At 40.7% G+C, this 144,179-nt stretch overlaps 2 protein-coding genes and 12 non-coding genes across 15 annotated transcripts; 10 read left to right on the forward strand and 4 right to left on the reverse strand.

The window, feature by feature from the left end:
* The first annotated feature begins 5,921 nt into the window (after positions 1-5,921).
* LOC121870371 (transferrin-like) lies at positions 5,922-54,600 on the forward strand. The gene is given in 32 exon segments (XM_042372172.1): positions 5,922-6,078; positions 8,786-8,893; positions 9,150-9,237; positions 11,276-11,394; positions 15,784-15,947; positions 17,059-17,146; positions 18,692-18,765; positions 18,768-18,848; positions 21,953-22,077; positions 22,079-22,108; positions 23,055-23,188; positions 24,069-24,231; positions 24,233-24,301; positions 26,122-26,285; positions 26,957-27,071; positions 27,073-27,266; positions 28,686-28,816; positions 30,702-30,811; positions 32,190-32,335; positions 32,537-32,639; positions 33,685-33,809; positions 34,305-34,435; positions 34,845-34,989; positions 37,809-37,963; positions 38,226-38,365; positions 42,873-43,042; positions 46,342-46,585; positions 47,153-47,298; positions 47,639-47,791; positions 48,363-48,493; positions 51,782-51,925; positions 53,573-54,600. Coding segments are annotated over 31 exon segments (3,996 nt in total). The 5' UTR covers positions 5,922-6,078; positions 8,786-8,799; the 3' UTR covers positions 53,693-54,600.
* Positions 54,601-62,312: 7,712 nt separating this feature from the next.
* On the reverse strand, positions 62,313-82,862 carry LOC121870372 (pro-resilin-like). Of its 2 annotated transcripts, XM_042372174.1 has the most exons (6): positions 82,775-82,862; positions 67,636-68,115; positions 65,462-66,049; positions 64,934-65,377; positions 64,075-64,256; positions 62,313-63,953 (listed from the first exon to the last, which is right to left on the reverse strand). In XM_042372174.1, exons 1-6 carry the CDS (start codon positions 82,778-82,780, stop codon positions 63,329-63,331), a joined length of 2,325 nt encoding a protein of 774 aa, XP_042228108.1. In that variant the 5' UTR covers positions 82,781-82,862; the 3' UTR covers positions 62,313-63,328. The 2 variants fall into 2 exon arrangements, with proteins under 2 accessions (XP_042228108.1, XP_042228107.1); XM_042372173.1 differs by having other exon boundaries at positions 62,316-63,953; positions 64,934-66,049.
* A 23,381-nt stretch (positions 82,863-106,243) lies between these two features.
* On the forward strand, positions 106,244-106,327 carry Trnal-uaa. Its single transcript has one exon. It is a non-coding gene; the product is annotated as a tRNA-Leu (tRNA).
* A 3,143-nt stretch (positions 106,328-109,470) lies between these two features.
* Trnat-ugu lies at positions 109,471-109,542 on the forward strand. The gene has a single exon. It is a non-coding gene; the product is annotated as a tRNA-Thr (tRNA).
* An 8,245-nt stretch (positions 109,543-117,787) lies between these two features.
* Trnat-cgu lies at positions 117,788-117,859 on the forward strand. The gene has a single exon. It is a non-coding gene; the product is annotated as a tRNA-Thr (tRNA).
* A 2,703-nt stretch (positions 117,860-120,562) lies between these two features.
* Positions 120,563-120,634, forward strand: Trnat-ugu. Its single transcript has one exon. It is a non-coding gene; the product is annotated as a tRNA-Thr (tRNA).
* A 2,657-nt stretch (positions 120,635-123,291) lies between these two features.
* Trnat-cgu lies at positions 123,292-123,363 on the forward strand. Its single transcript has one exon. It is a non-coding gene; the product is annotated as a tRNA-Thr (tRNA).
* A 3,110-nt stretch (positions 123,364-126,473) lies between these two features.
* On the forward strand, positions 126,474-126,545 carry Trnat-ugu. The gene has a single exon. It is a non-coding gene; the product is annotated as a tRNA-Thr (tRNA).
* A 1,601-nt stretch (positions 126,546-128,146) lies between these two features.
* Trnat-cgu lies at positions 128,147-128,218 on the forward strand. Its single transcript has one exon. It is a non-coding gene; the product is annotated as a tRNA-Thr (tRNA).
* A 3,032-nt stretch (positions 128,219-131,250) lies between these two features.
* Trnat-ugu lies at positions 131,251-131,322 on the forward strand. The gene has a single exon. It is a non-coding gene; the product is annotated as a tRNA-Thr (tRNA).
* Positions 131,323-135,263: 3,941 nt separating this feature from the next.
* Positions 135,264-135,335, forward strand: Trnat-ugu. The gene has a single exon. It is a non-coding gene; the product is annotated as a tRNA-Thr (tRNA).
* A 1,471-nt stretch (positions 135,336-136,806) lies between these two features.
* On the reverse strand, positions 136,807-136,878 carry Trnat-ugu. The gene has a single exon. It is a non-coding gene; the product is annotated as a tRNA-Thr (tRNA).
* A 2,936-nt stretch (positions 136,879-139,814) lies between these two features.
* On the reverse strand, positions 139,815-139,886 carry Trnat-ugu. The gene has a single exon. It is a non-coding gene; the product is annotated as a tRNA-Thr (tRNA).
* A 2,038-nt stretch (positions 139,887-141,924) lies between these two features.
* Positions 141,925-141,996, reverse strand: Trnat-ugu. Its single transcript has one exon. It is a non-coding gene; the product is annotated as a tRNA-Thr (tRNA).
* Positions 141,997-144,179: the final 2,183 nt, after the last annotated feature.

A 144,179-nucleotide genomic window follows, 5' to 3' on the forward strand; every position in this document is an offset into this window, starting at 1 on the left:
GTGAGGGTGTGTTAGGCTTTTGTGGCAGTGTATGCCTGTGAGCCTGCTGTGATGGTGTATGCCTGTGAGGCTGCTGTGATAGTGTATGTCTGTGAGGCTGCTGTGATGGTGTATGTCTGTGAGGATGCTGTGATGGTATATGTCTGTGAGGCTGCTGTGATGGTGTATGTCTGTGAGGCTGCTGTGATGGTGTATGTCTGTGAGGCTGCTGTGATGGTGTATGTTTGTGAGATTTGCTGTGATGGTATATGTCTGTGGGGCTGCTGTGATGATGTATGTCTGTGAGGCTGCTGCTGTGATGGTGTATGTCTGTGAGGCTGCTGTGATGGTGTATGTCTGTGAGGCTGCTGTGATGGTGTATGTCTGTGGGGGCTGCTGTGATGGTGTATGTCTGTGAGGCTGCTGTGATGGTGTATGTCTGTGAGCTGCTGCCTGTGAGCCTGCTGTGATGGTGTATGTCTGTGAGGATGCTGTGATGGTATATGTCTGTATGTCTGTGAGGCTGCTGTGATGGTGTATGTCTGTGAGGCTGCTGTGATGGTATATGTCTGTGAGGCTGCTGTGATGATGTATGTCTGTGAGGTTGCTGTGATGTTGTGTGTCTGTGAGGATGCTGTGATGGTATATGTCTGTGAGGCTGCTGTGATGGTGTATGTCTGTGAGGCTGCTGTGATGGTATATGTCTGTGAGGATGCTGTGATGGTGTATGCCTGTGAGGCTGCTGTGATGGTGTATGTCTGTGAGGATGATTTCATGCCATTATTCACCACACACGGCTTGCGGTCATGTAGAAAGTCTTCTATCCACGCTAGGACATTTCCCCGAATTCTGTACCCTTCCATTTTGATTTTCAGCCTTTCATGGGGTACACTGTCGAAAGCCTTGGCAAAATCTAGGTAAATATTGTCGATATTACCACCCTGTTGCAGAATATTGGTGTGAGCTCATTCCAGACCAGACTTGACCAACATTGGCGCAGGTACCGATACATTTTGAAGCCAGTACTTGCCCAGTGCTGTGTAACATGTTAAGGCCCGTCCACACGATCGAGCAGTGCCCGGCGGGCACGCGCTAAATGCCCGTTATCGGGCAAAATTGGCGGGCAAACCAGCGGATTGCCCGTGCCCGTCGTTGAGCGAAATCATGGTCCGCCTGCCTGGTGGTTTACTGCCGGATATGGAGCGACGACTCTGCCAGACAAACGATAAAACCGGAAAACCGACATTCCTATAATATTGTCATTAATATCCAACATTACACAAGCCTGCAATACAAGACACGTGTTATTATTGGAACCTCACGTGACTGTCAAAAACAGCTGATCACTACGCCACCGCTGACCTCGTGGGTCGGGGTCCTCAAGTCGGTGAGGTATGAACAGAGATACTGACAGAACGTAAGCTAGTACTTTGTAAAACCCGAGTTAAGTACTGCAAATGTGATACGTATATGTTCCCCGCTCGGTCCAGATGTCCAGTGTATAACCAAATAAGCTTATGCAATGTACATTATTGGCGTGACAATAAACGGGAGATTGTTTATGTATTATGTAATGAGGACATTCGTGTGTGTTCTTCGTTCCTGCCGCTCTCCTCACTCTAGTCCCATAGCTTCCTGTCTATGCATATCATAATTCTAACATTATTCAATGAATTTTTATGTACTACAAATCTCACCTGCAAGTAATCTTCCTTGAGTACTTCATACATGGCTTGACAAGTTGCAGGTATTATGCGAGACAAACTTTGTTTTGATATCCTCGTTCTATACTGAAGTGACGTGTAGGTGCACCCAGTTGAAAGATATATGAGTGTTGCCTCTAGACGAGCCTCTGCAGATATACTCTCCCTCATATTGGTATCCTGTTTTTTTATATTTGGTTCCACTTTCGCTAGAAGTTTGTAAAAGGTGTTGGGGTCCATTCTCATGTAATTGGTGAAGTCTTGCTCATGTCCATCTTGCAGTTCACGTAAAATAGTGGCATGACTTCCCAATACTTTTCTTCGACCTAACCACTCTTTGCACCATTCCCTTTTCTGCATTTGGTTCTTCTCTTTGCACATAGCAGCAATTATTATAGTACACAACGCTATTCGCTTTAACTGTCCGGTGATTATTCCTGCGACACACCATGGTGATCGTACTGCACCCGCCACTGCCGACCACCTACTAGCTACCGGCGCCCGACTATGACTGCCGCCAACCACCCCCGTGTGTACAACAACACACAGGCTTTGCCCGTTCCGGGCAAAGCCCGCCCGGCACTGCTCGATCGTGTGGGCGGGGCTTTACACACGAGACGATCAGTGGCGAAGAGGATAAAAGTACAAGTACTGTTAAAGATAAATCAATTGAGAAACTGAAATACTATTTAAACTTAAGGAATATACAGTACTGTATATGCTAGAAATAAACAGTGTAGTATATCAGCAGGAAATCAAGAATGCCTCAAGAAAATTTTATAATCGACTACTGAATGAGAAATACAAATGGTACAAAGGCCAGGTAGTAGAGCCAGTACAGGGATTATGCCCAAGGATTGAAAGAGTATGAGTGAAGAGATCAGTTGACAAAATGAAGACTGGAAAGGCAGCTGGAAGCTCTGGAATAGTTGCAGAAATGCCGAAAGCATCAGCAATGCAATCATAATGGAATGCACTGTTCCAGATGACTGGTGGAAGAGTGATCGTGAATACTTACCGTACAAGGGTAAAGAGGATGCACCTAAAAGTGAGAACCATGGAGGCCTGATGTTGCTAGATCAGTTTATGAAAGTTGTAGAAAGAATAATTGAGAAATTGATAAGTTTGGATGTATGTCAGGTAGGGGGGACCACAGAGACAATATTTATGGCCGGGTAGCTACAGGTACAAGAGAAATCTCTAGGGTACCGCTTGAAGTAGTAAAGTAGGCAGTGATAAATGTTGGAGTCGAGGAATGCCTGTTCGAGTGGTTATGACGTGAGTATATGAGGGCTCAAAAGCCTCTATGTGATAATGGTGAGGAATCTGAGGTGAAAGCAGGGGTCTGTCTTGAGCCCCCTTATGTTTTTCCTGGTGCTGTTGGCAATATCACGGGACTATAGGATGGGTCTGCCATGAGAGTTGTTGTATGTTTGGCTTTGTGCTGATAGCAGGTAGTACTGAAAAGACAGTGAAGAAATTGAAGAATTGGAGGATGGAATAGTTAAAGGGCCTCGTGAGGGTGAATGTGGCGAAAACAATAGTGTTGATTTTGGGTGGGGGTGAAGGATCTATGGTGGAGAGTGGAAAATGGCCATGTGCTGTCTGTAAGAAAAGTGTTGGCAGCAGCTCAGTAAAGTGCAATGAATGAGGAAGGTGAGTGGGTGCACAAGAGGTACAGTGGAATAGAAGTGAAAATATATAAAATTCAAGTAGAGACTGTTGAACAACAACAAAAATGGGATAGGGAAGGTGTGTGTGCGCACGTGAGAAGAGGGAAAATGGTGGCAATATTGTGAGGTGACCTCAGTCGAAAAAATATGCAAATCCGTCGCATGTATTAGCTTTGGTAAACAAAATACGTTGTATTGTATCGTCAAATGTTAAAATACTTTCTCCCTCTGATGTCTCTCAGAACGGCAGCTGACCGTGTTGTCAACCGTTGGAAACTCCCAACGTCAGCTGACCTTGTCGCGTTGGAAACTCCCCTCTGTGTGGCGTTCATCTTCGTGTCTTTAAGATTACTGCAAAATTAATCGCATTTCTAAAATCTAAGAATGAATACCATATTTGCTTTAAAGATGTGATGTCTGTGGTGTTAAAAACCTGGATGAGGTACTTTATTTTGTGCAAGTTACACCGACTGCCAAGAAAAATGAAATCGTTGTCGTTGATGCCGTTGCCAGACGCCTCTATTGTGCAAGACGCTGTACAGTGAGGGGACAGTTCATAACTGCTGGGGATTCTGTAAGGGAATACACACACTGGGTTTCCCATGGGCCTCTATTTACGTAACCGCGCTTCACCCTTGAGGGGAGAGTTTAGCAATAAGTTATAACTCGAATTTTTAAGTAAAAATGGTACTTATATTTTCAGCCCTCTTGACAAAATTTATATTAATGAAATTTTATGCTTTCTTCTTTATTAGTGAAACTTTTCCCAAGCTCCAAATTTGGACAATAAAAAGTGTATTTTAAATAAAATATAAGGTTTCATATTTTTCACTCCAAAAAAAAATATTGTATTTATAATAAAAAATAAAATTAAGTAGGCACACCTCCATCCAGTTATACCAAAATATTTAACGCAGATTTAAATAGCATTTCACATAATGCCGTCACTTGACACTCTTCAGATAGGCAACCACTAAACATTTTCAGGTGTGATTGCTCACAACTGTAAAATTGGGGTTTTAATTAGCTCGTTATGATATAAAGGCGATTTTAGAATAAAAGAAATATGGACAATAGAGTTGTTAATTGAGACGGCCAGAGGTCTACCAAATTGCCCTAACACGGCACTCCAGCACCTCACCTGCTGAGACAGACTACAACGTTCACAATTGTCTAGTTTATACTTCAGAAGAAAAGTGGATAATTTAATACTTGTAGAAGTGTATAAGTACTTCAAAGGAAACTACTAGAGGTCACAGTCTCGAGTCAAAGAAAGTACTGTATCAGTGCAGAAAATTATCAACTAATTTCTTTGGAACGAGTTGTGAATCTCGTATAAAAGCTTGCTCCAAGTGTGAGCTCATATAATTTCAAGTCTGACAAACACTGTGACATTATTAAGTACTTCAGGAGCCCGTGCTGTATAAACCCAGTACTTGCCACTAGAGCGCAACAGGCTAGCCTGTTGACAAGTGACAAAGAGAACAGAGTAATAATTACAACAATAATAATGATATTGATAATAACAGAATTTTTAGCATTAGGAAATATCGGATTTCTTAAATAGTAGCCCCCAAGAACAGAATTTCAACTGATGATCAGAAGATTTTACGTTGGATTTTTTTTCTTTTTTAACCTGTACTGTTTGTGTGTCCGTCAACTGCGAAATAGAAACACTTTCTACATATTTATTTTTATTTCGAAAATTCAAACTGGTATGTACACGAACTATAATGTACTGTAGATACAACGTAAATTAATTACATCATTGTTAACTTAACCTTATATAATTTAGGTATATTTTAGCGACATTAAAATGGCATGTAAAATCTTAAATGCAATAAAGCACATTTTTCCACGCAATTAATATCCATGAAGTTATAACATTTAAAACAAATGTTATCTATCAGTCTCTACTGTATAGAGTGAGACAAGTCGAGTCTGAACGTGTTTAGTTATGTACTGACAGTATATACTGTAGTAAGCTTTAATCATTTTCCATAACCAACATTAAATCTTTTGAAAAATTAATAGATTACAAAATAATCTGACAATGAAGTTCAGAAGATGATCCTGACATAGATACAGTCAAATATCTTCTCGGTGAACTCGGCTGATGGACTCCTGCCAAGAGTGAGGTTATTCGAGTGGAAATTTCAATGCACAAGTTGTTGTCTGACATAAATTGTTTACCTATAAACCACATGTAAATGTTTTTAAAGTAGTAAACCTACTTGATTTATTTAATTGTGGTATACATATAAGTTCCTTCGACCTTCATGGTCTATTTACCACACCTCCTCGATTCATTTACAAGTTTAAACCCCATAGTAACAAATACCATCGTACATCTGCCACACGTTATACATGATCAAGGGCAAGATTTCGGGCCATATAAGGAAGGTCTTTGAAGATGAAAACTGTTAATTTTTAAGTAAGTATAGGCCCAGATCATGTTTAGCAGCAAACATTAATGCCATTGCCCCCTATTTCAGTTTTTTACAATATATATTATTTCCTCGTGTCATTTGTCACAATATACGCGTGGGAAGTAAGAACTTTTTACACAAAGTTGCCAGTGAGCAGAAACCGTCCGTCTAGTGGGGAGCTGAGCCTTGAGTGCCCCTCAGAGCACAGTGGGTACGTGAGCATCATTCTGCAGCTAGACTTGGCCGGTGGAGTGTGAGGGTCAGGCGTCATCATACCTACACTCGAGATATAAGGTGAGTCGCTCGAATATTTCATTGCTATTTCCAATATTTGTCTTATATTCTGAAGCTCTGCAAAAAAGCCTGGTTGGTGGCTTTTTTCAGAATAGACGAATATAAACCTAAGCTGGAGTGAAGTTCTAGAGAAAGATTCTGCACATTAGTTTTATCTCGCAAAGTGAACGTATAGTATATTTACTTAAGGTAGAGTTTCTGAATAACTTTGATGCTATATTATATAAAAGAAAAATTGTGCTTTTACTCGTATGAACAATTAGGTGCATACTTTAATCGTTATTTACGAACCTATTCATCGTGCGAATCTTTGTGAATTCGGGCCTAAACACACTTAAAATGTAGTCGTCTTTAGCTCAAAGGTAATATGATTATATGTCAGGTAATACGTTTGTTATTTCATTAGCTGGACTTAATATAAGAGTGGAGCTAATGAAAAAAGGTGATTCTTTTGAGTAAGATGAAGTTCAATTATCGTTTGGTATGCAGTATAGATTAATAAGATAAACAAGGTTCGGTCAGCAGGGATACAATTGCTTTGGGCTGCTGTGACTCGCAGGACCGGCTCTCAGTTTAGTTATGCTAGACAGCCACAGCCGGGTGTGAAGAACATGTGTACTGTATACTGTAAATAACCATACAGAAGACTACCCCTACCTCTCTGTCACCGATCCACTTTGCCTCGGAAAGCGTGGAAGTATAAAATGATACGTGGAAGCGGTTTTTAGCATTTTTTAGGGGACCACATCTTTTTAGGATGCGTTAGCCCCCCCCCCCCCACACACACACCAGAGACGCTGTATGTAGCTTTTGATTTTTAATTGTTGATGACTATTGCATGTAGTAATTATAATATAATCTTTGTTGTTAAAACACCGAAATACATTACGTCAACAGCATTCTCTCATCAAGGAGAAGCCTAGATTCGACACTGTTGTTACAATTGTTATAATAATAATAATAATAATAATAATAATTAACGGTTTATTGAAAGAGCTTGGCAGCCAGAAGGCTGAAAATATACAGTTACATATTTGGGGAATGGGTTTCGAATTACAAATAATATACAAGTAACATAAGTGATACAAATAAGATATATAATAACTAGATGGGGAAAAGCTCAAACTACAGTTCATTTCACATAGTGACAGTGCAAGGAGTAGTATTTACTGGGAGTGAATACACTGGTTTATTACAAGTTATTGATAATTTTACAATGGTTGGGACTGGGCTGTTCTTATAGCGATCAGTTCGTGCACGTATGGGCTGGATGCGGTTGTGGTGTCGAACAGCAATTCTCGGGCTAGGGATCTCAGGTGGTAGTAGGAGCCGGTGTCGAGGATGGTGTAGAAGCTTCTACCAAATTTGCAGATGAGGTCGTGGTGATGGTCAGTAGAGTCGAAAGGGTCAGTGTGTTGAGCGCTTCTTGATATGTGGAGTAGGAAGGGAGAGAATAATCTTGCATGCCCTCTTTTGCACTTTTTCTAGGTGTTTACGTTGTGTGGCATTTAGGGAGGAAGACCAGGTGGGGGAGGCATAGGTGAGCTTGGGAAGTATGAATGTTGTGTAAACACTCGAGGAGCTCGGGTGCAGGAACTCCGAGGGACTTGAGTCGGCGGAGGAGGTGGAGACGGAAACTGGAGGATTTGACAACTTCACTGACGTGTGGTTTCCAATTTAGTTTGTTTTCTATGGTGACGCCGAGGAGCTTCGTGGAATCTACAACCTGGAGTGTGTTCGGACCTAGAGTAATGGAAATGAGGTGGGACAATGTCGGAGGAGAGGTTGATGTGCATAACCATGGTCTTGGTATGGTTGATGGTGACATGGTTGTTGGTGGCCCACTTTTGGAGACTGTTCAATAAATCCTGAAGGGCGGTATAGTTGGGAGCAGAATTGTTGACGCTGATCCCAATGGTGGAGTCGTCGACATATTTCCAGCGAGCAGGGGTTTCTCTTAGGGCATCATTGATGAGCATAAGGAAGCAGAGTGGTCCCATCTTGGTGCCTTGGGGGACGCCACAGGTGAGTGACTGAAAGATGACTGAAAGCCAAACAATAAGCAGCATATTCAGCTGGTTTGTTTAAATGGTGCAATGTATATACTGATCAACTATTTGTGAACATGGTTGTTCCCCGCGGATTAAAAATGTTCTTTAGGTAAGATAAATTATTCTTTGTATAAGAAAAATATTGTAAGATAAGTATTTTAGTCACGGAAATAATTTTCAGCGTTACGTCCCTCGTTATATTTTTAATTGAATGTAATGGTTTCTGAGAGGAAAATTTTTGTGCCAATTACTCATCCGACTTGAAGCACCATCTGTACGTGGTCAAGTTCGTCATTTTGTCTTTCATTAAACCAACGATATGGTACATAGGAACTTAAAGTGTAATTGGTATGCAGGTTAGGATATAATTGGCACCCTTACTGTATACAGTAGAGAAGATGTGTAAGAACTGACAAAGATGTGATGTTGCAGTCTGCTTTATAGGAGTATATTTGGGTGTTTTGTGTTTTCTGTTTGGGATAATTGTCAAGTACCGTATAATTATTTTATTGAAGTTACTGGATTCATTTCGAATATTCTAAGAATATTTATCGTCTATCATTAAGGTTCCAGCACATTAATTGCCCAGATCCTGTGAGAAAATTATAGTACCCACACATTTTTTTATGAACTATTTGTAAATTTAATTTTTTCAGTTATCCTAAAGACCATGACAGCAAGCAGAGAACAATGGGCGGTGTCGATATTGGTGGTGATGCTGTGGAGCGGCTATGCTCAACCGGCCTCTTTCTCCAATCTTCCAGGTGTGGATTTTATTTATTTATTGTTTTGTTTTTAATGCAACTTGTCTCTCAGTAATTAGCTGATCAGCCAACAGGGGGTTATCTAACCTTTAGTCATCGTCCACATAAGCGTACATTGTGCAGTCACTGTCGTATGCTAAACCGGACAGTCTTGTGCGCATGCGTCATCTAACTTAAATTTTAATGTGGAACACATTTATCATGAGTGGTGTGTATGAACAATTTAGTATAGTTATTCTACTATCTGATCACACAGGACGGATATGTGTAGCGGAAGGTGTGGACTGCTCCCGGCTGAATCAGGTGTCTGGAGGGCTGCTGACCTGCACACCCGTGAGAGACAGGTAATTACACCCCATACTGGTCTCATGTGTGATAGATATGACTTGTATTGTAGGACTTTGAAATGCTGGATATGTGACTCATGTTAATTATGACTCGTGTGGTGATAGATCTTTGACTCATCAGGTACTGTAGATACAATATGTGACTTGTACGTGGTAACTATCTAAATTCAATAATTATGTGGTAAATATGACGTGTGGTGTTGAGACATATGTGTGTGGTAAATGACATATAGTCATTATGATACATAGGAGATAAATGTGACATTTGTGCTACTGTATATTGTGTGAGAGGTGTATTGCAGACTTATGACAGTTATAACATGTACAGTACTCGTATATGTGAAAAATTTTGTGGTATGTAATTTTTTTATATACAGTGTGTGTGTGTGTGTGTGTGTGTGTGTGTGTGTGTGTGTGTGTGTGTGTGTTGCACCTCTCTTATGTGTGCATCATACCATTTCGTAAGCTTTCTGCATTTCTTGACTTATTGATACTGGATGGAAGGTTGTTCTAAGGATCACCAGTTTATTTTTAAAATGTTTGATAGATTTTTTTTTTACTTGTCGAGGCTGCGAGCGTATCCCCAGGTGTGTAGGTTTTTTTTTGGGGGTCTCTTTTATTTTGAGGGGAATCTCGTGTGTTAATGAAGTGTTTATGAAGAAATTTGCTTGCCAAAGATGTTTAATCGTCTGAGATATTCCACTTAGTGCCCAAAGAATAGGAATCAGCCTAGTGACACCGCCTGGAAGTACATATTAGGTGGGACCTGCTCGTCTACTTTTTTTTTTATTCTAATGACCGCACCAGGATACAGAACCTTACTAACAATTATTATGAATCTTTTGAAAACGATGATACTACAGTATAGTATTATAATAGCAGTCATATAACAGACTTATTTTACCGACCTTCTCGCATTCAGTACATAGCCTCGTTACAGCTTAAACAAACAAATACAACTACGTGGTGGGGCTGGGGGTGGGTGGGTAGGGGCCCTACCTTGGTAGTCGTGGGCTTGGGAGATGTGTGTTGTGGGGTCCCTCGAGGACGGGGGGAGGGGATGTTGGAGCGTCCTTGGCTTCACGTAAGCTGATGAGGATGTTGTAGTGAGGCGCACTGGGGAACAAACTCTCTCTCTCTCTCTCTCTCTCTCTCTCTCTCTCTCTCTCTCTCTCTCTCTCTCTCTCTCTCTCCGTCCCTTCCTTATTAATTCCTTGTTCCCTCCGTATTAACCCCTACTTTCTTTCCCATTAACTCCCACTGTTTTCCCTGTTTACTTCTAGTACCTCCCAGTAATGCCCAGTGTCTCTTCAGTAATCTCTAGTACCTTCCGAGTGACCTCTAGTACGACACCCAGTAACCCCCAGTAGCTTTTCAGTAACCTGTAGTAAATCTCCAAGTAACCTTCATTACGGTACCCAGTATGTCCCGAAGTATATCCTAGAGTGTCTTTCCAATAACGTCAGGTACAGTGGAACAATCTGCCAGAGAGGAATGTGTGAGATCATTCAAGACTAAACTTAACAAACACTGGCGCAGGTGCAGATACATACTGCAGCCAGTACTTTCTAACACTGCTTAACAGAGACATGACCGGCTAACATGCTGATCAGTGGCAAAGAGAATAAAGTATAGTAAAAGTATTCCCAAGTAATCCCTAATACTGTGCCTCCCTAGTAACCTCCATTACCATTTCTAATAACTCCCAGTAACTCAGAATACACCCCTGTAACCTCTTCCAGTAACTTGAAGTAAACCTCATTAATTAACTACGGTATATCTTCAATATTTCCTCCGTACCTCCTGAGTAACCCCAATACCTTAAGTACTTCCCTGGTAACCCATAGTACCTACCCCTTTAACCCTCCTAGTACTTCCTCTATAACTCAATGCACCCCCAGTACCTATAGTACCCAGTAACCCCCTTAACCTTAACCCCAGCATGTCCTCTATAACCACACGGACTACCCAGTAACTCCTAAAACCTTCTTCGGTAATCTCTGGTACATCCCAGTAACCCAAGTATGTGCCTCAGGGTGGACTGCCTGAAGAAGATGAGGGACCACGAGGCTGACTTCGGCTTAGCGGGAGCAGAGGATCTCAATGTGGCGGCTGATTCGTTCAGTGGCAAATTCCAGGCAGTCATTCAGCTATGTGAGTATCAATGTCTGACTCTCTCTCTCTCTCTCTCTCTACCACCCCATCAATGTCTTACTCTCCCTCTACCACCCCATCAATGTCTTATTTTTTCTCCCTCTACTGCCCCATCAATGTCTTACTCTCCCTCTACCACCCCATCATTGTCTTATTCTCTCTCTATCCCATCAACCCACCCACACCCATCAGTGTCTTACTCTCTACCACCCATCAATGTCTTATTTTTTCCCACTCCCATCAGTGTCTTACTCTCTCTCTACCACCCCATCAGTGTCTTACTCTCTCTCTATCACCCCATCAATGTCTTACTCTCCCTCTACCACCCCATCAGTGTCTTACTCTCTCTCTATCACACCCCCATCAGTGTCTTACTCTCTCTCTACCACCCATTGTATGTATATTATGCTTATAAAATTATGTATGTATATTATGTATGCTGTATTATAAATTATGTATGTATATTATGTATGTGCTCCATTTATATATATCATTTATTCAGCCTAGCTAGCAGCGTGTGGCAATGTAATTACCATGTCCCACATGCTTAATTAATGTGCCTGGCAACATATGGAAGCTGTTAATGTCTCACTTGCCATACGTCGTCTATAGAGCAGTTGACCAGCAGACAGGTTGAGGAGCGCTACTCCCCTTGTGTACATATCTCTTATCCAGTAAATCGAACCTACAAAATTTATACAGGTGTTTGTGTTCGCTCCTGTATATTGAACTTATTACCCAGAACACGAACACCCATCAATGTCTTACTCTCTCTCTACCACGCCATCAATGTCTTACTCTCCCTCTACCACCCCATCAATGTCTTATTTTTTCTCCCTCTACTGCCCCATCAATGTCTTACTCTCCCTCTACCACCCATCAATGTCTTACTCTCTCTCTACCACCCCATCAATGTCTTACTCTCCCTCTACCACCCCATCAATGTCTTACTCTCCTCTACCACCCCATCAATGTCTTACTCTCCTCTACCACCCCATCAATGTCTTACTCTCTCTCTGCCCACGTCATCAATGTCTTACTCTCTCTCTACCACGCCATCAATGTCTTACTCTCTCTCTACCACCCCATCAATGTCTTACTCTCTCTACCCGTCATCAATGTCTTATCTCTCTCTACCACCCCATCAATGTCTTATTCTCTCTCTCTACCATCCATCAATGTCTTGCTCTCTCTACCACCCCATCAATGTCTTACTCTCCTCTACCACCCCATCAATGTCTTCTCTCTCTCTACCACCCCATCAATGTCTTATTCTCTCTCTCTCTCTCTATCATCCCATATGTCTTACTCTCCCTCTACCACCCCATCAATGTCTTATTCTCTCTCTCTCCCACCACCCATCAATGTCTTATTCTCTCTCTACCACCTCATCAATGTCTTACTCTACCACCCCATCAGTGTCTCTCTCTCTCTCTCTCTCTCTCTCTCTCTCTCTCTCTCTCTCTCTCTCTCTCCTCTCTACCCACCCCACCATTGTCTTACTCTCTCTCTCTCTACCACCTCACCAATGTCTTACTCTACCACCCTCTCTCTCTCTCTCTCTCTCTCTCCCCTCTCTCTCTCTCTCTCTCTCTCTCTCTCTCTCTCTCTCTCTCTCTCTCTCTCTCTCTCTCTCTCTCTCTCTCTCTCTCTCTCTCTCTCTCTCTCTCCCACCCCCACCAATGTCTTACTCTACCACCCCATCAATGTCTTACTCTACCACCCCATCAATGTCTTCTCCAACCCACCAATGTCTTACTCTACCACCCCATCAATGTCTTACTCTACCACCCCATCAATGTCTTTTACCACCCATCAATGTCTTACTCTACCACCCACCAATGTCTTACTCTACCACCCATCAATGTCTTACTCTACCACCCACCAATGTCTTACTCTACCACCCCATCAATGTCTTACTCTACCACCCCATCAATGTCTTACTCTACCACCAATGTCTTACTCTACCACCCATCAATGTCTTACTCTACCACCCCACCAATGTCTTACTCTACCACCCCATCAATGTCTTACTCTACCCCATCAATGTCTTACTCTACCACCCCATCAATGTCTTACTCTACCAACCACAATGTCTTATACCACCCCATCAATGTCACTCTACCACCCCACCAATGTTTTACTCTACCACCCCATCAATGTCTTCTCTACCACCCACCAATGTCTTACTCTACCACCCCATCAATGTCTTTTTACCACCCCATCAATGTCTTACTCTACCACCCACAATGTTTTTACTCTACCACCCCATCAATGTCTTACTCTACCACCCCTGTCTCTCTCCCACCCCATCAATGTCTTACTCTACCACCCCATCAATGTCTTACTCTACCACCTGTCTTACTCACCACCCCATAATGTCTTACTCTACCACCCACCAATATTACTCTACCACCCATCAATGTCTTACTCTACCACCCCATCAATGTCTTTACCACCCATCAATGTCTTACTCTACCACCCCACAATGTCTTACTCTACCACCCATATGTCTTACTCTACCACCCCACCAATGTCTTATTCTACCACCCCATCAATGTCTTACTCTACCACCCATCAATGTCTTACTCCTACCACCCCACAATGTCTTACTCTACCACCCCATCAATGTCTTACTCTACCACCCCATCAATGTCTTACTCCACCACCCCACCAATGTCTTCTCTACCACCCCATCAATGTCTTACTCCTACCACCCATCAATGTCTTACTCTACCACCTATGTCTTACCTCTACCACCCCATCAATGTCTTACTCTACCACCCATCAATGTTCTTACTCTACCACCCACCAATGTCTTACTCTACCACCCCACCAATGTCTTACTCTACACCCCATCAATGTCTTACTCTACCACCCCATCAATGTCTTACTCTACCACCCCTATGTCTTACTCTACCACCCATCAATGTCTTACTCTACACCCCATCAATGTCATCTACCACCCCCACCAATGTCTTACTCTACCACCCCATAATGTCTTACTCTACCACCCCACCAATGTCTTACTCTACCACCAATGTCTTACTCTACCACCCCATCAATGTCTTCTCTACCACCCACCAATGTCTTACTCTACCACCCATCAATGTCTTACTCTACCACCCACCAATGTCTTACTCTACCACCCCACCAATGACACTCTACCACCCCTGTCTTACTTTACCACCCCACCAGTGTCTACTCACCACCCCATCAATGTCTTACTCTACTCCCACAGTGTCTTACTCTACCACCCCAATGTCTTACTCTACCACCAATGTCTTACTCCACCCACCCCCACCAATGTCTTACTCTACCACCCCACCATGACACATTACCACCCCATCAGTGTCTTACTCTACCACCCCATCAATGTCTTACTCCACCACTCCATCAATGTCTTTCTCTACCACCCCATCAATGTCTTACTCTACCACCCCATCAATGTCTTCTCTACCACCCCATCAATGTCTTACTCTACCACCCCTATGTCTTACTCCACCACCCACCAATGTCTTACTCTACCACACCATCAATGTCTTACTCCACCACCCCACCAATGTCTTACTCTACCACCATCAATGTCTTACTCCACCACTCCATCAATGTCTTACTCTACCACCCCATCAATGTCTTACTCTACACCCCATCAATGTCTTAATCACCACCCCACCAATGTCTTCTCTACCACCCACCAATGTACTCTACCACCTGTCTTACTCTACCACCCCACCAATGTCTTACTCTACCACCCATCAGTGTCTTACTCTACCACCCCATCAATGTCTTACTCTACCACCCCATCAGTGTCTTACTCTACCACCCCACCAATGTCTTACTCTACCACCCCATCAATGTCTTACTCTACCATCCCATCAGCGTCTTATTCTCGCCTCAGCACCTGTCAACGTCTTATTGTCCTAAACTCCAATAATGTCTCATCTCTCCTCCACAACCCCACCAGTGTTTAATTCCCTCTACGTCACCTCATTAGTATCCTACCCCGTCAACATAATTACTATACCATAAAAGGCATAGCTTCTCAAACCCCTCCATTTCCCCCTGCAGTCCATTTTTATTGTCCCATGCCACTCGATTTTCCCTAATGGGAGTTTTCACAACCATCCTTCTCATACCCATTAACACCATTATGTTTTTCTCCACCACTACGAGCATAGTCCGTGTAATACCTTTCTTTCTATAAACGAGAGGTAAACAGTGTGTGTGTGTGTGTGTGTGTGTGTGTGTGTGTGTGTTACACAGGTTAATGGAAACAAAGTTACTGTACTGTACTTTGTTACCGTCTACTGCTGCTATAAGCTCTACTGCCATCATTATACCTTTAAAGAACCATCCATCTCTAGTTGACTCTTCTTATGCCCACAGTGACTGGCAAGGATGTGAGGAGTGTTTACCTTTTGGTGCATAATGCCTCCAACCCAAACATCAGGAGTGTGTGTCACCCAGGGATCAACCTCCAACGTTACTATCCCCGTGCTCTGTACCGCCCTGTCACCAGTACTTCTGATGAATTCCTCCCTGACATTGAGGTTAGGACACATCATGACTTAGTCTAGGGTAATTAGAACATGTCAAAATGGTATATGTAAGGGATAGAAATTCTTATTTTATTTCTGAGAAGAGATGTGCCATTGATAGTCATTCCCTGGAAGAGCCTTCTGTCATCAAGGAGCTTCTGTTACTTAGCAGCAAGACACATTATCCATATGAATAATAGGTCAATTTGTAGTTGAGAACATAATTAGATATAGAGTGCAGTTTTTTTTTTCAGACAAAAACAGGTTGTCACATTGGTTGTGTACCATAGGTAAATTATTGTTCTATTCTTTTTTCCTTTTTTTTTTTTGAGGCGCTTGTCATAACAAATCAACGAAGATTGGGTGATGAGGCCCACCAAGGTCTCAAGACCTCACACCTCATGTTTTCTTCCTCTGGGATCACCTTCATGGTTCATCTACCATGAACCATAAAGGTGATCCCAGAGTAAGAAATTGAGAGTGTGAAGTTCGGAGACCTTAGTGTACATTTGAGTGGTCCTTCGCCCAATCTTTCTAAATAGGGATGTTATGAATCCCTTACCTGACAAAGGAAAAAGAATCAATTTTATAAGGTGCATAACATATTAGACATCCTTAGAAAAAGATGAGATTCTTTGTTAATGAAAGTTTTTTTTTTTTTGCTTTGTGTAGGAAACATTTTGTACCTGTAGGAAAATTGTTTTAATATATGTGGGAAGAATTAGGGATAAGTCTAATGTATTTAAGGTATGTAGAGCCACTTCTGTGCATTATAATATTCATATCTGGTAAAGATTATCAGTATGATGGTTTTAAAAAACTACAGTATATTGAATCATAAGTTTAGTTCAGAAGACTGTAAGTTACTGGTTATAAGTTAACAACATTGTAACAAGCTTGTTTTTGATTAATCATATTTCATATTGTTGCACATGAAAAGGAAGAAGCTTCGAAAACAGCATTAAAAATCTGTATAAAGAGAGAAAACAAAGAATCAAACATTTAAACACTTAATTCGTAAATGAATAGAATGTAGATATATTAAATAAAAAAAAATTGGTAGGAATTCATGAAAACAAAATACCTGTAGCTGCTTGATCAAATTTTCCTTATTCACCTACAGAGACATATTGAAGCACTTGGTAATGCCTGGGACAGAGCCTGTATTCCTGGAGCCTGGTCTCCTGACCCCTTCACTGATATGCAGCTCAGTGAGTAGACTTCCATTAGAGCCTTCACTCTCTCTACTTCTTCTCGGGTCCCAATGTGTACTGTAGCTATGTTATGCATCTGTCCAAAGAAATTACTTGTACACTGTAGTAGATGTAGGCATAGGGGAAAAATGTTGAATGACATCCAATAAATTTCTCTTCATGACCATTTTACAGCCATTTTCCATGCTTGTGTGGGTTAGCCATAATTCCCGGATGGCATGGTGTCCCTTTTGCCATCAGACAATTTGCATCAGGTTATATGGCTAGATGCCCTTCTTATCGTCACCCTACTTTTACAGAGCGGGAACCGGGCATTATATGTAGGATTTCCAAGGTCCCTCTTAGCTGGCTAGGCAGGGTCACTACTCCTGGGGTAGTCGAAAATTACCTACCAATCTGAATCTAAGGAACTTTTGTTGAGTCAAAATAAGCACCACAGTTATTACATATACATGAACACACTACTTACAAGGCCAAGCACAATCTCTTAGGATCTCTTGCATGTGGACATTGACACACACAAACACATGACTGCAGGTGTCAATCACTTTATATGCCTTCTGTTACAACCCACTTTGCACAAGAAAAACTTGCAATTTTGCAACTGGCCAGATTGGATGTGCTAAGCTAATGCAATCAGTGTAGGTGTGTGTTTTGACTCTGCTTTGCAGTTGGAAAGTGTAGGCTTGGTGCAAGCATGTGGAGCAGTGTGTGTGTATGTAGCCACATCAGGGTAGAGGCAATTACCTGTACTGTAGTCTGCTCCCACATTCAGCAATGTATTGTCCATTGTTGTGTGTAAACCTATGCTACTCTCATTTCATATGGAAGCACTGTACAGTATATAAATTTGCCATTACAGTACTGTTGACTAGTACAATGTCGTGTAAGTGTCCCTACAGTTCATCTCCTAACCCCGATATTCATGCCCAAGAAAAGAGGACCACTTAACATTAGAAACAAAGTTAGAAATATTGAAGTAAACTGAAGCAAGGGAGGAGGGTTGTCTGCTTGTCTGCACTTGGTTGTGTGTTTGGCCCTAATGAGAGCACAGTACATACCATTAAGAAGAATTCCGAAAAAAAAAAAATCTCAGTGATGCACTTACCATCTCTCTTGGCAAATATAAGAACAAAAAAAGAAGTCCTCTCTCCACAGCTGGGATAATGAAGATGGGGATCAGAGCATCAAGAAAGTAACTTATTTTATTTGGTTTAATGTGTTTTATATGCGTGAAGATTATTATTCAGGGAGTTTTATTGGATTTGTTATGAAAGTGTTTGCTTTTGGGAATGGGTGGGTGGGTGGATTAATACATGTAATGAATGCTCTCATTATGAGAAATTACTCCGTAAATTTTTTTTGGAACAAAACCCTTGTTTAAAGTAAGGGACACCGGTACACTTTAAACCCAGAGGCATCGTATCACAATCTTACTTGTTGTACAATAATCGCCTTTTCTACCTTTATTTTGTTTACTCATGAATTCACATGCTTTACTGTACCAGCAACAGCTAATTCTTCCTTGATCTCATCCAACAGAGCAAAAGCACCCTAAGCTGTGTAGTATATGTCTTCGTCAGAACTGTGATGCTTCAGATCCTTATGCTGGCTCAAAGAGGCCATACAGTGCCTTCTTGATGGTGTTGCTGATGCTGCGTTCGTCTCTGATGTGGACTTCCTCAAAGCCAGGTCACAGGTAATTAAGGTTTATTGAAGGTGATAGAACCAGCTCAAAATAAAAACTGCCAGGTTTAAGTTACAGTTTATTTTGGCAGGTACAATAGTGTCAAAAATAGTATTATTTTACATTTTTTGTGCACTAAACTAGATATTTTAAAGACATGTGTTACATAAGTTGATCCTTAACTCGACAATAGCCCATACTCACCACTGTGGTTTTCTTCCTGGGAATCCAACTGTCACCACACTTGAAATATGGTTGCCAGAGATCAAGGTCTTTCTCAGTACAGGTATCTCTTGTTTGATGATTGGGGATGCATTCCTAAAAATCCATCGTTAAGTAAAATGATAAGCTAAATGGGGTATAACGAGGAATAATATCCTAAACAAGGGATAAAAGAAAAAATATCCGTAGAAATGGCATATACAGTAACTGAGTAGCTGACTCGCCACCCAATATCACTCGGAGTGGGCAAGGCTGAGTTGTGAGCTATGTTATTGTTAACTTCGTAATTTTTTTTTTTTTTTTACTGTTACATGCACACACATTTGCTCATAGATACAGTACTGTGCAAAAAAATATATCATAATGTCAAAAACACAAAGGGGATAAACATTTCTTTGTTTTCTGGTGCATAGAAGTTAGCCGACAGAGCAGAGGATGGGGGAGCATAAAGGGTGAGTGGAGGGAGGAGTGGCGTGAGGGATATCTCAGCTGTTCTCTGTCTCATGTCCCTTAAACGATTGCCAAATGGCAACTCAGTATTTTACTTTTGTTTTATTTATTCCTCACTTTTACTGGTACAGTATACAGGGGACAAAGTTCAGCCAGGCAGTCAACAAACTGACTCAAGAGACATGTATGACTATTGCCTGTGTGCCGTGATGTCACATGGGGGGGGGGTATGCGGCTGGCCACAGTTACAGCTCACTGCCTCAATACTGTATGTACTGTATGTTCACTTCCCACACATGCACTCTCATGCTCTTTATGTTTATTATTTTATACTCTAGTTTTATGTTATGTGTTCTTTATTTCGAAGCCACTAAATTATACAGTACAGTACAGTAAGTCCTCGTTTAATTTTGCCCCCAATAAAGTTATTTCGTTATAACGTCACTACTCTATAGCTACCAGTAATTTGGTTAACGTCCTGATGACTTAATATAACGTCGTTTTTAGTGTTGTCACGGACTACTTTTTACAGTGCATCACCTTTTCTCGTCTTGGCGCGCTACCTCTTACTCGTGGAATGTCCTGGCGTCCCCAAGCGGTGTCAGTCTTTGTTACATACGTAGCTTCCACAGCGCTCGTGCGTGTTTAAGTGTTTTGCTCTAATACTGTAATGTACGTACTATTAACAATTCGAAAAACAGCAATAGACCATTAGCTTTGCTATGAAAATGGAGGTTTTATACCGGGAGGAGGAGCCACTTGCCTGGTCTCAGTGACTCGCCACCCTCCTCCTCCACTCCACTACCCACCACACACTTGCTCCACCACCTCCATCCATCAGTGAGTACAATATAAAAAGGTAGTTTATTTATATATATATTATTTTCCATAAAATTCATTGAATTTCTGTACTGTATATGCAATGTATTTCATGGGGGAAAGGAGGCTCAGGAACGTAACTCCTGTATTTTATCTATTTCTTATGGGGAAAAATTGATTCCGTAACATTGCCTTTGTTAACGTTGTGGTTTTCAGGAACGGAACCACGATGTTAAGCGAGGACTTACTGTATTGTAATAATGTGCACTTGGAGCACAGAATCATCAGTTTTCCAACTTTCCTCCCAAATTTTTCCTAGTGAGTCAAACATCACTAAACCGAAAATTGGCCATCGTGAAACAAGGGTGTTAAAAATTTTATATTATACGTACAGTATTGCTAAACCGAATTATCATTAAGTGAATGGTGGTTAAATGAAGGATATATGTATATAATACAGGCAGTCCCCAGTTTACAAAAGAATTCAGTTTTTGAACCATTTGTAAATTTACTTCTTGTATACTGTATTTCATCCCATATACAGTACCCATAGACTCCCATTATAAAAGCTGAGATTCCTGGTACGTTCCTAAAATCACACACACACAAAAAAAGAACAATGTCCTTAAGATACAGGGTATTAGAAAACATGTTATTGATGAAATTTTTTGGTGTCCTGTACATAATGATTATAAGCCAATAATAAACATAGTAAGTGAAATACAGTATTACATTACATGCAGCAGAGCACACAGAAGATACTACTAGTTAACCACTCTTAATACAGTACTGTACAATATTGTAGGTTGTTTTTAGATTGTCTTTATAAACTTACCAGGTCTGGTGCAGGAAGCCCTGAGATGCCTATGTCAGCACCTCATTATCTTTTAATACTGCCCCAAAAATATGAAAAGAATAAGAAAAATTTTGTAACTGAATTTTTCCAACATGAATCAAAACATGGGAAAAATGTATACGTATTTTCATACCTTCAGATTTTCTTAAACCAGATCCTTGTAAATCAGGGACAGCCCTTATTATTTCAAGGACAAAATTCATTGTCAATTACTTTTTTCAATGCTCTTATTTTTTTTTTCTTACATTTCATTACCCAAATAAATAATATTATTCAATACTGTACTGAGTTAAAGTTCTTTTATACGAGCTGTTCTTATTCAGATGGCGACCATCAGGCTGCATCATTATACCGATTATTAACAGAATGAACCAACCAGTCCTAACTGAACTCACTTAACCTAACAATCTTAAAATACTTTTTTAGTTAAGTTAGGTCTGGGTAGGTAGGCTATATTGGGGTTGGTTGGCTCAATTTGCATGTTTTACTTATCCTTTTATCCTCTTTGCCAAAAGAAGCCTTGTTTGCATTTCTCTGTGCGTGAAGAGAATCCAAACTGTTTAAACATTACAGTAATTCCATGGGTGAATGTAGGGGTATAGTACAGTATTCTTGAGGTAAAGGACAGCTTTTCTTCTATACAAAATTTGAAACATACCAGATAACTGTTCAGTGAACTATTTTCATCTTCATGAGAACATTTTGCATACTCGAATAGTTTATATTCAAATTTTAAATGAAAGGTTACTTGATTATTTTTTCCTACCAGAATCCTGAAGTGGAGAAATTATCACATTTTTGTCGCATTGGCAATGGGACCATCATGCCTTTAGGAGGCCGAGCCACTGGTGATGGTGAACCTTGTGACTGGGGTGAGCGGCCACTACCAGTTCTCCTCTCCCACCTGTGAAGATAATGAATGCTTGTAAGTGGTTGGGAGACAAGTCTAAACCAATGTAGGATGGGGTATACGTAATAAGAGGAAACAGGGTTTAGTATGAGGTGAAGACTGAAGGAAGAAGGTTTTAGAGAATTAGTGAAAGGGAGAAACATTATAGAGGAGAGGATAGACCAAAAGGTAAACACATCAGTATTGTACTGTACAAGGTCTGTTTAAAGAACTTGTAGGGATTTTATGTAGTTATGTTTTCCAGAGCATTGACCAAATACACCAACAGATGACTTGTTTAGAAGGAGCAATATAACACAAGTACTCAGTGATGTCCTCTTTGAGTGTCAGTCATGGAACATTTGTTATTTAAATTAAGCCCAACAATAAGAGAATGTTGTTAGGCCATCCATCTGTTTATCAAAAAAATTTAAACCCTAAGTCTTTATTCTGAAAATGCAATGGATTTTTTTGTTAATTAATATTTTGGAATGGCAAAAGATCCCTTCACTCTTTTTGTTGGTCCTTATACAAATCAATACTGATGTAAAGCAAAATAAAGTAATTGAGAAAAGAGGAGGAAGGGGGTTTATAAGTATTTTAGTGAACTGTACTGTGTTAGTATAAGATGTAGAAGACGTGAGTAATGTACAGCACAGTACTGTAGTTGGGAATGAAGGGTATGGAGTAGTTTAGTGCAAAGAAGATAGACATGTTAGTAAGGAAGGAAGAAAAAAGAATTAGCAGTTAAATTTTTAGTTAGAGTATTTTGACAACCAAGGGAAACAAGAAAATTCTTTCATGAACTTAAAGGTTTTCTGTACTGTATTGGTTGAAGTATAATATTCTTTATAAAAATGACTGAGAGTAAAAAACAAACAATTTCCCATTGAATGATTCTGATCTTGCATATGGTAACTTGAAACCAGAATTACAAGTATTTTTTCACTTTGCATTATATTCTGGCAACTTTTGATGACAGGAGTCGACGGATGATATGGGTGAAATCTTTAACTTCACAAGTCAAAGCTGTGAGAGAGGTGTTGGGTCTTCCCCGTGGCACTCATTTCACAGCTATTGGGAACATCCTGACACCTTCCAATATCATTAAACAAGGTAAGTCATTTTGATTAAGAGTTGAGGTGTTAATTTTATCACTTTTTTCTTCCAAATATCAAGCCATCCTACAACCTAGTGGAATCAAAGTTGCTACCTCAAGTAGGTAGTAACTTCAAGAATCATGTCATGCTGGTCTGTGATCAACCCCAGAATCTTCAACCAAAACTGATCTATCTTCTGAGATCAACTTTTAAAAATACATACAGTTAGATTAAGTAAATACAGAAAGGTAACACATTTGTGTTCAAATGTCCATTATTATTTAATGCAGCAGAAGAGTCAGGCACTGTCTTTTGTTACCTCTCTGCCTGAGTTGTGCATGCCATTCTTGCAGGTGACACTAAGATAATCAGGGAAATTAAGAACTGAATGCTTTAGGAGTGGTCAGTGGAATGGCACCTGAGATTCAACATTATGATATGCAAGAGAAAGCACCTAGATCATGCCAGTAGTAAAGAGGCAGTTCTCTCATTGAAAAGAATTGAACTTTATCATGAGTTTGGATTGATACTGTATGAGTGTTATGCTTGAAGATCTATAAGAGTGTAATGATCATGACAAGAAACCAAGGTACTCCATAGAACATTGAATTTGACTAAAAGTCATACAGTTATGCATTTTTTAGTGGTGATTAAAAATTAACCTGTTAATTTGTTATTTTCATTCATGATTTAGAATCACAAATTGCATTTGATCTTTATGCTCATACAAGAGTGATTTAACAGTCTTAATCTATAGATTTTACGACAAACTAAATATTCTGTACAGTATTTATATGATATTTTTTGCAGCTTTTGACTTTGAACTGTAATGTTGAATGTCTTGCTTAGCTATGCTAATAAGCTTCATATGATTGAGTTTTCTACTGTTCCTGCAGCTGGATACAAGTTTAATGTGACTCAGCCCAAGAAACCAGTGCGCTTCTGTGTTCAAAATGAGGCAGAGCTTGAAAAGTGTCGTGACCTTCAGATAGCATCGCGGGCATATGGCACAGATGCAGGTATAGGTGTGGGCTGCTTGATGGAGCCTGCCGTCTCCCACCACAGAAATATATTTTGGCAATGCTGATGTTATCGCACTGGATGGTGGAGATGTCTACCAAGTGACTCAGTGAGTAGCAGTAACTTTTGATTTCTATACTTCATTACTGTGTTATTTTATCCATTTGAAGGTTGTGAATGTAAAAATGTCATTATAATGGTTATTTTGAAATTTGAGTGGTGGCCTATGTTTTTTCTTGGCATAGGATTTCTTTCACTAGTGCCTACCGCCCCCCCCCCTCTCTCTCTGAAAATTTTTTTTTGCTATTACTGGTAGCTATACAGCACTGTAATACTGTATATATGAGTATATATACTGTACCACTGTTTTGCTAGTCCCATGTAAGGGTACACCCTTGTATGAATGAAATTACCCCTGTATTGAAAAATATAAAACTTCTTGTGTGCTGGTAGATACTCAAATGTAAGTTATGATCAAGCACTGTGCAGTACTGTAGTTTTCAGAATATAGTCAAAAATATTTTCTTTGGAATGAATTTTTTCAGTCAGCTGAGACTGTTTCCACAATGAAAGAATACAGTAGAGAGTACAGATATTTTATATATGATTTGATGGAGAGATAGTTTAATATAGAAAAGGGGATTGTATAAGAAAAGGAGACTGGAAGGAAAGAGGAGGTGGAATGGGGAAGGAAATAAGAGGGAAAGGAGGAATAGGGAGGAGGCTAGGAATGTAATACATTGTATAAATGAATAACAGGAAGATTGGCAGAGAGTAAAACATTTCATATGACAGTTTTATTTCTAAATTTGGCACTTTAGATGTACAGTAGAAGCAACTATGAGGATGAAGTGGGTGTGGTTGAATTTGTAAAGACTGGTTATGTACAGTTTGTGTGTGATATAGGTTGAGATTAAATGTATGGTGGCAAGAGTATATTAGATTGATACTATGCAACATTATGCAGTTGCTCCTCGACTTACAACGGGGTTCGGGACCCAAATCCAGGTCGTAAGTCGAAAATGCTTAAATGATACATAGAAAATCTAAAATGGGTGTCTCTTTTTCTTCTCAGCACTACAAACTCTCACTTTTAAGCACCAGCCATTTTAAAGTGAATTACAAACAAAAATTTTGTCAGTACACTGCAATCACTACTGTAGGGACTCGAAAATCGTAATTTGAAAACATTTTAGTACGACTGGGGATTCAGTATGTCGAGGTGGTTGTAAGTCGAATTGGATTAAGTAAGTGGGAGTAACTGTATATATGTTCAGTAGTAGCAAAGATACAGTGTTGTTGATTTAAAACACTTATTTGATCAGTATGTTGTTGATTTAAAACACTTATTTGATCAGTATTTTGTTGATTTAAAACACTTATTTGATCAGTATGTTGTTGATTTAAAACACTTATTTGATCAGTATCTTCTCTCTTGCTTCACTCTCTTCTCCTCATGTGTCTTCTCATTTGTCCGGTAATTCATTTCACTGATATTCCTTCTGTTACTGTAAATTTTTCTTTGACTAATGTTTATTTCTTTGTTTGCTGGCGTAATTGTTGTTTGTGATCCTTCTTTTATTGTTTTCTTATGTCTTCTTTACTCCTCAGTTGTCTTAGCCTGTCCTCTCTGTCCCTTCTACAATATCATTATCATATCTACATTGCCTCCCTTTTTATTCTTATTTAGTCTTTCCTTTTGATATTTTTTGTGTTTCACCTTTCCATAATTCCCTCCTGTTATTTATTTATTTATTTTTTGCATATTACAGTACTTTACTTTATCCTTTTTCTACTTTATAATACTCTATACTTTCATTCTTTGATTTTTTTAATGTATTTCTTCTCTTCCATCTGCTCTCCTCTTCTCATCTCCCTACCCTTCTTTCTTCATTAAGTCACTGTTTTAACTTGACTTTCCCCACACAGAGATTTTGGGTTTGAGCGTGTGCTGAGCGAGGTGTACAACATCAATGCTGCATCGCCAACATCGTCCTATTATGCTGTTGCAGTTGTAAGGGCAGACTCGAACATCACATCATTCAGTGACTTAGAGGGCCGTAAGTCCTGCCACACAGGACTCGGCAAGACAGCAGAATACGTACTGTGTTAATTTAGAGGAGTGAAGGTAAGATGTGGGAAAGAGTTGGCATTTGAAGAGGCATTGGAATGAAAAGGAGAAGAGATATTATAGGAATAGTGTAATATAATGTTACATGTGAGGGTTAGAAGGGTAATTAAGAGCTTGGATGGGATGTAAGAGGATTTTGACTGATGGTATAACTTGGAAGAAGGAGTAAGATAGGACTGGAAAGATGTGAGGAGAGCTTGATAGGGATGATGTGACTACTGAAGAGAAATAAAGTGGGTAAGAATATAAGAATTAGGTGGGAAGGATGAAAGACTGGAAGAATAAGAGTTGTAAGGAATAGATGGGAGAAAAGAAGGAGGTAAAAGAGAAGAGCAAGAGGGAAGACCACTGTATGTAAGTTTGAGAAGAGCTTTTTAAAGCCAGAGTAAAAGAAAACTGGTGGAGAGATAAGAAGTTAAATTAATTATGAAGTGACAAGTTAGTATTGTAGATAATGAAATGGGTAAAAATTGAAAATAAAATACTTAAAAGGGGGATTGAAGATGGAAAATGTAATAAAATGAAAAGAGAAGTTGAATGGGGAGAAAATACAATGAAGAACAGTAACAGGAGAAGGAAAAGAGTTAGAATATGCAGGGAAAAACAACTGATAATTTCTGTCCTTGCCTCCCACAGGATGGAAAATGCCATTAGCTACCCTCCTTGAGCTGAGACTGATTGATCCAATCCACTGCAATTATATCATAGCTGCTGCAACATTCTTTAGCGGTGGCTCATGTGCCCCGGGCCAAGAATCTGGCATACAACAACCAGGGCAACTTCAAGGATCGTCTCTGTCGTCTGTGTATTGGAGAAGGCGAGAACCAGTGTGCCAGGAGCAGCTCTGAGCCCTTCTACTCCTACACGGGTGCCTTCAGGTGTCTGACTCATGGGGGTGGTGATGTGGCCTTTGTTAAGCACACCACTGTCCCAGAAAATACTGGTAGGTCATGACCCAAGGTAATATATCGTAAAATGGATTACAACATTGATGGGTGATGATGCAGAAGTAGGAAAAAAGGCTATTGACTTCGGTAGATGTTGGTCTGGAAGATAATGAAAGGGGATAGTCAAAGAGCAGGGAAGTAAGGGATAGCAAAACTGTGAGGGAGAAGACAAGGGGTAAGAACACTCCTAGTTGAGAGCCAATAAGGTTAAAAGAAAGACAAATAACCACATATTGTACTTAGAACCAGGCACTTCACACTGGTAGATGAACAAGGCTTCATCTCTCTGTGTAACATTGTGCTTCCAGTCTTGAGGTCAGTATCCAGGTGGAGTCACTGCAGTTGGAAAAATATAAGAAATTCTTTGAAAATGTTGTGAGGCATTAGTATGTTTAACAGTAATATTTTATTTGGCATCTACGGTATCAGGTTTATTCCCTGCATTTGTTTCAGTGTCTGTAAGTTTTGTGCTTCTATTCCAGTTAAAGTTAGATAAAACATATCATGATAGTACAGGTATTGTGCCTGTTATGCTGTCATTATACCTGTAGTATGAAAAATTCATACTAGCATACTTATGGTTATTATTTTATTCTACCTCATCTACGATCCTATTTGTATCATCAGTGAATGCAGTAAGTGATCCACCACCATCGCACTTGAAATTTTCTGGGTTGTCTTCTGATTCCAATTTTGTGTAGATTCTAAGTGGGGCATCCTTGAGCTACAGTATCAAAAGTTTTTGCAGAGTCAAAATAGATGACATAAAAAGATGACTCTTTAGCCATCATATCTATCTAGTTGAAGATACCAGATAGGTGACAGTAGATTGGTAAGGTAGGACCTGCCATGTTTGAATCCATGCTGGTTGTACAAGTTTGTAAAAGGAAGTCTGTAACCCTTTAACAAAGAATTAATTACTTTCTGAATTTTTGTTATTAAACTGAGTATATTTCTCTGATGTCTTAACTGGTGCTGTTTAAAAGTAATTAACTTACTGTATCTTCTCATCATCTGATATTATTGTGATACACCTGTAGTACAATAATGGAGATTATTTTCTTAGCTGTCATGATCTTCACAAAATGGATGCCTAAGAACTTCTTCATTGTTTTATATCTGAAAATTTTGTGCTGTATAATAGTATAACCTCAATTTAAATATTAATGGGAGTGATGAGTTATTAGCTTTAAAGGTTGTAGTGGTGTTTTGTATTGTACCAACTAACAATTTAATTTGAACGTGTGTATTTTTATAACTAGTATGTGTGCACTAGTGCCTTGCAGTTTCTAATTTCGTCTCATATGTTCTAGTGCTGTACAATAACTCTCCATTATTTGAATATATTGTTTGATTTGGTTGATATGAATTATACCTGTGGTCAGTTCTTCATCCTTTAACTGTTTTGCTTTCAGATGGCTCCAACACAGAAGACTGGGCAACAGGTCTACAATCTGAGAACTTCAAACTCTTGTGTCCAAATGGTGGTTCAGCTGCAGTCACTGAATACCACACATGTAACCTGGCCTTGGTCCCAGCACATGAGGTAAGTGTCAGGGCTACACTGCTATGTTACTGAGCTTAATGTCTATTGAATTCTTTCCAGTTAGAGTAGTTACTGATTCTTGATGTACCTCAGAATGTCAAAGTTCAGTAACTATTGGTAATTTGTTGCTTTCCAAGTAATATTGTCTTCTATAACTATAAATAGGTAATAACATACTTGTGCTTATGTACAAGAAATACAATGTTAGTAAATATTGCAAGTATTATCCAGTGGTAGATTATTCATTTAAGCTTGTACATACAGGACCAACGGTAAAGAGGCATATCATGTCCCAACAAGACGAAGAAGCTGCATTAATTGAGACTGAATATGAAAAAGACCGAGGTGTGTATGTTGACAACGAGCTGAAGTTCTCAGGCCATTGCGAGAAGAAGGTGAATCAGCAACTAAATTATTAGGTCTTATAAGAAGGTCGTTCAGATATCTAAACTGTCTGTCCTTTGTAACGATCTTCAAGAGTGAGGTACCTCCCTGTCTTGAGTACTGTCACCCCATCTGGTCCCCGAGATATGCTAGGGACTGTCAGTTGATTGAAAATATCCAAAGGAGGGCCACCAGACTGGTGCCTGCACTCTGGCACCTCAGCTACCCTGAGAGATTAGAGCGCCTGAAATTGCTTAGCTTATAGTACAGACGGGCAAGGGGGGACCTAATTGAGGTGTATAAACATCTCAAAAGGCACTACTCAGTCTTGTGCCCTTACCTGGAGCTGGCGGATGCTCACCGACAAGGGATCGCAGCTCAAGGTTGAAGAAGCTGCAAGCCCAGAAACCTGTGAGGGGTAACTTTTTCGGAGTGAGAGTTGTGAACTCTTGGAACAATCTGCCAGAGAGTGTTGTGATGGCACCGAGTGTTAGCTCTATCAAGACCAGACTTGACAAGCACTGGAGCAGGTTCAGATACATTCAGTAGCCAATGCATGCCCAGTACTTGCCAACAGTGCATAACAGAGATGTGATTGATCGCCCAAGCGGCTAACAAGCCGGTCAGTGGTGAAGAGGATAAAAGTAGAATGTTATAAAGAATATTTTTCCACACAAATTCACTCATGAGAATCTAATTGGTTATCAGACCAGCAATGCTAAAAAATGATGACAATAGACCTTAGAATGCCTGTAGTTATCTAGTTTATACATGTACTATTAGAGGCGGATCAAGGAATATCCAAAGAAGTTGTGGGTGGGAGAACATAGTGAGCACAGAGAGCCCACCTAGCTGGTGAGTTTGGGGGGGGGTTGCTGTAAATCCCCCTATAATTTTTTTTTATATCTGACCATCATTGTGGGCATTTTGAGGCCATTTTGAAGCCATGTGCACTTGATATTAGGAGATATTCTGAGGTCAATACAGTAGTGCAGGGGTAATTACTTTTTACTTTATAAAAATGCCTGAGTACAGTAGTGCATTAAAGAAAAAGTATTGGAATTTTCTGATGAAAAGGGGGTTTGGTTCCCCAAGACGCCCCTGGATCCACCCTTGACTGTAAATGGGCAAGGGGTGAGCAAAGAGAAGTTGATAAGAACCTCAGAAGACACTACAGTACTCAGTCGAGTGTTCATACTTGGAACTAGTGGATGTCCACCCCACTAGAGGTCACAGCCTCAGGTTAAACTTAAGAAACCATAAGTTCAGGAAATTATCATGACAATATTTTTGAAATGAGAGTTGTGAACTCTTGTAATAATCTGCCAGAAAATGTTGTGGTGGCACTGACTGTGAGCTCATTTAAGACCAGACTGGAGCCAGTATTTGCTAACAGTGCATAACAGACATAATGACTGCCCAAGGGACTAACAGGCCGATCAGTAGTGAAGAGGATAAAGTACTGTACCCTATAATGGTAAAGTATCTCTTATCCCATCAGGTAGTGGTATCAGGAAGGATGTCAACAGACCGAAAGAGTCAGGTGCGGCAAGTGTTACTGGGAGTGTCAGAAGTGTTCAAAGGAGGTGCCCCAGGAAGTGAGACATTTAAGTGAGTACAGTATAGAACTTATAGTATTTTTGTCTTTTTTTGTTATTCTTTTGAAATGTTGATATGAAAGAACAAAAAATTGTTAATAAAATTTGTTGATGATGAAAATAACTTTTGCCTAGAATTGAATATTGTGCTACATAAATCTAGAATGTCACTAATTGCTGTAAGTTTACAGTGTGTAAGTTAACAAGATTTCATATAAGGACATCATTTCTTCATCTTGGCTTCATATGTACTGTACCATCACTAAACTGTTGTCATTGCCGGATTTTCTTGAAACTTTTCAAGTCTGAGGATTACATAAAAAATTGTTGGAGGTTGCCCCGGGACAAGTCCTGGAAACTGGAGAACAAAATGGCAAAGGTAGATAGGGGGTGCAAAATTCTGTACTGTATTTTAGAACCATCCTGAGGTGAAATTTTCTCAATTCATTATTCTAGAGAACCTCTGAATTACACAGTTGAGTAACTTAGAACATTTTTTTCTTCTCAGGTGTGTCATTTCATGTGTCTATGGTAACACCCCCTTGGATCCACAGCTACTGGAGTTACTCTCCAGCTTAACAAAATTACTTTCCTCCAAACCAAGTGTTATTTTTCCAACAATACCTGTCCGAAGGACAGACTGGTGCCTGCACTGCAGCACCTCAGCTACCCTTAAAGATTTGAGCGCCTGAATTTGCCTAGCTTATACTACAGACGCGCAAGGGGAGACCTAATTGAGGTGTATAAGCATCTCAATGGACACTACTCAGTTGAGTGCCCTTACCTGGAGCTGGTGGATGCTTGCCCCACAAGGGATCGCAGCTCAAGGTTGAAGAAGCCACAAGTCCAGAAAACTGTGAGGGGTAATTTTTTCTGAGTGAGAGTTGTAAACTTTTGGAACAATCTGCCAGAGTGTTGTGATGGCACCGAGTGTAAGCTCTTTCAAGACGAGACTTGATAAGCACTGGAGCAGGATCAGATACATTCAGGAGCCAGTGCATGCCCAGTACTTGCCAACAGTGCGTAACAGAGACGTGACCGATCACCCAAGCGGCTAACGAGCTGATCAGTGGTGAAGAGAATAGAAGTAATAACACTAAAATGTGCATTGTACACTGTGTTTGTAGCAGTTGAGAGCATGACCCACAAGGGAGAGCCAGTCTTATGACTTAGTTTCCCCAAAGCTTCTTTTTATTCTGTATTTCTGGTCTCTACCTATATATTTTGAGCTCCCTTAAGTTCTATATCATATTACATCCTTTTGATTTTAAACCCCACCTCATGCATGTCAGTTTCATGCTTTTCAAACTCCATTACACATTTGAATATTTCTCTTTCATCATGTATCTTCTCAAGTTCAATTTATATTTTACCCTTTATCCTTTTATCAGGCTATTTGGAAGCTATCAGGGCAAGTCAGACTTGTTGTTTAAGAACACAGCTGTAGGTCTGAAGGCCTTAAGTGAAGACACTCCAGATGAAAGGAAAATGAAGAGGGACTACTTTTCAAAGCTTAACGAACTTCACAGTTGTGAAGGTGAGGGAAGAAGAAAATAAATTGTACATTAAATCATGATCATGTAAGATAACCAATTATATGTACAGTACTGTATACTTTAAAACCAGTTTTTGGTAAGATTAAGGAAATAAAACAAAATTTTATATTTTGTACAGACAGTAACATTTGGACTTTTTAACTTATTGGTATGAGAATAATTTGACTCCTGAAATTTTTCAGTTCGTGTGTGTGCCCTTGAGGGGGAGATGGCAGACTGTGAAGCCATGGTAAAGGTGATGAACGAGGTGGGCCAACAATTTGTCTGTGTCAGTGCCAGGGACAGGTGAGACATAACCTTCAACGTTATTCCTCATTTGTGTGTTTAAGTTAGAAGAATATTCACAGGTGTTGATGAATGTGTTTGGATGACTGTATACCAGTGGAAGGCTGATCGTGAATGTGAGCAAATGTAAAGAGATAAAAATGAGAAATCAAAGAAACCGAGAAAATAAATGTGAGCTTTTCTGGAGATTGAATGGAGTACATATAGAGTTTCATGTATCTTGGATTAGATGTGTCAGCCGACAGAATGATTGGTGATGACTTGAACCATGGAGTAGTGGAAGAAATGAAAATAACAGGTAGTTGGAGAAATATATAGAGAGAACTGTGTTAAAAGGCCACATGTTTGAAGTATCCTGGACTGTGGGTACAAGAGGAAAGAATAAGTTGGAAGAGACAGAATGAAGTAAATAGGATGCAGAGAAAACAATTACAGAAATAAAGATGAGATAAGGATGTGAAAGTCATGTTAAGAAGAAAATGGGTTTCAGTTTGCACATTTAGTATAGTCATATTGAGACACTGGGGAATGAAAGAATGATATAAAGTGTAATGTGAGCATGTGGATACGCCAAGTGAGAATGTGAATATTACCTGTTGTATTTTACAGGTAACAGAGACCTTAGCCTATGTTTGCTATGCTAATAGTTGGGGGGGTAATCACCCGTATGTCTCTAGTTCTTTTACTAGTAGAGAACATTCATCTCCAGCATTCCATGCGGATTGATTGCTGTCCCATTTTACTATGAGAAATTCATACTAAACACTTCTTATGAGTCCTGTCCTCCCCTCTGCACTGCCCCTTTTTTGGCTTCCTCCCAGCCATCACTGAGGTTGTTTGTTGATGTTTCATGCTGTCAGTTAAGTGTTTTCTTTGTTTGTTTTATATCACATATTAATATTACAAACACGAACACAACTGGATGGGAATAACTGTATATATGAAGTGCATTACTGTTTATAAACTGGTCCTTCATAAATTAAGAGATGCCTAGAGTGTGTGTATGTCTGTATGTAATAGTGTACTTCATTTCTTGTTTGTGTAGGCTGGATTGCGTACAGCGTGTGGTGCGCGGTCAAGTGGATATGACCCCTCTTCCTGGGAGTTACCTTAGTGTCAACTCAAACCTCCGAATCATTGCATCAGCCCGTGACCCGAAATTTTCTCAGGGTGAGTTTTCAGGAGTAAAGACTGACAGGGGCCATGTTTTAAGAAATGACAGATAGTTAATAGTATAACTTGATCAACTCTCTCCTTTTGAGATCCTTTCACTGAGTCGGGAGGTGGTTCAGTATGAACCCATTTCTTCTAGATCTGAAAGAGCCTGTACAGAATACTGGAAGGATTATATGGCTGTCTGTAAGATGCTAGGAAGAACCTTATTGGTTGTAGAGATTGAGTAACCTTAATGAGTAGAAGTTCAGTAGAAGCCCAGCCATGTGTAAGGTGGAGGTGTAAGACCCAAACTGCTTGGTGGATAAGATATTTTTTTTCCTATAATTGGAGAGACCATTATAGAGGTGTATGTCAGCATATGAAACAAAAATTTTTGATGACTAAACTTAGCTAAAGCTTAGTTTATATTGTACATAGAAATTATGGACAGTCAAATATATGTACAGGGATATAGCTATTTCTTGTTATGACCTTGATCTATGGTTTTAGAGGATTATCGATACAAAGCGGTGGTGGTGGTTCGCCGGTCTACAGTCAGCAGACTTGTTGATCTTCGTGGCAAGAAGTCTTGTCACACTGGCTATGGCAGGACAACTGGCTGGCGCATCCCTGTGGCACTGGTAAGGTCTGATTCCTCCTCTTCAGGTGGTTCTAAAATGTAATAAGCATGCGAAAGGGAGGTGAATATGTTTCTTGATAATTTTTTAAGATTGTACAGGTACTTGTATGTGCATATATAGACAGCCTTCATCTTTTCCAGACCTTGTTTCTCACTGCTTCATGTACTGTATATGACAAGCAAACCAGTTTGTAGAATTCTTCAGTAAGTTGTGTATATCAAATGGTGGGTAATGCTTATTGCTTGAAATGCATAGGAATGATTCGACATAAAACAGTCCTTCTAGTCCTTGAAGGAAAATCATAGACCAAAATTAATACAGTAGTACATATTTATTGGAGAATTATCCACTTGTAATGTCTGAGTCCTTTAGTAAAAGGACAGAGGCTAATGTTTATTTTATTTTACAGCTAAAACGTGCTGGTGTGATCAGTCCTCTCTGCACCCTTCACAAGTCTGAGATGGAGCACGAAATTGAAGCTGTGGCCACAACCTTTAACAGAGCATGTGCTCCTGGTGAATGGGCTACATCTGCTGCTGTGGATCAAGCACTCAGTATGTATTGATTGCAATAAAATTTTCAAGACTTGCCAACTGAGGAACTAGTACATTAATAACTGCAGATGAAATACCAGTGAATTATACTGTACCTCTTGCTTGTGTCAGTTCATGTAATAATAAATAGAACTAGGTAGTGGTAGGTTGAAGTGGTTCAGGCTTATGGTGAGAGTGGAGGAGACCAATTGGTTCAAGAAAAGCATGATTCTAGGTGTGGAGAGGAGGATAGTTGAGGGGGTGGGGGCAAGATTGATATGGGGAGGGGATGTAAGAAGTTACCTTAGAGATGAGAACCAGACTTTTACTTTTACTATTTTTTATTTCTATTCTCTTCGTCACTGATCAGCTCATTAGCCGCTTGGGCAGTCGATCACATCTCTGTTTTGTAATGTTGGCAAGTAATGGGCACATACTGGTTCCTGATTGTAGTTTTACCTGTGCCAGCGTTGGTCAAGTCTGGTCTTGAGAGAGCTCACACTTGTGCTGTCACAGCACTCTCTGACAGATTGTTCCAAGAGTTTACAATTTTCACCCTGAAAAGGTTTGCCCTCACAGTTTTCTGGACCTGTGGCTTCTTTAACCTTGAGCTGTGACCCCTTGTGGGGTGGGTTTCTGCCAGCTCCAGGTATGATCACTTGACTGAGTAGTGCCCTCTAAGATATTTATATACTTCAATTAGGTCATCCCTTGCCTTTCTGTAGTACAATATCAGCTAGGCGCAAGCATTCTAATCTCTCTGGGTAACTGAGGTGCCATAGTGTAGAAACCAGTCTGGTGGCCCTCCTTTGGACATTTTCAATCAACTGACAGTCTTTAGCACATCTTGGGGACCAGTATTCCAGATGGGGTAGCACCTTACTCTTGAAGAGCATTACGAAGGATGGGCCGTCTAGATATCTGAACAACCTTCTTATAAGACCTACTAGTTTAATTGCTTGACTTTCTTTCTTCTCACAATGGTCTGAGAACTTCAGTTCGTTGTCAACATATACACCAAGGTCCTTTTCACATTTTGTCTCTATTAATGCTGTTTCTTCATCCCGTTGGGACATGTGATATGCTTCCTTACTCTTGGTACAACCTAGGTGCATTCTCTTATACTTCGTGACATTGAATCTGAACCGCCATTTCTTTGACCATTTTTGAAGGTGACAGAGATCTTTCTGGAGCTCTTCACAGTCTGTTTGGTTCTTAAATTCCCTGAATAACTTGACATTGTTCACAAAAATTAGTATGGAGCAGTGTATAGCTTCTGGCATGTCCTTTATGAAACACATAGAAATTTCATACCATTCATCCCCTCACATTGCTTGCAGTCATGAAGAAAGTCTCCGATCCATGCTAGGACACTTTCCTGAATCTGTACATTTCCAGTTTAATTCTAAGCCTTTCATGGGGTACACTGTCATAAAGCCTTGGAAGAAATTAAGATACAGTGGGGTATGCTATAACGAATCTAATTGGTTCTAGAACCTTGTTCGTTATAGCATTCGTTCGTTATAGGATTAATCCGTTCCAGGCCACCAAATACAACCACTTAACACTGAAAAATATAATATAAAATTGTAAAAATTGTAAAAAAGTGCATAAATATGCATCTAAACCCCTGAAATAACCAATATCATTAATACTTGTAATAAAAAAACAATAAATTGGTAAAAAAAAAAAAAAAAAAAATTTTTAAATAATGTTCGTTGTAGGAGTTTTGTTCGTTATAGCATTCTCAATTTTATAGGTAAAACCGTTCGTTATAGGAATATTCGTAGTAGGATCCGTTCGTTATAGCATACCCCACTGTATATTTTATTGATATTACCACCCTCTTTCAGAATTTTAGCTTAAACATCCAGCACCTTGAGTAGGTTACAACCCAAGTTTGAAGAGACCACAAGTCCAGAAAACTATGAGGGCAAACTTTTTCAGAGTGATAATTGTGAACTCTTGGAACAATCTGCCAGAGAGCATTGTGACGGCAGGTTCAGATATATTCAGGAGCCAGTGCATACCCAGTACTTGACAACAATACATAACAGAGACGTGACTGACCACCCAAGCGTCTAATGAGCCGATCAGTGGTGAAGATGATAAAAGTGAAAAAAGTAAAAATAGTTGTGCAAGAGCCATCTGATCAGATCATCACGGCCAACCCTAAAAAATGTGGAAAACATCCACAGTATGGTGATGATGATGCATTGATAAATCTTTTAAGTGATATCATCATTTTGATCATAATTTATTCTAATGTGGATGTACAATGAACTTTTGCAAAGAAAGTTCTTGATTCCCCAAAAAAGCATACACAACTATACTGTACATGCTTGAGGACTAAAAAAAAAATGAAGAGAAAACTTGATGAATAAGTTTGGCAAAAATGCTGGAATATGATCACCTCTTTAAGTTTTTATTTGTTAAACATGGCTGTTATGGAATGTTAGAATTAAAGGTTAATGTTAGATGTAGGTAATAAACTGGTGTTTGTGGGAATTTTGAGCTGAGTAGTTTTGCAGGAAGTGGTTATTTAACATGACCTTTTGGTTCATTTATGATGTGGAGATAATTGAAGCAGAAATAAATGATAAACAATTAGATTGGAGGAGATTGTACAAGTAGAAGGATTGTGACACAGTACAGTACTGTACAAATACAGTATAGCATAACAGATATGGAGGTCGGTGTGGTTAAAAGTATAGACATAGTAGTATGAGTAATTGTGTGGAAATAAGGAACACCTTTAATGTTTGTAGAAAATTTTGCTTTGAAATGACATATTATATATACCTGCAGATGATTCGCACGTGATCATTCTTGACTTCCAGAGGATCGCTTTGGAGCCATGTGTAGTCTGTGTAAGGGTGGTACCTGTGACAGTAATGATGACTACGCTGGCTATGAAGGAGCATTGCGGTGTTTGACGCAGAATGATGGAGATATTGCCTTTAGCAAGATTAATGTTGTTCAACAGTTCTTTACAGTAGGTGGAAATATTTTTTCCTATTCAATATATTTTCATTTAAATTTTTTTTTACAACACCCATTGATTGAAAGTAATTCCACTCGTATTTGAAGGAAATTATTCATTCCATTGCTGGGTTATTAAATCTACGTACTGTACCGTACAGTATACTGCAAAGATAAATTGGTAACAAAATATTTTCAGTGGTACAGTACTACAGTATATAAGACATGAGGTTAACTTGTAATACTGAGTTATATGTCCCTTGTGTTATCCCCAGGACAACCGAGCAGCAGATGTGAATGACTATGGCCTTATGTGCCAGGATGGCCACATTATCGACATCTTATCTCCTAATGCTAGCAACTGCTTCTGGGCCGCCCGACCTTGGGATACATATGTTACACATGGTGGAGCAAGGTCAGTAAAGAGTATGTTTATCTCACACTGATTGCAGTATTACCCCGTGTGCCTTACACGGGTTTCACTTTACGCGATTTCTCATTTAGCGGTACCTTGCCAGAACCGGAATTTCACTTTCCGCATCTACTCATATACTCGGTGAAGTATAATTTTTTTTTTTTTTTATTTAGCTCATAAAATTCATACAAATTACCCAGCCAGAATATAATTTACATTGCTGGAATTCTTACAATATGATGATCATTTTGAATATAAACATCATGGATTTTGCATTAGACATACAAATTTTAGATCTAATGTAATAATTTGGTTTACACAAAGCAAATATTTTATCTTTTGTGCAAAATATATGAAGTTTATATTCAAAATATTCCCTGACCTGCAAGGAATCCAGAGATGTCAATTATATTATCCTAACTTTAGTCTGAGTTATTATTTATTACTAAAAGTTAAAATCTAGTATTTTCACCCACACATTTCTCTGGTAGGGAGGGAAGGTGGGGGGTGAGGGGGAGGGTTGGGACTGACCACCGACCCAGCTGGCGTGAGTGTGAGGAGGGGGGGAGGCAAGTTGGGGTACTTTGATTGACAGATAGTGTTGTGAAGAATATTTTTTTTTATTAACTGAAGATATTTGTTTTAGCTCATAAAACTCATACAAATTACTCGACCAGAATATAATTTACATTGCTGGAATTCTTACAATATGATGATCATTTTGAATATAAACATCATGGATTTTGCATTAGACATACAAATTTTAGATCTACCGTATATCGCGGCCTATAAGGCGTCGGGGTGCATAAGACGGCCCCCCCAAATTTCCATTTAAAAAGTAGCTTTTGAGCTCTATTTGCTGTATAAGACCAGTACCCCAAATGTGACACTTACCCACTGACTCAGTAGTCCTTTACCAACCATCCTTGATTTTTTAAAATAAGGCCAATTCACTTCAAGTAATGTCATCAAATTATACTCGCTGGTGTAGTGTAAACACTAGTGACGTCACTGAAGCGTGGTGGGAGTGTTCCCTCGTCTGGGTGGTGTGACTATTTATACAACATGTGGTTCAACAGCAACCACCGTATTCTAATTGTGGTGTTTCATTAGGATTTGAGTGAAAAAGGTTACCAGTATGTACTTACTACAGACATTTATTACACACACACACACATATATATATATATATATATATATATATATATATATATATATATATATATATATATATATATATATATATATATATATAATATATATATATATATATATATATATATATATATATATATATATATATATATATATATATATGTACTGAATATACTATGTACAAAAAATGAATGTTCAATGAATTATTTATGGTGCATTAGGGTACTGGCCACTTCAGACACAAAGACGGGCTATAAATAGCCTTGTTATCTACCGTACCCCTACATCTCACCCTGAGCCAGAGGGAAGCTTCTTGGTAAATAACATTTGTTTGCTTATTTTCCATTTACTTGAAATAGATTTACCGAATTATTTATTTATTTATTTATAATATACTGTAATATATTAAACACACTGTAATTATTTTCTTTAATTTATAAACTTGTTTTGCGACAAAGGAATGTTCTCCAGTAGTGTTTCATTAGGATTTGAGTGAAAAAATATTACGTACTACACAATTGTTCCTCTTACTTGACAACACAACATACATACAGTATATTATTTCTCAGTTTTGATCTTTTTAATTTTTGTATTTATTTATAGTTAGTTACTTAAAATAAGGCCAATTCACTTCAAGTAATGGCATCAAATGTTACTGGTTGGTGTAGTGTAAACACTAGTGACACTTGAGCTGCCTGTGTATCAACTGCGGTCACTTTTTCCTTTCTTGTCTCCTCACTGGCAAATGGGGGGGACGTGGGGAGGGGTGTATGATGATAGCTGTGTTTATTACAGGGGTATAAATCTCTTTTACGGTATGTTAGACAGGTTTATAATACATTTTTATTATTTTAATATACCGGTAATCTTAATTTGAATCCAGCTTGCCAAACGTAAGTTTCAGTATAAAATAATTAGTGGTAAGACCTTGTGAGTGGCTTACGATGTTTTCATCACCACTCTTGACACACTAAGCCACAATATTTAAGAGGTAAGAATTTTAAACTTGGTGGTTTAGACGACCCCCTAACTTTGGGCAGATTTTTTTAATGTTCAAATTTCGTCTTATAGGCCGTGATATACGGTAATGTAATAATTTGGTTTACACAAAGCAAATATTTTATCTTTTGTGGAAAATATATGACGTTTACATTCAAAATATTCCCTGACCTACAAGGAATCCAGAAATGTCAATTATATTATCCTAACTTTAGTCCAAGGTATTATTTATTACTAAACGTTAAAATCTAGTGTTTTCACCCAATCATTTCTCAGAGAGGTAGGAGCCAGTGAGCTGGGAAGAGGTGGGGGAGTGATTTGAGTCCATTATTTGAATGGACATTAACCTGGCGACTGTATTTCTCTTAAATATTAATTGTGTGAGCATACCATCATAAAATTTAGATGTTATTTTTACTACAACATAGGTATTGTGTCGGTAAAAGTGGAGTTTGGGGGTCGGGCCAGTCTCTATTGGAATTAATCCCATATGTTCTGTTGTTCACTGTATGCGGTTTTCACTTTCCGCGGTACCCTGTGGGTTCAATTGACCGCTTAAATTGGGGTACTACTGGACAGTATTGTTTTTTTTATCCTGTGTTGTTAGTTGAACCATGGAATATGCTGTATCCCAACAGGTGGGTTTATTAAGAGTACATTTGACAAGTACTGTACAGTAAATGGGAGTAAAAAGAGAAAACACTCAGCTCTCTTTTGAATCATCCTGTAATTTGATTTACACTTAAGTCCTGGTAAGAGTGGTGTCTAGCTCCAGCCCACATGGCAATACTGTACAGTATAAGGATGTTATGCTGTACCACAATATCTCACTTTACAGCATTGTTACTATTGGGAATATTAATATTAAACATTCTGATCTTGCATGAAATTTGAAAAACAGAATCAGTAGTGAAATTTTTTAGGTGAATATAGAAAGTGCTACAAGGTCAAATATTGTTTGTTGGAATACTGCACTGTACTGTATTGCATTTCTATGCTTACCTTTGTTATTCAGTCAGAGCAACAAGAAATTTTATTTGTTCTCCAAGGCTGTCTCACCCAAATTACAGTACTGTATTACTTTACAACACATTATTACCTGGTAGTTACAATATTTCCTCTCACTAAATAGTAGTAAATTTTTTTTTTAAATTAGTACAGTACAGTTTTTCACATGGCTGGTAGGATTAATATGAAGTAAATCACTGCTTTCAATCATTACATAAATCACACTTATAAACATTATGTAAAACACTTTTTATGTACAGTATTTTTTTTTGAGTGTTAGTAATTTGAGAAGAATTAGAAAATTTATGAGTGCACTGTGTTTACTCTCACTGAAAAATTTGGTTTGTTTTATAGGCCACACTGATGCATACACTGCAGTATTTGGTAATTTCTTTGGGATGTGAGTTATGAACTTGTGGAAAACAGTACGTACTGCGCTACCAACAAATACTGTGATAGTGTATGAGATCTTGTATATGTTCAATTATTATCATAGCATACAGCAGAGAATTGACCAACTGCTTTGCAGGCTAGTTAGCAAAAAATTGCGAAGAGGAGACTTTGATTTTTTTATAAAGCAGAAATTTTTTATGCTGTTCATTAGTAGGGAGAACTCTTGCTTTCCAATATTTTTTTTTTATATAGACAGGTAATACAGTACAGTATAGTCTCGATTTAAACGGATTGGGTTTCCCCGTTTGGTATTTATGCGGCACCTTGCCAGACCGACAATTTTTATTTACACTGTTCATTCCATCATTTACGCGGGAAATGGCGCGGGCAGGGTGCGCACAAGGTCGCTCAGTCAACAAAATATTACCGAGTTCTTCACCCGCCACCCACCACAGCCGGCCAAAGTCAGTGATAGTTAGGATATGGACTTTGAGGGGTTTGACAAAGAGGCCCTGCAAGCCTCTGTGGTGGGTAGTGATACAAGTGATACAGGTGATGGCCAATAACCTGCCCTTTGCCTCGGAACCAACCCCCCATCCCCGTGTGCCCAGCCATCTTTTCTACTAACATAAGTGTTAAAAAACCTAATATTATTGATATTTCTCTTAAATATTAATTGTATGTGCACACCATCATAAAATTAAGATGTTATTTTTACTACAACGTACATATTGTGTTGGAAAAAGTGTAGTTTGGGGGTCGGCCCAGTCTCTATTTCAATTAATCCCATATGTTTTGTTATTTCGTTTACGCGTTTCTCGTTTTACTCGGACCTCCACGGGTTCATTTGACCGCGTAAATGAAGACTATACTGTATTGAATTTTGTTGAAGATTTGTTAATTGTATTATGTGAATTTCTAATATATTTTTTTATTTATCTTCTTTTTTCAGTGAGGCTAAAGTTCAAAAACTGTTCTGGGCCTTGAGCCAGGCAAAGAGGAAAGGTGAAGAAGATCTAGCAAATAGGAATTGGTATTTCAGCACTCTAGGTCTCAACCCTTCCTCCACTGATATCTTACCCATCTTGGACAATGTACAAACTGGACATTACTATTCACAAAGTAAGTTTTATTGTTTTTGTTCCATATACGGTATATTTATGGGTGAAATTGGTCCTACAGGCTTGATGACCTGTAAGGGGTACTGCGGATAAAGGTTTCTGAAGCACACAAAAATAAAGGATGGCCATTTCTGCACTGCTATCTGTCATTTCACCAGTAGTATGTTAGGAATCCAATTTCGGTGGCTGGCTGGGGGCTCAAACCTTTAGGTCATTTAGGGTGTGCAGTACAAAAGTCACTCAGCTGCAGTTTCCCTCCTTATATGTGGGCAGAGTAAAAAGTACTGGACTTTGTTACTTAAAAGTATTGTTACATTGGTGAAAGTTACTCAAATAGAAGTAAAAGTATTCAAAGATCAATGTATTCAAGTAGAAGTTAAAAAGAATCTCATTCATAAACTCTCAAATATTAAAATAAAGCCACAGTAAATTATTTGAAAACTAGTAAACTAAAGATAAAAATAAAAGACACGTAGCATTACACGTGTTTATTTGCAATTCTTTTCATTGAGGTTAATCAATAACTGGTTCCCCAAATTATGGCTGTCCAATCAGGATCTTTTAGGCCTAAATATAAGCCCAGAAGGCAGTGTAACCTACCGAAAGAGAATATGTTCAGCCGCTCTTCTCCCTACAATCCATTGCAGGGATAGTGAACTGGCTGAAAATATATCCATCCAACACTATGATCACTTTCTTACTTATCCACACAAGTATCTTCGACATGGACTTATGGTCTGTAGACTGTTGTCTTTCCTCGCATTAGGTTAGGATACACACCTATCTGGCATGTATCTGAGGTGGAGGATGCCCCGTTCTTCTCTTCCTGTAAACTCTGTAGCTATCCCAATGCCAACACCCTTCACCACCATTGACTTGACTGTCCCACTCTCAGCGACCTCCTACCACAGAACGAGTCACTAACCACTATATGTCACCACCTACTTATTCATAATAATTTAGATTTAATTCTCGTATGCTACCCACGCTTTGGTGGTTGCTAACTCCCAGTGTCTTTAAATCATATCAATATTGTTTCCATATCACAAGTCATAGTGTGTCCTGCAAGACACAAGTACCAATGTGTCTTGTGACGAGGCTTGTTGTCCCCTGGGGTGTAATAAATTTATTAAATTATAAATAATAAGCCCAACATGACTAAACTGATGCTCACAAGCAGCAGATGCAGGTAGTGGAGTGATAAGCTTCAGAGATAAGTCGGGAAAGGCCTCAGTAGATCCTTCAGTTGAGGAGTTTGTGGATGAATTTGCCTTCATAGTGATTGAGTCTGACTAAGACTCAACATAATTGGGGTGTGGCTGTGGTGACTTTACTTTTCGATTCTAAATGATGACTGGCTGAATTTTTTGCACCATGTCACATCTGGCGAGTTCTGGTGGGGGGGACAGTGGTACTTAGCTATTTAAGCAGAATTTTAAATACATTCAGTCTCACATTTGTAGAGATACAGGCTTTATATCTGAGATGGAATTGTGTAAAGCATTTTAGAATCACAGCCTCTTTGAAATTCATTTAAGGTACAAGTATATGCAAAGAGCAACTGACATCTAATGGGAAGACCAAGCCCCTGAAGGAAAGGTGAGGGAAAAGAGAAGGGATTCTATGGAGGGGGGAGGGGTAAGAGGGTAGGCTAGGTGAGATGGGTGGTCAAGGTGTTACTGGACACAAGAAGATGAAAGAGAAAGTCCGCTGTCATGGCCACTGCCACCTGACCTCACCTCCCGTCACCTCACCTCACAAGGCCTCTAAGTATGTGACCGCGTGGTGTCTCCCCACACCCACACCTTACCCTTCATGGCTCCACCCACACTATACCCTCCACCCATACAACTCTTTTACTAAAGTTAAATAATTAATTAATTAATTATTTAAAAATGTACTGTATTATTAGTTTGCCTCAGACATTAACACTCTTTGTTTGGGGCATGTAACAAGAAAAGATTTTTGTTTTTTAATTACATTGGAGTAAAAGTATTAGAAAACGATTCTTAAGTAAAAATTCAAAAAATTTGAGTACTTTTTAAAAAGTAAATATCCAGAAATGTTACTTGAGTACAGTACTCAAGTAAATTTATTTCATTACTTTACAACCCTGTATGTGGGCAACAGATGTAATCATAAAGTGAGTAAAGATTGACTTATTATAACAGAACCTATGGGTATGGTAACAAGTACAACACCTGGCTCAGTGTGACTCATGAAAACTTCATAATAATGCCTCTTAAAATCTTAAAATTCATCCTCATTTTTTTCAATGCAGAATAACCATCCCAAACATCTCCTTTAATCAGTTATGGATAGATGGTGATAAAATATTATTAATAGCTCAAGTAGCTGAAAGTGATATTTGATGAAAGTTATATAAACACAAAATAAATGCATACAGTATCTGGTAAATGTTTACAGTTAAGGCCAAAAGACCTACAACAGTTGGCAGTATCTAACATATATTGGTGGGGTCATATGTTTGATTGGTTTATAGCTAGTAAACACTGCTTGTCCTAGTTTACACTACAGGCGGGCAAGGGGTGACCTAATTGAGGTGTACAGTATAAGCCTCTCAAACGGCACTACTCAGTCGAGTGTCCATACTTGGAGCTGGCAGACATCCGCCTCACAAGGAGTCACAGCTCAAGGTTGAAGAAGCCACAAGTTCAGAAAACTGTGAGGTCAAACTTATTCAGAGTGAGAATTGTGAACTCTTGGAACAATCTGCCAGAGAGTGTTGTGTTGGCACCGTGTGTGAGCTCTTTCAAGACCAGACTTGACCAACACTGAAGCAGGTTCAGATACATTCAGGAGCCAGTACATGCCAACAATGTATATCTGAGACGTGACCGATTGCCCAAGCGGCTAACGAGCCAATAAGTGTCGAAGAGGATAAAAGTACATTAAAAAGTAAAAAGTATTTAAATTATACCAAAATAACATGAGATAATGCTCATATAATGTAGAGAAAAATCTGAATAAATTGATGTTAAAATCCCAATCCCTCTTACCTACACGATGTTCAAGTGGATGCTAGATGTGGCGAAAAAAGTTGAGGGATTTTTTTTTCCAATATTACAATAATGAATTCCCCTTGAATTTGTATTGGTCATGAACAGAGTTAATCCTCCATTGTATTTATAACCACATTTTGACTAACAATTATGACTGCATGCAAACTGTGGCTTAATATGTTGGAATTATGTATCTAATGTATTTTCACTAACCATTGATAATCTGATCCTTGTAATTGAAGAACTGGTTATATTCATCACCGCAATTTATTTTCAGCTCGTATGAACATTGTTGAAGCGGAGAGGATGTGCATTGCAGAGAAGACAGTGCGATTTTGTGTCACCAGTGAGGAAGAATCCAAGAAATGCAATGACTTGAGTGCCATGTTGAAACTCAGAGGGATATCACCTGATCTTGAATGTGTTTTGGGGAAGGACACCAACAACTGTGTCAGAATGATTAGTCAGGATTTAGCTGATGTGGTCACTCTAAATGATGCTCAGCGCTTCAGGGCAAATCAGTAAATATCTTTCTTGGTTGTTATTTTCACCAATATGTCGTTTCCTTTTAACAATATAGAATAAAGCTTATTTGTTGGAGCTATCCTCCTATCGCATCTCAACTGTAGTCTAAAATATTTGTCTTCCCTCTAATCTGATGAATTCACTTTTCCAGTCAAAAGCATGTGGTTGTCATTTGATCTCTTCTGTTTCCTTCTATACTTTGTCAATAACTTTGCCCTTAGTATTAACTTATTCGTTCCTAAGCATATGACTTCTGTAAGTTTTCATTGTAGCAAGTGTCAACTTCAATCCAGTCATTGATTTGAAAAATCAAAATTTAGTGATTCATCACTCAAACTTTGCTCTATATGCATTTGTCCTCATTATCCTTCTCACTTACAGAAACAAATGACTGTTCTTCACAACTTAACAAAATATTCAAATTTTCTGATATTAGCATCTATATACAATAACTACAGTTTCAGTCTGCAATAATCCTTTGTGGTTTAGCATCAACTTCCAGACTAATTTTCAGTTTTGGAGTACAATATCAGGTAGAGTGACTTCTTTATAATTTTTTTCAGAGAGTATAACCTTATAGACCTGCTGGCAGAGCATTATTCTTTCAATGAGAATAACTTACAGTACTTAGTGGCAGTCATCAAGAAGGACTCGGGCATTACCAAAAGCTCGGACCTCACTGGCAAGACCACCTGTCACATTGCACACAGTCAGTATTACAGTATCCATTTGAGAAGTTTCACTTTGACTTGAATTTCGTTTACCCACATCAGTATTTGCATTGTATTCAGAAGAGATGAAGTACTGTATTTATTTTATTTTAGTCATATAGAACAAAATACATCTTAGATTCAATCAGTACAGGGGGTATGTACTTTTATAGATAAATCTCGTAATGAAGAAAGTGAAGTACTGTACAATATAAGTTAGTTCCATTCATGTAATTGAACAGTATTCTTTCCAATATGAACCGTATATTGGATAGATTTAAAGCTCTAATGGTAATCTGATAAATTGATACCAGTAATCTGCCAACTCTCCTCCTGCAGATTCCAGTTTAAGTGGATTTATCGACTACAGTCTGACAAATTGTCTTAGTGGCACCAGTGACTTCTTCCACACCTATGCAGAAGCCTTTAGTTGTCTGGTGGGGTCCAACAAAGATGTGGCATTTGTTAAGCATTCTGTGTCTGGTGATGGTGGTAAGTGTCATTTATTGTGTGCTGTACTGGCCATTTAAACACCTTGAGCAGTAACTAATTCTCATAAACCAGTCCTGGATGGTTTCAAAGTGTATGTTTTATTTTTGTAAAAGTGCCAAAGTAAACTTTTTGTTCACACCCATTAGACATCATGAATTGTTTGATAATTGATGTTGAAGAAGCTTGGAAATTTGAAATATTATATTTGGTGTTATGAAATAAGTACAAAGTTGGATCTTGCTCAGTACTGTATTAAGAAATAATGTGAATACAGTATTATACATGTGAGCTTAACTTCTTGAGAGTAATTTCAAAGCACATGAGTGACTGCCTTGTCCCATAGGCAGTCAATTCCTATGTATTGATTAAGTGGATAGAGAGTTTCTTTAACTTAAAATGCCCAAGATTGAAAAGCAGTGCAAGTACAGTACGTATTACACCATCAAATATGATTTTAGGTCACATCTTTTATTTTTTACGGCCTTTCAAATTCTGATGTAAGAATCATTTGAATGTTCACCAATTGCCAGAAAAAAGTATTTTACTTTAAATATTAATATTAAATTTACAGACATAACTGGGGAGATCACAAATGCATACCTGAATCCAGAGAACTTCCGACTTGTGTGTGCTCAAGGGGTGTTACCTGTCACAGACTATAATGTCAAGGAGTGTAATCTTGGAAGAGTGCCAGGGGATGTGGTAAGTAATCAAGGATGAGAGTGAATGCTTAGAAGACACACACACACACACTTTGCTGTCATTCGAAATTGAGTATGACGATCATCCAGCTATGATAAAATTATATGAGTTATTAAGGATGTGACCTTTCTTGGTGAGCTCTGAGGTGATTAGAGAGGCCGATATTGGACCAGCAGGGTCGTCCACAGATGTTGCATGTGTGGGGGCTATATCTAGTGCGAGAGGGGTGGCATCAGTGTCTTTCTGGCGTTGGCACTTGTCTGCCTTGGTATGTAGTTGGGCTAACTCAAAAGTATTGACTCCTTCTCGTATGGTGTTCCTCCAAGCATTACAGTGTGGAGTAATTGTCTCTCAGGTGAGGGGATCGATTTGGCACTTTTTCAGGTTTGTCTTAAGACTATCCTTATACCTTTTCAGTTACCTGCCAGAGTACATTTACTATTCATTTGGTGACTGTAAAGTAGCTGTTTTGGCAGTCTACTGTCATCCATGCGGGTAACATGGCCAGTCCAACATAGTTGTTCATGGATAATGGTAGCCTTGATGCTCCTACAGTTAGTGTCAGCAGGAATACTGGCATTTGTTCTCTTGTCTTCCCAGGAAACTCGGAGGATGGAACGTAGACTACGTTGGAAAAATTTTCAAGTGCCTTGAGGTGCCTCCTGTATGTGACCCATGTCTTGCTGCCATATAGCAGGGTAGGGAGGACCATTGCTTGATATACGTGCAACTTTGTAAATAATTTCAGCTCCTTACAGCTGAAGACACGGGTACGGAGTCTGCACATGTGATTCGATGTTGAATTTCTTCAACGATGTCTGCTCTGGTGGACAGGTGGGAGCCGAGGTACTGAAAGTGGGTAACATTAGAGAGGGTAGAACCGTTAAGCTGGAAAGATGGTGGAAGTGTGGCTGAACCAGGGGCAGGCTGAAAGAGAATCCGAGTCTTATGTACAATCACCTCAAGGCTGAAGTGTGCATATGCACCTGCATAGGTATTCATGATCTCCTGTAGGTTATGTTCAGTGTGAAAGACAAGGGCGAGGTCGTCTGCATACTGAAGTTCAGAAATGGAAGCTGCTGACGTCTTTGTTCCTGCCATGAGTCATCTTATGTTGAAAAGACCCTACATCTGGTACTGGATGTCCACCTCGCCAGCTAAATTGGCACAGGCACGAATAAGGACGGTAGCCAAGGAAATGGAAAAGAGATTTGGTGCCAGTACACATCCTTGTTTTAACCCTGTTTGGATGGGGAAGAACTCAGACTGGGTGCCATTGTGCAGGACACTGCCATTCATGCCGTTGTGGAGCAATGAATTTTTTGGGGCAGCCAGAGGGCTTCCCTGTTGACCGAGTCGAATGCCTTGGTTAGGTTGATGTAGGCCATGTGCAGGTACATGACGCTGTTCTCTGCAATTTTCCTGTGTCTGGCGAGCAGCAGAGATCATGTCGGTGGTGCCACGTGATGGTCTAAAGCTACATTGAGATTCTGGGAGGAAGTTTTCTGCTTCAGGAAGAAGTCTGTTTAGGAGGACTCGGGCAATAATCTTGCTAACAATGGACAGCTTTGAGATCCTGTGGTAGTTGCCAGTCTGACCGGTCTCCCTTGTTCTTATAAATATTGACAATGGAGGCATTCTTTAAGAGCTTGGGGGATTTCCTCCTTTTGCCATATATCCTCAAGGAGAGAGTGGAGACAGCTGGTAAGCAGAGGTCCTCCTACTTTATACACCTCAGCTGGGACTCCATCAGGCCCTGAGGCATTGTTATTCTTCATCTGTTTGATGCCAGTAGCTACCTCATCCAGGGATCACACACACACACACACATTATATATATATATATATATATATATATATATATATATATATATATATATATATATATATATATATATATATATATATATATATATATATATATATATATATATATATATATATATATATATATACAATATATATATATGACCCCTCCGTTGAACTCAATCCGTTCCAGAAGGTCGTTCATTAACCGAAAAGTTCGTTAACCGAAACCATTGTTTCAATGGGTTTTTGGGTAATTGGTTCCAGCTCACCGAAAATTTCCTAAATTCAACAAAAATGGTAGAAAAGTTCACTTACTTTGAGGTGTGTATGTAGAAGGCTCCTGGATGATGATGATGATGATGGGATTTAGAATGGGGGTGGAGGAGAAGGAAGAAGATAAGGCATTGGGGTGGAAGAGAAGTCACCCCATGGTGCCATTTCACCCATAAAATTTTAGCTCTCTTGGTGTAATTCAGGATTATTTTCTTTAAATCAACACTGCACTGCATTATATATTGTCAATATGTAAAATATATTTCAAAATGACCAATAATTTGCTTGGAAACACAGAAAAAAAGCGTTTAGTTGAAGAGAGTCTCAAGCAAGATGTTACCTCCAGTGAAAACAGAGAGAGACTAACTCCTGTTTGCTGTGTTAAGAGGCTGGATGCCGCGCATTAAACTAGTCACTTTACCTTCAGTTATGTTCAATAATTGTTAAAATGACAAAAAAATTGAATATTAAACTTTTAAAATTATTGAATAGTATAAACTTCTTGATATTTACTAAAATAGTAAGGAATTTAAGCCCTAGAACTGATTAATGTATTGGCGGACTGATACTAAAGCTGGTTGCCCGGTCAGTGCAAGCGAAAACATGTTGAGGTCGGTTCGTAAGAACTTCGTTAACCGAATTTTTTTTCGTTAACCGAATTGAAGATCCTTATGGAAGGCAGTTCGTTAATCGAAATTACGTTAACCGAGGTGTTCGTTAAACGAGGGGTCACTGTATTGTATTAACTTTCTGAAAGCCTGTAGGTCCCAAGCATTTGGAACTACTATGCTGATACTCAAGTGTAATTGTAAAAAATTTTAAGAATTCAGTAATTCAGGACTTTGTTGTTCCATTTTGACTAATGGGTTTGTTTTGATGAGAAAAGATTGGCAAATATTTTATGATTTTTTCTTCCAGGATATCTCTTTATACAGTACAGTTGTTATTAATGCATAGTACTGTATGGTATGGAATTGTAAAATATTCTTCTTTTAGCACTAGACACATTTTAAAAATCTCTAGATTTGGTTATTGATGATAATGTTACAGGAATTAACATTTTCTACCTTATGCAAGTCCCCAGTTATTTGCTTTTAGTGTCTAATATTGTTCATACTTTTTAGTTGACCTGTGGTCCTGCTTCTGTGACTTGTGCATATGATACCTATAATGACTCAATTTCCTAAGAGTTATATTTCCACTCAGGTTGTAACTCGCCAGACAGATTCAAGTGCAAGACAGGAAGACATGCGTCATGTCCTCTTGAAAGCTGCCTACTATTTTGGGAAGTCAGACTCATTCTTTAAGCTCTTCTTCGATTATTACTCAGAGCACGACCTACTTTTCAGGGTAAGTCAACCATAAGGTTAATGGTACAGTATTGCACAGTTGCTTGTACCTTCTTTATAATTTTTAAGTACTGTATAGACCTAAAAGCCTAACCTATGTCTCTAAGCTTCTTCAGAATGTGGGAAGAAGGGTGAAACATCAATCATGACTTAACTAAGTTATTCCTTATAAAAACATATTGCATCCCGTCACAATACAAAAAAGTTGGCCTTCATCAGAAGAACCACTATTATGTTCATTACACTTCACATCAGTATACGTCTTTCATCAAATAATTACTATTATCATCTTCATTCTTCATAACAACCAATGACCGCCTTACCTCGGTCATTCCTTCTTACCATAACAGCCAACACATCAGACTGCACCACATGTTAGAGTATAGCACCACATGTTATATTATAACACCACATCTCGGGTACACTCCACTCCTACAAGTATGGAACTCCTCGGTATTCTTAGGTACACATACCAGGTACCTCGTTACACTCTACTCTTGCTGAGTAGATGGAATACTTCCCAGGTAATCATACCAGTACTGGTTCCACGCCTGGTATTCTTAGGTCGCTCCACGTGGCGACCGCGAAACTTCACAAACACACAATTATGTTCTCCTATCCTGGGTGGTGATATGTAGGGTAACCACAGATTCACAGTGGAGATGCATAATGGTACAGTGGAGAGTTCCTCACAGTGGCGGTTGGTAGTGGCTTGGCCAATACTCTGGGCGCGTGCGTACCTGTTTTGGTGAGAGAGCTGGCATCACTGAGAGTAATGCTTGATGGGCTTTTATCACCATGTATTATTGCAACTATTACTTCACTTTATAACATCAGGCAAGGTTTTAAGATGTAAAAAACTGTTAGATAATTCTTTTTAGGGCTGAATGGAGCACGATGGAGTTCACTGACCTGTTTTGGTGAGAGACCGGGCATCACTGAGGGCGGTGCCTCGCATCTCTCACTGAACTGGGCCTACAGTTTCCAATCTTTAATTTTCACTTTGATATTATTCTGGTTCTCACATATACACTTTCCTATCTATTGTGACCTTATGCCTTATGCCTGGGGAAATTCATTGGGTTACAATATCAACGTTGCACCTTAGCCCGGGGCGGCCTAGGCGCTAACTCGAACAAAAGTCTAGCGTTGTATTTCATGGCGTGGGTATACAAGATATTCTCTTTGAAGCATAGTTTCTGGATCACCTCCAACTCTTCACATAGGTCTGATACATTTATCCTTTTTCCAGATCATTGTTCTCATGTATTTTCATCTGATATCTGCGGTAGCTATGTTCACTAATCGTTCACAGAAGTAAATAGTATGACCTTCAGACACAATCTATACTTATCCCTTATCACTAGTCCGTATCAATTGGACCTTCCCAATCATCCTATAGATACCTTGAGTTCTCCTTAATGCTATAAGTACATACACTTAATATTATATGACCGTACCTTGGTACAATTCGTCTAAAACAACATACAGTAGGTGAGTTATCCCTTACCAACGTTTCCCGTTTTCTACAGTTTTCTGTGACTCTACAAGCGCGGTGGATTTGGATGTTATGTAGCGTAATATGAATTAAAGAGATATTAAGGATGATAATGATGTGCACAGTACAGTATACGTTTTTATCCAACAGGATGATACGAGGAAGCTGGTTCCAGTGGCTCATGATAACTACCAAAACTTCCTTACGGAAATGTGGCAACACGCATGTAATCTGTATGACCATCACCTCAAGGTTCATGGCACTCAGTAACATCCCTTTGATGTATAAATGGAGCTTTTCTTCCTAAAATAAAGGTGCTTTGGCCTCATTCATATGGCAGCCTGACATAGTAGGTGTGCCATAGAGTGCTCAGATTAGAGATTCCTTTCATGGATTTCTATTGCCTTTCCCTTGTCTCTTTTTGTTTTCATCTATTCTCCCCTCATGCTTTCTCAGTCAACCAATCCCTATCTTTTCTATACATTACTATTTTTTAGTGCCTTCCATCAGCCAACTGCTTCCTTTTGACAACCAGCCATCAAGTGGAAACTGCCTACATTACCCTGACTCTGACTGTGTGAAGAAGCATAGTATAGTGTGCTATATTGTGTTAAGAACGATGATATTGTTGAAATCACACACAAAAAATTTAATGTTGCCATCAATAGAAAATGAGAAATGCATTTCACCACTTGGCATGATATAAACTAGATTATTTATTAGTGTAGGAAAAACTGTTTACTGTCAGATCTTTAGATATTCATTACTGTACTAACCACCAATACTATTCAAGATGATGTACATATCATCTTGTGTTAATCAATTTTGGTCTCATATGACAATAAAAATTCAAAGGAAATATTGTAGTTGTTATTGTAACTAGTACATATGTGATTAGATAATTCACAGGATTTATTAATCAGTCTCAAATTAGATAACAAGCAATTAGTAAGTGTAAATATCAGTTCAACATCTTAAGTTCAAACTTCATTGTTAAGCTGTTCTACAGTTTTCACCAGGTTAATACAGGTACTGTATTACACACCAAAAACATGTTCAAACTGAAGTACCTGTACATTATAAATTAAAATGAATGGAGTTTAAAGTGCTAGAATTAAGAAAATCTACAATCCCATCTTTTGGAGCCCTACAACTTTTAAAATAAAAATTAATATATACTTATCTTATTAATTATATACTGTATCTGTAATATTTATTTATGGTACCGGTACAGTAGTCTAAAATGCCAGAAGCTATCTTGAACACGGCCGGATTCAGGAGTGGGCAAAGTGGGCAGCTGCCCAGGGGCTTCCACAATCTGGGGGCCTCCACATATTACAATATTTTATTTATTTTTTATTCATTTGGATTATTTTTATTTTCATTCTTTAAAATTCATGTTTATCTCTTCCATCACATCTCCAGTCATGTCTCACTTTTGTGTGTGTGTGTGTTGGGAATTTGTACACTATCAATAAATATACAGTTAATTAAAAATTTCTCAATGTTCTAATTTCCTCAGTATAACTGCACATGGCTTCAAAATTCTCCAAAGAAGTGTTCAAATTTCAAAATTTTCCCGAGGGGCTTACAGCGCTCCCCGGAACTCCCAGATGTTTAGGCTCGCTTCACTCGCCACCCCACCCTCTTGGGTACCGTAGTTATAATGAGGGGGGCCTCAACAAAGAGGCTGCCCATGGGCCTCCACAGGTCTAAATCCAGCAATGATCTTGAACTCTTTAATATAAACTATACAGTATATATATATATATATATATATATATATATATATATATATATATATATATATATATATATATATATATATATATATATATATATATATATATATATATAAACTATAAGTGTTGGCAGTACTGTATATACCGGTAATGCAGGCAACTCTCACCAATATGTCAAGGGTTTGAGCCTCGGCCCAGACACACGTGAGAAGGGTGTTATCCAGTGTAACCCTACCAAACACCACAGGTTTTCAGGTCCCCAGTTTTTTCCTGTACTAACACTAGATAGAGCACCCAAATGGCTAGTAAGATTAATAAGTGTCAAAAGTGATAAAAAAGAAAATTTACTTAAATTAAAGTGCAGGATTTAAAATCAAGACTGCCTCGAAGTCGGTGCTGGTGTGGTCTGTCATAAACTGCTCTCTCTGCTGTGCTACCCAGAGAGCCTCTGAGTGTCATATGCACAAACCTGTAAGGTTTAAATGGACTACAGAGATGGATCCAGGAATATTAAAAAAGGGGGGGGGTGGATGGGGGACACTGTAAGCCACCCCCCCCTCCCCCCAATTTTATTTTTTTTAATCTCACCAATATCAGGGGCATTTTGAAGCCCTGTGCACTTGATATTAGGAGATATTCTGAGGTCAACAGTAATTACTTTTTACTGTACGAAAATTCCTGAGTACAATACTGCATTAAAAAAACAAAGGACAGTATTGGAATTTTCTGATGGAAGGGAGGGGGGGCTCTGGACCCCCAGAATCCACCTACCCTGGATTCACCTTTGCCAGACAGTCATGAAATTGTGGTTTGGCTTAAAAAATTTAACCTAGGTAGTGTTTAATAATATTAGACCAATGTTCATAAAGTTAAATTACAACGAAAATAAAAGTTAAAATGATCATAACGATAAAAAAAAATACTTTAAAATTAATATAATTCAGCGATGAATTACCTTTAGTGTAGAGATTGTTGAAGGGGTATCAGAGGAGATTATTACCGGTATGTGTTGTGTAGGAGTGAGGGAAAGACTTTATGTGTTGTGTAAGAGTGAGGGAAGGACTTTGTGTTGTGAAGGAGTGAGGGAAGGACTTAATGTGTTGTGTAGGAGTGAGGGAAGGACTTTATGTGTTGTGTAGGAGTGAGGGAAGGACTTTATGTGTTGTGTAGAAGTGAGGGAAGGACTTTACTACCTTATTAAGGAGTGAGGGAAGGACTTTACTGGTCTACTAAGGAATGAAGGAAGGACTTTACTCCCATGTTAAGGAGTGAAAGAAGGACTTTAATCCCCTGCTAAGGAGCGAAGGAAGGACTTTACTCCCCTGCTAAGGAGTGAAGGAAGGACTTTACTCCCCTGCTAAGGAGTGAAGGAAAGACTACTACCCTGCTAAGAAGTGAAAGAAAAACTTTACTCCCTTGCTAAGGAGTGAAGGAAGGACTTTACTCCCCTGTTAAGGAGTGAAAGAAGGACTTTACTCCCTTGCTAAGTAGTGGAAGGAATTTACTCCCCTACTGAAAGAAGGACTTTACTCCTGGGTGAAGAAGGAGAAAGAAGGAGGTTTACTCCCCTGCTAAGAGGTGAAGAGGAGGACTTCCTCCTGCTAAGGGTGAGTGAAAAGACTACTACACTAAGAGAAGAAAAACTTACTCCTTGCTAAAGGTGAAGGATTTTTACTCCCCTGTTAAGGAGGTAATGAAGGACTTTACTCCCCTGCTTGGGTGAAGGAAGACTACTACCCTGAAGTGAAGGAAGGAAGTGAAAGAAGGACTTCCCTGCTAAGGAGTGAAGAAAAACTTTACTCCCTTGCTAAGGAGTGAAGGAAGGAATTTACTCCCCTGCTAAGGAGTGAAAGAAGTACTTTACTCCCCTGCTAAGGAGTGAAGGAAAGACTACTACCCTGCTAAGAAGTGAAGGAAGGAATTTACTCCCCTGCTAAGGAGTGAAAGAAGGACTTTACTCCCCTGCTAAGGAGTGAAAGAAAAACTTTACTCCCTTGCTAAGGAGTGAAGGAAGGAATTTACTCCCCTGCTAAGGAGTGAAAGAAGGACTTTACTCCCTTGCTAAGGAGTGAAGGAAAGACTACTACCCTGCTAAGAAGTGAAAGAAAAACTTTACTCCCTTGCTAAGGAGTGAAGGAAGGAATTTACTCCCCTGCTTAGGAGTAAAGGAAGGATTTCACTTACTAAGAAATGAGGGAAGGATTTAACTAGTCTGTTAAGGAGTGAGAAAAGGATTTTACTCCCCTGCTAAGGAGTGAAAGAAGGACTTTACTCCCCTGCTAAGGAGTGAAGGAAGGACTTTACTCCCCTGCTAAGAAGTGAAAGAAGGACTTTACTCCCCTGCTAAGACGTGAAAGAAGGACTTTACTCCCATGCTAAGGGACGAAGCCATAATGTGGGGTGAAATGAAACCTAACCTAACCTCACCCCTGTAAATCAAACCAAGTGTGTCTGTAGTGATGATGAATTGTCTTACAATAACTGGTGATCATTCAGCAGCATCAATCATCATCATTATTCATCATTACCATCATTATCATTCAACATCATTGTCATCACATATACGCCATCATTATCGTCATCATTCATTATTTATCACCATCATCGTCGTCATCACATATACGCCATCATTATCGTCATCAATCATTATATGATTATCCTCATCATCATCTATCATCACACACACCACACATTACCACCCCTGAGGCCTGAGCCCTCTCCCCCGCCCGCCTTGACTACCAGCAGTGTCAGTTGATACAAATTAGTGATTATTTCGGTTCGTTTACGCCATTTTGTAGATTTTCTCATAAAAATAAATATATCGTAATATACCAAATAAAAATCTTTGTTTGGCATATGCAATCGATTCTGATTATCTACATGACATTACGTGTAATTTATTCAGAATGTATTCATCATGCAGAACTACCTATGGGGATATGTCAACCTGTCGTTTGTATCATTAGTTCTGAGTGGCTGGTCACCACAAACGAAGCGCTGAACCAGGAGTCGAGCTTGGAGCCACATTTCTCTGAACCATCTGTGATTTTTGTTGATCAGCTGAATAAAAAGCGTTTCCCATTATTTCCTGCAGAAGCAACTCAGTTTTTCTGTTAGTGAGCATTTACATGTAATATCCGGTCCTTATCATTACAAGAGCGTCGGTTAGATAGAAGTTTGAATCGGGTGGTTCAGTGTCTGGGAGTCGAGCTCTCAGTTGTCACTTTGGAAGGTATCAGTACTTTCTTATGGTGTCAAATTAAGCACAACAAATATGGCCACGCTAGCCATCCGATTAAGTGTTATTACTAAGGTTCGCAAGTGACATGTGCTTCAACACCACAAGAGCGTACAGTATGTTCGTACTGGAGATGTGGATGAAATTTAGACCAGGGACACCCAGACGTGGAAGGAGGGAGCCGGCCAGTAGGGAGACGGTCGAGGCGATTAGTGGATGTGTGACGGAAGTTAACGTTTACAAAATGCTCCTAAATTAATACATCCAGTTGTCAAGGATTATAAAATACAGACGCCATCATGTGTGTGTGTTGGTGTTGAAAAATATAAGGTATGTCGCTGTGTATATTTCCCTTACAACTTATTTATCTCCAATCTACGTCAATTCGATAGCCCATTAATTGTATAGAAATGTTGATGACTGGGACTAAATTATACTGAATGAACTTGACAGTTTCACTGGGGTAGAAATCCAGTTCAACGTGATTTGGTTGTCGGAGTTTAAGGTTAGGTACCAGAACAAGGCGACCACCCACGCTGATTAACCCGGCCTTCTCCCCTAGACCATTATCCGGTTTAGCATTTATACGGAGTCCTTTAACACGGCTTTAGAGGATTATGAACATTAGATTAACACCTAATCGTGTCCATGATCAAACCTTTTAAGTGGTTGTTCCCAGTCGGCGTAATAGAGATGTCTCAACTGTGTACATTATGCCTTCAGTCTTCATTGGTGTATTCATAAGTGTTCTAAGTGGTCTATGATTGTCGGGAACAAAATGTAAACAGCACTTTTAGGCTAAGACGTATGTAACAATATAAACAACTAACCACTCAGCGCAGCCAAACTCAGCTCGACATTAGCCACCACGTGAAGATTAGGCACCCAATCAGATTTTACTTGTTATACACAAGTGCCACTTTTGGTGGTGGGGGCGGGGGGGGGGGGGTTAGGGTAGTTAATCTTCAGGTGATATAAGATGGGCTGCTGCCATATCTTCGTGATTTCATAATTTTATCTTGTTTAAACCAAACACGATTTCTATGAGCGTTTTAAATCCCAGTGTAAGAGGCGGTGTTACCTTGTTCACCTGCCAGTCAAATATTGTCGCCAGGAACAATCAGATCCATCTTGAGTACAACAGTTGGTCACTGTGGAGGAATGGTGGTGGTGGTGGGGAAGTGTTTATAGTGGTGGTGGTGAGGAAGTGTTTATAGTGGTGGTGGCGGGGAAGTGTCTGTGGTGGTGGTGGGGAAGTGGTGGTGTGGTGGTGGTAGTAGGTAACTCACTTGGCAATTTCCAATCACCAGTGTAAAGGTGATATTTTCGACAAGTAGAATAATATACTTTTGTGCTATAAATTATTACATAGTCAAGTGAAGTATAATGGTCAAATAACTAGTTTACTTCCCATTATCACCGTATTTTCTGTGTTGGGAAAAAATATCTGTGACCTTCGCAAGATATTCACTGATATTTAGGGAAATGAAGAAGAGAAATTAAAGAATATCACTATCAGAAAAGAGGATGTTGTTGAGAAGATAAATAAATTAAAGAAGACAAAATTCCCAGGGCCGGATGAAATTTTCCCTCGAGTTTTGAAAGAGTGTAAGGAAGAGATTAGCGGACCCCTCGTAAATTTATTTACAAAATCATTTAGACACCGGAGTTGTGCCAGACTTGTGGAAACAGGCAAATGTAGTACCCCTATTCAAAAAGGGTGACAAAGCATCAGCGTCAAATTACCGGCCGATTAGTTTGACGTCAGTAGTGGGGAAATTTCTTGAATCAGTTATACCAAATAACACCCGATCGCATTTAGAGAAAAACAAATTAATCTACGATTCTCAACAAGGGTTTACAAAGGGAAAATCTTGTCTAAAAATCAGCTGACGTTTTTTTAGGAAAGTCTTCGAGGTAGTAGATAATGACGAAAATTACGATGTTATTTACTTGGACTATAGCAAAGCGTTTGACAGAGTACCGCATCAGAGGTTTCTAAGAAAAGTTAAGGCTCATGGTATCGAGGGGAAAGTTTTAAATTGGATAAAATCATGGCTTGCCGATAGAACACAGAGGGTCAGCGTAGATGGCGTTAAATCTGAGTGGGGCTGTGTAACCAGTGGAGTTCCCCAGGGGTCAGTACTGGGCCCACCCTTGTTCATAAACGATCTAGATACTGGGATCAGCAGTGACATAAGTAAGTTTGCGGATGACACCAAAATAGGGCGGCAGATTAATTCAGGGAAGGATGCAAATGCACTACAGGAGGATTTAAATAAACTGCAGGAGTGGTCAGTAAAATGGCAAATGAAATTCAACACCAGCAAGTGCAGCGTACTTAATATTGAAAGAACAAATACTGTCAATATATACAGCCGTAACAACATCAACCTAGAGAAGTCGACTTGTGAAAGGGACTTCGGGGTACGTGTAAGCCCGGACCTACGGCCTAGAAAACAGTGCGTTAATGTTCGAAATAAGGCAAACAGAGTATTAGGTTTTATATCTAGAAGTGTAAGTAATAAGAGTGCAGAGGTCTTATTGCAACTATATCTTGCGCTAGTCAGGCCGCACCTCCATTTTGCGGTTCAGTTCTAGTGCCCTTATTATAGAATGGATATCATTTCGCTGAAGTCGGTACAGCGAAGAATGACGAAAATAATTCCAGGACTTAGAAACCTTCCATATCAAGATAGGTTAAATAAACTAAACTTGCATTCCCTAGAAAGACGAAGAGTGCGGGGAGATAAGATAGAAGTATTTAAGTGGGTGAAAGGAATCATTAAATGAGATATAGATAAAGTTCTTATAGTATCCGAGCAAGATAGAGCTTGTAGCAACGGATTTAAGTTGGATAAGTTTAGGTTTAGGAGGGAGATAGGAAGGAACTGGTTCACAAATAGGGTGGTGGACGAGTGGAACACGCTTAGCAACTTTGTAGTAAGTCCTGGAACGCTGAAAAGTTTTAAAAGAAGGCTAGATCGATTCATGGATGAGAGAGTGGTAGTAACTCTCGACAGGAGCTGCCATGCACAGGTCAACCGGCCTATTGCAGACTCCTTATTTTCTTATGTTCTTATGGTGGTGAAGTGATTGTGGTGATGGTGGTGAAGTGTTTGTGGTGATGGGGTGAACTGATTTTGGTGATATTGGTGAGTGTTTCTAGTTTAGTGAGTCTGGTGATGGTGAAGTGATTGTGGTGGAGGTGGTGAAGTGTTTGTGGTGATGGTGGTGAAGTGTTTGTGGTGATGGTGGTGAAGTGTTTGTGGTGATGGGGTGAACTGATTTTGGTGATATTGGTGAGTGTTTCTAGTTTAGTGAGTCTGGTGATGGTGAAGTGATTGTGGTGGAGGTGGTGAAGCAGTTGGAAGTTATAGTGGTGAATTGATAGTGGTAGAGTGATTATGGTTAAGTGATTGTGGCGGTGGTGAAATGATTGTGGCGGCGGTGATGAGAAAGTTGTAACAGCACCCTTTGCATTAAATAAATAGTCACCCAAATGAATAACACCAAATTATTCACTAAGTTATTAAACAATGACTTGGTAGTTGTTCACGTTATTCGCGGCTGAAGGTCACCTGACTAATCAAAACACTGTTAACAACTTTGTCACTCAATATACTCGTATAAGTTCATCATAAAAGGCAAATATATCGTGAGTTTTTTCTAAACAAAAAATTGATTTCGTTCATAGGAAACTAATTTGTCTGGAAAACTATGCTATCACATGTTTAATTAATATTGCATTCGAACAGCACACACACCTCTGGAGGATTACAGGTCACTCAGACGATATCTAAATAGACGATTTCAACTTAACCTTACCGAAAAAAAATATGTGGGCTGAATAAAACATAATATTCTCGTGTTATTCAACATGTATATTTCAGAGATCAATAACACATATATTATGAATAGATTATAAAAATATATTACACATTTGCAATTAATATTTACCTATTAATACAAAAATGTATGTAATTATTATTTTCTTCTTATTACAAAAATATCAAATAACCTAAAAGAACATTAAAAAATGCAAGTTAGTTTATCAATGAATAGCCATTTGATAAATGAAAGTATAATCACAATCTGCAGGTCTAGGACACCTTTCATAAATAACTGTTACCAGAGGTTCAGAGTGTACCGAGAAAGTATTCACAGCTCAATGTACGTGCAGGTACTGTATAATTATATCAAAGTTACTAATGTTTATTATTTTGTCAAATTTTCTACAATTACTTTGTACATAACTTTTCTAATCATCGTGTGCAGTTTGATTTACGGTTATAATCCTCGTACAGACAAGCTCCTGGTAACACACTCGCAGGAACAGGGTTAAGCACCATCATAATAGTACAGAGACTCAGCAGCACTACACACTATTGGCACAGCGTAATATACAGTAAACTCAGGATGTTTGGACACCTTCTGTCAAGATGTATACCTCCCGGTTTATACAATGAAACGCATAGGGGAGTATTTAATTTGTTAATAACTTATAGAGAATAAAATTCCTCTTGGAATGATAACGTAGTAGAGGTAATTGAATGTTAAAACAATGTTATTATTCATAATGAATAAATGCAACTCGTGGGACAAACTGAATCGAGAATCGTTTAGTGAAGGACACCTCTGGACACACCACTTAATTTTAAGTTTTGTTTCTAAAATAAACAAGAGCGTGGACAGATACAGACAGCTCTACGATGATGAAAAAAAGAGATAGTTTGCCAGATCCTAACAACAATGATAGATTAGGAAAGAAAGAAAACTGAAAAAAAAATCTAATATCCCTGGCAATGTTGTATTCGTTCCTGTACTTGGAAAGCCTAGTTTTCTCGATTAAACTGAAGCTGATGAAACATTACGTTGTAACTGAAATGAAAAATAATGCTGACATTAGAGCTGAGTTTAGGGTTTCTAAGTGGGTGTGCCGTAAGTCTGTGAGAGTTGTGGGGTTTGTTGCTGTGGTGTACCATTAAGTCTCTGATTATTGTTGTTGCTCCCGTAGCTGCTACCACTCCCGCTGGTCTGTTTTCTGCCAAAGACATTACCACCTCCGTTGTTCTGTTGCCCTCCGTAGCTGCTGCTGCCTCCGTTGTTCTGTTGCCCTCCGTAGCTGCTGCCTCCGTTGTTCTGTTTCCCTCCGTAGCCGCTGCCGCCTCCGTTGTCCTGTTGTCCTCCATAGCTGCTGCCTCCGTTGTTCTGTTGCCCTCCGTAGCTGCTGCCGCCTTCGTTGTTCTGTTGTCCTCCGTAGCTGCTGTCGCCTCCGTTGTTCTGTTGTCCTCCATAGCTGCTGCCGCCTCCGTTGTTCTGTTGTCTTCCATAGCTGCTGCCGCCTCCGTTGTTCTGTTGTTCTCCGTAGCTGCTGCCTCCTCCGTTGTTCTGTTGTTCTCCGTAGCTGCTGCCGCCTCCGCTGTTCTGTTGTCCTCCATAACTGCCTGCGTTTGCATTCTGTTGACCATATCCTCCGTTGTCACCACCTTTGTTCCCATGACCGCCACCGTTTGCATTGCCCTGTGGGTACTGTGCTTCTCCCTCGTATCTAAAAATATTGAGAGTAGAATAAGATAAAAACAGTAAATATATTAGGTGTTATAAGTCCATTAGATATTGTTTGGATAAATTATCATATTAATATAGTGTTCTTAAAACTGTATACTCACCGAACATTGGCGACGAAGCCGCTCTCGTGGTCGGCGGTGTAAGTAACGATCTGCAAGCGCCCGTCTGGGAGCTGCACCCTGTACTCGCCTGTGACCACGTTTCCGTCCGACGATTCTTTCTGCGAGAAGTCTGTTCCAGTGTACATATCATTCACGGCATAGTCGAACCCGTATGGCATCCCCTGTAACACAAGAAGACAGCGACTAGTGCACAGGTATCGAGGAAGAAGATAGGCAGTGGAGGACTTAGCCGAGTTTTAAACCTTAGGATGACGAACTAATATTGTATTATTTAAAAAAAAAATCTATATATATCGACAGATACAAAACCTTAGAGGATTGGTAAAAACATCCCGAGAACATTTAGAGTGGAGGACTGTGGTCGTCAACTCTCAGACATGAGGACGGTATTCTGATTGATTGATTAACACATATCGACAACGCAAAGTACCATCCCCATAAGACAATATACGTATAGGATGCAAGTGTTGATTCATACATTTATTAACGTATAGATTTTCCCCATTCAAAAGATGCAGAAGTCAGCCAGCGTTAAACGTGTACAGTACACAAGAAAGGATATTTTATTTGAAATTCTTGTATATTATCCCTTATATGAAATGGGGGGGGGGGGTAAAATAAATTTATTCCATTCTGCAACTTTCTAATAAAACTGCATAGTGCATCATTTCATACGCCACTCAGTTACGGTCGTATTTTCACGTTTAACCATCTAAAATGATCGCATTTATGTGTCTTCCAAAAAGTGAAAGTTTTCAGTACAGCAAGTACTGTGAAATAGTGTTAAAAGTAAAGTAATTAACCAAGAAGCTATAATGTAGCATGTATAAACAGATACCTTCATGTGCCCCTCGTTGCCATAACCGCCATCATTGTTTTGCTGTCCACCATAGCCGCCTCCGCCATTCTGCTGTCCTCCATAGCCGCCTTCATTGTTTTGTTGTCCCCCATAGCCGCCTCCGCCGTTCTGCTGTCCTCCAAAGCCGCCTTCATTGTTCTGTTGTCCTCCATAGCCGCCTCCGCCGTTCTGTTTTCCTCCAAAGCCGCCTCCATTGTTTTGTTGTCCCCCATAGCCGCCTCCGCCATTCTGCTGTCCTCCAAAGCCGCCTTCATTGTTCTGTTGTCCTCCATAGCCGCCACCGCTGTTCTGTCGTGCTCTGAAGCCGCCACCGTTATTCTGTCGCTGTCCGTAACCACCATTCTGGTTCTGTTGCGGGGCGCCATAACTCTGAGACGGCTTCTGAGGGGACTGTTGTGGTGCTCCGTAGCTTTGTGAGGGCGCCTGTTGCTGCTGTTGTGGTGCTCCGTATGTTTGTGAGGGCGCCTGTTGCTGCTGTTGTGGTGCTCCGTATGTTTGTGAGGGCGCCTGTTGCTGCTGTTGTGGTGCTCCGTATGTTTGTGAGGGCGCCTGTTGCTGCTGTTGTGGTGCTCCGTATGTTTGTGAGGGCGCCTGTTGCTGCTGTTGTGGTGCTCCGTAGCTTTGTGAGGGCGCCTGTTGCTGCTGTTGTGGTGCTCCGTATGTTTGTGAGGGCGCCTGTTGCTGCTGTTGTGGTGCTCCGTATGTTTGTGAGGGCGCCTGTTGCTGTTGTGGTGCTCCATAAGTTTGTGAAGGAACTTGTAACTGTTGTTGTGGAGCTCCATAGCTTTGTGAGGGCGCCTGTTGCTGCTGTTGTGGTGTTCCGTATGTTTGTGAGGGCGCCTGTTGCTGCTCTTGTGGTGTTCCGTATGTTTGTGAGGGCGCCTGCTGTTGCTGTTGTGGTGCTCCGTATGTTTGTGAAGGCGCCTGTTGCTGCTGTTGTGGTGCTCCGTATGTTTGTGAAGGCGCCTGTTGCGGTGCTCCATAAGTTTGTGAAGGAACCTGTAACTGTTGTTGTGGAGTTCCATAGCTTTGTGAGGGCGCCTGTTGCTGCTGTTGTGGTGTTCCGTAGCTCTGGGATGGCTGTTGTCGGACACCCTAAATGAGAAACGATCCAGCAAGTTTAGTCTCACAAACAAAACACGTTATGAGTTATATAATATAAACTGTAGAGCGGAGTTGACTTTCTAAAATTAAGAAAAGTAATTCAAATAACTAACCTAACATCAAATGATAAAACATTAGAATTTTCTTTTGCAAAATCAACTTCTAAAGTGTACTTATTGATTGTCAACTGTTGTGTTAAGTGTTTGCCTTCGTTTGGCCTACGCAATGATAGCCTAATGTTTAAAGGCAGTACAACTCATATGCCTGTGAGAAAACTTGACCCTTTAATAAAAGAAACGTTATGTGCCAGTGTTACCATACGTGTATGTCAATTGCAATGGTAAATTACTTTGTTGGGAAACATAAACTTTGGTTTTTATACTATATCTGGGTCTTACTAAAAATTAGGAGTTACAAATTTTTGAAACTTGCATTAAAGATACAGTTTTTCGTGCTAGAAAAAGGCAAAAATAGCTGAACTTTTGCTTTAATGTAAAATAGCTCATCGGGATAAACCACCAAAAATTTATCCAGCCAGATATACTTTGTTACAGGCGTCATTCACACAACTTAATCCAAAGATTCCAGAGTTCAGCAGATCAAAGCTGTGTAGTGAAGGTGCTGGCGTGCCATAAGAAAAAGCTGTATAAATTATGAAAAAAGAGTCAGCAAGGATTAGGCTTGCAGCTCAATACATTCAACAATAACGTACTTACCAGCATGATTAAGTTGATCAAGACTAGATTGAAGCATCAATAGCTTAAATCACTTGTAAGGTAACCACATAGTTATTATAATTATATTCCCAGTTATGTTACGCTGTAGTGCACCATGAGCAGGCCCATGCATAGAGTGTTTGTTGTGCTGGAAATGGACGCGGAAAGCGGTGAACGGTAATAAAGTCACAGAAAAAAGTCACAATTTTGGCAAAGAAAAAAAGTCACATTTCCTTTAAACACCATAGATAGGTTAGGTTTCATGAGGTTAGGTTAGGTTAATTACTTTAATTAGTATCTGGCGTTTAAAGGAAATGTGACTTTTTTCCTAGCCAAAATTGTGACTTTTCTTCTGTGACTTTTTTTCCTGAGACTTTTTTACCTGGATTCCAGAAAGCAGGCAGGTGTTAAAACAGGACAGAGTATCTCGTCAACAAGTAGTTATTGAGAGGGCGAAGGGAAACAACTGTTTTAACATGAATGTTGCTTGTGGATATTGAAACTAATGGGGAAAATGTGTTCTCTTTTACCGTGGTGTTTGTAATTGTAAGTAAGGTAAGTGAATCGTTGTTCATTAAGACATATTTTGTTTTTCTACAGTAGTTTCCCAATGGCGCCCTTATTCAGGCAATACTATTTGTCATTTAAGATTTGCCAAGCGTCATATACAAAAGAATTATTCACTTGAGTTTCTTTGTTACTTAGTATGCAATTACTATTTATCCTTTCTCTTTGTCACATTCTTAGTAATCAGTGCTCTTGACCCACGCCCAAAAGTTAACATATTTAGTGTGCGTAGAAGCTGTTATGGTGTGACAGCGTGGGGTACCACTAGGGTTGTCTGTTGCTAAGCTGACTCACCTGATTCCTGCTGGAGGACTGAGGGGCGCCATATGTCTGGGAAGGAGTCTGTGTCTGTTGGGGAGTACCATATGTCTGACTTACGGTCTGGGTCTGGCCTGTCTGAGGTGGTCCATAAGTCTGACTAATTGATGGTGTTTGAGTCTGTGAAGGGGCGCCGTAGGCCTGGCTGGGTGAGGTTGAGGGTTGAGGAGCACTATATGATTGACTGGGGGGGCTGACACTCTCTCCTTCCCCAAAAGAATTAGAACTATATGAACTGGATGACCTCCCCACCGAGCCTGACCCACCGCCCCCTTGGTTGTAGGACCCAGATGAGGAACCCTGCTGAGGAAGTCCGTAGCTTTGTGATGGTGTCCGTGAACTTTGTCCAAGTCTGTTGCCACTGCCGCCGCTACTGTGCCCTCCGCCGGGAAGCTTATCTCCCTGCACCATCGACGATGACACCGTCAGCGCCGCCACCAGGAACACTCGCAGGAGCTGGAGATAAAAAGATATGGTTGAGACATTTTTCTTAATAAAATGTCAAAGAGAACCGTACATAATCTTGAGACTTGTCACAGCTGCAGACTGCAACCCCCACCACTTCAAAAGAAAATAACCTTTATTTGATAATTATCGGCAGACTTTCAAGTCGCCCACATTGAGTGACACGTGATTTTCAACAAGCCCACGAATACAATCATCCGCATTGATCGAAATTATGTGAGTATTTTTTTCTTTTTACGAGGAGAGAGCATTCTTGCTGTTATAATATTATTATTGCATTTAAAAAAAAAGTCTTTAAAAGCGTTATAAGGTTAGTAATCACAAGTCTAACAGCATTAAAAAATATGAAATTATGAGAGATGGAACTCCTGTGTAGAGCTTTCTTTAAGGGGATTACTGTTGATAATATAAGTACATAATTTTAGAAGTAGTGTAATAAACTATACCATGTCACGTAATTAGGTATTTATATTCTCGTGTGCAACACAAACGTACTCCAGATTATCGTATAGATTTTGTCTGGGGTTTCAGTAAAAAAAAAAAAAAATTGAGGGATGTGTCCATACCGCCTCCTTTGGGTAGTCATGCCCATCGGACCCACATCAGGGCATGGGGATGAAATATAATAATAATAATAATAATAAAATAAAAATTATTAAAAAATATATAAAAATATTAAACAAAAATATAACTATAACTAAGGTTTTTAAACGCTTAATAAGGTTAATAATTACTCTATTACATCAACACTTGAAAAATGTTAAAGATAGAACTCGGGTACTCGGGGACAAAGAGTTGTGATCAGTGAAAACTGACAGTAACAAACGGAAAATTAATATATTATAGAATAAATATTTATGGAGATCGTGGGAAGTCAAAAAGCTTAAAATTATCAATAGATAATTTCACAAATTTAGTAATTACACATAGACTGAACAATACTTTTTATCAACCAATAGAAATTAAAAGACTACAGTAGTTGGTCTTAAAGAATGCTGTAGTCATCCCGCCACGAACAAAGAAAACTGTAATTCTAATATGCGTCCGCAACACCTGACTTTACAGTTTTCTTTTAAAAATGTTTGGGCTAACTACGATAAAATTATTTATATTTTTTCTGTAAAAAAAAATAATTTCTATCAATATTACACGAGTAAAAGCACATTGAATTTTTTAAGATCAAACAGAAATAAGAGTACTATATATGGTTTGGCATTAAGCTCACAATGAAGGCCGTAATAAACAAAAGACCGACCGACCGACTTGTAAGCTGGTAAGTGGTGGAAATGATAAATAGATAGGTAGTGACAAGCAGCCACGAAAACGAGAATTGTAGGCGCGGTTTAGTTAAGAAGATCAATCACAACTATCAGGCACTTTAAGATGATGGGAAAGGATTATTTTTCATATATGAACTGGAGAACACAAAGAACCATTGAAGTAATATAGGGGATAAAGTGAACAGGAAAGTGTGCTCATAATTTTTGCACGAAAATTACCTAATGTTTATTTGAAAGTAAATAAAGATTATTTGCAAATTTTGTGGACAAACGAGACAGATGGCCAAACCAAACCTTACAGGGAAATCAGATTTGTGTTTTAAGTAAGACTTTTTCTGTTCTGTATTGTAAATTCATAGGTAAAGAGCAAAATTATTATTGTATATACAGTATTGTTAGGGTCGGATCCAGGAATATCAAAAGGGGGGTTCAAGAAGTTGTGGGTGGGGGAACATGGCGAGCACGGCAAGCCCACCCATTGTTTTTTGGAATGGGGGGGGGGGGTGCTGTAAGCCCTCCTTCCTCCCCGATATATTTTTTATTGAAATCTGACCAATATGATGGGTATTCTGAGGCCATGTTCAATTGCTAATAGGAGATATTCTGCAGTCAATAGTAATTATTTTTACTATACAACAATGCCTGAGTACAATACTAATTTAAGGAAAAGTTATTGGAATTTTCTTATGAAAAAGGAGTCCGGAATCCCAGGACCCCCATGGATCAGCCCCTGTTACGAAGGTTTCCTCCAGCACCGTATATATTTTCTCCGGCAGACGTACTGACCGTTCTCTCCACACTGAAACACGGTCCAGGGGAAAGGCGTAAGGGAGAATGCCGGGTCGTGAGCTTTTGAAGTTACGCACGAAATGTGGTGAAATTGTTTGTATTCATGTGAGAGATAGTGAGAACAATGGCTTGTGGATTAAGGTATCGGAAGTAAAGTTTTCTCTCACGTTCTCTTTCTTTTTTTATTTTGTCTAGATTCGTGGTGAATTAGAGAGCATAATGATGAAGATCCTGCTGTTATAGCTTTACATTCTCTTGTTGACTGTGTTGTGTGTATGTAACGAGCGCGGTCTCCTTATGAGATTCCCAATGCTATATATATATATATATATATATATATATATATATATATATATATATATATATATATATATATATATATATATATATATATATATATATGTGTGTGTGTAAAAGTAATTTTAGTAATTCCTAGGTAAACTGCCTTCACCCATAATTAACACTTAACTCGTGTGTGTGTGTGTGTGTGTGTGTGTAATAGCTGCTATAAAGATCACACAAGAAGACACCACATCCTGAGTTCCTCCTCGGATCTTGCCCTCCCACCTTCTCAACTTCCTCATTTTCCCTCCGAGGAGCTTGTTACTGTATACTGTACATGTTTGAAGGCAAACGCTGCCGATATATATATATATATATATATATATATATATATATATATATATATATATATATATATATATATATATTATTTATTATGTGTGTGAGGGTATGGGTGCGTACATGCTCATGTGCTTGTGTGTGCATATTCTTGAAACCTGTAACAACTGTAATAGTAATGTTTCTGTGTTCACCAGCTGCCAGTAATAATAATATTAAGCTGTGATTCTATAGTTTCTTATCGATTTTTCTCTACCTAACATTACCTGTATACAGTGTTAATAAAGTATAAATGTACCTTTAGCACAACTTAATACAGTCCGTAATTAATTTGAATTATTAAACGTAAATGGAAGTCAAACTTCCCAACTAGTCCTCATTTTGATGACAGTACCCCAGCCGCCTGTTATATAAGGTAACTCGTGGGTGGCGGAGAATCTCACGCCGGATTGATTTTCATTTACTAAAGATAAAACTAATTTGATCTTGAGACAGTAACTGGCTACCAAGAATTTTTTATTTTAATTTTATAGGGTAGTCATTGCAGATCCAATTAAAGTTTTAATCAGGTAACTCGGTACAAAAATTATCTTGACAATTTGTGTTAAATTATATAACAACGAATGAAGGATTTTGACAACCCTACCGAGATAACAGGAGTCGCGGTGTTCATTTTGAAATTCATCGGACCTCTCCTTATTAAAGATATACAGTACATGACACGCTGGTCCTCATTTACACCTGGGGCGACTGTTCTCATCTCATGATTTTGCGGATCACCTGAAGATTAGCCCACCCACCTTATTTCACCTTAAGATTAATCGCCCTGATGCTAACATAGCATAACATAAGTTGGGTGGCTAGTTTAATCTTCATGCCATCCAACTTTTCCTCATCGACAGGTAGGAAACTGCTGTTCTCTTTCCTCGACTGTCAATTACATTCCATTTATTAACGCGTTAACTTTGATTAAAAATTAATCATCTAACTTTCTTACTTGTGTCGTAATTATATTTCTGATTTTTTCTTTAATCTTAGCATGGAATTATTAATACTGTTCTTGTTATTTTTCCTCTTGCTACGTCGTAAAATTCCCAATCATTCGTTCTCTATATTAGTAATTTACAAGTCTCCTCTGTTGACTGCTAGTTTTGGGCCTAGTGTTGTGGAAAGCGTAAATTTGCATAAGTATTGAAGTGAGACAGCAATAATTTAAACACTGTTAACCGTAATGGCACTAATTTCCCCGAGTGCTGTTATTACCGGCAGGTGTTCTGATGTACCGACGGAAATCAGCTGTTCCCCTCGTGTTGACATTAGACAATTGTGCCTCAGTGTTGACGTAAATTTCTTAAACAGTCAACAAAGATTATGTATCAGTCTGTGATCTCTGAATTACTTTCCTTGGCTGTTAAGTTAGTCCAGGTGAAGCCAAGCTTGATACAGCCTTTCCCTGATAATATTAGCGCAGTCACCCATACAAACCTTCCTCTTAGCAAGTTAAAAGTTAAATCCCAATGGCCGACTCACGCACACTGTACACTTTGGCCTGACGCATTTTTATGTCCAGGGAATTTACTGCTCTGTTTAATGATTCCATCTATGGGTCATGTGCTTGTACGGTGACGCTAGAGGTATCGTGAATATGGGAAGATTTTTAACGTGAGTTGTGGAATTATTTCTAAGTCGCAGGGTATCGTGGGTCGTCAGAGCGTGAACCTCGCTTATCACCACCGCTTCACGCTCTGCTGAGGGGTGAGTTTAAGGTCTCATCACCCAATAAATCGTGAGGCGGTGATGGTTCAGGGGCGGAACTCCACACTACAAAAAATTAATTTACCTCGTTGATGTATTCAGTAACATTAATTTTCCTCCTGTTCTTTCGGTTATCATAAAATAAATATATTGTATATCAAGGGAACTTCCAACCATTGCTTTGCACAAAAAAGTCTTAATAATGGAGAAAAGTGCCGTAGACCCATTGGTCATGTGTCCAACTTATACTTGAAGAGCCCCAGCGATTAATGGTGGTGTTTGGTAACTTATTCTACTCATCCACAACTCCAAACCAGTGTTTACTTAATTCATGCCTAAATCTAACTCCCGGGAGCTAACTTGATGCAACCTTTCTAGTGGTCAGTTGCAATAAAATATATTTTTAATATTATAAAAAAAAATATTCAGGATGCTATTTTCACTCTTTTCTTTCCCCAAATAAAGAATATAATACAAAACTCGGATGAAAAACTCACGCCGTCAAGTCCCCTTAGAAAGTTTAATGGGTATAAGTGAACGTGAGTAACTGGTCCACACCGTCACCCTCACTGCAGCTCACGCGCGAGCCCGGTAAATAAAGAAGCCACTTTACCATACTTTCACACCAGGATTGTGAACGTCAGTGCAAAGTTGTGAACAATGAATTATGATATTCGTGTTCAGCTGAGGTTGTCGAGGGCGATGGGTGTTCTGGAGACGTTTGCAGTTGCTGTATGTTTTCAGTGTTATTTTTGTTAGTCTTATTTCGCGAGAATAATGTAAAATTAAGCCACACTTAAGCATGTGATGTACAGTATGTTACTGTACCACAACTCTGGGTCACACACAATGTTGTAACAATAAACACAGCAACAATCACCACAACAGCTCAGGTCATTTCGCATGTGACGTAAAAGCCGTGACGCCTCCGCCAATCACCGCAGACAGACAGGTCATGTGACCCTCGGAAGTGTAGCAACTCACGTCACACTCAGGTGTCATCCCGTCGCTCATCCTGAAAACAGACCACTTCACGCCTGGCGGATGTGACGTCATAACCACAGACTCCACCAACGAAAATAACCATTAGGGACTCGGTACGCCCACCCCACCCCATCTAAACATGACACCGGATCATGACTCCCAGCACCCACGAGCGAACTAGGTCAAGTGAGGTACACGAGTGACGCCAAGAAAACATGTACCGTCGTGACAGACAACACGGGGGCCTCACGATCAACTGAAGATCAGTCATGTTGTCAGGGGGGCGGCTGGTGATTAGCGATTCGTGCTCACCAGAGACAAGTACTGAAGGTGGTGCATAGACCCAGACACAGAGAGACTATACAGGCCTCTTGTGGGCTATAGTCGTACTATGTGTCAACAAGTACGGTGGGAGATAAATAAACTTGAGGACTGACAAGTGATACACAAGATATGAGATAATGGGATACGAGTGTTATCGATTAATTTGGGAATATTTTATGAGCTAATGAAGAGTATACTGTGAGAGATGACCTTGAGAAACCTTTAGGTGAAATACATGTTAGCAGTATTCTCATCCTATTAATTATTGTTTGTTAGAAACTTTAAAAGAAAAGGGTGAAAGAGAAAGCATGATGAGGATTTAGACAGTACGGTGAGGAGTGAGGAGCAAGGATGAGGAATGAGTGATGGGAGGGAAGGTGAGGTAGACGGACCAATACGCCGTGGCGCCCCCTTACCACTACCTGGCAAAAAAAAAGTGTTTTTGTCGACTGTGTATGTTTAATTATTTTAGTTTATTTACAGAAGTCCATTTTCTCTCTTCTCTTTCCTCTCGTGTTTGTCATTATTTACATACACGATTTATCTCAACAAATACCCTAGAGTACGGATTCATTGTTAATTAATACCTGTGTTTCTTTTGTGTCCACCAAACCTGTCTACACATTAATCTTTATTTGTGTCTGTTGGTCCATTTACGTGACTATTCGTTATATATTTTTTGACAACACATAGACACTCGTAACGATAAAGGCGTCCTGTACTGGGCGTCAAGTATAGTCATTAGCGCCACACTCACCAGTCTCTCTCTCTCTCTCTCTCTCTCTCTCTCTCTCTCTCTCTCTCTCTCTCGCGTGAATCGTATATACTGTCATTAACACTAAGAGGGATATGCAAAAACAAGACAATGTGTTGGTTGCGTTTGTTGTGCCACGAACACTCGCTTGATGGAATAATGTTGGGATTGTGTTTTGTGAGGATGTGTCTGTGTCGTGAGGATGTGTGTGTGTCGTGAGGATGTGTGTGTGTCGTGAGGATGTGTGTGTGTGTCGTGAGTATGTGTGTGTGTGTGTTGTGAGGATGTGTCTGTGTCGTGAGGATGTGTGTGTGTCGTGAGGATGTGTGTGTCGTGAGGATGTGTGTGTGTCGTGAGGATGTGTGTGTGTCGTGAGGATGTGTGTGTGTGTCGTGAGTATGTGTGTGTGTGTGTTGTGAGGATGAGGTGTGTGTGTGTCGTGAGGATGTGTGTGTGTGTGTGATGTGTGTTGTGAGGATGTGTGTCGTGAGGATGTGTGTTGTGAGGATGTGTGTGTGTCGTGAGGATGTGTGTGTCGTGAGGATGTGTGTGTGTCGTGAGTATGTGTGTGTGTGTGTGTGTGTTGTGAGGATGTGTGTGTGTTGTGACTTAGTTTTCACCCCATCGGAAAGTCTTATTTCCCGACACCAAGTGCATTGTTACCCAACTAACCAAGAGTTTCTCGGCCACCTGCTGCTCTGTATACTGTAGTTCTCGTGTCAGCTGCGCTTCTCATCACCAAGTAGTAACCAATAAAGAGGTAGTTAAGTGTTGTTAGAAGGTATTCCCTATCGTTAAGAAGAGAGTTTGCCTATTGATGAGTTAGCGACTGTTGTAACATACACATCGTCCCGGACCGCTCTGCTGTACTGTACACACACCCTTCTGTTCATTATTCCAGTTCTTCCTCTTTTTTTTATTCCTTCCTTGTCATAATCCTTCTCTCCTTCCTTGACAATGGGAGTGAAAGACAAAGGAACCGCGGGAAGTAGACAGGAGGAAGGGGGGGGGTGTTCTGTGTGTCTGTTTATGGCTCTTGTCAGATCACTGGTTTGATATACCTTCCTGAAGTCGAGGGAAAGGAGGCAGTTTCTTGACATGGGTGGTGGTGGTAGGGAGGGGAGAGGGTCATACAAGTTGTTAACTTAGGGTGTGGTTGCTGTAATGGCGACAGCAACACCTAAAAGAAATTCACGCCAAGGTGGCCCTTGGACCAGCCATTCTCGTTACACGAGGAGCAACCATTATATATCTGGAGTCCTCTTCTTCCTCGACCAACTTGCCCATTGAGATTAAAATTACGATCACCTGAAGATTAACCCACCCCAGCTTATTTAACCTGCTGATCAAACACCTTAACGCTCACCTAACATGACCTAACTTACCTCCCCCACCTAAGTAGCGTTAGGATGTTTAATCATCAGGTGAAATAAACTGGGGTGGGTTAATCTTCAGGTGACCCTAAGATTGTTAACCTAGTCGACCACACTAACTAAACAATTAACGGTTACCCTTCACATGACATAGTTGAGTGAAATAACTGTTGGATTAATGCTTAGTGTTACCAGCTTGATGCCGCCTAAAGTCACCAGCGATACACCACCAAGTACCACCTACCAGGACATCCACGACCTTCTGTCACCATTCACTTGTTGGAGGCACTCAAGGGCGGGATATTTACTGCATAATACGCGTGAAAGTGTCCGCAAAAACATGGCAGCAGCAGACAACAACTCTACAGGCGTGACGTGACTGTTTGGTAATATTACGTCTGTGTTACACGCCGCCCCTGAACACAATACACGGTCACAAACAGCTGTTACCCCGGGCGACTGTCATCAGGGCGCCCCCAGTGTGTATGTTGATGACGGGGTCCACGAGGGTGTGTGTGCAGCTCAGTCAAGAAGCGCAGGTAACGATGTTTTATCTTTTTCGTGGCACTATTCTCTTTATATCCTGAAATCATTTAACTATACTGACTATTTTTTTCATATACTGTCACCATTAATATCAAGTTGGTGTTTTGTTATACAGGTAAACAGTGAAATTGCCTAAAAAAAAAGAAAGTGAGTCGATTTTTATTTTTGCTCTGTTGAAATTATTAGTCACAGTAGCGAATTGTTAAAGGCTTATAGTAAGACAGGTAGGTAACTGGTGTGCCTGTGTATTGTTGTGCTGACAGGTGCATCAAACAAACCATAAACCTGAATGATATTAGCAAAACACAAGAGGAATGAATCGAGTCAGTCCAGTATTGGTGGTAAAATGGTCACTTGGTGGTACTGTCCGCCTCAGCCACCCATCACTGTAGCGTCTCACGAGTCTCCCTCCCTCTCGGCAGCTGAAGCAACAAGACACTCTCAGGTTTACCGCGTAATTACCAGTTTTAATATAGAGACGCACCTGACAGTCTGTGGTCCACCGGTCACTTTCCTGCCGCTCGACTGTTGCCTCCACTCACCATTTACATCCCGTTAAAGACGATAAAAGGGGGGGGGGGGGCTAACCTGTGTACTGTGTTGATACTTGAAAGAAAAAAAATATTCTTTCTGCTTTCACCTCCATCTGAACTTGTCGAAATATGAGTCACGTTCTGGGTAATGGGAACAAAAATATTTCTAAGACAATTTTCTGTTTCATCTTTCGATGCTGACAGTGTTGAATATTGCTTGTGAAAGTCTATGGCGTCTTGTGTGGGTGAAGGCAAGTGTGTGTGGGGAAGGTAGGTGTGGGGGTGGGGAGGATTTTATATGTAGGGGTAGGGGGGTATATGTGAGTGAGAGTAGAGGGAAGTACAGTATGTGAGTTAAGGTATGTTTGTAACTTTGTGGGAGAGGAGGAGGAGGAAGGGTTTAATGTACTGATGGCTGGTCTATAAATCACATGACGCTCTGTGCATTTTTACTAATATCTGGGGACATTTAAGGGACATTTTAGACACAGTGACCACAGTACACTCGGCCACCAACACCACCCATCCTCGGCTCTCAGGCAATAATCCTCTCAACGCGTTTCCTATACATGACCAGTTTCCCCAATTGAGAGTCGCGTGAGCAGGAAGCAGTATAGTGAGCGTCAGGGTTTTGGCACAGCGGCAATCTTTCTTGTGTCTTTGCAGGGGCGGCGGCATCCTGGTGAAATGGAGTGTCATTTTTTTCCCCGCGCAGGGTAATTTTAGACGGCGCTGGGGAGAAACAATGCTGGGACGCACACAGATGATAGAGGAAGAAGCGTAAAGTGAGGGTAATTGTGGAGCTGTTTCGGAGAATTTCAGGTATAATAAAAATGTTCTGGCAGACAGGAACGGATGAGCAATATTTGTATTACCCCAGAAAGGTTATGCTCGCGGTACAAGAGGTGTAGTTTCAGCGAGTTATAACTAGGTTTAAACTTATGCCTACGTATGTCGGCACCTAACCTGTAATTATTCTACCTACTGAGCCATAAACAACCTCATAATAGTATCCAAACAAAGAAATTGGTTTAAATAATGGCTGAGTTCCTTTGTACACAACAGTACGTGAGCAGGTTAACACAGTTCTCGTTGAACAAATGCTGAACTGATCTCTGGCCCATCAGTGTGGCGTTGTTTCCTTGGGGGATTTTCTTCTGTTAGAACTGTCTTAATGTCTTGTTGAACTGTACGACTTACACACACACACACACACACAAGATGATTAAGGAAAAAAAATATATATTGAATTGAAAGAAGAGGCAGGTGATTAGGACAGTGTTAATGTTATACCAAACAGCAGTAAGTGTGTGTACCATAGTTCCTCCACTGAACACTTGACGAACACTGAGATAACAAGTCACTGGACAATGAAGAGAGATGACACGCTCAGGTTGTACTTATTTCCGGGTGAGTGATTGATTAAGTGAATGACTGGGTGAGTGAGTGAGTGAGTGGCAGAACGAATGACTGACTGAGTGAATGAGTGAGCCGTGATATGAAACACTTGTGGTGAGGTGTTATTAAAAAGCTTCTGAACCACTAAATGAGAAATAATGACTCGAGGAAAAATAACTCAATTAATCCATTTTACCGAGACAATTAGATGGTATTAATTTCGTTATTTTTTTATTTTTATTATTATTATTTTTTTTGCATTACGTCATCGTAACAGTTGATCTTATTAGTGTTGAGATAATGTCTGTGGTGATTAATTATCGTAGTTCAGATATAATGGTTGTAGTGGTTGGCGGTGGTGGGAGGAGGGGGGTGGTGTAAGTGTGGTGGGAGGAGGACGATGAGGGGGAGGTGCAGTAAGTGTGGTGGGAGGAGGAAGATGAGGGGGAGGTGCAGTAAGTGTGGTGGGAGGAGGAAGATGAGGGGGAGGTGCAGTAAGTGTGGTGGGAGGAGGAAGATGAGGGGGAGGTGCAGTAAGTGTGATGGGAGGAGGAGGAGGAGGTGTAAGAGGAGCTACATCTATGAGTGTTGTTCCTCATATTCAAAACAAACACAAACATGGCTGCTCATCCATCCTCACCACCTATGAACAACACCCCTCACCTCCTCAAATCTTCACCCCTTCCCTTCTCCCCTCCCCCTTCAGGTGGTTCACGGGTCATGATAACCCCCCCTCCCCTCTCCTCCCACTCTCCGTCCGTGTGTCTGTCTTCCCGAGTGTCACATAGGATCTGTATATACGACGCCATCTGTCACCCGGATCAAGATGCTGAGAGATAAGATTGTGCTTGGTCCCTTTGCGTCTAACTTCAGGAATATGTTTATAAGTGTTCATTACCTCCTGTTACAATTATTTGATATGATTGGTTATGATTTAAATACGTTTGAGAAATATACGTTGAACAAGAAACCCCTTTTTTTAGCGTTTGTAATGTATGTTTCTTTTATTTAAAACAATTGTAGAAACGTTAGGAAAACTTTTATTAGTAGATGTAGAACGGACTTATAAAACTGAAGAATACTTTAGTTCGTAGTTGCGAAATAATATTCACCTAATTGTTATAATAATAATAATAACTTTAACGATAATAATATTACAAGAGAAAACTGTATCAGGTTGAGAACTCCATCAGTGAAATGTTACATGTTATATCCGTGCACCTTCAGCCGCCGCCGTCGGAGCTAACAGGAGAAACTGGTGTGACGCCCCGCCGTGCCGCCCACCCGTCAGCCTATACACCCCTTGCTGCCAGCCTGCCCCTCGTCCGTCCCCGTCACCCACCTGCCCCGGGGACAGGTTCTCCCAACAACTCTACCAGTCTTAAGGAAAATCACATGAGAATCGTAAGTGAAGAATTCTTTGTACTGTATATTGTGTGGGGTTAGTTTTAATAAGTAATATATTAGTTTGTTTTTCTTATGTCAACAGAAGATCTATATTAAAGATGGTAATTTAACTATGTTGTGGCAATTCAAAGTGAACACGACAAATGCGATTTATATTAAAGAAAAGTCGTGCGAGGTTGATGGTGCACAAGCTCACGAAGGGACAGAGCAGCAGGCCGAGGGTGATGGTGTAGTAGATGCTCCTGAAGGTCCCCAGAGCACCCGGGGAGTAAGATGATCAACAAGGTGCTCATGACTGACACAAACAGCTGTACTTACATGGATTACTGGTTTATGAAAGTAGATGTTTTAATTGGTGAGAGAATGGCGGTGAGCTATTGAACAGGTGAACTGGCCAGACTAACAGAGGAACCAAACAATAATAGTATCACTTGTGCTGGAGGCGTCCCCGAGAAAGTTGTGGTTGTGCGAGTCTGTTTTTAATCTCCTGTTTTAGGCACTCCTCCCCTCGCTTAAATCAGGGGGGAGGAGGGGGACGGGGAACGTGTATAGGAGTAGGAGTAGGCCCATGGTGCTTCCTCGTGAGTGGAGTAGGGTGTAAGGGTGCGGGTAAGGTATAAGGAGAGAAGGTAGACCTTGGATTCGATTTTGTTTCATCATGGTAAAACTTTAGCGGTAGTTGAACCAAGAATAATTTAGTTAAATGATCAGATAACTCAGGGAGAAATCAGGAATATAAACAATTAAGAGGGAAAAGTAACCTAAAACAAGACAAAAAAGAAAAGAAAAGGGAGAACGAAGATTGACGGATAAAGAGTCACAGTCACACACAGAATACAGCCTCCCGTGCCAGCTCCTGAGACACCAGCACGTGCCACACCACCCACTGTTTACATAGTACGTTGATACAGGGGGTGACAAACAGAGAGCGTGTGGTGAGGGCCAGCTGAGTCTGTGAGATTGTAGCGAATACCACTGACTATCACACCAACAAACAACAACATCACGCACCTGTTGTCTCTCTAAAGTCCTCCGGGCAGAACAATGGTCACTTCACCTTGTTAGGGACGGATGTTTTACCGGGTATATACATTTTTTTTAAACCTACCTATTATATGGTTTGTTAATTTTAATATAACCGTAATAATATTTGAGTACTTCAGATTGCACCTACAACAAAGCCCACAGTTTGGGGGTTACTGGTGATTTTTTTTAAGAAATAGCCAGTTGATTTCGGAAATTTACTACGAGAGATGTTAACTGCTCAGCCAGACATGTATACGTGAAGAAGTAAACAAAAAGACGGTCCAGAGTGATATATTACACCAGCGGCAGTTTGAGGCCGGGGAGGCGATCAGGTGTTGTGAAGACAGAACGTGTGTGTGTGTATGTGTGTGTGTGTGTGTAGTAGTAATAGCAAATAATCAGTCAGGTTACGTTTCCACCAACTGCTGCTACCGACGGCGGCGATGATGGAGCGGTGTCTGGGCTACCTCCACCACCACAGTAGAAAGTTACGCGGTATACTGAACTTTTCCTCTCGTATTCCGCAACTAGTCCTAACATGCATGAGTGTATGAAATATTGAAAAGTTTGCCCGAGTCTCTAATATATGTGTATGTGTGTGTGTGTGTGTGTGTGTGTATGTTTGGTAGACTAAACGCCCGCTGCTCGAAATTATTCATTACGCTTCTGATCCTTACTCTTTGTGGATGAAAACAGAATAATAGCACAAGGTTTGAGTCCATTTGACCAACAAGACTCCGCCAATAACCTCGTGGAAGGTAGGACGGATGACTCAACAGTTCCTACAAAGTTGATGAAAATATGATCTTCATCGCCACTGTCTCAAAGTCGGCGTCTCTCGTGTCTCAATACTGCTCCAGAGTAGATATTCTTTCTACAGTAATTTCAGTCGATACATGACTTTTCCTGTAGTGACGACTATATGAATTTTCCCGGGGGGAGGGGGGGTTGGTTGAGGGGCTCTGCTTTATAAGTATCAGCTGGACCATGTGTTGGGAGGGGGAGATGGGGGGCTCGTTAAGGTGTTCCCTCTGGTAAGGAAACCTCCATGTTCTCTAATTATCAACTATTCTTCATTGTGTCGTCAAGTCATTGTGTCATCATAAACATGAGTGAAGCAAATACACAAAAGTAACTCGTGAAACCTTACACACTACAAAAAGTATCTTCCGATGAATTTCAAAGTGAACACTACAACACCTGTTGTCTCGGTATAATTGTCAAAATCCTTCGTCTGTTGTGTCATATTCTCACACAAAATCGCAAAGATACGTTTTGGAGCGAGTGTATCTATAAAAGACCTTATGCTGTGATTACAAGGCTTCGTTTATGATCATTATTAGTAAGGAAGGTAAGAGGGATGGCTGTACAGTGACCACAATGGAGTGTTGGAAGTGATCCACCTCACCCGGCTGCCAACATCTGCCTCTATAGTCTCCGTCTTACTATTATCTGATTACATTGATGCCCAAAAATTATCTTTACCTATTTCATCGATAACCTCTCTCTCTCTTTCTATATATATATATATATATATATATATATATATATATATATATATATATATATATATATATATATATATATATATATTTACTGTGCTAATATACCATCCGTCTGCTGTCTAACGTTCCAATACGAAAATTCATATAAAGGCTTCCATGATGATTTATAATTAATCCCATTACTGTAAGAATGATCTATTATACAACTTAAAGGAGGTGATTATAATTTCTCTAAATGAAATTACAGAAAAGGTTTGGTTATTTCTAACATAGTCCATGTAGAACAGACACAGTAAAAACTCTACCATTTCACTCGAAAGTATCCCATCATAACATTTCCAAATGATAACCATACCTTCATCTTCACTCTAACGTGACAGTTACAGAAACACGTGGATAGAGGAGCCGGTCGTGTAGGTATACGTCAACTCGCTGGCACCACGAGCTACACTATGTTGCCGACTCCTCCAACCTTCCTTATATACTGTACCTTCCCCAGCCGCCGCGGAGGTGAAGAGTGCATTCACGGATGCTCCCCTGAGTGATCCAGTTTCAGATATTTTAGTTCGTCCTCTTTAAAAAGTTGAGGATTTTATTTTATTTTCTAACTCTTTAATGGATGTCCTGTAGTTTTGATTTAGTGATTGATGCAACCTTTTGATTCTTGTGTATGTTTGTTGCTTATATTGGCTAAATTTCTTTTGTTTTCGCGCTGTTTGTGACTGAGGCAACGTCGTGAGCGTAGAGGAAAGGCGAGTCAAGTACGACCTTGCGAAATAATAATGGCACTTGGCACTTCACTGACGCCAGCTATTCCGTTCTGTTCATAACCTCTACACCTCTACCTCACCATCTACGACAATAACGAATGTGGTGAGAGAAGGTGTGTGTGTGTGAGAGAGAGAAAGAAAGTAAGAGTGAAAGAGAGAAAAGTGTGAAAGAGAGAGAAAGAGAGAGAGAGTCTAGTAACGAACAAAATAAAATATATTAATATGTATATAAAATGTATATGGAAAAGAACACACACACACACACACACACACACACACACACACACACACACACACACACACACAATAAATATGTGGAACAAGACTCACTAAGAAATAAGTAAAGACCGCAAACTTAACAACGAAACTTAAATAAACAAAACGAGACTAAACAGTGACCAGATTTGAGTTCACGAGGTCAAAGGTCACCATCGTAAATATGTAAATTGGGTGGGTTTTTTATGTATAGATGGGTGTATTTAAGCGACTGTTTTCTGTTATGGTTCCTGAGATTTCCTGACAAAATTCAATCGTATGTTTGTTCTTTACTTGATGTTTTGGTCGTTCCAACTTTTCCCTTAGAAGTTACCTTTGTGCTCTTTAAGGTGAGTTATATATTACAGGTCATCAGTCAGGTCTCCAGGTGTGTGTGTGTTGTACTTATTGGTTCGAATCCATTATTTGTTCCTGCTTTTTTATGAGGATATATTTCTCCGTCCTGTAGCGTTCAGAAATTATTATAGTTGTTGTCTTTTAATTTCATAATATATTGATTGCGTTTATCGAGTGGAATTTGTTTTCCAAAATGAGCTCATCGATTATATTTGATTTTTATTGTGAAAAACTGGATATTGATTAGCACTAAAAAAAAATTCCCTCAATTTTCGCGACTGTCAATGAATACAGTAAACACAACGTAGTCAGGATAATTATGAAACTTGTGAGTGGTAAGTGCTTCTGGCTCGATAAATTATTGTCACGCGCTTCACTAAATCCTAATTTATTATCACCACCAAGACGAGAAAGAAAATATATCGATACAGTAATAAATCGTCGTTTATCTGATCACAGTCAGCGAACACGGAGATGAGCTGAACGAGAATTAGTAATAACAGAAGGTCGTTTTCTCGATTGTGACGGTGAAAGTTCAAACCGCTCGGCAGACAAAAGAACTTAGTAACGGAGTATCGCTTTTGACAAACACTTTATATTGGAGGTTATTTATAAACGTAGTGATGTCTGATCTCCCAGCAAGACACAGCTTTTTTTATATTAATTTCAACTATATAATAAACTGGATAGGAAGTTACAGTACTTTGAAATAGGACCAAAAATAGTGGATGCAGCATAAACTTTGATACTTTCTGTAGTTGACGCATGCTAGTTGAAAGTGGTGGTAAACATGGTAGAGTGATGAGTGTGTTTGTGTCTCTCAAGCTGGTTGTGTCTTACTCATTGGCTGCTTCTGTTTCTTGTTTACCTCCCTCTCACCTTGTAAGATACTAGTAACTCATAATAAAATGATAGGTAACACACACACACACACACACACACACACACTCTCTCTCTCTCTCTCTCATTACTGTTACCTGGAGGCGAGTATGATGATCATCCAGCACTGGTAGATGATGGGAATTTCTTTAATGGTTCGTGTCATCGTCGTTGGTGAGGTCTGAGGTGACTCGAGAGGCCAGTATGAGATCGGCAGAGTCGTCCTCACAGGTTAAGTATACAGTTAAGTATAGTCAGTACGGTCACTTTAGTTTCCTGCAAGTCACTGTAACAGCCTCAGGCAGTTTTACTTGACGTTAAACAACAATATCGTGATCGTGCCAGAAATACCTGACCTGATCTGAACTAATATTTTGTTGCGGTAAACAAGACATTTATTATAAGTTATTTCTTCAGGTCTGGGCTGGACAACCTTCAGTTGAGTTATAAAGCGAATACAAAGTTTTCTGTTTTCAGGAAGGAAACTCCTTGGTTAATAACACCTAATTGGCAGGTTTCACTTTCTATAATAAACAAATTAGCATACTGTATATATATATATATATATATATATATATATATATATATATATATATATATATATATATATATATATATATATATATATATATATATATATATATATATATATATATATATGTGTGTGTGTGTGTGCAACTAGTTCACTAAGTGCGCGTGATCCACATATATACTGATAACTACACAGGGAAAATAAAACACGAAGTTCCCAAGCGCTTTTTTGTAATTCAAATCTAAGTGAATTACATGAAAGTGCTTGGGAACTTCGTATTTGATTTTTCGTATGTGGTTGTCAGTATATATGTGGATCACGCGCACTTACAGAGATTTATTTGCATGCATATATATAAATATTTAAATACACACAAGCAGACAGGCAGGAGGAAAATAAAAAAAGTTGATCACTCGCGTAATAAGTTTTTGATAGTCACACTGGCCACAACAGGTGTGGCATTAGTGATGACCACCGCTGGCGGCCTTACATCACCTAGTCCCGCTGCCTCATCATGGTGGCCGACACCAGGTGATTCCAGGTGCTGTTTCAGCACAGGTGTGTGGTGGCCTTGGCACAGTGCCACTGCAAGAGTTACACCCCAGCACTTTCATAGGCTGTGAGGTACACACACACACATCACGACACACACACACAAACCTACACAACGACACACACATTGATCTGATGAAACATTATTTTTGTGATATTAACTCTGACAGCGTCAAATAAAAATAGATAGTTCTTGTTTTAAGATTTTAGGTAATTGTTAAAACCAGACAGTTGAGTGAGAAAAATGAGAATGCCGCCAACAAACTCGCTGTATTAACAATATAGATCTTACACACGTCTTGATGGCCTGTCTCTCATAAGACTCCTCAAAGATGTTGTGTTCCTTCATCTGTAACACTGTACTGTAGTTCTGCTAACTCCTTGGGCTGTACTACACACTGCCAGTTGACTTTGAACATTGTGAGGAAGGTTACGGGACTCGTGCACCTTAAACACCATGAGAGTTAAAACGTGTACATGGCCAGTTTATGTTGTTTAAAAACAAGGCGAGAGTTAATGGAGTTTATAAACCGCTCAATAGTTGGTAGTCTGTTAATAGTCGTTTTTTGTCAAGGTTCGGCCATTTTGAATTACTGTATATCAGGGGTTCTCAACCAGGGGGGAATTTCCCCCCTCAGGTTTTCAGGGGGGGAAAACTGATACTAATATGGAAAAAATAAAGGATTTTCAGTATTATATGCACATTATTTAGAATGCGCTTTTTGAGGCAGACAATCTTGGAAAGGAGGGGGGAATGACATTCTGACATATGGTGAAAGGGGTGCATGGGGCAAACAAGGTTGAGAACCACTGCTGTATATGAATGAATATTCTGAATGAGGTACATCGTCCCCGGGAGGTGTAGAGGCATCCGCTAAGTCTCACCGAGAATAACCTTGTTTACAAACGGACGGACGGACGGATGAACCTATAATCTGTACCACAATTATTATTTGAAAATTACAGGTTTCTCATCAATGAAAATATTTGTTACGTTATTATACAATCTGATATATAGTTGTGTACTCCCTCGTGACTCAGAGTCTGCCTGTTTGTCTCTATTACGTTATTTTCTAACCTGTTATTTAAATTTGCGTTTTCCATCTTGGTGTTCACCGTTCGTGACGCTGCACACATCATGCGATAGAAATTGTATTCATTATTTTGCTTCAGAAGAGAATGATGCGTATCAAGAACCAGGACGGAGATTGATAACCAAACTGACAGATAAAACCAGACAGAGACGTTTGTGATATTGTTACACCGTTGTTGTACCTCGGGTATAGTGATACACCTCCACCCCCCCGGGCAGGTACTGGGTGAGGCAGTACCCCACAGGTCATTCATAAGGACCATGTTTATTTTGAAGTGAGGGAGAAAACGTGAACAAGAGAATGGGAGCTGGAAGAGTGGAGGATAAGGGAAATACACCTGAAGGATGAAGAAGCGGGGAGGAGTGGCATGGTGAGGGACTTGATAGACCAGTAACGTTAAGGGTTATATTTGTGGTGGCTTCCGATATCTCCAACACGATGTTATTATTCATTGTAAAGCTCTCTCTTGGTGTTGGTCTGAGTTCCTTAATGAATTGGGCAGCAGGAAGAGGAGGAGGAAGAAAAGTAAGAGGAAGATGAGGCGGAGGAAGAGGAGAAGGGGGGAGAATAGGAGGAGGAGGCGGAGGAGGAACTCAAAAACCTACGAAGACATTTTCATTGTAGTTTTCCTTGACACGACTACAGCTGTGCGTCCTTGTGATAATAATAGTACTGAGCTCCACAAAAACAGCCGGGGTGACACCCATCTGTTTACGACCTAAACAACTGTTGTCTTATAGGTCTGTGTGAACCCTTTTGTTATTGTGCGTAATACTCATCTTGGCGGGTAAAGGGGGGTGGGGCTGTGTAAGGTGGATGTGACCCCCCTCTTGTTGCTGCCACCCACCACAAGTCGCCTCCCATTGTAGTGCATTGTTCCTTAGGAGATTGGTGACCTGTCCGGGCCATGGTGCAGCGCTTCCCTCTCACCTCTACCAGTGTTCACCATTACCTGAGTGTTCTGTTCCTCACCAGGTGTAGTCACCCACTCACTATTGTTGTTGTCGTTGGTTAGTACCACCATCATTGTCGTCAGGTGTCGTTATTGTCACCTGTCACCAGGAATTTGTTGCCTGTCACCTTGGTGCCACTGTCAAGTGTCACTCATTAAAAGAAGTGTCACGCTGTCACTCGTACCTCTTGTCACGCTGTCACCCTTACATCTGTCACGCTCTGTCACCCTTACCTCTGTCACACACTCTCATCCTTACCTCTTGTCACGCTGTCACTCCTACCCTTGTCGCTCTTCACCCTCTTCAACCTATCCACCTCTTGTCACGCTTCACCCCCACCTCTCACGCCTCACCCTTACTCTGTACACACTGCCCTTACCTCTTGTCAGCTGTCACCCCTACATCTTGTCATGCTGTTACCCTTACACCTTCACGCTCTGTCACCCTTACCTCTGTCACCTCACCCTTACCTCTTGTCACGCTCCACCCTTAACCTCTATCACACACTCTCATCCTTACCTCTTGCCACCCCTACCCTGTCACGCTTTACCCTACCTCTCACACCTCATCCTTCTCTTGTCACGCTGTCATCCTACCTCTGTCACGCTCTGTCACCCTTACTCTGTCACCATCCTTACTCTTCGCTGTCACCCTCGTCGCTCTGTCACCCTTACCTCTGTCACACACTCTCACCCTTACCTCTTGTCACGCTGTCACCCCTACCTCTTGTCACGCTCTGTCACCCTTACCTCTGTCACACACTCTCATCCTTACCTCTTGTCACGCTGTCACTCCTACCTCTTGTCACGCTCTGTCACCCTTACCTCTGTCACACACTCTCATCCTTACCTCTTGTCACGCTGTCACTCCTACCTCTGTCACGCACTACCACCATCACTATCCTCCACCTCTCCTGGTCGGTAATAAACCATCAGTCACCTCCCACACATCGCTTATTTTTCTCCCGGAAGACAACGCGGCCATTTGTTGCTTCACTCTCAGCGGCGTAACAGTTCCTGTAATGAATTGTAGCGAACCGATAACACAACCACTGACACCTGTACCTGGCTTGTTGCACGACCTCTGACACCTGTACCTGGCTTGTTGCACGACCTCTGACACCTGTACCTGGCTTGTTGCACGACCTCTGACACCTGTACCTGGCTTGTTGCACGACCTCTGACACCTGTACATGGCTTATTGCACGACCACTGACACCTGTAGTTTAAAGAGGCAGCTGAGAGAGGGGGTGTCGCGCTTGGGCGTAAACCTGACAGATGACACCGACCTGATAACGAAATCTGAGATTGTCGAGTTCCACGACAATTTAAATAATGAGTTACTTAAAGCACAAAGGCAGAACATACCATACAAAAAACTCAGATCAGACAAAAATGACCCTAAATGGATAAATAATTATTTAAAGAACATTATTGGCCAAAGGAAGGCGAAATTTACCTCCTGGGGTATTATAAGGTATTGGCCGGTAGGGTTAAGACCGAGATAAGAAAAGCAAAGAGGAATAATGAACTGAAGATAGCAAGGGAGGCAAAGACAAACCCCAGAGGATTCTACCAAATGTATCAAACTAAAACACAAGATAAGATTGGACCAATACAGTCAGATACCGGCGAGCTAACTGATAATGACGGAGAAATGAGCAATAATCTGAATAAATATTTTTCAGCTGTTTTCACCACCGAAAATTTAAACATGATACCCGAGGCTCCGACTCTATTCAGAGATAGTGAAGAAAACAAGTTAAGCGAGATAGTATTGACTAGTAACGATGTTAATAAGCAAATAGACAAACTGAAGCCTAATAAGTCACCTGGTCCCGATGAGATATTTGCCACAGTATTAAAGGAATGTAAGGAAGAGCTTAGTATGCCCTTAGCAAAGTTGTTTAACATGTCATTAAAAACAGGTGTAGTACCAGAATCCTGGAGGATAGCGAATGTAATATCGATTTTCAAGAAGGGGGATAGATCACTATCCTCTAACTACCGCCTAATCAGTCTAACATCAATAGTAGGCAAATTACTAGAATCAATCATTTCAAACTCTATTCGAAACCACCTGGAGAAGCACAAGTTGATCAATGATTCCCAACATGGCTTCACAAGCGGGCGTTCATGTCTAACTAATCTATTAACATTCTTTTCATCAGTTTTCGAATCGGTGGACGAGGGGCACAATTATGATGTGGTATATCTCGACTTTAGCAAAGCCTTCGACAGAGTCCCCCATGAAAGACTAATTAGAAAGGTAGAAGCACATGGCATCAAAGGTAATATCCTTAAATGGATTAGGGCGTGGTTACGGGACAGGAAACAGCGAGTGAGCATAAACGGCACTAAATCGCATTGGAGCAACGTCACTAGTGGAGTTCCCCAAGGCTCAGTACTTGGACCATTATTATTTATTATATACATAAACGACATAGATATCGGCATAGACAGCAACATAAGTAAATTTGCTGATGACACTAAAATAGGACGTGTAATTAAATCTGACGAGGACTCTGCAAAACTACAGGAAGATCTAAACAAATTTTTCGAATGGTCGGAAAAATGGCAGATGAAATTCAATGTGGACAAATGTAAAGTACTCAGTATAGGAGATGTAAACAGGGAAACCAGTTACCAGATGAACAACGATGCCATTGTGGAATCCGACTGCGAGAGAGATTTAGGAGTAATGATAAGTAGGAATCTTAAGCCAAGTAAACAATGTGTTTTTGCTCGTAACAAGGCTAATAAAGTACTTGGGTTCATACAAAGGAGTGTTAGTTACAAGACTAGCGAGGTCATCTTAAAATTATATCTAGCGCTTGTGAGACCTCACCTGGATTACGCAGTTCAGTTCTGGTCACAGTATTACAGAATGGATATAGAATCCTTGGAAAGAATCCAGAGGAGAATGACAAGACTAATCCCGGGCATTAGGAACCTTGAATACAGAGACAGGTTAAAGCATCTTAATTTGCACTCCTTCGAGAGACGTAGAGTGAGGGGCGACATGATAGAGGTGTATAAATGGAAGTCAGGGTTAAACAAAGGGGATATTACAAAGGTACTCAAACTATCCAACCAGGAGCGAACTCGTAACAATGGTTTTAAATTAGACAAATTTAGATTTCTGCATGAAATAGGTAAACACTGGTTTGGAAACAGAGTAGTGGATGAATGGAACAAGTTACCAAATATCATCATTAACTCGAATACACTGGATAGCTTCAAACATAGGTTGGATGCTTATATGAGCAATAGGGGTTGGGTATAAACGGGTCTGCCCAGTATGGGTCAATAGGCCTGCTGCAGTTTCCTCCATTCTTATGTTCTTATGTATCTGGCTTCTTGTGCGACCTAAGATGACGACACCGGATTTCGTCCAAGACCTCAGATAGTTGCACTTGGATTCTTGTACGACCTCGTCAGACCTTCTGGTGGTGTTCAGGGTCGTCGGGTGACACAGCGGGTCGTTTGCAACACATCACATCCGGCCGTCGACACTATTCAGGCGGTTTCTTGTGACTGGGTTCTTGGTGTGTGTGTGTGTGTGTGTGTGTGTGTATTGTAGTGTAAGTGTTTGTCTGTAGGTATTTGTATGTGTGTGTGTGTCCGTATGAGCTATTGTCTCGGGTTTATCACACTCCTCGCCCTCCTTTTTTTTTTACCCTGACACACACACACACACACACACACACACACACACCGTCGTCGTTTCAACTACTACTAATTATAACATCAACCTTACAACTCCTTCACACAACCACAATGTTACATCAACTATAACACCAGATTGTTATAGTCATTACGAGCATAACATTACACACGATGACACCAATTACATAAATGATACCATGGAGCCCAGAAATACCATGTCTTGTGTGTGTGTGTGTGCGTTTGTGTGTGTGTGTGTGTGTGTGTGTGTGTGTGTGTGTGTGTGTGTGTGTGTGTGTGTGTGTGTGTGTGTGTGTGTGTGCGCGCAGTCGTAATCACTGGTCTATCAAGTTAGGAAAGAGACGTCAACAAATCATTATCTCTCACTATTAGTATATAAACACTCCACACTCGACCTGTCATCTTTAGCATAGTCGTTTATCTTTTAGCTCTCCACAAACACATAGAACAACACTTGGAGCAGTCTCCAAAACTGGGCCACCAACAACCATGTCACCATCAACCATACCAAGACCATGGTTATGCACATCAACCTCTCCTCCGACATTGTCCCACCTCCTTCCATTACTCTAGGTCCGAACACACTCCAGGTTGTAGATTCTGACTCCTCGGCGTCTCCATAGACAACAAGCTAAATTGGAAACCACACGTCAGTAGAAGTTGGCTCAAATCCACTCCAGTTTCCGTCTCCACCTCCTCCGCCGACTCAGAAGTCCCTCGGGTTTCTACACACAGGCTCCTCGGTATTTTACACAACATTCATACTTCCCAAGCTCACCTATGCCTCCCCACCTGGTCTTCCTCCTAAATGCCACACAACGTAAACACCTAGAAAAAAAGTGCAAGAGGGCATGCAAGATTATTCTCCCTTCCTACTCACATATCGAAGCGCTCAAACACACTGACCCTTTCGACTCTCACTGACCATCCACCCGACCTCATCTGCAAATTGGTAGAAGCTTCTACCATCCTCGACACCGGCTCCTACTACCACCTGAGATCCCTAGCCCGAGAATTGCTGTTTGACACCACAACCGCATCCAGCCCATAAGTGCACGAACTGATCGCTATAAGAACAGCCCAGTCCCAACCATTGTAAAATTATCAATAACTTGTAATAAACCAGTGTATTCACTCCCAGTAAATACTACTTCTTGCACTGTCACTATGTTGAAATGCACTGTAGTTTGAGCTTTTCCCATCTAGTTATTATATATCTTATTTGTATCACTTATGTTACTTGTATATTATTTGTAATTCGAAACCCATTCCCCAAATATGTAACTGTATATTTTCAGCCTTCTGGCTGCCAAGCTCTTTCAATAAACCATTAATTATTATTATTATTATTATTATTGGAGCCTGTGGGTGGATCGTGGGCTGAGGAGGCTCAACAAACAAACACAAGAGAGGATTAGCCATAGGTAGATAAGCCTCCGTGACGTAAACTGAAGAAACGAATGAATTCTTACTGAAGTCATGGTTGGTGGGTGTGGGTGGTGGTGTTGGGGGTACTGGAGTTATGGGTTAGTGGGTGTGGGTGGTGGTGTTGGGGGTACTGAAGTTATGGGTTAGTGGGTGTGGGTGGTGGTTGTTGGGGGTACTGAAATTATGGGTTAGTGGGTGTGGGTGGTGGTGGGGGGTACTGAACTCATGGGTTGGTGGGTGTGGTGGTGGTGTTAGAGTGCTGAAGTTATGGGTTAGTGGCTGTGGGTGGTGGTGTTGGGGGTACTGGGAAGTTGGTGGGTTAGTGGGGTTGGTGGGTATGGGTGATGGTGCTAGGAGGGTACTGAGATTGGGTTGGTGGGGTGAGTTAATGGTTCTTTAATGGGCTCAGGTGAAATTCAGGGTGGGGTAGTTGTGTGGGCAGGTGTGGTGTGTGGGTCACCAGGTGTAGTTGTGTGGGTCACCTGGGTAGTTGTGTGGGTCACCAGGTGTAGTTGTGTGGGTCACCAGGTAGAAGCTGTGTTGGTCACTAGGTATAGTTGTGTGGGTCACCAGGTGTAGTTGTGTGGGTCACCTGTGTTGGTCACCAGGTATAGTTGTGTGGGTCACCAGGTGAAGTTGTGTGGGTCAACAGGTATAGTTGTGTGGGTCACCAGGTATAGTTGTGTGGGTCTGGGTAATTACCAGGTATAGTTGTGGGTCACCAGGTGTAGTTGTGTGGGTCACCAGGTGTAGTTGTGTCTGGGGTGGTTGTGGGTCACCAGGTGTAGTTGTGTGGGTCACCAGGGTAGTTGTGGTGGGTCACCAGGTTAGTGTGGGTCACCAGGTGTAGTTGTGTGTGGGTCATCAGGTGCATTGTTTAGGTCTGGGTATGGTGTGTGTGGGTCACCAGATGTAGTTATGTGGGTCACAGGTATAGTGTGTTGGTCACCAGGTTGTGTTGGTAGTTGTGTGTGGTCACCAGGTGTAGTTGTGTGGGTCACCAGGTATAGTTGTGTTGGTCACTAGGTATAGTCTGGGTATGTGTGGGTCACCAGGTATAGTGTGTTTGGTCACCATAGTTGTGTTGGTCACCAGGTATAAAGTGTGGGTCACCAGGGTCACCAGGTGTGTGTGTGGGTCACCAGGCATAGTTGTGGGTCACCAGGTATAGTTGTGTGGGTCACCAGGTGTAGTTGTGTGGGTCACCAGGCAGGTTGGTGTGGGTATAGTTGTGTTGGTCTACAGGTGTAGTTGTGTGGGTCACCAGGTGTAGTTGTGGGTCACCAGGTATAGTTGTGTTGGTCTGAGTATAGTTGTGTTGGTCACCAGGTGTAGTTAGTAATGGGTCTCAGGTGTGATTGTAATGGAGTCTGGGTATTATAGTTGTGTTGGTCACTAGGTATGTGTGGGTCACCAGGTATAGTTGTGTTGGTCACCATAGTTGTGTTGGTCACCAGGTGTAGTTGTGTGGGTCAACAGGTGTAGTGTGTGGGTCACCAGGTATAGTTGTGTTGGTCACCAGGTGTAGTTAGTGTTGGTCACCAGGTGTAGTTGTGTGGGTCACCAGGCATAGTTGTGTGGGTCAGTGTAGTTGTGTGGGTCACCAGGGAAGTTGTGTGGGTCAACAGGCATAGTTGTGTGGGTCACCAGGTATAGTTGTGTTGGTCACCAGGTGTAGTTGTGTTGGTCACCAGGCATAGTTGTGTGGGTCACCAGGTGTAGTTGTGTGGGTCACCAGGTAGTTGTGTGTGGGGTCACCAGGTATCAACAGGGTATAGTTGTGTTGGTCACCAGGTATAGGTCACAACAGGTGTAGTTGTGGGTCACCAGGTATAGTTGTGGGGTCACCAGGTAGTGTGTGGGTCACCAGGTAGCTGTGTTGGTAGTTGTGTTGGTCACCAGGTATGGTTAGTTGTGTTGGTGGTGTCAGGTGTGGCAGTTGTGTGGGTCACCAGGTGTCACCAGTTGTGTGGGTCACCAGGTATTATAGTTATTATTAAGGTCAGGTCACCCAGGTGTAGTTGTGTTGGTCACCATGTGGGTCTGGTATAGTCACTAGAGTATAGTTGTGTTGGTCACCAGGTATAGTTGTGTGGGTCACCAGGTGTAGTTGTGGGTCACCAGGTATAGTTGTGTGTGGGTCTGGAGTTGTGTGGGTCACCATAGTTGTGTGGGTCTGGGTATAGTTGTGTTGGTCACCAGGTGTGTAGTTGTGTTGGTCACCAGGTATATATAGGGTCAACAGGTATAGTTGTGTGGGTCACCAGGTGTAGTGTGTGGGTCACCAGGCATAGTTGTGTGTGGGTCACCAGGTATAGTATGTGGTCACTAGGTATAGTTGTGTTGGTCACTGGGTATAGTTGTGTGGGTCACCAGGTGTAGTTGTGTGGGTCACCAGGTATAGTTGTGTTGGTCACCAGGTATAGTTGTGTTGGTCACCAGGTATGGTTGTGTGGGTCACCAGGTGTTGTGTGGGTCACCAGGTATAGTTGTGTTGGTCACTAGGTATAGTTGTGTAGGTCACCAGGTGTAGTTGTGTGGTACCAGGTATGTGTGTGGGTCACAGGTATAGTTGTGTGGGTGTGTGGGTCACCAGGTGTAGTTGTGTGGGTCACCAGGTATAGTTGTGTGGGTCTGGGTGTGGTGTGTGGGTCTGGGTAGGTGTGTGGGTTACCAGGTGTAGTTGTGTGGGTCACCAGGTATGTGTGTTGGTCACCAGGTGTGGTTGTGTGGGTCACCAGGTGTAGTTGTGTGGGTCACCAGGTGTAATTGTGTGGGTCACCAGGTGTAGTTGTGTTGGTCACCAGGTATAGTTGTGTGGGTCACTAGGTATAGTTGTGTGGGTCACCAGGTGTAGTTGTGTGGGTCACCAGGTATAGTTGTGTGGGTCACCAGGTGTAGTTGTGTGGGTCACCAGGCAGCGGGGAAGGTGAGGGAGATGGTTAGCTGTTGTGTAAAGTTTATCTTAGTGGTCATGCTGAAATTCACGGCTTAATTCTGTTTAATATACAAATACATGTTAACTCTAAAACACCATCCGGCGCCGTCACTGAGTAGACCATACATGCATGATGAAGTAAGTTGGACAAACACTTCCAGCACACACACACACACACACACTCTCTCTCTCTCTCTATTTGGTGAAGTTAAAATTTGACCCACATTTAAGACAAAGAAAAACTAACCCGGTGTGTTACATCTGCCTGTATTGAGTATCATCTGGAATTCTGGATGAAGGTTCTCAGTTTCGGTGATTCTTTATAAACTTTACTTTCTTCCGAAGATTTCATTGAATAGCCAGTTTTATCTTCACTAATTTTTACTTATTTTTTTTTTTTGGTCACGTCAATTAAGATTTATATTCACTGTAGTTAGTAGCATTGTTCAGGTCAATTATGTCAAAGGGAAATATATCTTGAACGAGCATCATATCATCAGTTATAGGGTGAGATGATGGAAGTTAATAGGTGGAGTTAACCCATCTTTGGCGAGAGATCAAGGAACGTACCACACACACACACACACACACAGCAGTAGGGCGGCAGAAGGTAGTTGTGTAATGCGTTATGAAATCTGACTGCATGAATTTTTCAATCTTATTTCATTGATCACTAAAAGCTGTGTATTTTTACTGTTTCATTTAAAATCTTCACAATAATGAGCACGTTTATTATCTAAGAGCGTATGGATATGATTAAAAATAGAATATGATAAAAAGATTGACGTGAAATGCAACTTTAGTCCGATAACTTGATAATTTACTGTGAGGTCCACTTACCGTGTTTGAAATATTTTATCATAATAGATATTGATTTAAACACATCTATTTTTTTTTCTGAAGGTCATCATATTAAGGTGATTGTAAGAGTTCGGTGGACCGTGACAAGGAAAGCAGCGGCCGAGCTACAGTGCACAGTGTCAAGCGGTCATTAATTAAATACAATGTTGTGGAATGTTTCACAATCTATATCCATCAGTCCACAGAACTGATGATGGTGGAAATATTTGGCCACAGTTTAATTTTTATATTTAATGTGAGCACTTATATAAACACTAAACAAATACTTAGATCAGTCAAGTTGTTGTAAGATTTGTTGATTATGTGAGATAGAACAAAACTCGTTAACATCTTCCAAGTTACTTTTCTCACTGTTGCAACATTCATTATCTCTCCTCTTCTCCCTCTCTCATCTTCTTCACAGCCCAGAATATGTTTTGCGTAACTGTTAGCATGAAGCAAATGGCTGTTTGATCGCACCACACACACACACACACACACACACACACACACACACACACACACACACACACACACACACATTAATATCAGTAAAAATTTGGTGCGGTAATAATTGTGTTATACTGTACAGTGGAATTTTTATTTTATTTGCTTCATGTTGTCTGTTATCTTCACTTTCTTTAATCCTTAGTTGCAAAAAAAACACACACATTCTATCTGTTGCTAATATATCGTAAAGGTTGAACGGTGTCAGATTTCATCATTTAGTAAAGCTGACATTCTTTCCTATAACATTCAGTAATGGCGTATTGTCTGTCTTGTGATGCTCTGGCCAACTGCGCCACAGTACAAGGGTTGGGTTCGTGTGATTCCCCCCTTCTGGCACGTTATGGGTGAATTGTCTGGGCAAAACATCAATAACAACTACACCAATTACAGTTTATGACTGAAATTATATTGACGTGAGGATAATTGTTATCTATTTTAAGTGACAAAGTTAGTTTATGTTAATTTTGTAGATAGGTTTATGTTAATTTTGTAGATATTCTTGGGATATTATAGAGTTTATCTGTTATTATTGTCAACAGGTGTTCTTGACTTTGTTGTGTCTTCCTTATACCTGCACTCGTTATAGTCATCGTGAGTGAGTAACACCTGAGCTGCCATAACACCATATTGGCTGTATGGAACATGTCACAACCCGGAGTAACTCAAGGTAAAGTGTGTTTAAAAACGTCAACACTCTGCCTACACGCGTCCAGAGGTCAAATGTTACTAGTTTAACAGAGATTTATGTGGACGCCTTTGTGAGGTTCTCCTTCGACAAAGGGCTATAATAGGCAGTGGTGGTGGTGGTGTTCGTCAAGGGCAACACTGTAACAAAAGAACATCACCAGATCCCCCGCGGGGTCGACCGACGAAGTATTAGGTCACCTTTTTTAAAATATCCCGATCTCAAGGTCTTGGTGTATTGCTGATAAATAATATAACCTATACAATTTCCCAAACACTGATGGGAGATAATATTTATCTCCGGCAGACTGTTATAAGGAGGAAATCATTAAGAGTGTTTCGTCACGGCTGGAGGACCCCGTGGTGATGAGAGATGGCGCACAATGGAGGTTCCTCACGAGAGGCTGGGAGAGGCGGGAAAAGAGAAGGAAAGTGATTTATGGAGACCAGATGAAGCAGTTAGCCCGGGCAGTGTGGGGGCAAGGTTACCTCTTGCTCTGACCTAAACTCATATGTTTTATTAATGATCGGACCCCCACCTGACCGACTTGGGTTCATGTGGAGTATAGGAGGTTATGTTTACTTACTGTCCAGTGAAGAAATAAAGTGCGGTGGTGGTTTTCAACATCGCCTCTCTTACTCTTCCTTCACACTACCTCCCACTCTTTCCTCTTATCCTCCCCCCTCCTCCCCTTAGTTTTAAAAGGAGTCTAGATAGATTCATGGATGATAGAGAGTGGTAGTAACTCTCGACAGGAGCTGCCATGCACAGGCCAACCGGCCTATTGCAGACTCCTTATTTTCTTATGTTCTTTTGTTCTCTTTCCTCTTATCTTCCTCTCCTCCCCTTCCTCCTCTCTCTTCTAACTCTCCTCTCCTCCTACCTTATCCTCGGCCACCTTGACCTTGATCCTCCCCGTCTTGACCTTACCTTGACCTGGGCCACAATAACTAACTAACACCTATTGGGTCAAGTCATAATCATCTCTCGTTCGGGACGCTTAATCACCATCTGGCTGTGTGTGTGTGTGTGTGTGTGTGTGTGTGTGTGTGTGTGTGTGTGTGTGTGTGTGTGTGTGTGTGTGTGTGTGTGTGTGTGTGTGTGTGTGTGTGTGTGTGGTTTGTCTATATGTATTTATTACTTAGTATGTGTATTAACCATTAAAACAAGTGATCATAGTTTTTTTGTGTACGTGAAGTAAAATGTGTAGGTCAGCGAAGCAGACACGTACACATGTGCGTGGCGTGCGTGTACGTCTCATCCGTGACTGTATGTGAAGCCTTTAACTGTCTACTGTTATACATGACCCACTCACTCTCTCTCTCTCTCTCTCTCTCTCTCTCTCTCTCTCTCTCTCTCTCTCTCTCTCTCTCACTCACTTTTTCACACACTCACTCTCTCTCTCGTATCTCTTTCATTTCACTCTCATCCATTTTTCTTTCAATCACTCTTTCTTCTTTCTTTCACTCACTGTCAGTCTTCTTTCTATCACTCACCCTTCACTCGCTCTCTTCTTTCTATCACTCACTCACTCGGTCTTTTCTTTCACTCGCTCTTCACATATTTTTACCCGTTACCTATTCTGTCATTCCCTTAAAACAGTCTTATCTACCTATTGATATAATCTTCCTTCTTCTCCTCCGCCTTCTTCTCCTCCTCCTTCTTTTTCTTCTTCTTCTTCTCCGCATCTTCTTTTTTCTTCTTCTTTTTCTTCTTCTCTTCTTCTTCTTCTTCTTCTTCTTCTTCTTCCTCTTGCTCCTCTTCTTCTTCTTCTTCTTCTTCTTCCTCTTGCTCCTCTTCTTCTTCTTCTTCTTCCTATCACCGACAAAAGGCTGAAATTGACAGAGGCGGCGGTGTAGGGTTATTAAGACCGTAGTGATGATATACATGCTTGAAACTCCCCCCCAGGTGAGGGAGGGGGAGGGTGGCCGTGAGGGGAGGGTGGCCGTGAAGGGGTCGCCACGGGTCACGAGAAACACCCTGCATTGAAAGGTGAATCGTTGACCTTCTCGTCGGCGTTACAGACGATCTCTTATAGTCAATGGATGGCCTTCAAGTGAGTGTATGTATGTATGTATGTATGTATGTATGTATGTATGTATGTATGTATATTCCCGCGGAGTGTGACAGTTAGTTGGCTGTGTCTCATAATTCGTTCGTATTGTAGGTGTGAGTTTACGTAATGGAGACAAACCCGGAATTAATGTTGTTATTATATATATAGTCTTGTGTTTAATACATCATTATATACTGTTTGATTTGTACGTGTGTGTGTGTGTGTGTGTGTGTGTGTGTGTGTGTGTGTGCATCTGGTGTAGTGTATAATGTGTTTGTTTGTTGTTTTACCTGATATTGGTTGGTTTATTGGTATAGTTTGGTGGAAATAAGTTGTTTTGTGTGTGTGTGTTGTTGTGTGTGGTGTGTGTGTGTGTGTGTGTTTGTGTGTGTGTGTGTGTGTGTGTTTGGACTATATACATTAAGAAACTCCGCCAGTGTCTAAAAGTCATATATTGAGGATTATTTGACGTCGGATTTTGTTCGGATGATTCAACAGGTGACGTCAGAGGTGTGAGGACGACAGGTAAGACCACGTGACGTCCTGTGTGTGTGTGTGTGTGTGTGTGTGTGTGTGTGTGTGTGTGTGATCGCTTTATCTTCCTGACACGGCGCCGGGATCCCACTTTCATTCTGCTCGTCTTTTCTATTATTTTATCGCCACTTAATACCCCACAGCCGGGTCATGAAAAAGTCATTCACTGCCTCGTAATGTCATTTGGGTCGATATTTTCTCCTCTCAGGTGCATTCTCCCCTGTGAACAATAGACCCGGGCCTGGGGAGAGGGGAGACAGAGGGGGGAGAAGGGGAGGTTAAGTGTTGCTAAACCATTACTCTTGCTTCTTCGTACACAGATCGTTTAGTTCATTATCTGTGTTAGCAGTTCCTCCATAATTCCGTGTCGGCGTTTCTCCTATGAAAGTTTATTGAAGTGAATGATGGCGGTGAGTGTTTCCTGTATGTCTTCGACTCTTCTGTACCTCGTGTGGATTTATTTTTTGATCTGGCAGACGCCCTTGTGGTTCATGTGGTCTTAAGAGAGAGAATGCAGTTGTCTGGCTTCCGTCTGGGTCTTGTGGTCGCCAGGATGGTTTGTTTACCTTCTCTCTGATGCGCCCTGACTGGTGAACGTAAAAGAGGCTCCTTTAGGTCTGGTTTAACATACGTCTAGCTACAGGGAATGTAAGAAAGGTTCATTTGGTCCTGGTAAGTCTTGGCCTCCCTCCACATGTCCAACTGACAGATGGCTGAAACCGAGGTGTTGTGTTTTATTTGTTTATTGAGCGTTTGTGGTCTGGTAGCTGGGGTATACACTTTGTCCCCTTGATTTAAGAAACTCCTATCTTGTTGGTGTTTGGTGAGCCTACGTTGATATCACTTACTCCAGGAGAAAATAAACATCTACTTGATCCCAGAAGGGGTGATGACCCCCACCCCCCCAAGGCAAGGCTGTCACTGTGTTGATCATGTGTGGCGGCCGTGAGAAGAACACGTGTCATAAAAAGTAAAGCCGAGTAAGAACGTGTCTATGAAACAATGCCTCACCCCTCACAGCTCAGGTCACAGCGGCAGCGACCACACAGATGAGATGTGGCTTTTAACGCGTTCTCTTAACTCCGGGTGCCTTTGTTGGTGCCGGGATGAATGAAGAGACATCAAACGTAGTGTTAACACCGAGCTTCATAGATTTTGTGTTGGTTTAAAGCTTTTGTGTAGAAGAACTTCCATCACCCCACGAGTTTTCTATTTTTTTCCGATCTTCGTTGACAAACTGACTTTGATTCTTCTACCAACAACTTCTGTAAAGATAAAAAAACGACGAAACGGAAACGGGAGACAATCACGCCGGGATTACACTAATCCTCGATAATCGCGTCTAATTTGTAATGAGGAGGTGCTGTTACTCTCTCACTTGACTGGCAGCTGTTTGAGACAAATTCACATTCTCGTTCGCGTGTATTTCACACTTTACTTAATCTTTTTATTATGTAGTGTGTCTGTTGTTCGCCAGAGCGCTGCGTACCAATCACATGTCCGCTCTTATACTTACACATTGTTCTGCCACACAGCCACTGATCCGACACATTCTTAGGCAGTCATGTGTGTGTTGGAGTATTAGGAGGCGGTGTTGTATCATGGAGTTATTAGTGTATCAGACCTCGACCTCTCTTGTGTTATTTCCTCGATAAATATGTGTATTCCCCAGTCGTCACCAGACAAGATAAAAGTCGTGTAAACAGGTACTTTATGCTTCAACACTCACGACCATAACTTTGTTGTGTAATAGTATATATACAACTCTTTGTCTGTCGCTTTAACACCTTTTTCCTGATTAAGTCTACATGACAACATACTCTTATGATTAATTTCCCTTTAATGCAACGAGTAATCTAAGGTTTTGGGACATATTCCCTCCTCCAAACCCTTTACTTATCAATATGTACTACAAAACAATGGTCATTCAGGTACGGTACATGGTTGAGTAATTTGAAGGTATCTTGGTATTTGGGGGACATATGAGATGACTGACTAGTTCATATATTACCACCGAAATTTATTAAGATATAAAATCGCATTGAAAATCTTATCGAAGTGTCCAGATCACCAGCAAAACCCTTAATAAACTGCCAGTCCTCTACACAGCTTCTTAGATTGATGTTTCTTGATAATACTTGGTGATGTTACAGTTTAGGATACAGATATGAGTGTAGCACGCCTGCATCGAGTCCTTATTGTGACAACATGATGGTAAATGTCAGTTTTTAATCTCGATATATAGACATGATTATTTGTTTATCTAAGAACTATTTAGACTAATAGTTCTGTCCCTAGCAATACAGTCAACCTTCTTAATGATCATTTTACACTCAAACTGTAAGGGGAAATTTATTATCTTCAATTACAAACTCCTGTTAAATATATCACGTGGTTCTGTGTTATTTTTCCTCAGTGTCAAATCCATTTTTCTTGTCAGGATAAATTGGCCAATGATAAGAACGTGGAGGAACGCTCATTAAATGCATTTAGATGGATCGTCACTTCTTAAATGACAAGGGAGAGATTGTTCTAAGTGTGACGGGAGGTATTTGACGCGGGTCATTGGGAGGAGCTCTAAAGTACACCCCTGTCATTCCTCCTCTTACAGTTAACAAGTAAGTAACAATCTTCATAACCAAGGCTGTGTTTCTTTTGATGTTTAATTTATAATGTCTCCGGTGTTTGAACTAACATACGGTACAGTGCAGTGAGAGTATACGCGATTGAAGACCCCGAGTTGTTGTTGCACAATAATAAAATGGTCGGATAATACAATAAACTAATTGTAAAATAAAATAGTTTTCCCTAAGAGACTGATTACTTTTAACATAATGCGACAAATGACCAACTATCATTGTAACGTAGTAATTAATAAGATATCAAAAGTGTTAATACAGATTGATACCAAAGTTTTAGGACAACACAAAATACCTCACAAACATATAGCTCTTCTGATATTGGAACAACATACAAGTGATGTTCCACAATATTGAGACTTCAACGTGCAATACGTTAAAACATCGACTTCTCGGTTTACCTCACCTGATACTCACAACTTAGACGCCAGTAGTTGCGGGTTCGTCTTTTTTTCGCCACAATTCGTCTCAATCAGACTTGATCTGTTTAGTGTTGCCACAGCCGATCCCAATATTCTTGTCTGTGTGTGTTTTATTCAGTGGCTGCTGCTTGTGTAGGGTGCGTTCCCCTGAACAATTTTGTGTGATCAGACTGACGTGTTTACTACCCTGGAAAACACGCTTGTGAACATATTTATGGAAGTTCAGTTACGAATTATACCGTCACTTAGACACAGTGTGAGTTACGGATATTGTTGATGAATCTCAGTAATAATGAGAATATTGACGACACAGAGACGATGTTGAAGGATGAAAGTGTTCTTGTTCAAACTTGGTCTTGCCCTCACCTGCTGGAAACTACTGCTTCTGTTCAGCTACAAATCTTGTAATCTTGAGTCCTGCTGTCTGTCCTCCCACGTTATGTTGGGCCCCAGTAGAAGGAACTTTCATCTGTCAGTACTGGTCAGCTCGATGTATATAATAACATAAGAATGGAGGAAACCTCAGCGCCAACCCCTATCAATCATACATCTGTCCAACCTATATCTGAAGCGACCCAGCGTGTTCCAGTTGATGATGATGTTTGGTAACTTATTCCAATTAATTATCCACTACTCTATTTCCAAACCAGTGTTTATCTATCTCGCGCCTAAATCTAGATTTGTCTAATTTAAAACCATTACATATGATGTACAGGTACAGATTATTATTATTATAGGTTGCGTTTTAGATTGCTTTTCCGACATTATTCATAAGGATGTGAGTAGAAGTCACGTTTAATCCTTTGCATTTTTTTAACTCGTATTCAAATAGGCAGTTGCCATATAATGAATTCTGAAACAGCTATAGAGGACAATCCCTCTCCTGTACTGTACTGAAGGTTCTGGCCAGAGAGCTGAACATGTATCTTGTGGACCGACTGTAATGTTGTCTCGTGTACAGCATATACAGCTTCGTGTGTTACTCTACTGGGTGTTGACAGTGGTGGGAAATAAATCTCTGTACAGGAGTGTTTGTCAGAGGACATTAGGAGCGGCAGTTCCGCCTTTGTCGAGACGTCAGGGCCGGTGAAAACTAGAGCGTATCGACTGACAGTGTGGCGGACTTTGTCACGGTGAAGGACGCGCTAGGCAAGGCCACACTGATGTCAATTTCATTTTTACTTTCACTGATTATTAGACGCCCCCAGTCTAGACACACTGATTTTATTAACAAAATATTGTATGGTAGGTGGTATGGAGGTGTGTATGGTAGGGGGTGTGGAGGTGTGTATGGAAGGGGGTCTGGCGGTGTGTATGGTAGGGGGTGTGGAGATGTGTATGGTAGGGGGTGTGGAGGTGTGTATGGAATGGGGTGTGGCAGTGTGTATGGTAGGTGGTGTGGAGGTGTGTAGATAGAGGATGTGGAGGTATGGTTGGTCCGTAGGGGGGTGTGTTTGGTCAGTAGAATCAATTTCCTTTGCTTATGAATAGTTAGATCTAATTTGATTCATAATCATGTATTGGGTTAGGAAATGGCACAATAATATTAACTGAAAATATCAAGTCAAAATTATTCTTCTCACATCCTCGTCTCTATCTCTCATCCCTTCTGTGTGGCGTCGACTAGCGCGGTGGGCCTTCCTCACTCACCTGCCCCAGATGGTCTCCTCTGCCACGTGGCCTCATCAACCTGTTTGCAATCTCTCACCCTCCACCTCCTGGCCTCTCTCACCTCACTCTCCCCCTCCACCGCTGTGTCCCACTGTCTTATATAAACTAGTGTGGATTCTCTTATTCATTCGTTTGTTTATCTCCCAGACCCTTGTAACTGTGTGTCTCCAGTCACCACGATTGGCGAGAATCCTGACAGCGTGTGAGGGGAAAGACGCCACAGCCTGACTAGGCCTCCTCCGTCTCACCTGTGCACTACCTCTAATGCTTCCCTTTTTCCACAAAGCGGCGCTTCACTGACACACACACACACACACACACACACACACACACACAAACACACCATTTCCGCTCCTCCGCTTCTCATCAATTTCTTTGCCATGAATTAATATATTTTAGAATTCAATTGTATTCCAGAATTTGTTATTTATTAACAAATCTGACTGGTATTTAACACTTTCTATTTGAATTTGAATACGTGTAAGGAAAAGTGGTAAGAGTGGTGAGAGGAGTGATTTTGTACCAAGCGAGGAGGCGAGGCCGAGTCAGCCCCACAACATAACTACAGGCAAGGCGTATAGACTATGTTGAATTGGCTTGTTGTATGCACTCGGGCCTACAGATGCTAACATGCTGTATAAGACAAGGCTTTCTGTTCTGAGCCAGACCTGCAACACATAGTGTACTGTAAAACTATTCTTTGAGTCACTGTGACATGAAGAATATTAATTGCAAACTTTGACGACAAACAGCCTATATTGGTAATGTAGTCATTTGTGTGAAAGTATTAGGTAAATGTTTTCATATATGATATGTCACTGAACCTTCAGTTCCCTCTTGTAATTCATTATTTGTATTTGACAGGTTTTACCGAAATAAACTACAGTATCGAGTTGACGTGGCGAGTAAAATCTACTGGACGATTATATATATCATCTCGCTACTAAAAGCCATCCACAGAACACTACTATGGGAGACTTTAACAATTAATTTTATACATGGTATATTTATGTTGTTTATATGGTCAGGTTGGCCGAGTGGTCTAAGGCGCCAGACTTAAGTTCTGGTACTCGTATGAGTGCGTGGGTTCGAACCCCACACCTGACAGACACGTGGGATGATTTTAACGAGTTCTGATTAGTGAGCCGGTTGAGTCGCACCTGCCAACAAGTGGTGGGGGCCCAGGTACCCCTACTGGCACGTCATTGTTGACGTCATGGCCACGTATCCCTTCCGCCATACCTTGCACAGTGCAATTCCTGCTGCCAATATGGCGGGTACACGTGGTCTACATATGTCGCTGCGGATTTTATTACTTCTCATTGAAGTAATGGTTTATTAGTAAAACTGATCAAATTGTTAGGAAACTGCCTTGTGGATAAAATTTAAGAGAGAGAGATGTAGTGGGTGGAGAAAGATGATAGTGTACTGAGCTGAGCGTGTGATGATGCGTTTGGGGTGAGGCAACGTCACTACCCCAGCCCCGCGCGGCTCGTCTCTCGTCCCTCCACTCGCCAACGCCCCTACCTCGTCACACACCACTGGTATAGCTGCTTCATTGTTCTCGTTATGCTTGTATATTGTTTGTTCAGGTCATATTTCCATATCCTGTAGCTCACTTGAATGAATAATTTTTTTTTTTTTACACTGGTACTGCTTCGTTCTGTATTTGGATCAGTATACTATTGCCCCGCTGGTAGCTTCCTGGGATGTGCCACGCCTCCTGGTAGACCGCTGGGGGTTGATAAGAGTGGGGAGCCGTCATCTAGAGTGGTATATTACACTTACTTTTCACTTGCAAGCACAAAAATTATTAAAGGTTGATTTTTATCACAGTTTAATACAACACATCTCGACTTTTAACAGATAGTGTAGACCCGTTATTCTTAACCATATTGGCGCTGCTCCTCCTCCCGTGATCAACTTTGAATCCAGGCCGTCTACCCCCCCCCTCCCCCGATTTTTAAAGGTCCCAAGAACACTTTTTATTTTCAAGTTAGTTTCATCGCCTTTATTTTGTCCTTTCTAGACCCAAATAAACAAACTCAATACACATGTAATATTTCAAGCAGTTCTATTGTATCTCATCTGGAATTAAAAGAGGCGATGGCATTGCCTCTCCACAAACACAGAAATACTTGGTGAGGTGGAGGAAAGATCAACACTACATGTAATTTTAAAAGCTGGTGTCACAAACTTAGGTACAGAAAAATGAACAATCACCTGACAATGCTGCGAACTTAAGTTTTGGGGTAAATAAGACAATGTTTCACCTGTAACTATTTTAATGGTAGGATTTGGATATCTTTTTGGGCACGTGGATTGAATTTCATCTCTATTAACTTACCTCTCCCCCCACCCTCCCCCTTCCCCCCCCCCTCCTTCAAATTCTAAAGGTTTGATAAAGTTTATTTTTTTTAGTTAACGCGGACATCAGTAATTAAGATTGCTCATACACTTGTCAACTCAACTCCCTGTCAACCCCTGTCAATTCAACCCTTGTCAACCCAACCCTCTGTCAACTCAACTTCTGTCAACTCAACCCCTTGTCAACTCATCCTGTCAACCCATCCCCTGTCAATTCAACCCTTGTCAACTCAACCCCCTGTCAACTCAACCCCTGTCAATTCAACCCCTGTCAACTCAAACCTCTGTCAACTCAACCCTCTGTCAACTCAACCCTCTGTCAACTCAACCCCTGTCAACTCAACCCCTGTATTTCTGTAACTAACCCGGAAATTCTTCAATAATCGGAACTCCCCCACCCTACGGTAACACTGTCCCATCCCAGTCAAAGCAGAACTGCACCTCTGATACGTGTTCAACCACCGGCATTGTTTTTTCTTATTATTTAAAATTGTGTTTCTATTACTCATTCTTTATATCTGAAAAGTGTCCTATTATCCTCGTGTTGGACCCTGAAGTATAATGACATGTCTGGCAATAATACATGAAGTTAGAATTGAGATTAATGATTGGTGTGGCTTCCCTGCCCTACGGTGCCACGGTAATTACGAATTTATTTAATTGGGAATATACTGTAGTACTGTATATTGTGAGTCAGAAATATGTTCAGTCCTCTCCTCCCTTAAAATTGAAGCGCCTCCCTAAGTTAAGAGCCACTAGTGTAGTGTCGACAATTTCCGCTCTGTGGGGGTGACTGCCACACACGGGCAGGGCCGTAAACCGGGGAGGGGGGGTTATTGGGTGTTTGTAACCCCCCTTCCTCATTGATTGCAACACATGGGGGATTATAACACACTAGGGTGATTGCAACACATGGGATGACTGCACACACGGGGTGATTTCAACACATGGGATGACTGCACACACGGGGTGATTTCAACACATGGGGTGACTGCACACATGGGGTGATTGCAACACACGGGGTGACTGTAACACATGGGGGTGACTGCAACGCACGGTGATGATTACAACACGCGAGGGATTACAACACTTGGGGCGAATTCACAGCTATTGGTATTCTGGGCGGCTGTTGGAGGGCTGGGTTTGTCAGTGGGGCTGGGTGGTGTTAGTTGGACTTGGTGGTGTAAGTCAGTGATACTGGTGGACAATGGGGTGGCTGAGTGTTCAGTGGGGCTGTGGGTGCCAGGGGGCTGGGTGGTCAGTAGGGCTGGGCGGTCAGTAGGCTACGGTCAGGAGCTGGGTGGTCAGTAGGGGCTGGGCGGTGGGCGGTCAGTAGGCTGGTGGTCAGTAGGGGCTGGGTGGTCAGTGGGGCTGGTGGTCAGTAGGGGCTGGGTGGTCAGTAGGGGCTGGGTGGGTAGGGGCTGGGTGGTCAGTAGGGCTGGGTGGTCAGTAGGGGCTGGGTGGTCAGTAGGGGTTGTGGTCAGTAGGGGGAGGCTGGGTGATCAGTGGGGGCTGAGTGGTCAGTGGGGACAGAGTGATCAGTATGGGCTGGGTATTCAGTAGGGCCTGGGTATTCAGTAGGGCCTGGGTGGTCAGCGGGAGCTGGGTGGTCAGCGGGGGCTGGGTGGTCAGCGGGGGCTGGGTCGTTGGTTGGGACAGTTGGTTAAAGATTCTATAGATGTGTAAGTTAACAGTGTAGTCCACACATACGGCAAGTTATCCATGAGCTGCCTCTCAAAAACAAACTGGCAACGCCGGGCTTCCCAGACGGTGACGAATATAACTGATACATCACATTGTAATTATTGGATTGATGAAACTCTCGTACCGTGTTAGTCCACCAATGGTTAGTTAGTTTAAATGTTTTAGGTACATATATACAGGCCTCCTTAGCTCAGGGGCAGAGCACTGGTCTTGTAAACCAGGGGTCGTGAGTTCGATTCTCACAGGGGGCAAAGGTATGAGGTCATCAACTTCCTTATTTATTGAATGTCCTAGTGACAGATTCTTAGTTGGTGTGTGGGGAGACAAATGTTGCCGTGCAAGATTTTAAGCCAACTTGGTCTGTAGTGTCCAAACATTTGGGAAGACTCATCTTAAGACAGACACCCTACCGCCTAGCCTATGTGACGTGATTGACGCCGAACGCCAACATAATCTAACTTAAGCCTAATCTAACCGGAGCCTAATTTATCTTCCCCTAATCTTACCTAACCTAACCTATCCAAAAACCTAACATAGCCTAATCTAACAAAGCCTAATCTAACCAAAGCCTAGTCTAACCTAAATCTATCAACTTAAACCTAACATAACCCCTTCTGTTAACGTGAAATAAGCTGGGTTAGGTTAGGTTAGGTTAGGTTAGCTTAGCTTAGCTGAAGTGTCTAAATCTTCAGGTGATCCATTGTGAAAATAATTAACTGACAATGAAGCAAGATTAACAACTCACATTAAACAAAAGACAAAGCGCAAATATCACAATACAACGAAGACGTTTTATGGGCGTAATGGAATTTTCTGATCCATAAAACAATAACATGTGAAATTGATGTTTATTAAATAAGTGAAAATTAAAGGTGCGTTAGAGTTTAAGATTTTTAAAGATTTTGGTTTATGAATTTTGCCTCTGCGAATTTGAATGAACCGTTATAACTTTTAAACTACATTTATATTTTTACCATAGTTCACCCGACTCCTTTAGTGATGAGTGTTATCAAAACATTTTCCTTCTTGTTGACTACTGTAGTGTATTGTAATTTTACTAACTTAGAATACATGCTAGAAGACCCTAGTTGTTTATATACTGTGATATATTTATACCATCAACAGCCTCATTGTTTCCGTCTTGTTCTTCCATCGTGTATGAGTGTGTGTGTTAAATGATTTTTTTTCTTCTTCAGAGGACTCCCCGCGCCCAGTGTCACCTCCACTCCTGCCCGCTACTACTGCTGGGTGTTCCGTCGACGCAGAGCCAAACAAGGTAGGATTAGGTTAGGTTAGGTTAGGAAATAAGAGAATTAATTTATATATATAGTGTGGTAGGGTTAGAGTTGGGGAAATATTGGAATCTTTCATTACTGATACATTCTCTTGTTTCTTAATGCTATCTAATCATAACACTTGGTTCTGTTTAAAGCCTGACGTGTTTTTTAGAAGGGATGTTATTTATTTTTGGCCACTAGGAAATTATTGCCTGTTTTGTACCTCTTTATGTTTGCCTGTATTTACTGTTTTGTATTTATTTATTTATAGAAAGTGTTTTTACGGTCCTTGTGGAGGTTTTTAAGCCGCTTGGGTCTACTCTAGGCCTATCAGGAACATGACCTCATCTGATAAACTGATGAGCCAGATTAACGTGACTCCTCAGGGGCCTCACACCAGGGGTCAGCTCAGAACTTTTTCAGGTCGTCCCAATTATTCTCCCTCTCAGCTCCTCGACGTTCATAACAGCTGACACACCTTATAGTACTTTCGGATGTCTTAAGATTTCAGAATGGTCAGTTGTTTTGGTTCGCCTTGTATATGTTGCTATGTTGCCTTAATGTCGAGGTTTTCATAACACTTCTAGTTCAGACGTCAACGGTCGTCATTGTATCAACAATGCTTCTCATTCTTTGATCAGAAACAGCATTACCTGTAGTGTACGTCTTGGCTCACCTTTCTGTATTTAACCTTGTATTACTTGTCGTTAGTTGAGTTTGATGGTCAGACAATTACGTAATTTCCATTGATAGGTTTTGTCTGAATCTTTAACACAGGTGAAACATTTTAGGTCACATTTATTATGGATTTTATCTGTAAGTCTTTCAGTTTTAAATTCTCATAATTCAGATCAACTGAAAAACATATTACTGCCTGGTTCAATGGTTTACACTGGTAAACAGTACAGGTATACAATGGTAAACGCTAAGTCAGTTCGACCGACCAAGAAAGCCATTATGAACTTTTTTCAATGGAGGAAAAGAACCATTAGGTGTTATACTACCGTATACACCGTATATATCGGTTATTTTTATTTATATATATTATACAATATAATCCAATAATTAAACATCTATATGAGGGGGGGGGGGCCTTACGAGACGTTTTATAATTACGTCAGGACACCTGAGTGGAAGGAATCAGTGTGTCAACAAGCTGGTCTGGCCAGTGACTCCACCCTCGTAACCTTTCAACTTATTTCCCAATCCATTATGAGCTTCACCTTTGGTGGTTTTTCTCACACAATGGTAGAGATAATTTGTCTGTACGTTGGTATATTCTCAAAAGACCGACACACACAAAAAAAGAGTAAATCACAGTGTTTACGCTCTTGTGTTTTTACTCTTTAGATGTGACTTTCTCCATCCGTGGTAGAGTGTCTAGGCCGGGGAGTCCAGGCAGTGCCACGCCGGAGGTTTGTGCTTCACTGATCACTGTTTTAGTTATGGCGGCGTCAACAACATAACCTAAATATATTTGTAAGATATCATGTAATGTTCTCATGTTTACAACCAGAGTATCTCCGGTAGTTTTCTGTGGGCCATTAAATCTCTGCTTGTTACCTAAACTGATTCTCATGTTATCATCACACGGAAATAATATCTAAAGACCATTTATTCCCTGATCACTGTTAACTGTAGCCCAAACTATACCCTGACCGTGGTCCCAGTAAGGAAATTTTGTTTAGGCATTACTTAGATCTAGACAAACCCCAACACACAGTACAGTAGTTGTGTATTGAACGATCATTTGTATAAGCGACAAAATATCATCTTTATATTTGTTTTGTTTTAACGAGTTCCTCATCAATAAGAGATTAACTTGACGCAGATTAATGGGCACCTTATTTCCCTCCTGTATTCTGTACTGCGAAAGGTGGAATTATTTTGGGGTTTTAAAAGGTTAAGTTACCGTGACGATGGCTGGAAGATTGTTGTGGTTTGTGTATTCTTCAGACGCGTTAACTACGGTCCTGACCCTCTTGACCTGAGTAACCTAGAATGATAAACTGAGCTACGAGAAAAGTACAGATGACCTTGTGCTTGTATAGTGCCTGGGCGGGAGTGTGCTTGGCGTAACCAGAGTCACCATGATACAAACACCGTGTGGGTATTTCATGGTAGGTGTCTTGAGTACTATGTGGGTGTAAGGTATATCCATAGTCAAAATACACCCGCCACAGATGAAGGTTTCACAGTAAGTACACCATCATTATTTTGTCACGAAGTTAAATAAGACTTAGGTTAGGTTAGGTTATGTTAGGTTAGGTTAGGTTAGGTTAGGTTAGGTTAGGTTAGGTTAGGTGATGTAAGGTTAGGTTAGATAAACTTGTTAATTTAGGGTTCATTATTCTCTCTTGTACTGTGATTTAAGAAGTTACATGGTGTGTGTGTGTGTGTGTGTGTGTGTGTGTGTTGTGTTGTGTGTGTGTGTGTGTGTGTGTGTGTGTGTGTGTGTGTGTGTGTGTGTGTGTGTGTGTGTGTGTGTGTGTGTGTGTGTGTGTGTGTGTGTGTGTGTGTGTGTGTGTGTGTACTGGGACATGTAAACAAACGACACACATATTTAAATGGTTAATACTGGTAAATACTTCCTTGAGAGTGGGATAATTTTCATTGTAAATTGGTATAATAGTTTTTGATTACCTTTTATCCATCCCATTACATTCTGGTGTATTGCTGAAAATTGGCCTGAAATTATTATTATAGTAATTATTGTGATACGCACAACAACAACAACTTATGCAATATTACGGGGGCCGCTTAAGACTTATGTAGAACAGATAATTAAAGACGAATGATTTTGTTGTGTTCTAAGCGAGTGTAAACATTTGATCAACTTTGTATGGTTTGTCCTCGCGGGTATGAATTGACATCTCGTTTTCTATTGGAGTTTAGCAATAAATATATAAATAAACAAACAAATAAATTAATCAATTAATAAATGCAAGGCGTGTTTATACCTCGGCTTTATTTCCTTCTCGGGGTTGAAGCGTCGACTGTCTTGCGATAATCCTAAGATTTAAAAACGCTCACCTAAAACAACCAAAGGAAACACAAAACCACGATATATCTTGTAAATGTTTTGGTTGGGTTTAGTTTTGTGGGTTTATATGTCTTGTCTTTTGTTATTTATTTATCAGACAGGTTTATGAGGTGAATTTTTTTTCGATTGTTTCTTCTTAGCTGATTGGGCTAATCAGTAGGTGGTGCGTGTAAGATAATAATGAACTTAAGTGAGAAGTTAATGTTATAGATCTCCTTATTTCAGCCCACCTTACTCCAACCCCGACCACCTTACTCCAACCCACCACCTTACTCCAACCCCCACCAGTTTACTCCAACCTCGACCACCTTACTCCAACCTGACCACCTTACTCCAACCCCAACCACCTTACTCCAACCCCAACCACCTTACTCCAACCCCAACCACCTTACTCCAACCCCAACCATATTACTCCAACCCCCACCACCTTACTCCAAACCCCACCAGTTTACTCCAACCCGACCACCTTACTCCAACCCCTGACCACCTTCATCCAACCCCAACCACCTTACTCCAACCCCAACCACCTACTCCAACCCCAACCACCTTACTCCAACCCCAACCATATTACTCCAACCCCAACCATATTACTCCAACCCCAACCACCTTACTCCAACCCCAACCATATTACTCCAACCCCGACCACCTACTCCAACCCCCACCACCATACTCCAACCCCAAACCACACCTTACTCCAACCCCCAACCATATTACTCCAACCCCCACCACCTTATCCAACCTCGACCACCTTACTCCAACCCCAACCATATTACTCCAACCCCACCACGTTACTCCAACCCCGACCACCTTACTCCAACCCCAACCATATTACTCCAACCCCCACCACCTTACTCCAACCCCGACCACCTTACTCCAACCCCAACCATATATCCAACCCCCACCAGTTTACTCCAACCCCGACCACCTTATCCAACCCCAACCATAATACTCAACCCCCACCACCTTACTCCAACCCTGACCACCTACTCCAACCCCAACCATATTACTCAACCCCACCACCTTATCCAACCCCGACCACCTTACTCCAACCCCAACCATATTACTCCAACCCCACCACGTTACTCCAACCCCGACCACCTACTCCAACCCCCACCACCTTACTCCAACCCCAACCATATTACTCCAACCCCACCACCTTACTCCAACCCCAACCATATTACTCCAACCCCGACCACCTACCCAACCCCCACCACCTTACTCCAACCCCAACCATATTACCCAACCCCAACCATATTACTCAACCCCCACCACCTCACTCCAACCCCAACCATATTACTCCAACCCCCACCACCTTACTCCAACCCCAACTATATTACCCAACCCCAACCATATTATCCAACCCCCACCACCTACTCCAACCCCAACCATATTACTCCAACCCCACCACGTTACTCCAACCCCGACCACCTTACTCCAACCCCCACCACCTTACTCCAACCCCAACCATATTACTCCAACCCCCACCACTCTACTCCAACCCCAACCACCTTACTCCAACCCCAACCATATTATCCAACCCCACCACGTTACTCCAACCCCTGACCACCTATTCAACCCCCACACCTTACTCCAACCCCAACCATATTACTCCAACCACCCACTCCAACCCCAACCATATTACTCCAACCCCCACCACTCCTCCAACCCCACCAGTTTACTCCAACCTCGACCACCTTACTCCAACCCCGACCACCTTATTCCAACCCCCGACCACCTTACTCCAACCCCCACCACCTTACTCCAACCCCCACCACCTTACTCCAACCCACCACCTTACTCCAACCCACCACATTACTCCACACTTAAAAAAAATTATGAGACATTACCAGGTAGAATTGTGTGAGTGACGTTTCAGAATGTTTGCTTGCCGTCAGTCTACCAAAACAACAACAACAACAGCAGCGCTAAATATCCCGACTTGTTTACCGAGGTTGGATTGTTTTGATGGAGATAAGATAAGATTTGATTTGACCAGAGAGATGACTTAATGGCTGAGGTAACTTAGTGCTCTTCCTCCTCCTACCTGACTGATGCACCCTTACTTGTTTTATTGGATTAAACATTGTAATATCTCGAAAGCTTCTTGTTTGGTGGATATTGGTCAGTGGTTAAAGGTTGAGGTGTCTTATAATGTGTCTATTGGTCAGTGGTCAAGTTGTCTTATAATTTGTCTATTGGTCAGTGGTCATGTCAAGGTGTCTTATAATTTGTCTATTGGTCAGTGGTCAAGGTGTCTTATAATTTGTCTATTGGTCAGTGGTCAAGTTGTCTTATAATTTGCTTGGTCAGTGGTTAAGGTCGAGATCCTCTTTGACATAGTTTGTATAATGAAGGTTGTTGTTACTATAAGTCGACCATTCCTCAGTAGTGAAGATCAAAGGCTGGAAGCTCACATGGTTAGTCTTAAAGTTGTTGTCATACACCTAAGATTTGCAGATGAATTACTGTAGGGCCCTAAGGATTTTTTTTTATTTAATTTTTTTTTTGTCGGTAGAGTGGATTGGTAGGCGTAGACTTTGTCGTTTACATCAAGATTAAAAAAAAGTTAGATAGTTTTCTCTACCACTATCACTGGATCAGTATAATGGGCCGACAGGGGGGAGTTTTAGTGACCCTCTTCGTTGAATATCAGGGATAAATTCTACGTTTAGGGAGCTCGACCATCTACCGGAGGACACTCATAAGACTTTGTTGGATCCGGCTTCGGGTGGACAGAGGCCGGATGTTTCAATTCTGGTACCGACATTTTATATAGTATATTTAGAACCACGGTGAGCCTGAGGTGACCTTCAGAGTGAATTGGACTAGTTGTGTGTGGTGGTGCAGCTGTGTTTAGTGATGTAGCTCTGTTTGGTGGTGCAGCTGTGTGTGGTAGTGCAGCTGTGTGTGGTGGAGAAGCTGTTCGGTGATGCAGCTGTGTGTGTGGAGGTGCAGCTGTGGGTGGTGGTGCTGCTATGTTTGGTGATGTAGCTGTGTGTGGTGGTGCTGCTGTGTGTGGTGGTGTAGCTCTGTTTGGTGGTGCAGCTGTGTGTTGGTGCAGCTGTGTGTGGTGGTGCAGTATGTAGTCAGTGCAGCTGCGTGTGGTGGTGCAGCTGTGTGTGGTGGTGCAACTGTGTGTGGTGGTGCAACTGTGTGTGGTGGTGCAAGTGTGTGTGGTGGGCAGCTGTGTGTGTGGTGGTGCAGCTGTGTGTGGTGGTGCAGCTGTGTGTGGTGGTGCAGCTGTGTGGTGGTGCAGCTGTGTGTGGTGGTGCAGCTGTGTGTGGTGGTGCAACTGTGTGTGGTGGTGCAGCTGTCGTGTGGTGGTGCAGCTGTGTGTGGTAGTGCAGCTGTATGTGGTGGTGCAGCTGTGTGTGGTGCAACTGTGTGGTGGTGCAGCTGTGTGTGGTGGTGCAGCTGTGTGTGGTGGTGCAGCTGTGTGTGGTGGTGCAGCTGTGTGTGGGGTGGTGCTGATGTATGTGGTGGTGCTGCTGTGTGTGGTGTGGTGCAGCTGTGTGTGGTGGTGCAGCTGTGTGTGGTGGTGCATCTGTGTGTGGTGGTGCAGCTGTGTTTGGTGTGTGTGTGGTGGTGCTGCTGTGTGTGGTGGTGCAGCTGTGTGTGGTCTGGTGCAGCTGTGTGTGGTGGTGCAGCTGTATGTGGTGGTGCAACTGTGTGTGGTGGTACCCAACTGTGTGGTGGTGCAGCTGTGTTTGGTGGGGTGCAGCTGTGTGTGGTGGTGCAACTATATGTGTGGTGGTGCAGCTGTGTGTGATGGTGCAGCTGTGTATGGTGGTGCAGATGCGTATGGTGGTGCAGCTGTGTGTGTCGTGGTGCAGTGTGTGTGTGTGGGGTGGTGCAGTGTGTGTGTGTGTGTGGTGGTGCAGCTGTGTGTGTGGTGGTGCAGCTGGGTGTGGTGGTGCAACTGTGTATGGTGGTTGAAACTGTGTGTGAGGGTGAAGTTGTCTGTGATGGCACAGCTGTGTGTAATGACACAACTGTGTTGATGGTACAGATGTGTATGATGGTACAATTGATATGGTGGTAAATCTTAGTGTCAATACAGGTGTATAAAACGGCACAGCTGTGTATGTTGATACACCTGTGTTACATTGATTATGATGATACACCTGTTACATTGGTAGAACTTGATATAGTACAGGTGTTTACTACAAACAATATGCCTCCTTAGCTCAGTGGTAGAGCACTGGTCTCGTAAACCAGGGGTCGTGAGTTCAAACCTCACAGGGGGCATAATATATAGGTTTAGATGGCGAGGCTCCCTGAGGCTCTTATTGGACATGATGACGTAGCGTGAAGCTCATCACTACCATGTTGATCAGGCTCCATCATGATGCCTCACAACGGTCGGTGCCGGGCTGGTGACGGATCTAAATCCTTGTTTTACTAATAACAGCTATGGTTAGACGCTTGTATGTTAGGGTCTGAAGGCTCCATTTTAATTAATGGTTTGTATCTCTTATCCTCGTAATCAACGCCTGATAACCTTGTGGCCTTCGGGTAAATGCCTTATTTCCTCACGTTGAAAACATCAGAATCATGGTTAATGTTATTATGTTAGAGACTGGTGAACCCAGGTAAGTTTAGTCATTACCTAAGCGTTCATGAAGTGAAGGTATGATGTGTGAGACAGTGAGGCGACAAAGAAGCAACGAGCCGGCGAGTAATTATTACTTGCGTGACGCGGGAAGCATAAAGGCAAGTCCATGGGGGAGTTAGACAGGTAAACATTGAGTAGTGCTGAGGTGTATGGATGCAGCAACAAGATAAGGGTGTTTACTAATGATGGGGCAGATGGTGACAGTAGAGGTGTACATGTTATTTACTTGTAACAAAGGATCATTTATAGTATAGATCCTGAGTCCGTGGGCACTTCTTTAACCACTGTAAGGGACACTTAACATTACAGCCTCGTTTATTTATGTTTTATGACGAAATGTAGTGAGAAGTGATTGTTATCAGTAGAATTTCATAATGACTGTGGGAAATTAGTTGGATGTTCGACGGTGATGGGAAAGTGGACTGATAAGGCAGTCTTTACTGCAGCCATGTTATTGAGTCTGAGCTCACGTAAGACTGAAGCAACTTGTGCAGTTAGGTCTCATTAACGTCCCAGATGGAATAAACTGATTAACTGGTTATTGCTGATATTTTAGAGCGAATTACTGTCTAATATTGAATATCTAGCTAAGAATTATGAACTAGACGAAGAAGTTGTAAGGAAGATAATTTTTGCGACATTTTTCGGTACTCGTCGTGAGGGTGAATTGAATTGAATTGAATTGAATTGAATTGAATTGAAACAGTTTATTTAGCCAAAAAAACACAGATACAGGGTGGATAATAATAACAATATTAACATGGCTGAGCCAGTTGAGAACCTGAGCTCTCTCTTTTAGGCACCTGATATATGCTATACATTTATCTCACGGAAGTATTATGTAACATTAGTAACACACTACAGGTAGTAGGTAGCTAGGCAGCTACCAAACAGGGAGGTTCTACCGCCTGGGAAGATATTGGAAGTATATTGTGTTGTCTAATGGTAGACCCTGCTGCCATATGGCATCACGAAAATTTTGACCAAGTCCCAAGTTGCTGATCTGACTTTCTGCCTCATTTACACACAATTGCAGGGTCTCAATTGTTTCTCTTACTTGGACAACACAACATATATAATGTTTATAATTTCTCACTCTTGATTTATTTTTTTTAATTTTGTATTTATTTATGGTTATTATTTTTATTTTTATTATTTTATTTGTATTAATTTGCTAATAATTTTATTAATTGTTGTAATAATAATAATAATAGATATTATTATTATTATTATTATTATTATTATTATTATTATTATTATTATTATTATTATTATTATTATTATTATTATTCATTATTATTATATTTTCGCCCCCCAGGCCCTGATGTGGGTCATTACCTGTGCCCGGGTGGGCTAATGCCCGTAAAAAAAAAAAGCTGGAATAGTACAATAGCATGGTGGTAATAAGAACATCTCATAATGTTACCACGGTTATCACTTCAATATTTATTTATTTTATTTATATGATTTTTATTTTATTTTTATTTTTTATTATAAGTGTATACACAAATTGCAGTGGAATTGAAAAACATAAGTACAATGGGGGAGCAGTACAACATGGGTTGTACAGTATTAAGGTTGAACAAGAGGACAGAGCTGTCAAGATTATGTCTAGTTGGCAATTATGCTTATTGCAATGGTAATTTCTTATCTATTTACATGATAATTTCCGATAAAACGGTTTTGTTGGTACAATAAAAGCAGGTACTGTAAATATAGTAGGTATTACAAGAAATATTAATATTTAGACAATAGATATTTTTTAAGAGATGATTTAAAGGAAGGGAGTGTAGTCTTTGCTCGGATGGGTGGGGGTAAGTTGTTCCACACCTTCACACCGTGATATTTTATGAAGGTCTGGGACTGAGAGGCGCGAATGGGGGGTAGGTACGGTGTTATTGTGTAATTTAGGAGATATTGAATTAACACACCTAATGAACCATGTTCCATCTGTACTGAGCGGATGTAATACTGAAATTTAAGTGCAACAAACCGCAATATTGTTTAATCGTTCAACAGGAAAATCTAAGTCAGCATTTCAAGCAGGAGATAAAATTCACACCTGACATGAAAAGAATAAATTTACTTTCTAATTCCTCCAGTACACTGTCGATAAAATATTTCGTTACCTGTAACCTCATTAAGCCATCCTTAATCATCCCAAGTGTGCAGTATTGCATTAGGTGCAGTACTGTTATATCCCTCCGTGGGTCAGTAAACACTGGGGAGGTTGGTGCGGGTCCTGACAGGTAAGTGACTCGCCCTGATGGTCAAGCGCCACACATCTGGTCACTGGTGAATATTTACATTACATAAAGGTTTATAGTAATATAGACGCCTCCTTAGCTCAGGGGCAGAGCACTGGTCTTGTAAACCAGGGGTCGTGAGTTCGATTCTCACAGGGGGCATATGTTTAAGTGATAAATTTAATGAAGTAGTTAGTTTAACAAATTTATTGGCAAAGCTTGTTGTACAGTTTGCCTATTCTGAGTAATTCAGTCAGGTCTTGACACTGAGGGCGGTATCACTTCTCACTGCCACGCAGGACAGAGGTTCATACACAAAGAAATACATCATATTTATTAACAGCTATATATGTATAGAGGTCAGATTCATGTGGGTAATGTCACTCTTCACTGCCATACAGGACAGAGGTTCGTACACAAAGAATGCATCATATTCATTGACACTATATATAGGTCAGATTCATGTGGGTAATGCCACTGTTCACTGCCATGCAGGACAGAGGTTCGTACACATCATATTCATTAGCAGTATATATAGGTCAGTATGGTTGTCTTGTAAACTGTTGGCTTGGCGTTCTCTTCCTTCTATAAAACCTTATTACAAGTGAACAACACATAGACAAGTATGACACGAGTAATTTTGTAAAACTATAGATATTATAATTATTATTCCCATATAATTGTGGTCGACAAAATTCATTGTCATATGAATTCACTTAAAAGACAAATCATTCAAAATTTTGTAGACTCAATAATATATGAATTGGTAGGAATCGAGGGGATTGTGTTTGTTAGACTAAGCCAGGATTTAGGTCGAGTTAATAATGACAGCAGGAAGTGACATGGCAGGTTTATTTCCGGGCATCATTACAGAATGATTATTACACTAACATCAAGTACTAAGAATTAAATAAATGGATGACATTTTGAACTTTAATTTCAATATAATCATTAATAACAATTAGGTGAAATGACAAATAGTTTATAATTAGAGTTCACTCCCCTACACAAGTCAGAGGTGGATGATCAAAACACCATCATTTAGTCCCTGAGAGAAGCTATAAATTACTCTTTGTTTACATAATTGTTTTTGTGTTTATTGTGAGCACACGACTGACAGTGTCCTGGGAGTGGTCACTTTTTGTTAACTTATCACATCATGGGCGAGGTATTAAATAGGATCCGTCTACTGCTGACATGTTGCTACAGCTTCATAATTATTGACATGTTGCTACAGCTTCATAATTATTGACATGTTGCTACAGCTTCATAATTATTGACATGATTCCGCCAACATGAATGTTTTAAGAGCCACGACTCCCTTCTACAACATTACCGATAAGTTTTATACCGATTGTATTCCAGAAATGAAGCCATTGGCCAGTCTTGTGTTGGGGAGCAGCTCTTGTGGAGGACCAGGAGGTGTCTTCCACCAGTTGGTCCGATGTGAGAACTGAATTCAGGACTCCACATATAGCACATTAGGTAATCAATGTCAGATTTTTCCCCCCAAAGTTTTCTACGTAAACACAGCGTTGTAATAAATAGAGGCACGAAACATAAATATTGTTTGGTCTCGGTTGCATATGGAGAATCATGCATATTTTGGAATTCCATTTGTGAGTTCGCCTTACCGCCTTTATCGTCATGAAAGACACCGAAAGCCAGGGATGAGGAAACTCTTGAGATCGGACGGCCAGATTGAAATGATAAGAGTTCTTCGGAGGCCACCTATTATTTTCAATGTTAATAATGATCTGTGCAGGTTTTATTGGTATGACTATTACCTTAGAACATCATGCCAGTGTAGTTCCGCTATTATAAGTTAGCCTTATAATATAATATATATATATATATATATATATATATATATATATATATATATATATATATATATATATATATATATATATATATATATATATATATATATATATATATATATATATATATATATATATATATATATATATCATCCAAATCTATACCCCCGAGTTTCCCCATAAAAGACAAACAAACACTAAACTCGAGTAAGGTCCCGGGACCCAATTTCCCCACCCTGCCGAAAGCCATAGCTGTTATTGGTTGTTTAGATTCTATGTAAGGAAGTATCCGGAGATCTCCCTTCTTATTACTACTGTATTTATAACAATATATAAATAAACAACTCTTTCTATGAAATAATACACGTCTGGGACAAGGTGAAGAATCATAACCAAGGTCACGCTCATAGAGGAAGGTGGCTTCCTATAGTAATTATAAATGGTAGCAACACAATATGTTTGCTTTTTATTTATATTTATTACAGCGTGAGGGGAGGATAATTATTACAGTCGGTGATTAATGAACCAATTTTTGGGTTAGTGATGACACTCGGTAGAGGGGATTCAGCGATAACCATCCTACAATAAGACACTGAGGCATTTAAATATCTTCGTCTTTTGATCATTACTGAGCTGAATTAATAAAACGTAATATGTATATTATCCATACACAGTGAACACCTCCTGGCCAGTGTCAGCATTCAGCCCCTGACCCGCGACCTTAATTTTACAGTAGCTGTACCACACTTGTACACCTTTACTACCTGCTGTACACACTCCTCCCGAGGGTTACAACACGCTGGGTATAATATCCAGCTAAGGACCATGATACATGCAGTAACTGTAGAGACGAACTAATGTATTCACCACCCAGAGCACCATTACCAACTTATATATATATATAAAAATGCATCAAGTGATGATCCACCTTCACTCATCTGGTTCTCTAGTCTTGGTGCATTATATTTATCATGCAGGTATTTTAAGGTAATATATGCCTCCTTAGCTCAGTGGTAGAGCACTGGTCTCGTAAACCAGGGGTCGTGAGTTCAAACCTCACAGGGGGCATAATATATAGGTTTAGATGGCGAGGCTTCCTGAGGCTCTTATTGGCCACGATGACGTAGCGTGAAGCTCATCACTACCATGTTGATCAGGCTCCATCATGATGCCTCACAACGGTCGGTGCCGGGCTGGTGTCTTATCTAGATCTCTGTTTTACTAACCATAGAGTGTTATGGTTAGTTCTTGTAGTCGTATGTTAGTGTTTCAGTCTTGTGGTTAGCGCCGCGTGGCTTCATAGGTTTATGGTTCCTTTTACAAGACTCGTGTCTTCGGTTAAGTCTGGTGACCTTGAAATTAACGCCATATTTTGTCACTAATCACTACAGTGAATAACGTTTAAAAATTCCTTATCGGAGGGGATTAAACCTATGTTTCTTTGACGATTACCTCTGTGGTCATTACTTATTAATAATGTAAACAACATTCAGTCAGTCGACGGATGACTCTCACTTCTAACTAACTGGTCTATATCATTTGATGTGCGTCTGTACTATGTTCACCAGCGAGCTTGGCTCGGACATCCTCTGGTGATATCACTTCAAATATCTAATCACCACATACTGTATAGACTCTGTAAACGCATGTCGGAAATTTTTCTCAATGGAAATATTTTAGCCACAATTATTATTAAATATTGTTATGGTACTTAATGACCCTTAGAACCGGCGGTTCTGAGCCTGGACTCCATGGACCCCAGAAGGTACGTAAATCCTCAACAGGAGCTACATGAGATACATTCCGAGGAACTAAAGGTGTATTGGATATATACAGAATCTGCCATATGTACCATTTTTTTATACACATACCGGTAGTTTATTTAGTTTAATAAGGAAATTAAGTTCAAAATGACTGAATCACAGCGACCAATAAATGCACCGAACGAAAAGGTTAAGACCTACTGTTTCTGACTTTATTTATTCGTACTTTCCAACACTCTTGTTTATCTATTACTATCAATACAGGGACTTGTTTGTTGACACCTGTGTTAAAGAGCACAGACTAGCCGGCACCTGGGTTAGAGATACGAGAGAGGGGAGGGGTAAATGTTTGATCTCTGTATGGTTACGACAAGTGGGGTTCATCACCGTACTATCTTCAGAGGGTTTATTGGTTGTATCGTGCGCTCCACTTGCCCAGGAGTGCTTATTGATGGCCTCGGTGACATCAGTTCCAGCTCCTTGAAGAACATTTCTTTATACTTCCTGACCCTCCCCGTTGCCTACAAGTTTCAACAGTTCTGGCAGTGGTGTCGGTAATGCATCGAATCCCATTTAAACCAAGGCTCTAAGTGAATACGCTATATGACTCCAGTCGGTTTCTTGGTCACTCGACGTCTACCGAGGCACCTGGCTGATCCAGTGAGGCCAAGATATCCTCTTCTTAGCTTAGACCGATTTTAATGGTTCCTCCAACACTCTTGGAAGTTAGGTGAGGGTGCGCCCGATTCGATGTGTTTCAGAGAGTCTGCTCCTAGCTAGAGGCCGGTGAAGGGGTTTGGGTGATGATACTGTTGTTTAGTCTCAGTTATAGGTAAAATTTATCGTGCAAACCAAAACTAATTCTGTTCCAGACTTATCATTCGCCTGTTTGTACAGATAAATAATCTGCTGCCATCTGTGTCAGTGTTCACAATCATTGTAATGTTTAGTCTTCTCATGGAGGTGATGTAACAAATATGACTATATGTCCCTAATTTAATGTAACATATTTTATGTACCAACTTACTCTTTCATTGTCTTTTTAATTCTTTATGTTTATTTACTTATTTATTTATATAATTCTTCTTCTTTCTCTTTCGTTACACCCGTGAGACATGGAGAGGGTGAGGGAGGTAATTGTTTATGGTTGCGGTCGGCTGGTGATACAGGCTTACAGTTGGCCCTCCCACACACACCAGCCAGGGGAGACTCAGGGAAGCTGGTTAGGGGGGCTCAGCTACAATACTTCACAGAGGGGAAATATAGGATAGTTATTATATATAGGACTCACTGTGTTAGTACATAATACCAAGACATTTACAACACATCACTCTTTCTTAATAAGGGAGGGATGAATTAGGACTCTTATTAACGGTTACTGTAATACTCTCTCTTAGGGTCTGACAATTACACCTCAAAACAATAAACCTAAATTCCTAGCTTGCAAACCAAGGGGTCCATTACTCACAATGCATTTCGGGAAACGGATCAAACCTAATAGGTACTCACGTTATAGCCGCCATATGAGGAGGTGACACCCAGGACACAACCACACTTAAACGCAGACTCCCTTATTCAAACCGAGTGAGCCCACAAGGGACGCTAAAACTTTCATGACGTCCGCCTCATAGGCTTTTTCATTGGTCGATGACAGGCCTAAGGCCTTCATACTATTGGCTTAAAATTGGCGGGAACTCTCAAGTGACGGGAAACTCATGACATTGTTACAGTGATGACGGTAGTGGCGAGCTAATCAAAGTTGTTTTTTTGTTTTTTTCATACCGTTCTTGGATACACTGAAGTCTGGCTTCATATGTGTACTTGTGTCTGCTACACTCTGGTCAGGATGACGGTCTTGTTCCTTTTACCAACAACAACTTACTTATTACGCTGTGACCACTTATTTGTATAGTTGTTTTGTTTATCATAGACATGTTGAGTGAGTGGAGGTGGATTTTGATAGAGACGTCATTAATGACAAATTCATAAACCCTGACTAATAAAGGTTACTTCTGTTTCTGAGCTGATTACACAAATGGTACACGGAAAATGTTGCTTATAGGTGATCCTTTCAGTTTATTAAAGCTAAGTACAGCACTGTAGCCATTTCCAGCATATGTTTTATTTCGTGTCGTGAAAATATAGGAATTATGTATCTTCTTCATCTCCTACTTTACACGGTAATCACACCTGTCAACACCTGTAATACCTGTAGCCTCATTAAGCCATCCTTAATCATCACAGGTTGTACATTGTTGCATTAGGTACAGGACTGTTATATCCCTCCGTGGGCCAGTAAACACTGGGGAGGTTGGTGCGGGTCGTGACGGGTAGTGACTCGTCCTAATGGTCAAGCGCCTCACATGTGGTCACTGGTGAATATTACATTACATAAAGGTTCAATGTAATGTAACTGCCTCCTTAGCTCAGGGGCAGAGCACTGGTCTTGTAAACCAGGGGTCGTGAGTTCGATTCTCACAGGGGGCACAAGTGTTTAAGTGATAAATATAAAGACAATTGATGGCGGTCATCTTGTAATTAATACTTCCTTCCTCGCGTTGTTCATTGTCTTCTGTCTGTATAGACCCTGGAAAAACTTCTCACTGTTTCAGCAGGAAATCCTTTACTGCTGTACAAAAAAAAGGAAATGAGAAGTTTTCCGTGATTACTGAATGACCAATTAAACCGCAGCTAAATTGTTTTAAAAAAAGAAGCAAATATGTTGAATTTGAAAGACTTGGGTGTAGTATTAAACATATCTCTGTGTTAGTGATATGTATAAGTATACAACATGGACGAGGTATTAAGTATGTTGTAACTATACTCATGGTGGCATTATAACAAAGGTTATATACCAAGACCCAAGGCTCTCAATACACCACAGTGATTCACACATTGTGTAATATATTGGAACACAGTGGCCATTCTGTCTTTAGGGGTTGGGGACCGGTGTCATGTGTTGTGTCCTGTCAGCGACATTGACATTTTTATGTTCGATATACAAACTGAAGTATCGTCCCATGATTTATAAGGACAGGTAAAACAAATACTATTTTATATTTTTCTTGTTGTTGAAAGGAAAGATAATTATAAGTAAAGTTAAACAGACCAGATCGTCTCAGTGATGGATGGCGGCATTTGAGTGATAGTGATTGTTTGGGATTTTTTTTTACTTAATAATACAGCTATGTACTGTACCTCTGTCTGTATGAATATTGCCGAAATATAAAAAAAGTGACAAGTACAGCAGCAGTGTAACAACCCCGGGATGTTGTAACTAAACACTGGACAATTATGGTGAATTGAAGGTCACTGGTGAAGTTCGGGTCGTGTCGTAAAGGAGTGAGTGATGGCATTTCCTGTTACTTGCGGCTGTAAGTTTTTTTTTAACATTTTAATGTTGTTCCAAGACGTGTGATATATGTTTGTTATTTTCTAGTCAGTATAAGAATTGTTGTATGCTTATGCCGTTGGTGTGAGGGTCGTGACGATACTCTGTAATAAAGATTTACTGAAGAATATCCTGCACCAGGTGTAGTAAATGACCAATGTTATATAGATGAAATAATTAAAAGACCTGAGGTAAATTGTCAGTAATGTCACTGTTGGATACACTGTACCAATAGTTGTGTCCTGAAATATGCATTACTTACAGTAAACACTTCCTGGCCAGTGTCAGCACTCAGCCCCTGACCCGCGACCTTAATTTTACAGTAGCTGTACCACACTTGTACACCTTTACTACCTGCTGTACACGGTGTACACACTCCTCACGAGGGTTACAACACGCTGGGTATAATATCCAGCTAAGGACCATGATACATGCAGTAACTGTAGAGACGAACTAATGTATTCACCACCCAGAGCACCATTACCAACTTATATATATATATATATATATATATATATATATATATATATATATATATATATATATATATATATATATATATATATATATATATATATATATATATATATATATATATATATATATATATGCATCAAGTGATAATCCACCTTCACTAATCTGGTTCTCTAGTCTTGGTAGATTATATTTATCATGCAGGTATTTTAAGGTAATATATGCCTCCTTAGCTCAGTGGTAGAGCACTGGTTTCGTAAACCAGGGGTCGTGAGTTCAAACCTCACAGGGGGCATAATATATAGGTTTAGATGGCGAGGCTCCCTGAGGCTCTTATTGGACATGATGACGTAGCGTGAAGCTCATCACTACGGCGTTGATCAGGCTCCATCATGATGCCTCACAACGGTCGGTTCCGGGCTGGTGTCCTGCCAAGAACTCTGTTTTACTAACCATAGAGTGTAATGGTTAGTTCTTGTAGACTTATGTTAGTGTTTCAGTCTTGTGGTTAGCGCCGCGTGGCTTCATAGGTTTATGGTTCCTTCTTCAAGAGTGGTGTCTTCAACGGTTACGTATGGTAACCTTGAAGTTAATACCATATTTCGTCACTATACACTACAGTGAATTACGTTTAAAGATTTGTTGTCGGAGGGGATTAAACGTAAACGTCTTTGACGCCTTCCTGTGGTCGTGACATTGATAATGTGAAGATATGATGTGTGGGATGACTCAAGTATACAGCATCTAGTCAGTGGAAAACTATTCTGTCGACAGATGCTTTTTGCTTTTAACTTATTGACCAGTATCATTTATTGTTGTGTGTGCGAAGATGACTAGAGAGCCTGACTCATACAAGCTTAATCTGATATCTTTGTTGTTTATCCTTGTTCAAATTACCCGGTCAGTCTAGATACATCGGATATTATATATCTGCACCTTCATTGTCTATATCAACGTTGAACTATTTGCCTGCATTATTTATATACACTCAAATCTAATAGTAAACTTAGATGACGATTTTAGTGAACATACGGTACATCTACGGTATCTATAATTCAGATTTAAATTTTTATCACCGCTCAGCCTCTTTTAGATTGTAAAGGAATGCCAGAATTTGTCAATAAATTGATTGTAGTCATAGTTATTAATAGGCATTATTATGGTACTTCAAGACCATTAAACTATATTTATCAGTACTGTAGTGGACGTCTCCCCTACAAACTGTGTAGCTGCACACCACCTGCTACCGCCTCCCTAGCAACCAAGCGTATCCGCATTCCAATGTCGCCGTATCCTAGCAACCGAGCCAAAAGACCGGCGACTTCTCGGGTTTTCCCAACATGACTCATAGCGGCTGCTGGGTATATAAGCTCTGTCTCTCCATTGAGATTCATTCTGACCATTCTTCTTGAACAAGCAACACCTCCTCATCCGCCGCTGCCTGGCGACCCTCGCCTCTCCTCCGCCTGCCTGGCGGACCTCGCTCCCGCCAGCGAGCATGGCGACGCACCAGCTGTCCTTCTCTGAGCTTCCTCACCCACCAGCTTTCTCATTCTGGTCTCTCTTCTACAACAAGCATCACCTCCTCCAGCAAGCTCCACGCTGTTAACATTTATTTCAACCAGGAGGCCAGCAACAGGCAACATCTTCTCTAATGAAACTCCTGCACATCTACCTCCTTCAACAGCTACTCACCGAACGTCTTCTACTGAGCAGCTCCCCACCACACGGCATCTCCAGCACCAGACTGTCTATCATATAACTTATATATTATACAAGAAAACCACATTAGAGTTTCCTTCCATCCTGAGTGAGAGACAACATTAATATCTCGATACCCCTACAGTACTCTCTTTCCAACACTCTTCCTTGTCTATGTGTACTTTAGGGATATAAGATCACATCTAGTTCATACACTTTCTGTACTGGGGATTGTGTGTGTGTGTGTGTCGTGTTGTAGGCAGACGCTGCTAACTGGTGCGGCAGGTGGAGGAGCCTTCGGACACTTTATTTCATGACACCTGTGTCAACGAGCTCAGATTAACTGCTACCTGGGCCAGAGGCTCGCGAGGGGGGAGGGGTAACTGTGTTTGGTCTTACTACATGCTTACTGCGACTGTGGTTCAGCACTGTACCAATTTCTACAGGACTCATAGTTTTATCGTGTCCTCCCCTTACTCCGGAATGCCCATTCATGGCGTCGCTGACACCAGCACGAGAAACATCTGTCTACAAGTTTCAATAGTCCTGGCCGTGGTGTGGGGACTGCATGGAACCCCATAACCATAGAACTGGTATTTAAGCTAAGGCTCTAAGTGAAGATATGACTCCAGTCAGCTAGTTGGTCACTCGGCGTCTGCCGAGGCACCTGGCTGATCCAATGAGGTTTAGATATTCTCTTCTTAGACCGATTTTAATGGTTCCTCCAACGCTCAAGGAAGTGCACCTAATTCAATGCAGTTTTGTTTGAAGAGAGTCTGCTCCTTGCTAGAGGCAGACGAATGGGTTTGGGCGACGATACTGCTGTTTAGTCTCCGTTACAGACAATATTTATCGTATCAACCTTAAAACATTATGTTCAAGGCTTGCCATTCGCCTGTTTGTGAAGATAAATAATCTGCTGCCACCTGTGTCAGTGTTGACATTCCATTCATTGTGCAGTTTAGTCTGCTTATGGAGGTGATGACGGTAGTGGCGTGCTATTCAAACTTTTTTTTCATACCGTTCTTGGACACACTGAAGTCTGGCTTCATATGTGTAGTGTGTCTGCTACACTCTGGCCAGGATGATGGTCGTGTTCCTCTTACCAACAACAACTTAATTATCACGCTGCGATATTATTTAATTTGGTAAAGTTTCGTTTATCAAGCGGTTGTTGAGCGAATGGAGGTTGATTTAGATATAGAGTTCACTGATCATCATAATAGACAAGTATTTCTGTACCGGTATCTAAGATGAAGAGACAAGTGGTATAGGGAAAAAATGTTACACATAAGCAGCCCTTCTAGTTAAGTAAAACTAAGTGCAATGCTGTAATAATTTCCAGCATGTGTTAATTAATCGGATGTCAAAAATAATAGGAATTAATGTATCTTCTATGCTCGGTAATCACACCTGTCAACACCTGTAATACCTGTAGCCTCATTAAGCCATCCTTAATCATCGCAGGTGTACAGTAAAGGACTGTTATATCCCTCCGTGGGTCGGCAAACACCGGGGAGGTTGGTGTGGGTCGTGACGGGTAGTGACTCGTCCTGATGGTCAGACGCTACACGTCTGGTCACTGGTGAATATTTACACTACATAAAGGTTCAACGATATACACCTGCCTCCTTAGCTCAGGGGCAGAGCACTGGTCTTGTAAACCAGGGGTCGTGAGTTCGATTCTCACAGGGGGCACAAATGTTTAAGTGATAGGCGGTCATCTTGTAATTATTACTTCCTTCCTCAGACAGTTGATGGCGGTCATCTTGTAATTATCACTTCTTACCTCATGTTGTAATGGTCTGCACGCTGTGAAAACTTCTCACTGTCTCAAACAGGAAACAAATTATTTATATCTGAAAGTCTCGGGTGTGGGATTAATCCCTAATTAGGCCCAATTATTGGTCATAGAGGATGGATATTACCAAGTGTATATCCGTACACAATAACATTTTGCATTTAGTTAACATCAAATATTAGAAAAAATGGGAAATAGAATAAAGGCTTCCTCTTGCCACACATTTAAGTTCTCAAGAACACTTATCGATAGTAAAAATTAATTTTCACGAATAAGATAATTCTCTGTCTACAGTTTAAGGTTTACTCAGCACTCCCAAGGAATACCTAGGTAAATGAGCAAGAAAGATGTTAACAGGAAATTCCTCTGGTGAACAGTGTGTACCCAGTGAACTTACGTATCAGAGAAGCGATAGTCAGTTATACTTTAGTTATCATATATGAGGGGGGTAGTTAAACATGCATCAACAGCTAATTGTTTGTAATTAATCTTAATACGAATACATATACAAATCACATCAGCTGCATAGGCTGGGTATAGTCAAATGCACAACAATCTAAAAGAGTAAATGGCTAGATAAACACACGAATACGAGCACTGTGGTGGCCCCGTATAATGGTGCTCATAAACTACGTAAGTCTCGGACCTGCGGTGCCACTATTAAATGAGACGTACTGTACAGTAAATGATAACGTTTCACTGACAAGAGCACACAAGTTTCATCTATCAGAGTAATACATAAAGCTGAAAAGGTAAACTACACAAAGATCACTTAACCGTAATATAGACACTAGGGCGACTAGGCAGAGACAGGTGCTGGAGAAAGTCCGGGAAGATCCACACACAAAGGCTGTTACGAGATGCGAAGAGGGAAAGAGCAGAGAGTAACTGAGGAAGTGAGTGCTTGAGAAGCTAACTAACTAGCTAGAAGACAAGAGACAGGGGTGAAGATGGTTCAGTGAAAGGGTAAAGGGTGGATGGAAGGGAGTTGTTGGAGTAGAAAAGGGTGCTGTGGCTTAACACAGCTTGCCCGATGGCGCTAGGATCTTGAGAAACAAGTGGACAGGGCCGTATATGAACTCATATCGTGGGAAAATCGCAGGCTTTTGACGTCACCTCTTGGAAACGGAAATTTGATTGGCTGATAGGTGACGCCTTCTCTTGATCGGTGAGGCTGTGGGGGAAAGGCGCCAGGGTAACTGACACCCGTGTGTCTACATTGTTTTTTCCACAGCCATGTGATGACGAGATGTGACACAATTTACAGTTCAGGGGCGAATCCTTGGGTTCTGAACCCCCACTTTTTCATTAGAAAATTCCAGTACTGTTCTTTAATGCAGTATTGTATTCAGGCGTTTTTTGTAAAGTAAAAGGTAATTACTATTGACCTCAGAATATCTCCTAATATCAAGTGCACATGGCTTCAATATGGTCTCAAAAATTCCCATGATATTGATCTAGTTTCAAAAAAATTCTGGGGGTGGCCTATAGCGCCCACCAAACCCCTCAGCTGGGCGGGCTCGCTGTGTTCGCCATGTTCCCCCACCCTCAACTTCTTGGACCCCCCCCCCCTCTTCTCCGATACTCCTGGAGCCGCCCCCGCAGTTGTATTTCATTTAACTACACAAGTGTCACAAGTTAATGAACGAAACACCACCCACTAGTCCACGAGAGAAGCTTTAAACTGCATATTTTTACATTAGTTTGTTGTGTTTATTGTTACCAACGACCGGCAGTTTCTTGGCAGTGCCTTGGCAGTGATCGTAGGTGATGAACATATCTCTGTGTTAGTGATATGTATAAATATACAACATGGACGAGGTATTAAGTATGTTGTAACTATACTCATGGTGGCATTATAACAAAGGTTATATATCAAGACCCAAGGGTCTCAATACACCACAGTGATTCTCACATTGTGTAATATATTGGAACACAGTGGCCATTCTGTCTTTAGGGGTTGGGGACCGGTGTCATGTGTTGTGTCCTGTCAGCGACATTGAAATTTTTATGTTCGATATACAAACTGAAGTATCGTCCCATGATTTATAAGGACAGGTAAAACAAATAATATTTTATATTTTTCTTGTTGTTGAAGGGAAAGACAATTATAAGTAAAGTTAAACAGACCAGATCGTCTCAGTGATGGATGGCGGCATTTGAGTGATAGTGATTGTTTGGGATTTTTTTTATTTAATAATACAGCTATGTACTGTACCTCTGTCTGTATAAATATCGCCGAAATATAAGAAAAGTGACAAGTACAGCAGCAGTGTAACAACCCCGGGATGATGTAACTAAACACTGGACAATTATGGTGAATTGAAGGTCACTGGTGAAGTTCGGGGCGTGTCGTAAAGGAGTGAGTGATGGCATTTCCTGTTACTTGCGGCTGTAAGTTTTTTTTTTAACATTTTAATGTTGTTCCAAGACGTGTGATATATGTTTGTTATTTTCTAGTCAGTATAAGAATTGTTGTATGCTTATGCCGTTGGTGTGAGGGTCGTGACGATACTCTGTAATAAAGATTTACTGAAGAATATCCTGCACCAGGTGTAGTAAATGACCAGTGTTATATAGATGAAATAATTAAAAGACCTGAGGTAAATTGTCAGTAATGTCACTGTTGGATACACTGTACCAATAGTTGTGTCCTGAAATATGCATTACTTACAGTAAACACTTACTCACCAGTGTCAGCACTCAGCCCCTGACCCGCGACCTTAATTTTACAGTAGCTGTACCACACTTGTACACCTTTACTACCTGCTGTACACACTCCTCCCGAGGGTTACAACACGCTGGGTATAATGTTCAAGACCATGATACATGCAGTAACTGTTGATATGAAGTATTGCGTGTATAAAAAAACAAGAAATCGTGTGCAAGATCCCTTTGAATGAATCACTACCCCTCAATGACCAAGTCCCAGGTTGCTGAGCTGATTTTCTGCCTCATTTCCACACAATTGCAGGGTCTCAATTGTTTCTCTTACTATTGACAACACAACATACATATATAATTTCTCACTCTTGATAATTTATATATATAAATTTTTTTATATTTCTTTATGGCTCTTTATTATTTTTATTATTATTATTACAGTGCATTTATTATATATATATATATATATATATATATATATATATATATATATATATATATATATATATATATATATTTTATTTATTTATTTATTTATTTATTTATTTATTTATTTATTTATTTATTTATTTATTTATTTATTTATTTATTTATTTATTTATTTACTTTTGTTTTACGGGGAATAGCCCACGGGCAGGGTCAACGACCCTGGCAGGTGCCTGGGGGAGTGGTGGGGGTGAACACATAAGAATAAACAGAAATTATCATTAATGTTTTTATTATTTATTTTCAAATTGTATTTTTATTATAAATTTAAAATTTTGTTTACTATGAATTATTATTATTATTATTATTGTTATTATTATTGTTATTATTATTATTATTATTATTATTATTATTATTATTATTACTATTATTATTATTATTATTATTATTATTATTATTATTGTTATTGTTATTGTTATTATTATTGTTATTATTATTATTATTATTATTATTATTATTACTATTATTATTATTATTATTATTATTATTATTATTATTGTTATTGTTATTGTTATTGTTATTATTATTGTTATTATTATTATTATTATTATTATTACATTTTCGCCCCTCCAGGCCCGGTGTGGGGTCAGTGACCTATACCCTGGTGGGTTAGTCCCCGTAGAAAAAAATGGATCTCTGGTCCCAGCTCTTTGAATACGTCATGCAGATGTTCCATTACTTAACATCTGCCTCCTTAGCTCAGGGGCAGAGCACTGGTCTTGTAAACCAGGGGTCGTGAGTTCGATTCTCACAGGGGGCACAAATGTTTAAGTTAAACTTTAAAGTGTCACTGGCCATTAAACCGACGGTTATATCAGCCATGTAATCACGGCCTGCAGTGTTAAGTACAATATTCATTGCACTGTATTACACGTAAAAGTAGAGGCACTTTTGGGCAAAGTATGGTAACTATATACTCCAAATTTTTACTCCTTCTAGCTCAGAAAGTGCATGAGACATTGCCTGGTCAAAAATACAAGGACGAGGAAAACAAACAAGCCGGGCACACACCAAGTACTTCCTTCCTCTCTTCGCAGGTCTTTTATCGCTGCCTCAAGGATTCATTTACGTATACAGTATTTGTTATGACTCCTGTAACTAGTTCTTCCCCCACCCCAGTTTATTTTTAATAGCTTCCCTCGTGTGCTGGTATTCACCGTGGATGAAGTCATAATACTTTCATTAATATTTTATCCAGGCTCTTAAGGAACTGTATTACTTGCTGATAGGAGTGAATTTTCTCTCGGCGTGGACCTCGTCTACCATTGCCTCTTCAGACGCCTAGGCGAAATTGAGAATGTTCTTTCCCCTCACGGGTTCCGTTACATATCCCTCAAGATTCTGTCTTCATGACTGTGAAGGTCTGTTACGTCCCTCTGATGCAGCCATCCCTGTAACACACACCTACTGTTAATTTCCTCTCCGTGTTTCACTCTTTGCCCGGGTGACAATCTACACAAAATATTTTGAACCCGGGGATCCATGGAACCCCCGAGGGCACGCGAAGCCTAATCAGAGGTATATTGGGCATATACAGTATGTGCCATTTTTTAATGGGAGGTTGGGACAAACTCGCCATTAAAGTTGTTTGATTAGGTTGTATTGATCATTAGAAACACCCGAGCTAAGGTGTCTGATATTTCTCGTCTACAATTATCGGTACTCTTGATAGCACTTGGGTGAGTCAATAAAGTGATACTTTTTATTTATCGTGAGAAACAAATTTGTAAATTTCCATGACTTCGCTCGTGATTAAGACAGGGAATGAATGTATAATTATCGGAATTCTTGTAATTAAAATGTGATAAGTATCGCCATATCGTTATTAAGAAATGCATCTGTATTATAAGAGATGATAGTACTGCAGATCAGTTCAACTGTGTACAGTGACGTGTTTTAACCTAGAACACTTCCTTTCACGAATCTTCAAGTGTGGACGGAACACATGCTGGAAGGTTTCGTCTCCTCTACGTCAACAGTGTTGCTAATTATGCATTGTCTAATATACAACGCTTATGTAAATGTATCCCGTTTATTTACCTGGTGCAGTATAGTGTCAAGTAGTAGCAGCCATTTATCGACTTGCGCGATACGCTATAAGACTTATAAAACCTCTGTAACACCTCAAACTCTTTACAAGTGTAATGTAAACACATCACACCGGAACGTACAATGGTTTACTTTCATCTGTATCGAGGTTTTCTTCTTCAACAATGTTAAGTAAACATTTGTGCCCCCTGTGAGAATCGAACTCACGACCCCTGGTTTACAAGACCAGTGCTCTGCCCCTGAGCTAAGGAGGCAGATGTTTTGTAAGGGAGACTTGTGTCGGTGAATGTTGCCGAGGGAGCAGGTATGTGATGTCACGCTCCTTCATGATGGTGTGATGGGGTGTTCAGTAGTGATCCTTTAGTATTTCTTCTGTATGTCAGGTTAGTGCTATTATAATGTTTATTTACTCACTACACACACAAACATACACACACACAGGCATACAAACACGCACAAACATACATACAAACACACACAAACATTCACACACACACATTTGCACAAATACACACACACAGGCATACAAACATGCACACACACACACACACTCAAACATAAATACATACATACATACACACACACACACACACACACACACACACACACACACACACACACACACACACACACACACACACACACGCACACACAAACATACATACATACATACATACATACATACATACATACATACACACACACTACATCCTTGACCACCGTCGAGTCGAGACCTATTCAGGCGCTGCTCCTGTGAGCAGCGGCCCCCCTTGGCCAATGTTCGGCCCATTCCCCAAGTCCCTCTCCCCGACCCATTCTCACCACCGGGATATCAACATAATCAAAAGTGACAATTTCGTTTCGGAAAGAAGTGGGACCAGTGTTGAACAGTGATGAACAGTGTTTAAGCCAGTTAATTCAGCACTAGACAGTACCAGTGAGAGCCGTGACCCACCAGTGAGATAGCACCCCTGGGAACTGACCTCCATCTTCTGACCAGGAGGTGTTAATCAGTCCACCATGAGAACAACAGTGGGCCGGCTTCACACCTGACTACGAGATAACACAACACCACCTAGCAGAGTGAGGTACTGTGACACCACACCACACCACCCGGTGTCTCCATGACCACGTGAGGTCCTTCATATCAACACCCGAGGGCGAGTTACTGCACCACGTGAACACCACATCAGCTGGTGTCGCCATGACCACGTGAGGTCCTTCATATCAACATCCGAGGACGAGTTACTGCACCACGTGAACACCACACCACCTGGTGTCTCCATGACCAGCCCAGGCCCAGGCCATCAACTGTAAACTATAATAATTTGTATGTTCAATCATTGTTCCTTCTTCTTTCAATAATGAAAGCTTTTGTTAAACGACCCACCCACCCCATGTCTTTGTATGCAATAAGTCATTTTTGTCCAATGTATATTTTCAGCCTTAGGGCTGCAGAACTTTTTCAGTAAACCGTTAATTATTATTATTATTATTATTATTATTATTATTATTATTATTATTATTATTATTATTATTATTAGTATTACACACACACACACACACACATTTAAGTACAGTTCTGTATATTTCTGCTGATTACGTTATATAAGTCTCGGTAATAAACTTGTCAGTGGTGATAACATGAGTATTGAATGATGAATCAGCAAAGGAGTGAGAGTCAGTATGGAAGTTTGAGTCAATTTACATAAGGCGTTTATTGTAAGGCGTTTTAAGAAGCACGGAATAGCTAAAGCGTTAGCTTTCCTGGAGTGTCATTAAAAAATACGACATTGTACCGCGTCTTGGGAATAACTATTGTACATCACAGTCTTCAGAAAACAGTAAAATTAGGAGCACTGTTATTTGGACACAATATGGAAAGAAATAATGAAGAAAATGTATAAAATATTATCGAAAGAAAGACAAAAAAGGAAAAAAGTCAATCAGTCAACAATAAATAAGAATAACACAAAAAATCGGGCCCGCTGTAAAGGTGGGTGGTCCGGACTCCGGGGTGGGAGCTTCAAACCCCCACTTCGTAATCTATGTCTTGCTGCTACATTGTTTACAGTTGTTCGCAAACATAAACACGCAATACGACGAATTTCAGGTTCGTTTTAATATTAATTTTTGCATTTACAGAACTTTAATCAACTTGTTCACCCTTACTTAAAGTATTTTATGGGTAATGATGTTAAAGTTTTATTCATATTTGAGTTATTAGCAATATTTTACATAAAATTCACCAGCGACTAATGAAATCTGGCAGCGCCCACGTAAGAATGGGCGGAGCCAAAACTGGTTTCAACTAGGCTAAATACTTTTAAATTCTTTCATGCCTTACGCTTTGCTTTAGGTACTATCCAATAGACTACCGTATATGGAATTATTTTTATTATTATATCACAGTTTTTTATTGTCTTACATGCCCATAACTCTTCAACATTAATCAAAATATTCTCCATAAGCGGCCATGATCCGCTTATTTACACAGTGTGTACGTGGGAGGAGCTCCCTGATTGGTTGTTAGCTATTCGGGCCGCTTGGTTGCTGTTCAAGACTAACGCCTCATCGAAGTGTTAGCTCTTCCCTCTGAATGTTCCATACTCACAGCTCAAAATCAGCGTCTGCACATACAGAATAGCTAACGAGTTAGCTATTCCATAAATCGAAAACGCCTTACAATAAACGCCTATAGTTGTGAGGCAGCACAGGGATGTGAAACAGCATAGAGGCATTAGTCAGCATGGAAGTGAGTCAGCACAGAGTTTTGAGTCTGCATAGAGGTGTGAGTCTGCATAGAGGTGTGAGTCTGCAAAGAGGTGTGAGTCTGCATAGAGGTGTGAGTCTGCATAGAGGTGTGAGTCAGCTTAGAGGTGTGATTCTGCATAGAGGTCCGCAAGGGAGTGAGTCAACATGGGTGTTCAGGTCCTCATGATTATGTTGGTGTTGGTCTGTAGGGGAGCACTACTCACCATAAAGATGTACTGTACACCTGTAGAAGGGAATGTTCCGCCTCAGCACTGCATCAGCCACTCTTTTAATTTCATCTAATCTGATTTTAATGCTGCCTAACTCTTTTGAGCCTAACATAATCATATTTATAAATATCTCTTATTCGGTCGTTTTGTCCCATACGCTTATAATATTAAACCTTCTGTTCTTACAGGAGTCAGCTAAACACCTGTGCCCCCTGTGAGAATCGAACTCACGACCCCTGGTTTACAAGACCAGTGCTCTGCCCCTGAGCTAAGGAGGCAGATGTTCGTTGAAGGACACCTGTGTTATGTTTAGTTGAGTCTGTGCCGCATGACCAGGTGAGTGTTGGGAAACTTTTATGTGTGTGTGTGTGTTGCAACCTTGCAGGACTAGGTTAGGCTAGCTTGGATTGATTTAGGTTAGGTTGATTTAAATTAGATTAAGTTAGTGGGTTAGAGTACCAGTCCAGATGAGTAGTGGTACATGATAAATCTGATTGGGAAGATCTTGAGGTACAATGTATGTATTTAAATGTCGGTTATTTAATGATAACTATTGATTAGAATAAGTCCTCTTAAGATTCCCCTGGAAGGCTTAACCCACATAAGTGTTAGTTATATTGCTGGGTGTTGTCCTTGGGAAAAAGTAATGTAACATTGATCTTCGTTCGCATAGGTCGACTAAAAATCATCGTGTGGCCAGTGTCGCCAGGTCTCGTGTCTTATACCCCCACAGTCCATTTTGTCTAAGGAGACATCACAACACGTATGAATGGTAACAAATATGACGCGCACCGCTATATGGTCTTATCAGAATAGCAACACATATTTACATTTTGGATGTGCTTTCCCTGGTTGGAATCGGACATAAGCGGTAATCATGCACTGTTGCAATCTGAGTGTACGTAAAATTTTCTACTTGTTGAAAAATCATGATTGAACACTTAAAGGTTTCTGTGTGAAGATATTCTTTATACTCATCGACTATCGAGTAACTGACTAGTTTTCAACTTTATTAGACTTTCCTGTAGGTGATGATATAACTTACACTGAACATCAAACAAGTGACCCTGATCTTCACTAATAGGGCCACCTGAATATTTATGTGCCTCAGATATTGAATCAATGAGTGTATTATTGACGGTGAAATTGGAAAGCTTTTTTTCTGCACCAAGCTGTAGGCGGTGTACATGTGCTCGTCACATTGAGTGTATCTTGTAGATGTTCAGATCATTATAGTGCTGATCATGTAGGTGTTCAGTTCATCATAGTGCTGATCATGTAGGTGTTCAGATCACCATAGTGCTGATCATGTAGGTGTTCAGATCATCATAGTGCTGATCATGTAGGTGTTCAGATCATCACAGTACTGATCCTGTAGGTGTTCAGATCATCATAGTGCTGATCATGTAGGTGTTCAGATCATCATAGTGCTGATCATGTAGGTGTTCAGATCACCATAGTGCTGATCATGTAGGTGTTCAGATCATCATAGTGCTGATCATGTAGGTGTTCAGATCATCATAGTGCTCATCATGTAGGTGCTCAGTTCATCACAGTGCTGATCATGTAGGTGTTCAGATCATCACAGTTCTGATAATGTAGGTGTTCAGATCATCATAGTGCTCATCATGTAGGTGTTCAGATCATCATAGTGCTGATCATGTAGGTGTTCAGATCATCACAGTACTGATCCTGTAGGTGTTCAGATCATCATAGTGCTGATCATGTAGGTGTTCAGATCATCACAGTACTGATCCTGTTCAGGTGTGCTGATCAGATCATCATAGTGCTGATCATGTAGGTGTTCAGATCATAGTGCATAGTGCTGATCATGTAGGTGTTCAGATCACCATAGTGCTGATCATGTAGGTGTTCAGATCATCATAGTGCTCATCATGTAGGTGTTCAGTTCATCACAGTGCTGATCATGTAGGTGTTCAGATCATCACAGTTCTGATAATGTAGGTGTTCAGATCATCACAGTGCTGATCATGTAGGTGTTCAGATCATCATAGTGCTCATCATGTAGGTGATCATCAGATCATCATAGTGCTCATCATGTAGGTGTTCAGTTCATCACAGTGCTGATCATGTAGGTGTTCAGATCATCACAGTTCTGATAATGTAGGTGTTCAGATCATCATAGTGCTCATCATGTAGGTGTTCAGATCATCACAGTACTGATTATGTAGGTGTTCAGATCATCATAGTGCTGATCATGCCAGTGTACATTTCACCATGGCGCTCATCAAATAGGAGTACATAAAGTGATATACTCCGCCACCCCTTCGTCTACAGTCATCTGCTAAACACTTGTGCCCCCTGTGAGAATCGAACTCACGACCCCTGGTTTACAAGACCAGTGCTCTGCCCCTGAGCTAAGGAGGCAGATACTTCTTATAGGACACCTGTATGATCAAGTGATACGTGTGGATTATGTGAGAGGTGAGCGAGCAATGGCCTGTAGTGGTTTATGGCTCGCCAGAACGTTTACATATAGTTAGCTACAACAACTTACTCGTTATAATCACTAGGTAAATCCTTCTGAAGCAGTTTAGTGGCCTTAGGTGAGCTGTTAACCAGCTGAGTATATAGTAGGTCCACTAACCTTTGTATAGTTTTCTGCGCGGTCATCACTTCTCACATCAACATGTATGGTTCTGGGGCCGCGACTATGAGTGCTGGTATGATGTAACACCTGGTGCCTGGCTTGCTTGTGTTGAGTAGACACTAAAGATATCACAGTTTAGATGATTACGCAGAAACTTGTAAAGTTTACCGTGTGACGACTTTATTTTGCGTGTTATCAAGATTGTAGTTAGAAGAGGGCGTTAGTGACGTGCGTACAGTATTGGGCATTAAAATGGATTTACTCCGCTCTGTCATTTAAAATTTTATTAAGGTGCACTAAAGCACAACTCAGTGCAAGGTGTTTGTCTGTACATTGCTCCTCACACTGAACATTAGGGAGTGACAGTTTGGCAAAAGTTTTCAAAATCTAATTGCTTGGGTTGGATTATTTGTCTATCGGCCACGCTAATTCCGAATATGTTTGAGTTTTTTACATCATTGCATTAGAAGGTTTGTGGATACTTTTGGGTTTGGCATGAAAAACGCGAAGAAACTGTAAATAATAAAGGGACTGGCAATGTGGCACAACCTGTTAAAATCAAGTTATTGAATTGGATTATTCGACTACTGTGTACACTGGTTCATAATATGCTATTGTTTTACAACTCAATGCGCTACAAATTATGCCGATATTTTTGCTGCAAGTCACCACATACGTATATTTCGAAAACCAGGGCCCAATATTACCAACGGCGTGGATAGATTCCGTGGAATGAATTCAGGACATTCCCGCTCATGGAACATTACCAAACTCCGTATATGTGCCAATGGCAGGCCAATGGCAATATTTACAGAGTTTGTTGAGGCTCCCTGGACGGGAATGCCCTGAATTTATTCCACGGAATCTATTCACGCCGTTGGTAATATTCGTCCCAGGACTGATCAACGAATTCAGCCCAAGTAGCTTGACTTGGACAGTTAAGGACAAAATCTCAGTCCGTACTTTTGAATAAAATATTGTTCAATAGGTGGTGATATTGAAGTGCTGAAAGTTGTTTTTTCTGTGTTGTTTTGCAGTTAGTTCAAAGGGCCGCCACCAAGATGGGTCGTCCTAAGATTAGCAACACTCAGCTGCGCCAGGGTAACGATAAGGTGTTCGGGGTTCGGATGCCTCTGCCATCTAACAAGTTGCCTCTGAACAAGGAAGTTGGAAGTGCCCTGGCTTATGAAGCAGAAAACGAGAGGTTAAGGAGAAGAACAAATGCTTTTGATTATATGGATGCCACCAACAAGGTGACTGAGAAGGTACTGGATGTGTATAGGAAGGCCACTGTCCCCACTATCTCTGAAATCAGGGTGAAAATGAGAGTCCACGACCTGTGGAGGATGCGGAGGGAGACGATGATGATGAAGGGAAATGGACAGAAACAGAAAAGGAAGAAAACGAAGAACGGGAAGCTGAAGATGAGGTTCGAGGATATAGCTGAGAAGTTGTTTGATGTGGCAGACGACAGCAAAGTGCACGAACGAGAGAAAAGCTTCCTGGCAGCCCAGAGGAAACCGGGAAGGGAGGGCTGCATTGATGGCGTTGACAAAATTGTGACTGCCAAGCTGAAAGAAGAGAGGGAGAAGGAAGCGAAGAGGGCAAAGAAAGGGGCTGAGGAAGAGAGGAAAACTGAGAAGATGAGGTCAAAGAGTAAGGAGGAGATGGAGAGGATGTCGTGTAAAGTGTCGGCAGTGGATGACAGTGCTCAGGAAGAAGATAGTGATTATAAGGATGTCAATGACAATGAGTTCAAGGCTATGGTCGACAGGAGAGCAAGATCAGAGAAAGGAAAAGGGAGAAAGAAGCCGAGGACAGGATCGGAGAAACTGCTGACAGGTTCAAGGTATCCAATGATGCAGTGGCTCACATCGCAAACACCATCAGAGCTGCAGACAACATCATAACTGAAGGGGACAAGTCTAAAGTGACTAACTGGAAGAAAGTGGAGAGACGT

The sequence above is a fragment of the Homarus americanus genome, unplaced genomic scaffold, assembly GCF_018991925.1.
Source record: "Homarus americanus isolate GMGI-L3 unplaced genomic scaffold, GMGI_Hamer_2.0 scaffold40856, whole genome shotgun sequence".
In the NCBI taxonomy this organism is placed as follows: domain Eukaryota; kingdom Metazoa; phylum Arthropoda; class Malacostraca; order Decapoda; family Nephropidae; genus Homarus; species Homarus americanus.

Excerpts from the sequence above, each read along its gene's own strand:
- LOC121870372 (XM_042372173.1), bottom strand. Across the intron at positions 64,257-64,933 it reads GCAACGAGGGGCACATGAAG|GGGATGCCATACGGGTTCGA; the intron begins GTATCTGTTTAT and ends CTTGTGTTACAG. Across the intron at positions 63,954-64,074 it reads GGCTTCGTCGCCAATGTTCG|ATACGAGGGAGAAGCACAGT; the intron begins GTGAGTATACAG and ends CAATATTTTTAG.